The sequence below is a fragment of the Microcebus murinus genome, chromosome 7 (genome assembly GCF_040939455.1).
Source record: "Microcebus murinus isolate Inina chromosome 7, M.murinus_Inina_mat1.0, whole genome shotgun sequence".
NCBI lineage: Eukaryota > Metazoa > Chordata > Mammalia > Primates > Cheirogaleidae > Microcebus > Microcebus murinus.
This window is the reverse complement of record NC_134110.1, coordinates 100,380,869-100,525,047: the sequence shown is the minus strand read 5'-3', so window position 1 is coordinate 100,525,047 and position 144,179 is coordinate 100,380,869. Positions and strand designations below refer to the sequence as shown.

The 144,179-nt window shown below is 40.6% G+C and overlaps 3 protein-coding genes across 10 annotated transcripts in view; 2 read left to right on the top strand and 1 right to left on the bottom strand.

The window, feature by feature from the left end:
• The window catches only part of SDR16C5 (short chain dehydrogenase/reductase family 16C member 5), a 14,441-nt gene extending 9,679 nt beyond the window's left edge, over positions 1 to 4,762 (top strand). The window contains exons 5-7 of the mRNA XM_012774094.2: positions 892 to 1,036; positions 1,964 to 2,089; positions 4,496 to 4,762. Of these exons, the coding sequence (XP_012629548.2) occupies positions 892 to 1,036; positions 1,964 to 2,089; positions 4,496 to 4,589 (365 nt within the window). The 3' untranslated portion in view covers positions 4,590 to 4,762. The remainder of the gene's footprint in view (positions 1 to 891; positions 1,037 to 1,963; positions 2,090 to 4,495) is intronic.
• A 68,431-nt stretch (positions 4,763 to 73,193) lies between these two features.
• Positions 73,194 to 79,532, bottom strand: CHCHD7 (coiled-coil-helix-coiled-coil-helix domain containing 7). Of its 4 annotated transcripts, XM_076005308.1 has the most exons (6): positions 79,375 to 79,530; positions 78,914 to 79,048; positions 76,500 to 76,570; positions 74,573 to 74,614; positions 74,310 to 74,408; positions 73,194 to 73,380 (listed from the first exon to the last, which is right to left on the bottom strand). In XM_076005308.1, exons 3-6 carry the CDS (start codon positions 76,551 to 76,553, stop codon positions 73,276 to 73,278), a joined length of 300 nt encoding a protein of 99 aa, XP_075861423.1. In that variant the 5' UTR covers positions 76,554 to 76,570; positions 78,914 to 79,048; positions 79,375 to 79,530; the 3' UTR covers positions 73,194 to 73,275. The 4 variants fall into 4 exon arrangements, with proteins under 4 accessions (XP_075861423.1, XP_075861424.1, XP_012629543.1 ...); XM_076005309.1 differs by lacking the exon at positions 78,914 to 79,048 and having other exon boundaries at positions 79,375 to 79,532; XM_012774089.3 differs by lacking the exon at positions 74,573 to 74,614 and having other exon boundaries at positions 79,375 to 79,519.
• Positions 79,533 to 79,845: 313 nt separating this feature from the next.
• Positions 79,846 to 129,457, top strand: PLAG1 (PLAG1 zinc finger). 5 transcript variants are annotated; one of them, XM_012774085.2, is made up of 5 exons: positions 79,846 to 80,089; positions 110,345 to 110,449; positions 119,072 to 119,170; positions 121,641 to 121,999; positions 122,523 to 129,455. In XM_012774085.2, exons 4-5 carry the CDS (start codon positions 121,758 to 121,760, stop codon positions 123,778 to 123,780), a joined length of 1,500 nt encoding a protein of 499 aa, XP_012629539.1. In that variant the 5' UTR covers positions 79,846 to 80,089; positions 110,345 to 110,449; positions 119,072 to 119,170; positions 121,641 to 121,757; the 3' UTR covers positions 123,781 to 129,455. The 5 variants fall into 5 exon arrangements, with proteins under 5 accessions (XP_012629539.1, XP_075861422.1, XP_012629540.1 ...); XM_076005307.1 differs by lacking the exon at positions 121,641 to 121,999 and having other exon boundaries at positions 122,523 to 129,457; XM_012774086.2 differs by lacking the exon at positions 110,345 to 110,449.
• Positions 129,458 to 144,179: the final 14,722 nt, after the last annotated feature.

Below are 144,179 nucleotides of genomic sequence, written 5' to 3'. Positions count from 1 at the left end.
TCCACTCTTGGATTGATGGGCAATTGTTTCCACAGCTTTGCAATTATAAATTGTGCTGCTATAAACATTCAAGTGCAGGTGTCTTTTTTGTAGAGTGTCATTGGATCTTTTGGGTAGATGCCCAGTAATGGGATTTCTGGATCAAATGGTAGATCCACTTGTATCGCTTTAAGGTATCTCCATATTGCTTTCCACAGAGGTTGAACTAGTTTGACGCAGCACCAGCAGTGTAGGAGAGTTCCTCTCTCTCCACAACCACGCCAGCATTTATTGTTTGGAGATTTTTTGATAAAGGCCATTCTCACTGAGGTTAAGTTATATCTCATTGTGGTTTTGATTTGCATTTCCCTGATGATTAGAGATGTTGAGCATTTTTTCATATGTTTGTTGGCCATTCTTCTGTCTTCTTTAGAAAAGTTTCTGTTCAAGTCCTTTGCCCACTTTTTGATAGGGTTGTTTGATATTTTTCTTGCTGTTTTTCGTGAGTTCTAAGTATATTCTAGTTATCAGCCCCTTATCAGATGTGTAGGATGCGAAAATTTTCTCCCATTCTGTAGGTTGTCTGTTTACTTTCATGACTCTTTCTTTGGCTGTGCAGAAACTTTTTAGTTTGATCATGTCCCATTTATTTTTGTTGCTGCTGTGATTGTCTTTGGGGTCTTCAGCCCTTCTTATGCTGGGAGCCACCTGGTCCTTACCAGGTGAACTGCAGTTGGCCATATCCTTTCCCACTCACTGCTCACGCCTTCCAGTGGGAGTAGACCAAGATTATAAAAGGGAGAACTCACATGGTTGTCACATTCTGTGTTGCTGTTAGTGTTATGAGTGAACCTTAATGGAATGCCATTTTAAAACTTGAGAATATACATTATCAGTGTTTGTCTTTTTCAGATTATTGTGCAAGTAAATTTGCAGCCTTTGGATTTGCTGAATCTGTATTTATAGAAACATTTGCTCAAAAACAAAAGGGAATCAAAACCACAATTGTGTGCCCATTTTTTATAAAAACTGGAATGTTTGAAGGTTGTACTACTGGGTAAGTAAGTCCTTTGATGGCAAAGCAAATACATTCTGAAAAATGATTGGCTGTCTATTTAACTTTGTTTTACCTGTTTTTTAAAGTTGTCTGAAAGACGGTTTTCTAGGGTCAGCATGATTTATAAATGGTTTCAGAATTCTTTCTTCGTATGTAAGATACTGAGTTGATTGCAAATGATTTATGAGGGTAGTGTCCACCCAGATACCCTGGCTCTGCTCTTCCATCTCTTGAGTCCTCCTGGCCACATCCCCTCCTGGCCACCCAGTCCCTTCTACCTTCTCTGATTGCATGAGGACTGGAAATCATTGAAGGATCACTGTCTTAGTCATATTAAAGGGGCTGCTGTAACAGAATCCCATACGCTCTGTGTCTTCACCAACAGGAACAACTTCTCACAGTTCTGGAGGCTGCAAGCCCAAGATCAAAGCACCCACAGGCTCTTCTCATAAGGGCACTAATCCCATTCGTGAGGGCCCCACCCTCATGATGTGGTTACCTTCCAAAGGCCCATCTCTAAATACCAACATGTTGGAAATTTGGGCTTCAGCATGTGAATTTTGGCAGGGGATGCAAACACTCAGTCCATAGCAGGCACAAATGCCCAATTCTCCATCTCAGGGAGATGGCAGGCAATGTCATCAACAGCTTGCTTTACAAACATTTAGAACATTTGTTTAATATGGTTTCACACGTATATATATTGTAACATCCATGTATTGATTAGAATCATAATTTTCCATTTCAAATTCTAGTTATATTATTACTCTCTGTGTTGATAATAAGGGAGTAAATATAAAAACAGATGAAATCTGGAAGGGAAAGAAATAAGTGATAATGTCTTAACAATGTTTTATCCCAAATTTTAAAAATCATTAATTAATTTTGGGGATTTTTGTGTGTGTGTGTGTGTTTTTAATGCCCTAGCTGTCCTTCTCTGTTGCCGATTCTGGACCCAGAATATGCAGTCAGAAAAATAGTGGATGCTATTCTGCAAGAACAGCTGTACTTGTACTTGCCAAAGTTTTTATACTTCATAGTGTTTTTAAAAAGGTAACAATATCAGCTTCTACTATTTCCCTAATGTGCCAATCAATAGTTTATTCCAAATCCCACCAGGAGGAGCCACTTTAAAAATATCTGTTACATTAACGAATTTTAAAAAGGAAAATCTCCTAAGCCCCACTGCGCCCATTGCTGATGCAATCGCACATGCGTGTCGCTGCTCCCGTGAGTCAAGAAAATAGGGCCGGACCCTTCCTGCCACCTTAGTATTGTATTGTTGTCAAAAAAAGTGGATTTACTGAATGATATGGAAAGATCAAAATGACTCCTTGTGCTCATCAGTCATCATGTTGGGATAGATGCTGCGTCGGTGCTTCCTCAAGTACAGGGCCCCACGGCAAGGCCTGAAATGCTTCGCAAGTGTGCGGTGTGGGCACAAAGGAAAGAGATGATACGTTTGAGCTGTGGGATGGTTAAAGTACATGAGGGGGAAAACTTAAAGGAAAACCAGCTCTTAAAAGCACAGGCAAGTATTGTTGCCCGTCTCCCCTGCCCCTCGATGGGTCTCAGTGCCGAGATGCATCAGCTGCGGGTTCTGACCACGGGCCGAGCTGCTGAAGCAGCTGCTGATGCTCTAGCCTGGGACGCGTAGTCTCACGCTGCTTCCCCCTAGGGCTTTCCGCTCTGCAAGAGGCACCTTCCATATGAACCACTCCTGCTGAGTTGAAATCTGTCTCATGTTAACGTTCTACGTGTATTTCCTTTTCTCTTGACAGTGACAATTACCCAGTTATTTGAACATAGATATTATACCTCATGTCCACCACAGGGCGGGCTAGCAGCCATTGCCCATCCTGCGTACAAAAATTTCTGCTCCTGTTAGCTAATTATATCCACTTTATACAGTGAACCAAAAGTCATGCTTGCACCCTGTCACTTTAACAGGCTTCATCTGGCACAGAAGGGGTCCGTGTGGCTGACGGGGGCTATGTGGGCAGGGCAAAGGGTTTTTGACAAGCAATTTGAAATCTGGGTTTATGATCCCACTACTTACTGAGTCTATAACTCTGAGCATGCCCTTCATTCTTCAGGCCTCAGTTTATTCATTTATGATGTAGAGACAGTGTTTGTTACAGCTTGTGGATTTGTGCAATGCACTGTTTATTGGACAAGGTGTGTATTCACAGCACAGTGAGTACTTCTTGCCTGATAGCAAATTGTAGTAGAGTAATACCAACTTTGAGAACAGGGCACTTAATCTTTCTACTTTGAATAGTTGTGGAGGTTATATTTATTTTATGACATATTAGTTCTGGGCCACATTTTGAGAGGGGGGTAGATAGTTCCTGAGAGGGCTACAGGAAACAGGAAGAGGCTCACTGAAGGAGATCACATCAAACACTCCTTCAAACATTCATTCAACGAACATTAATAGAGTGCTGTGTGTATGTCATGGCATTGCCCACCGTTCTAGGATCTGGGGTTACAGCAAAAAATAAGACAGACAACAGTCCCTACCCTTGTGGAAATTATCTTCTTGGTGGGTAGGTGATAAGAAGGAAATAAAAAAGTAAAGTAAAACATAAGATTGTAAGTGCTGCAAAGAAATATAAAGTGAGAAAAGGGAGTGGTGGGTAGAGGGCTGTAAGCTGAGATTTAATTTTAAGTATGGTGTTTAGGGCAGGGGGCTGTCTCGCCAAGAAGGTAACACCTGACCAGTGCCCTGAAGTTGGGAAGGGCACGAACCACCTGGAAATGCTTGGGTGCCAAACAGGGTCAGTGAGCACAGGGTCCTTTTCCTTACCCCCCCCCCCTCAGAACACGTCCCAGCTTTCCTGTGCCTGCTCACTCCTTGCTCTGGGGTGTTGAATTTCAAGGTCAGTGGGTCAGAGCACCCCGTCAGGATGGTGATCCTGTGTGTATGTGGCTTGCAGAGGAGCACGTCAAGGTGGAGAAGCACAGAATCTTAGTGCAGTCTTGCCAAAGGTGGAAGGAGCTGTTGCATCTCATCCTCACAGTAGTCCCAGAAAGAAAGGTCTACGACTTCATTTTATGCTTGGGGAAACTGAGGCCTGCAAGCTAAGTCAGTTGCCCGAGCTGGCCTTGCAAATGACAGAGCCAGGATTCCAGCAGGTCTGTCTGCTTCCAGAGCCTGCCTCTATTCCACAGGACTTCACTGCCCCTTCTCTGGCATAATACAGTGTAGGGACACTTTGGAAACTTAAATGCAAAGTGAATTGAATAACGCCAGAGCTATCCAGGCCCTGGGCAAGCGTCCGCCCATATCGTGGACAAGGGCCGGATGACCCTGAGTTGGGTAGCACTAAGACAGTATAGCATGTGCGTGAGGGAATGACTTTATCTGCAACAAGAGGTGACACTGGCTTCAGCAGAGCTGGTAAAGATACTCTCACGAATGATTACCAAGAAAGTTTACTCTTGTGTTCTCTTTAGCTTCTTGCCGGTCAAGACAGGACTGCTCATAGCTGACTATCTGGGCATCTTTCATGTAATGGATGGTTTCTCGGGCCAAAAGAAGAAACAATAAAGACCAACTCTAAGGCTGATGTCATCTGATACCTGAAGTTACACAAGCCTGTTTCAATGAAGAAAAGTATTTTTGTCCAACAGTAGAATATATCTAGGGTCCACAAGTACCATTCTTATTGTTATCTGTACTAGAATTTTCAACCAATACTTTTAAAAATAATGTTGCTATCACCTTTTATGTTGATTTTTGATTTTTGGTTTTTTCCCCCCAAAAAAGGAGACCCATTGTTGTCATTTCCATTAGTAACTGATGTGAGAGAGAGAAGCATCTCTCCTGGGCTGCCCTGAGCTTGGTCACTGGGGCTGCGGCAAAGGAGCAGGTGGTGGGAGGTAGCCCGCTCTGGGGAGCGGCTGGTGGGGAGCCCGCTCTGGGGAGCGGCTGGGGAGTGGGGAGAGTCCGCTCTGGGGAGCGGCTGGGGAGTGGGGAGAGCCCGCTCTGGGGAGCGGCTGGGGGGGGGAGCCCGCTCTGGGGAGTGGCTGAGGGGGGAGAGCCCGCTCTGGGGAGTGGCTGAGGGGGGAGAGCCCGCTCTGGGAAGCGGCTGGGGGGGTGAGCCCGCTCTGGGGAGTGGCTGGGGGGGAAGAGCCCACTCTGGGGAGCGGCTGGGGGGGGGAGCCCGCTCTGGGGAGCGGCTGGGGAGTGGGGAGAGCCCGCTCTGGGGAGCGGCTGGGGGGGGAGAGCCCGCTCTGGGGAGCGGCTGGGGAGTGGGGAGAGTCCGCTCTGGGGAGCAGCTGGGGGGGGAGAGCCCACTCTGGGGAGCGGCTGGGCGGGAGCACGCGGGGGGGGGCGCCCGGCTGGGGGTGGGGGGGAGCCCGCTCTGGGGAGCGGCTGGGGGTGAGGAGCACGTGGGGGGCACCCGGCTGGGGGTGGGGGGAGCCCGCTCTGGAGAGCTGCTGGGGGTGAGGAGCACGTGGAGGGGGCGCCCGGCTGAGGGTGGGGGGAGCCCACTCTGGGGAGCTGCTGGGGGTGAGGAGCACGTGGGGGGCGCCCGGCTGGGGGTGGGGGGAGCCCACTCTGGGGAGCGGCTGGGGGTGAGGAGCACGTGGGGGGCGCCCGGCTGAGGGTGGGGGGAGCCCACTCTGGGGAGCGGCTGGGGGTGAGGAGCACGTGGGGGGCGCCCGGCTGGGCTGCCCTCCCTGCCCTGCTCTGAGCACCACCTATAGCACCTAGTGCGGACAGGAGCTGCCTCCTGTGCCCTTTCTCCAAAGCAGCTACACGGAACGTCCTTCCGAGGGCCCGGGGTACTCGGACCAAGTGCCAGTCTGGCTCAAGGCCCGTGGGCGCCTCTCTGGGCATTCCCCGCGTGACCCACGTCAGCGGCGATCCCAGACCAAACCTAAATAGCATCGCTGTTTCTCCCAGACAAGAGCAAAGCACAGTTGTTTCTTACTATGAATATGAAATTCTACCAAGTTAGACTTACTGCTACCTATTAATCCAAAAGCATGATCAAGTGGCTAATTTGAAGTGTTTAACTTGGTATTTCAAGCTGGGATTCAGACTGAGGTATTTTTCCACAGAATGGGCAATTTTATGCATTTGTATTCATCAGTGCTGCCCTCACTTAACATCTATTGTATTCTTACAGCTTAATCAACTGGCAAAGTGCTTTCATGCTTTGGAGATTAACTATAAAAGCAAGATTAAGAAAAATATGTTAATTATCATATCCCTGGAAGTCCTTCCCAGGCTGGTGGGGCACCCGTCTTGCCAGAGAAACGCAGCCTTTGTCCCTTGTCCTCTTGGGGGAGGAGAGGTACCTTGGGAGACCCTGTAAGAGTCAAAGGAATTAAGAGCTTGATTTTTACTTTTATTCCAAAATGTTAAAGGGGTAGAAATTTTTTTGTTACATAGATACCTTGTATAATTTGAAATTTAAAAAAAAGAGAGAGAACAAAAGCCAGACAAATAGAAGATGGATAAAAATGAAAGAACTGGGGAATGGAAAAAATAAAACAAACAAAAAAGATTTGAGAGTTTGACTATCTTGAGGGTAAGATGCCCCGAGAGGGGCAAGAGTCTCGGGTGTGGCATCCAACCGCAGAGAACTGGTCTACCTTGGGCAGCTCGCACCACCTTGAAACCTCTCCTGTATTTCCTTCCCATTCAGAAAGCCTTTTGTAAAAAGTTGTTTTATGATAATAACTAATATTTATTGTGCCTGGCACCACACTGAGCGCTTTACAACATTATTTTATTAAACAAGAATACCACATCATCACTCAGAGAATGACATTACTTGGTGTATGCCAAAGGGTGAAGGCGTTTGTTTCCCAGTGCCGTCTCACTCAACTGTAAATGTGTGCTGACAGAATCAAAAGGCCCTCTCAGGCTAACCCTCTGATGTTCCAAATCCCTGGTTAACAAGGTTAATTAGGAGAGAAGCACAATATTGTTCCTATATTACAATTCCAGGAGCGTATATTCAGGGCCCTGCCTGTTTACTTGAAGAATAAAGAAGAGAGTCTTGGGGGATTCCATGAAACAAAGGTCGGGGCGCAGTGGGCATCCACCACGTCATGATGGCGTCGTGAGCGGCAATTATTGCTAATTGGAGTGCATCCTGGCCAGACTACACCAAAGGCCTCAAATTCAACTGTGGTTTTACACTACCCATAAAATTATCTAAACAAATTCAGATTTACTTGAGGCGCTTCTATGAGAAGAGACCACATATAAATTAGAGGATTCGAGAAGGCAATAAATAACAAGGTGATTTAATATTAGCCCCCGAGGAGCGAGTGTTCTCAGCATGTGTTTTATACCCATTTCCATCTGAAATTTAGTGCTAATGAGGCCCCACACCTAAGCAAGCCTGGGGAAGGAGAGGGGCTGCTGGACCAGGGCTGTGCCCCAGGACAGGGACTCTGCCCTCCAGGACACTCCTGTCCACACCCTGGACTCCCCGTGCTGCTCAGAAACTGAGAAGGAGTTCTGAGCATGTGGTGTGTGAGGGAGACTACATCTTTCCAATAAATGTCTTCTGTAATTTTTATTTATTTTAAAAAAAAGGGGGGGAGTTTGGTAAAAATGCGTGGCCACACAATTTTTTTTTTTGGTATGGTTTTACATTGTGATTCTGTCTCAGTCAGTTCAGGCTGCCATAACAAAATACCACAAACTGGATGGTTTAAACAACGGAATTTATTTATCACAATTCTGGAAGCTGGAAGTCCAAGATCAAGGTGCCAACTGATTCATTTCTGGTGGGGACTCCTCCTGGCTTGTGGATAACCGACTTCTCGCTGTGTCCTTCTGTGGCCTTTCCTCGGGGTGTGTGGAGAGAGAGAAAGGTCCCTCTCCATCTTCTAAGGACACCATCCCATCACGAGGGCCCCACTCTTTTGACCTCATCTAACCCTAATTACCTCCTGAAACCCCCACCTCCTAATACAAGTGAGGTTAGGGCTTCAGCATATAGAGTTGAGGGGGACACGAACATGCAGTCCATAATAGATGCCAAGATAGGAAAGGGCTACCCAGGCCACACGTGACCTGCACACTCAGAGTCCTCATGCCAAGATGATCATAGTCTATCAAACGAAATCATTTAGAATCTCGGATGCAGAGTGAATTGGAGATCCTTGAAAAACCCGAATTCCAACCTCTGAGTGTCAGCACTTGAGAAAATTATGACTGAAAATTTGGACACCAGCTAAAAACTGATATGAGGCAACATATCGAGTGCAGAGCAGCTCTGTGAAGAGAACATGGGGGTGCGGACACCCTCAACATGTGCAGACTAGTGACCTGTTCTGGGTTTATCCCGGTATCCCCAGCCCACAGACCTTCCAGGCTACTGAACGATCTCCCTTCGCTGTCGGTGAGCAAACACGCCGGGCCTTGGAGGAGCCTCTGCTCGGCATCCTTTCTCTTTCCCCCGTAACCTTGCTGCGTAGTGGAAACCAAAGCAACAGCAGGTGCAGCAGCCATGGGAGCTCGCCCCTTGGGGAGGCTGCTTGGGAGGGAGCAAGTGCAGAAGGCTCTGTCACACATGCCGAATGGTCTCTGCACACCTGGGTGCCCTCGGTGACGTCAGCAACACCTGAGCAGCGAGGGGAGCGGGGATTGAGGCAGCTGATCCCGTGCCGTCAGCCAGCGCATCGCTGGCACTGCTCGGATCTGTGCTTGCCGTTGCACTTTACAAAGGCTAGAGGTGAGATGCGCCGGCCCTGCCCACAAAGCCAATGGGCCGTCACCCCCTTCTGTGGGTCTGCTTCCTTCTCCCCTGGCCGTGGTGGCCTTTCAACCGTCCTTGTGAAGCCCACGTAACACCGGCACCTGTCTTTTATTAGTGTCATTCTCTGGAGAATATCGAAGCTGTAAAGTACTAACTCAGCTCCTCAGACTGACACCTTCGAAGGCCTCGATTTCTACCTCCGCCTCCTTGCTCTCCCTCGGCTTGGGGGGAGCAGTGCGGCTGCTCAGGCTGCCCCTGCAGCGGTGTCTCGGGCTTTGCCAGGGGTGCCCTCCCTCCTGTCTCTCCCTCTCCAGCCAGAGCTGCTCCCCTGAACCCCATCAACACACGAGAGACTATGTGAAACTCAAAACTAAATAGACTCTATGGAAACCTCCCTCCCACGTCTCCTCGCCCTCCATGAGTGACACCACTTAAAATGCAGCCTAGGGTCATCTGTCCACCTCCTCGGCTCGCGCTGGAGCCTGAGCCGTCCAGCTTCCATGGCCACCACATTGCAGCGACTTTTGTGAAAAGATCCCCAGGGATTTTATTCCTCACTATATTTTACTTCTCATGACTAACAGTATTCATCTCTCAGCCCTTCGTGCTGGTGACACCTCTGCCTACTGGCCTCTTCTCCTTGAATTGTCCTCGTTCTTCAGGTTCTATCCTTGGATTTCTCTATGAATTCTTCTGGGGGCTCTTGCCCCTGCCCATTGCTCCTCCACACTGTCCAAGCCAGACACCCAGGTGTATGGTTCGAATTTTACTTTTACTTTGTCTCTCACCTCCCTGTCCAGTTAGCATGCAATCCAGTCTGCTCTGCCTCCTGATCTCACCAGCCCGTTTCCCTCACTGCGGTTGCCGTATTCAGGCTTTTGCCATCTGTTCCCGCTGGGGCAGTAGTTTCCCAGCTGGTCTTTCTGCATCAAGGCTGCTCCCTCTGTTAGGATTACACTCATCTGGAGTGACTGAAAACCTCAAGGTGACAAGATCTTGAAGAAAGTAGAAGTATGTTTCTCTCTGATGTTTAACAAGTCTTGGGGTTGCTGTTGAGGGTGGGAGGTGTTCCACAATGTCAGGGACCCAAGCTCCTGTGCATGTGCTCAGCTATGCAAGTTCACAAGCTGAGCATCGTCGATGACCGTGGTCTACAGAGACCACGGCAACCTCAGCCATATGCTCACATTCCAGCCTACAGGAATCCAGAGGGCAGAAAGCGCCCCCACGCCTTTCTATGACAATCCATGGACGTTGCACACCCCACAAATACCACATCCTAGTGTCAGAATTAGCCACTTGACTAAACTAATCTGCAAAGGATGCTGAAAAGTATGGTCTTTATTTGGTACTGCCATGAGCCAGCTAAAGGTCAGGGCTTCTATTACTGTGGGAAAAGGTAAGTACAGATGTTGGGTGTGAACTTGCAGTTTCTGCCACGGTGTTGGCAACCCTTGATGGAAGGTACTGGAAGAAGGCTTAGGAACATAGTCTTACTTGCCCTGAGGCTGCTTGCAAAGGCTTCCATAATGTACAGACGGTGAGGATGTTGGCTGTTTCAACCATCCGAGGCTCCAAATGGCCATGCCCTCAGTCAGCTGAGCATGCAGGTAGAGGGAGCCGGCTTCCCCACTCCTCTGCTCGCACACAGTGTCTCCTGCCTCAGCTCCTCTGTGAGACTCTGCGTAAAGCCACAGAACACCCAAGCCACAGCAAAATTCTTAATTTGTCTTAGCTTTTCCCCTCATGCTACAATTGTATTCAGCAGGTAATACATTTTCTAAGGTCGAGTAGGACCCATTTGAAGCAAATGTTCCCACTGCCAGACGAGTATTACCAGATTTCCACAGAATCTGTAAGATTCTGAACACATACCACCTCCCACCTAAAAACTTGACTTTAGTCATACTACTTATTTCCATTTCTGTTATGTACAGCACTCCATGTAAGATACCGAGTTCTGTATCAGGTGTAACAGTGACCCTAAGTAACAGTGATTTAGGAACTGTAAAAGAGTGCTCTTGTGAGGTGAAAGTCCAGAGTAAGGCACACTATGTCATCGTTCTTGGGTCTGTTCTGTGAAGTCCAAGGGACCCAAGTACTGACAGATCCTTGCTTTGCCAAGAGTATGGCCATCATCACTACAGTCAAGAAAGACAGTAGCAAACCTAGGAAGAGATGAAGTTGAAAGACTCCAAGGCAGAGAACTGGAAGCAGAGACCTCCCGAGTAGCCTGGAGACCAGCGGCACGGGTGGGTGGAGCAGTTAACTTTCCCCTCCCTTGCATCTCAGACTGCCGGTGGGCTCCCCAACGGGTGGAGAGACCTGCAGACACCAGCCCAGAGACAGCCACGGCCAGTGAGCGGTAAGCCTGTAGCGGACGCGGCACCAGGCTCCCAACTCCCGCGGGGCACCTCCCTGTGCACAGACCCGAGCCACGAGGCAGGTGCCATATTATCTCATTCTCCGCTCCCCTGTCCCTATCCGCGGCTGCCGAGAGAGACAATATAGCCACCAGCCAGAGGTGACCTCCAGGGAACCGGACCTTCCCTTTTGGGACCCTACAGATGACTAAGGGGAACTCAGATGGTGAGCTCCCTACCCGCCCGCCCTCCCAGGTGCTGGTGCTGCTGGCCTGGTGATCCCAGGAGAACGGGGCAGACCATGAGGCTGAGAGACATCAACCCAGCTTGGGCCCCCCGTGGGTGAATTGGGACTTGGCACTCCTCTCCCTGGTAGGGTTAGGGATTGAACTCTGGGGCCCAGAGGTCAGGCCTGCAGACCCGATCCAGTGCACCCAGGTCTCGCATTGCCCGGGGCACAAAAGAGACATTCATGAACAGCCTACTGAGGTGTGTGTGCCTTCAGGGGCAGATCAGCATCCTAAAAGGCAATCCTCTTCCCAAAGGGGGGCGGTATGCCCAGCCCAGGTGGCGTTCCTATGCAGGGAACCTCCCAGCCAGCATCATAGCCAGGGAAGCCCCCTTGGCGTGAGGTCTGGCCTGCTGGCAGAGGTGCAGGAGTAGCCTTGGAGTTGGGGAAGATGGAAAGAAGCAAGGCCCACTCCAGACTGCAGGTCTAAGACAGTCCCACACCCACACGTAGACTTTCTGACTGAGCAGGGCCATTACAACCCCTCCCTGACAGCTTTTCCCAGAAGTAGAGAACAGAACATTGACCCCTGCTAACTGCATTGGTGGTGCCTGAGGGCAGGTTACCCAACCCAGCTCTGCCTAGACTCACTCCCAGACCAGCCCTCACTGAGAGGGAGAAAAGGACACACCTGGAAGTCCCAGAGCCCCACCAATCACCAGAAGCACTAGAGTGCCTCTCCAGAGGAACAAGAACTGGATACAAGACCCAAAAGCAACAGTGTACCCCGCTCCTCCAAGCAAGTGCCACCTACTGACAGGGAGGTCATTCTGTACACCCTTTTCACAGCAACTACTGACTCATCATACAGGGTTTGATTGAATCTCACCCACAAACAACACCTACCAACTCAGAGACTTAACAAGGAATGTCGATATCCAAATGAAAACCTAAAGGAAAGAAGCAATGACTGATCCAAATGGGAAGAAATCAGTGAAGGAACTCCGGAAATATGAAGAACCAAACAGAAACCATACCCCCAAAGAGGAGCACCAGCCCCTTAGAAATGGACACCAACCAAAGTCAGGCAACCAAAATGACAGAAGAGGAATTTCCAATGTGGATCCTAAGAAAATTCAGCAATCTGCAAGAACAACTGGATAACCACCACAAAGAAAACACAAAAAGACTCCAAGACCTGGAACAAAAATTCACTAAAGAAACTGATACAATGAAGAAGAGTTTAGCCAAACTCCTGGAAATGAAGAATCAATTAAGGGAACTACAAAACACAGTAGGAAGCCTCAAGAATAGGGTAGATCAAACAGAAGAAAGAATCTCAGAGATTGAAGAAAACACCTTCCAATTAAATAAAGCAGTCACAGAGAGCAGAAAAACAATAGAAAAGAGCAAAGCCTACAAGAGATGTGGGATTATATGAAGAAACCTAATGTGAGGGTCATAGGGTTACCAGAAGAGGAAGAAGAAAACACTCAAGGGTTGGACAAGCCATTAGAAGATATAATAGAGGAAAATTTCCCAGGCCTTGCTAAAAATCTCAATGTACAAGTTAAAGAAGCTCAGAGGACCCCTGGGAGATTCAATGCAAACAGAAAGACATCATGACATACAGTCATCAGACTGACCAAAATATCAACTAAAGAGGCCCTTCTAAGAACTGTAAGACAAAAGCAGCAAGTAACATACAAAGAAAACCCAATCCAAATAACACCAGACTTCTCTACTGAGACTTTACAAGCAAGGAGAGACTGGGGCCTCATTCTCACTCTTCTGAAACAGAACAATGTCCAGCCTAGAATCTTATTTCCTGCAAGAGTAAGTTTTATATATGAAGGAGAAATCAAGACATTCTCAGATAAGCTAAGACTGAGGAAATTCACCAAGAAAAGACCAGACCTTCAAGAAGTACTCAAAACAGTGTTACCCACGGATCAGCACAATAAACACTCATGAATGTAAATCTATTCAAAACTAAAGATCAAAGCCCAGATACCACAATGGCTCAAGAGACAAAACAAAGCAACAAAGTTACCCCAACATAATTAACAGAAATCTGCCCCACCTGCCAGTTATCTCAATAAATGTGAATGGCTTGAACTCCACACTCAAGAGACATAGGCTGGCCAAATGGATAAAAAAACACAAGCCAAGTATATGCTGCCTTCAGGAAACACATCTAACCTGCAAGGATGCAATTAGACTAAAGATAAAGGGGTGGAGAACAATATTTCAAGCAAATGGAAGCCAAAAGAAAGCTAGCATGGCAGTGCTGATTACAGATAACTTAGTTTTTAAATCAACAAATGTAATAAAAGATAAAGAAGGTCACTATATAATGGTGAAGGGTACAGTTCAACAAGGAGATATAACAATTCTAAATATATATGCACCCAACCTTGGTGCACCGAGATTCATAAATCAAACTCTACTTGATCTAAACAAATGGATAAACAACAACACCATAATAGTCAGAGACTTTAACACCCCACTGACAGCACAGGACAGATCCTCCAAACAGAAAATCAACAAAGAAATAATGGACTTACACAGAACTCTAGAACAAATGGGCCTGACTGACGATAACAGGACATTCTACCCCCAAACCACTGAATATATGTTCTTCTCATCAGTTCATGTGCCATTCTCTAAAATTGTGTCCATATCCTAGGACACAAAGCACATCTCAAACAATTTTAATAAAATAGAAATTATACCATGTATCTTTTCAGACCATAATGGAATAAATGTAGAAATCAGTCCTACCAGGAGTTCTCATTTCTACACAAAATCATGGAAACTAAACAATCTTCTGCTGAATGATCACTTCATAAATGAGGAAATCAAGATGGAAATCAAAAGAGTCTTTGAACCACATGACAAAGGTGACAAAAGTTACCAAAACCTGTGGGATACAGCTAAAGCAGTCCTGAGAGAAAAGTTCATTTCCATAAATGCCTATATCTAAAAGTAAAAAAGATCACAAATAGACAACCTAATGAATTGTCTCAAAGAGCTGGAAAAAGAAGAACAGACCGACCCCAAACCCAGCAGTAGTGAAATCATTAAGATCAAATCAGAACTAAACGAAATTGACAACAGGGAAACCATACAGAAGATTAATAAAACAAAAAGTTGGTTCTTTGAAAAAATAAACAAAATTGACACACCATTGGCTAGACTAATGAAAAGCAGAAAAGAAAAATCTCTAATAAGCTCCATCAGGAACAATAAAGGAGAAATTACAACTGATGCCATGGAGATACAAGATATAATTGATGAATACTACAAAAACCTCTATGCACACATACTGGAAAATGTGGAGGAAATGGACAATTTCTTAGAAACACACAGCCTCCCTAGCCTCAACCAGGAAGAAATATAATTTCTGAACAGACCAATATAAAGTACTGAAATTGAAACAGCAATAAAAAACCTTCCTAAAAAGAAAAGTCTTGGACCAGATGGTTTCACACCCAAATTTTACCACACTTACAAAGAAGAACTGGTGCCTATCCTGCAGAAATTATTCCACAACATTGAGAAGGATGGAATCCTCCTCAACACATTTTATGAAGTGAACATAACCCTATTACCAAAACCAGGAAAGGATGCCACAAAAAAGCAAACTACAGACCAATATCCCTTATGAATATAGATGCAAAAATTCTCAACAAAATCCTAGCCAATTGAATCCAGGTGCTTGACAACAAAATAATTCATCACAACCAAGTGGGCTTCATCCCGGGAATGCAGGGATAATTCAACATATGCAAATCTATAAATGTAATTCACCATATAAACAGAAGCAAAAACAAAGACCATATGATCCTCTCAAGAGATGCAGAAAAAGCATTTGACAAAATTCAACACCCTTTTATGATAAGAATGCTCAACAAAATAGGCATAGACGGGGCTTACCTAAAAATGATACAAGCCATATATGACAAACCCACAGCCAAAATCATACTGAATGGGGAAAAATTGAAAGCTTTCCCACTTAGAACTGGAACAAGACAAGGTTGCCAACTATCTCCACTCCTGTTCAACATAGTGCTGGAAGTCCTCGCTACAGCAATCAGACAAGAGAGTGAAATTAAGGGCATCCAAATGGAAGCAGAAGAGATCAAACTCTCACTCTTTGCTGATGACATGATATTATACCTAGAAAACCCCAAGGATTCAAACAAGAGACTCCTTAAATTGATAAATGAATTTGGTAAAGTCTCAGGATACAAAATCAATCCACAGAAATCAGAGGGATTCATATACACCAACAACTGTAAAATTGAGAGCCAAATCAAAGACTCAATTCCCTTCAAAATAGCGACAAAGAAAATAAAGTACCTTGGAATATATTTAACTAAGGAGGTAAAAGACCTCTACGGGGAGAACTATGAAACACTGAAGAAGGAAATAGCAGAGGACGTAAACAGATGGAAGAATATACCATGATCATGGTTGGCAGAATCAACATTGTTAAAATGTCTATACTACCCAAAGTGACCTACAGAGTCAATGCAATCCCTATCAAAATACCGTCATCATTTTTCACAGATATAGAAAAAATAATTTTACGCTTCGTAAGGAACCAGAGAAGACCCCGTATAGCAAAATCAATCCTAGGCAATAAAAACAAAATAGGAGATATCAATGTAACGGAATTCAAACTATACCGCAAGGCTATACTGCAAAACAGCTTGGGACTGGCACAAGAACAGGGACATTGACCAGTGGAACAGAATAGAGAACCCAGATATAAAACTATCCTCATATAGCCAACTAATCTTCGACAAAGCAGACAAAAACATACACTGGGGAAAAGAATCCTTATTCAATAAATGGTGCTGGGAAAACTAGATAGCCACACATAAAAGACTGAAACAAGACCCACACTTTTCACCTCTCACAAAAATCAACTCACGCTGGGTAACAGAGTTGAACCTTAGGTGTGAAACTATTAGAATTCTAGAGGCAAATGTTAGAAATAGTCTCCTAGACATTGGCTTAGGCAAAGAATTTATGAAGAAGATCCCAAAGACAATCACAGCAGCAACAAAAATAAACAAATGGGACCTGATCAAATTAAAAGGCTTCTGCACAGCCAAAGAAACTGTCAAGAAAGCAAATAGACAACCCACAAATGGGAGAAAATTTTCGCAAGCTACACATCTGATAAAGGGCTGATAACTAGAATCTATTTAGAACTCAGGAAAATCAGCAAGAAAAAATCAAACAACCCTATCAAAAAGTGGGCAAGGACATGAACAGAAACCTCTCAAAAGAAGACAGAATAATAGCCAAAAAACATATGAAAAAATGTTGAACATCTCTAATCATCAGGGAAATGCAAATCAAAACCACAATGAGATATCACTTAACTCCAGTGAGAATGGCCTTTATCAAAAAGTCCCCAAACAACAATGCTGGCATGGATGCGGAGACAGAGGAACACTCCTACACTGCTTGCACTGCTCGTGGGACTGCAAACTAGTTCAACCTCTTTGGAAAGCAATATGGAGATACCTCAAAGCGATACAAGTAGATCTACCATTTGATCCAGCAATTCCACTACTGGGAATCTACCCAAAAGATCAAAAGTCACTTTATGAAAAAGACACCTGTACTCAAATGTTTATAGCAACACAATTCACAATTGCAAAGCTATGGAAACAACCCAAGTGCCCATCAATTCATGAGTGGATTAATAAAATGTGGTATACCTATACCATGGAGTACTACTCAGCTTTAAGAAACAATGGTGATATAGAACCTCTTGTATATTCCTGGATAGAGCTGGAACCCATTCTACTAAGTGAACCCATTCTACTAAGTATCTAAAGAATGGAAAAACAAGCACCACATGTACTCACCAGTAAATTGGTATTAACGGATCAACATCTAATTGGACATATAGGAGTAACATTTATTGGGTGTCGGGAGGGTGGGAGGGGGGAGGAGAGGATGGGTGTATACAACCATAATGAGTAAGATGTGCAACATTTGGGGGATGGACACGCTCAAAGTTCTTACTCGAGTGGGGAGAGGGGGCATGGGAAATATATGTAACCTTAACATTTATACCCCCATAATATGCTAAAATAAAAAATAACCATTAAATAAAACTATTGATAAATACTGCAAAGTCACCCTCCTAAAATATTGTACCACATTACACTTACATCAGAATATGGATGTGTCCATTTCCTCCTAAATATGTGATTAACATACAACTCAGCAATTGTATTCTTGAGCATTTATCCCAGAAAAATAAAAACTTATGTTCATACAAAAAAAAAAAAAAGACTCCAAGGCTCCAGTTTGCCTTTTAAGAATATTTGTAGAAGCTGCCATGCAACACTCACCTCAAATACTATTATTAGTCAGATGCAAGTGACACTGGAGCTTGTAGTTTTCATTATAGCTGCCATGACTCCGTCTAATGCCTATGAAGATTTCTAGGAGTGGGAAAGTGGGCATTAGTAATCTTGGCCACAGGCTCTCTCACGTCACAGATGTGGATTCAAATCGTCTTATCTATGCAACTTAGGGCAAGTGATTTGAGCTCTCTTGAGCCCCTTTCCCAGGCTGCAATTCCTCATACTGCTGTTGTAATAATTAAATGAGTTGACAGTTATGAAAGGCCTAACGCAGGGTTTGATAACATGCTAACACCCAGTAGACATCAATCATCAGTCTCTACTGTGTCCCTTCTCTAAACTCAGACCTTGAACCTCTGGTTTGTGGCCATGTGTCTGGTGTCATTTTGATGCAGGAGGTGCCCCAGTGAAGGGAGGAAAGCCCCCTGAAGTCACCAAGTGGGTTCTTGGCTTCACACTGGAAAGAATTCAAGAGTGAGCCAACTAGCCGCAAAGTTCATTAAGAGAGAGACAACAGAGCCTACTCCACAGACAGAGTAGGAGTCCTTTCTGAGCAGGAAAGGGACCCCTTATGGGGCAATGGTAACATTTTTATATGTTCAGAAACCTTGTTAGGAAACAGCAGTCCACGAACAGCATTGTCTTGTGGGCAAACCACAAAGCTTAATCATAAACAGTTGTCACAGAAAGGTAAGTGCCACCGTTTGTAAGGCATTCGGCTTAGTAATTCTTCCATCCTCCATTGTACCTGGGCAGTGACTTCCCTGCAACTCCCTTGTTCAGAGAGGTTAGCTAGCGTCTAGTGTCGCGACAATGGCTGCACACAGGCTCTCTTGGCCTGCCTTTTCTGCCTTCTCCCTACATTAATTTGAAATCTCTTTTATTCACTTTTTCTCCTTCTTTTTTTGTTTTTCCCCTTATATGTTAAGGATATTTTTGATACTTCACTATGGGAAGTGAATTGCTTTTAAAGCCATGGATTTTTATAAAATATTCTTTTAATTCTTTGTAATTTCAAAGTGTTTGCCTAACTCCTTTTTTAGTATACGTTTTTAAAAAGAGAAAAATATAATGCCCTGCCTTGAATTTCAGCCTACGTTACGACTCAGTGCTCTGTGTAGGCCATTTATATTGACAAAATTTTTTATAATTTTTGAATCTTGGCTCTCTGTCCCCTTATGCTTCCTATTTTTCTCACTTTTTTCCTCCTTTGTTCCTCACTTTTTTCCCTCTCACTTCCCTATCTCTCTTACTCTTTTCCTTTCAAAATCACATACTGCGTGCCTATTATATTTCAGTTACTTTGCCAAGTGCTATGTATGATATATATAAATATATGTTACAGGATGTCAAATGGAACCTTTTTTGATGTCTTGAAATTTTGGCTGAAGCCACAAATCTGAGAGAGAATGTAAGTACTTTATGTTCTAAATAAAGGTGCTAGGCATTGCCATGTAGGACTTATTAAAAGGTAACAAAACCAAGACTTCAGGTATTCATCTCCTACAGGTAAAGAGCCTAAAGTCATCACTTTTGTCCTTACAATAACAAAAACCTGGGCTAATGGAAAATAAATCACTTCCTTGGACCCATCAGAAAACTGAGGATATAGGGAAGACACCCTCTCAAAAATCTGGGGAACCAGGCTCATTCAGAGAGACACAGCCAAGATCAGCTTACCCAGAGCCGAAGCTGCCTGGGAGCAATAGTGAAAAGGTGATTTCAACAACTTGCTAGAGGCAAGTGTGAATTAGCCTGAGAGTGAGAAATTCTCAAGGGTCAAAGTCTTAGGAGCCCCCCACACACTTATGTGGGCTTCACCTGCAGGAATCCCAGCAGGATCTCACAGTGAAGATCTGAGAAGATCCCCTCCTGGCTCTGGGACACAGTAATTATTGAGAAATAAGCCCAGAGCTTTCCCCATGCAAAGACCTGTGGTCCAGGTGAAAGGACTTTGCAGAGCCTTTCCCAGCTGGGGGAAGGGCATTCCTCACCCCAGGCCCCTCCAGCCTCCATCTCACCTAAGGGGAAGAAGGGTCCAGTGGGCCAGGGCTTTATGTGAGGAAAGGGAGGGGGGCAAGCCATACGTGGACAGACACTTGTGGACATGACAGCTCTGCAAAGCAGGTCCACTAGAGGGCTGAAGTTGAAAAGAAGATAAGGGAATGCTATCCCCCCCTTACCTTACCCCCACACCAACAGAGCCCCAGTATAACAACAGTGGATCACAGCCGACAAAGGTGCAAGACACGGGCTCTCTCAGAAACCCAAAGACAACAGAGGAGACAAAAACAAGCATATTAGAGGAATCTGAAGCCTCTGGTACTTACAGCTACAGCAAACATAAAATACAGCCCAAGCCCTAGCCAGAATAGCATAAATCTTCACACTGAAGGCCCATTTACTCCAGTTCCTAGAACCCCATAAAAACATGGTCAGCTTTCAACAAAAAATTACAAGGCATACAAAAAGCAAGAAAAGGTAAAGTTTGAAGAGATAGAGTAATTGTCAGAACCAAACTCAGATATGACACTGATGTCTGAATTATCAGACAGGAAAGCTAAAATAACTATGATCAGTATGTTAAGGAACCTAATGGAAAAAGTGGATAATATGCACAGATGGGCAGTGAAAACAGAGAGCTGGAAACTATCAAAAGAATCAAAAGAATATGCCAGAGGCTGGGCATGGTGGCTCACACCTGTGATCCTAGCACTCTGGGAGGCCAAGGCGGGTGGATTGCTCAAGGTAAGAAGTTCAAAACCACCCTGAGCAAGAGCAAGGCCCCGTTTCTACTATAAATAGAAAGAAATTAATTGGCCAACTAACACATATATAGAAAAAATTAGCCGAGCATGGTGGCGCATGCCTGTAGTCCCAGCTACTCGGGAGGCTGAGGCAGGAGGATTGCTTGAGCCCAGGAGTTTGAGGTTGCTGTGAGCTAGGCTGACGCCACGGAACTCACTCTAGCCTGGGCAACAAAACGAGACTCTGTCTCAAAAAAAAAAAAAAAAAAAAAAAGAATATGCCAGAAATCAAAAACACCATAACAAAAATGAAGAATACCTTTGATGGTATTCTTTTTTTTTTTTTTTGAGACAGAGTCTCACTTTGTTGCCCAGGCTAGAGTGAGTGCCATGGCGTCAGCCTAGCTCACAGCAACCTCAAACTCCTGGCTCAAGCAATCCTCCTGCCTCAGCCTCCCAAGTAGCTGGGACTACAGGCATGCGCCACCATGCCCGGCTAATTTTTTGTATATATATTAGTTGGCCAATTAATTTCTTTCTATTTATAGTAGAGACGGGGTCTCGCTCTTGCTCAGGCTGGTTTCGAACTCCTGACCTCGAGCAATCCACCCGCCTCGGCCACCCAGAGAGCTAGGATTACAGGCATGAGCCACCGCGCCTGGCCCTTTGATGGTATTCTTATCAGTAGATTAAACACAGCTGAGGAAAAAAAGTTAAAAATCAGTGAGATTGAAGATAGGTCAATGGAAACTTAGAATTAAATGCAAAGAGGAAAAAATTATAAAAACAAAAAATAAAACAGAATCCAAGAACTGTATTTCAAAATATATATCATCATGCATAAACAGGATATCAGAAGATAAGTAAGAGAGAAGGAAGAAGAAATATTTGAAGTAATTTTAGCTGAGAACTTTCCAAAATTAATGGCAGACACCAAACCCCACAGATAGAGGAAGCTTAGAGAAGAACAAGCAAGATAAATACCAAACACTCTCTCTCTCTCACACACACACACACACACACACACACTGAGACAGCATGTTCAAACAGCAAAACATCAAAGACAAGAAGAAAAACCATTAAAGAAGCCAGAGAACAAAAATACTCTATCTCCAGAGAAACAAGGATAAGAATTTCAGGGGGCTTCTCATCAGAAACTATGCAAGAAAGAAGAGAGTGGAATGAAACATCTAGTATTGAAAGAAAAAAACTTACCACTCTAGAATTCTACATCCCCCAAAATTACCCCTCTAAAATAAAGGAGAAATAAAGACTTTCTCAGAACAGAAAAAAAACACTAAAGGAATTCATTGCAAGTAGACTTTGCCCTGCAAGAAACATTAAAAGAAGTTTTTCAGAGAGAAGGAAAATTACTTGGGTCTGAAATTTGGATCTAGATAAAGAAAGCAAATATAAGAAAAGAAAAGAAATTCCTTCTCTAAATTCCTTAGAGAAGGAATAAATTAAGGTAAAATAAAATCTTTTATTTTCACAATTCTTAATTAATCTAAAAGATTAATTCTTAATTAGTCTAAAAGATAACTGTGTCTAAAGGACTATTAACAACAATTTATTGGATGGTTATAAGATAGTATAGGAGGTGGACCTTGGCTACCTGCCTAACCCTTGAGCCAAAGCTTAAGTCTGCTTACAATACTGAACAAAAGCTTTGGAAATGATTAATGACCAGCTTCCATAGAAGGTAGTTCTGCTTTCTTTAACAGGTCAGGGCAACCACTGGGGCCAGGTGGCCCCAAAGTCAACAAAAACTCGTTACTCCAAGATAAAGCCCAACGTTGACCACTCATAGACCTTTCGCCTCATTTTAATGCTAAAATTCCTGCCCCAAAGTGGATATTTAACATGTTAATGACACATGTAATGTATGAAGAAGCATGATCACTGGATGGGCAACTGTTGACAAAACTCTGCCTGTGATTTCAATGCTAGCATCAAACTTTCTCTGCCCTACATGCTGTGATTTCAATGCTAGCATCAAACTTTCTCTGCCCTTAAAAAGTTTCCCAGCCCATTGTTTGGAGAGCCAGTCTGTTCCTTAACCAGCACTGTCTCCCTTTTGTTCAACCAAATGCCCCACCCCTATAAAGCCTTGCCTGTATAAATTCCTTTTTCAGTCTTGTGCCAATTTCTGTTGACTCAGGTACCAAGAACTGTAAGGTTGATAACAATTATAGCATATAAATAAGTAAAATGAGTGAGAATAATGTAACAAGGAATGGGAGAAAGGAACTGGGAATAAGCTGTTATAAAGAAAGCATTATTTAAGGGTAGACTCATTAGTTAAAAATGTATATTGTAACATTTAATGCAACCATTAAAAAATGTTTAAGAAGTATAATTGATATACTAAGGGAGGAGATAAAATGAAGTTATAAAATGCTCAATTAAAACCAAAGAAGGCAGAAAAGGGGGACGGGAAGAAACAAAGAACAAATGCAAGAAGTAGAAAGTGGATATTCAACTATATAAATAATGACTTTAAATGTGAATAGTCAAATATAACAATTAAAAGACAGAAATTGTCCAAGTGGACAAAAAAATTAAAGTATATGTTACAAGAAACAGACATTAAATATAAAGACTTGGGATAAAAGCCAAAAGATGGAGAAAGATATAATAACACTAATCAAAAGAAAGCTGAAGTAACTATTTAATTTCAAAAAAAGCAGACATCAGAACAAGGTTTATCAGGGACAAAGAGGAGCATTACATAATGTTAGAGTGACCATTATCTTTGAAAACATACAATGTTAGACATGTATGCATCTGTGAACTAAAAGAAAATCTTAAGGTCCCCTGCCACTGGCTGACTGAATGGACTTCCTCTTGGTCAAGGGGAAATCCTAAAACTAAATTACCTGCCAGGAAGTCAGACATGCCTCATCATGCCCCCTCCCTTCTTTTGTAACCCATTAACAGGCCTAAGGGTATGCAATACAAACCTGCAGGTCCTCAATTTCCACAAGGAATATATGTAGGTGACTTGTCTCTGATTAAAAGACATTACCTTAAAACATTCCAAGCCTTTAGACAAAGCTTCATGTCTTTAACCAATTACAAGTCAAAGAATCTTTAAACCCACTTATACCCTGTAAGCCCCACCCCCACGAGATGGTCCACCTTTTCAGGCCAAACCAATGTGTACCTTCCACATATTGATTTATGACTTTACCTGTAATCCCCGTCTCCCTGAAATGTATAAAACCAAACTAACCCAACCAGAGCAAGTTCATTTGCTCAAGGCTTCTTGGGAATGGCTCTCAGTCATGATCCTCAAAGTTGGCTCAGAATAAATCTCTTTCAAATTATTTTACAGAGTTTGGCTTCTTTTTCATTGCTACATCTAACAACATCAAAATATGTAAGGCGAAAACTGATAAAACTGAAAGGAAAAATAGACAAATCCACCACCATATTCAGAGGCTTCAATATCCCCTGTCAGTAATGCATAGATAAAACAGAAAATGAATAAGGATACAGATCATCTGGACAGCACTATCAATTGAGCTAATTAACATCTATGAAATACACTATCCAAAAGAGTATGCATTCTTCCCAAGCTCATCTGGAATAGTCACCAATATAGGCCATATTCTGGGCTATATAACATACCATAACAGATTTAAAAGAATGGAAATGATACAAAGTAGGTATTATGACTACAATAGAATTGAACTAGAAATAAATAACAGAAAAATAGCCATACAGACCCTAAACATTTTTAAATTAAACAACACATTTCTAAATAACCCATTGATCAAAGAAGTTTCAAAAGAAACATAAAAATATTTTAAACTAAATGAAAATGAATACACAACTTACCAAAATGTATGGAAAGCAGCAAAAGCCTTGCTTAGAGGAAAATTTACATCATTAAAGGTGTTGATTAGAAAGGAAGAACACTTGCAAGCCAATAACCTCATCTTCCATCTTAGGAAACCAGAAAAAGAAGAGCAATTTAAGCCTAAAGCAAGCAGAAGAAACATAATAAAAATTAGAACAGAAATCAATAAAATTGAAAACAAGAAAATGTAAGGCTGGTGGCAGGCCCCTCTCCCCTCCCTAGATCAAAAAGAAAAGGCTCACGAGACCAGACCCGCCAACAACAACTGCCAGGCCCCACTGAAAACAAACAACACCTGATGTCCACCCAGATAAGAAAGTTTTTGGTTCCTGGATTCTGAAAATACCAACAGCCCCTCCTATTTCTCAAGGACCACCAAAGATCACCCCAGCTCTTCCTGCCAAAAGTCCTCAGCCCACTTAAAACAGTATAAATGCCTTCCCCCCTCTCAAATGGACATGACTTCTTGCCCCCACCTCTTGGGACCCTCGAACTTTGTCCAGGAGCGCTCAATAAAGCCACGTTGTTTGGCCCCACTCTCTCTCTCTCTCTCTCTCTTTCTCTCTCTCTCTCTCTCTGCTTCTTTCACCACCGGAAAACTTTACATTTGGTGCTGAAACCTGGGAGGGGAGCCTTGGCCGTGCGGGCCTGCCTCAGGACCGTGGTCACACCATCCACTCTTATGACCTGGTCCTGACCTCGGACCAGGACCTCCACCAGACGCCAGTTGGCTAATTGGCCTGGGTAAGTCCCTCGGCCTTGTGGTCCTAGACCAATGTGTCCATTCCAGGGTCTCTGTCCATAAAACCTTGGGCCCAAGTCAGACATCCTCCATCCAAGAGGACCTGAGTGTCTCAGGGATGCCTGAGCCCCTCAGTCAGTCCTTCCATCCATAAGGATTCAGAAGGCCCTGAGTGTCTCAGGGACACCTGATCCACTCAGTCTGTCTTTCCCAAGGCTCACAGCCTTCTCTCCAAGACCTGATCGATGACCTGGGACACTGGCTCCCTGATCTCATCCTTCCCTCATTGGACTAGGACACCACGGGCAGTCAACCCTCCAAAATGAAATCCAGTATGCCTCTGAGCTGTCTCTTAGCCAATCTCACAGCCTGGGCCTCAAGCATGATATTCGGCCCAAGTGACTCATTTTCTATTGTAACACCGCCTGGCCAATGTACAAATTAGACAATGGCCTAAAAATGGGACTTTCAATTTGAACATCTTACAAGATCTCGATAACGTTTGTAACTGAAATGGCAAATGGGGGGGAGATCCCTTATGTCCAGGCTTTCCTGGACTCCCGTCCTGCACTCCCGTCCTTCCCTCTGTCAGACCTGTGACCTGTCACAGATCCTCCTTGCACGGAGTCCTCTGCGGGCTTGGCCTCTTCCACCTCTCAGCCAAAAAAACCGTTAGAAACCTCTTCCGCCTTCTCTGACCCGCCTGACTCCCTTACCTGTCCCCCTGCTCAGCCTCCACCATATCTGGGTCTTCCTCCTCCTCCTCCTCCTCCTCCTAGTGCCCCGCCGTCCTCCACTACTGCTTGCGCTGGCTCTCTGCCAACGTCCCCTGTCAGTCACCACACTCGATCCCACTCGGAACCCTCAGACCAAACCCTCCTCTGTCCCCTGAGAGAGGTAGCCAGTGCCGAAGGGGTCGTACACATCCATGTGCCCTTCTCCCTTTCTGATCTCTCTCAGATTGAAAAATGCTTAGGGTCCTTTTCTAACGATCCTACAGCCTACACCAAAGCGTTCCACTATCTTACACAAGAATACAATTCGACCTGGCATGGCATTTTTGTTATTCTGGCTTCTACTCTTACTACTGATGCAAAGAAACATGTCTAGCCGGCGGCTCAGGGACATGCCGACCAAGTCCATCTAACAGACCGCACCATGCCGGCCGGGGCCGAGGCTGTCCCACACAATGAGCCAGAGTGGGAACACCAGCCAGACACCCCCGCCAGCCAAGATGGTAGAACCCGCCGAGATCGCGTGCTACAATGCGTTGTTGCTGGCCTCCAGGCCGCTGCCCACCGGGCAGTTAATTATGATAAGCTTAGAGAAACCTCTCAGAAGCCAGATGAAAACCCTGCGGCCTTCCTCAGCCGCCTTACGGATGCTCTTATCCAGTATACCCGCCTAGACCCCACTTCCCCAGCAGGGGCCACCGTCCTTGCAACTCACTTTATCACCCAGTCCCCCTCTGACATTAGACGCAAACTTAAAAAGGCAGAAGGAGGCCCTCAGACCCCTATCCCAAACCTGGTGAACATGGCATTTCAAATCTTTAACTCTCGAGATGAACAGGCAGAGGCCCAAAGGGAGGCCCGTGTCCGCCAAAAGGCACACCTGCAAGCCCAAGCCTTGGTTGCAGCCCTGCAGCCGGTGGGGCCCGAAAAGCCATCGACCTCATCTAAAGCAACCAGCTGTGCTCCGCCGGGCACCTGCTTCAAGTGTGGTAAGGAAGGCCACTGGGCCAACCGGTGCCCGCAGCCACGTCAGCCCAATAAGCCTTGTCCGGCCTGTGATCAAGAAGGACACTGGAAGAGTGATTGCCCCTTGGGGCAAACATCCAGAGGATCAGTCCTTCCACCCCCAGACCTGCCATTGATGGTTTTGGGCTTGGCTCCAGAAGATGGATGAAGCCCCGGTTTTGCCACCCGGATCACCCTCCCTGAGCCCAGGGTAACAATCAAGGTAGCAGGTAAGACAGTGTCCTTTCTGGTTGACACGGGGGCTACCTACTCTGTCCTACCTTCTTTTTCAGGCCCTACTTATCCTTTCCAGGTGTCGGTTATGGGTATTGACGGCAATCCTTCATGGCCCCTACTACTGGTCCTCTGACATGTCTTATAGATGACTGTCCTATCACCCCCTCCTTCCTTATCATGCCCTCCTGTCCTGTCCCACTTTTAGGAAGAGACTTATTAGCCAAATTAGGCACCACACTCTTTTCCTCAGGGATATCCACCCTTCTCCTTCTATCCCCCTCTTCAGATTCCTCACCCCCACCCTCTGCCTCTCCCAAGACGTGCCCTCTCCCGCCTGAACTTGTAGACCCTGGGTTTAGGGCACCTCCACCCCAGTAGTGGCCACACACCACACCCCATCCTCATTTGACTCAAAGGCCCTTCATCCTTCCCTTCCCTTCCCACCCCCAGTTCCCTATTTCACTGACTCACAGCAGAGGTCTAAGACCCATTATAGAACATCTTCTGCACGAAAAGCTTTTAATCCCAACTAATTCTCCCTATAGCACACCCATCCTCCCGGTAAAGAAGCCGAACAGGTCCCACCGGCTGGTCCAGGACCTGAGGCTCATTACCGAGGCTGTTATCCCCATGCACCCTGTGGTGCCTAATCCCTACACTTTACTTTCTCATATTCCACCCTCCACTACCCACTTTTCTGTTCTGGACCTCAAAGATGCCTTCTTTACTATCCCCTTAGACCCAGCCAGTTACAATCTCTCTGTCTTTAAGTGGGGAGATCCTGACACTTTCTATTTCAATAAAAGTAAACTTCAGTTAGATATCCTCGACCCTTGGGACCAGCACTGGAAAATTGGGGTCACAGGCAAGTTATACTGGAGAAAGATAGACTATTACCCTTCAGGGACTATTCATATTAGCCATAAATATGTCCTGACCCACCAGACACAAATTCAAATATCTACCAAGTTTCTTCAGGCAGACCAAACTTTAGCCAGACAGCTTCCTCCCCGCCCTCAACACTCTCTTCTCTCCTCCTGGCTAGATATCATTCAACATACCCTCACCTTCCTAAATTCCTCTAAAATAATCCCTAATATTTCCCACTGTTTCCTCTGTGCCTCCCTTCAGCGACCTCTGCTGGCTGCTGTCCCTCTAAACTATTCTAACACTCAAATGACGACTCCCTCATGGTTTCCCTCATGCTCCACTCCGCGTTCCCCTTTGGGAATCTGAGCCTACAGGCCAACCCTGTGCAGATCGCATGTGCTTTCTCACCTCCCACACTGACCCCTACCTACAACTTCATGGACACTGCCTTACCAACCATACTGTGACCACAACCACCTCCTCTGCTCTGAGACAGTTCTAGTCCAACAGGACACTCACCCACTGGGTCAATACATCCACCCCAGGTCCCTGTTTCCCTGTCACAGTGGTCCCTCAATTAACTCTATATGGTGAGTCTGAATTCGGGTGGCTTCTCCCAAGACCCCAGCCAAGACGAGCCAACTTTCTACCTGTCATGGTGGATCTCAGCTTGGCTCTTCCATTGTGGTTTCAGGGCTTGTGGGAGGTACCCTGGGCCACAGTGTCATTTCTGCCCAAGATTTTGCAGATCACCTACGAATTGCCCTAGAAACCACTTCTGCCTCGCTGGTCTCACTACAAAGACAACTAACATCGCTGGCTCAGGTCACTCTCCAAAATTGAAGAGCATTAGATCTGCTGATGGCCGAAAAAGGAGGAACCTGCCTTTTCCTTCATGAAGATACTATGTTAATGAATCGGACCTTGTAGAACAGGAGATAGACAATCTCACCAACCTGAGTGAAGACCTACACAAACACTGCCAGGATATACCCCCTTCAGCTGGATACAATCCCCTTTGGCTACCTGGCTATTGCCACTAATAGGACCCGTTGTCACCATCTGCCTAATCTTTCTCTTTGATCCCTGTCTTTCACAGTTCCTCCAGTGCCGCCTACAAGGGCTGTCACAAGTGTCAGTAAACCAACTACTCCTTCACCCCTACTCCCCACTACCAGTTACCCCTCCACCAGCCGACCCTGGCCTATATCCCCTTACTACGCCCCTTCCTAGCAGGAAGTAGTCAGAAAGAGCGGCGCCCATCATAACCAAAAGGCCAGAATGTAAGGCTGGTGGCGGGCCCCTCTCCCCTCCCTTGGTCAAAAAGAAAAGGCTCACAAGACCAGACCCACCAACAACAACTGCCAGGCCCTGCTGAAAACAAACAACACCTGGATGTCCAACCAGATAAGAAAGTTTTTGGTTCCTGGATTCTGCAAATACCAACAGCCCCTCCTATGTCTCAAGGACCACCAAAGACACCAGCTCTTCCCACCAAAAGTCCTCACCTCGCTTAAAACAGTATAAAAGCCTTCAAACGGAGGTGACTTCTTGGGCCCCCATCTCTTGGGACCCAAGAACTTTGTCCAGGAGCACTCAGTAAAGCCACGTTGTTTGGCCTCTCTCTCTCTCTCTCTCTCTCTCTGCTTCTTTCACTGCTGGAAAATTTTACAGAAAACAATAGAGAAATCAACAAAATGCTAAAAGAGAAGGTAATGTGGTATCATATCAAATGCTCAATTAAAATTAGAGAAGCCAGAAGAAAAATCAACAAAGTTGATACACCTCTAACTAGACTAACCAAGAAAAAAAGAGGAAGACACAGATTACCAATGTTAGAAATAAAAAAGGAACTATCACTACTGCTCCTATGAAAATTAAAAGGATAGTATAAGATTGGTGGGGTGAAGGGAAATGTCCCCATCACTCCAGAAGGTTTGCTGAAAGAACAACTCACAATAAAGTAGAGTAATAAGAGAAAGAGGTCTGTTTGCCATGAGCACGGGGAGAATTGCAGAGTGATTCACGGAGTGATTCCCCAATATCCCAGTGGGATCTAGAACTTTATACACCCTCCTTTTAGAGGGGAAGGGGAGATGAGGAATGCAGGTAATTCTGTTTAGGGGCAATAAACGGTTACAAGGGAGGATGAATAGATATTTAGGAGAATGAATGGATGAAGGAAACAGATTGACTTGTAAATTAACCTGAGAGACGGGCATTCTATTTAAAGTGATTTGGGCCAGGTCTGGTTGCATTCTTGATCTTCTTTCCTGCAATGTATTTAGATAACAGGGAGGGGAAGGGAAGTCAATTGTTCTTTTTGATGGGTCCATCTGGTTTATGCAGATACAGGGAAAGCACCCTCCAATGTCTTTTGATCTCTAAGAGTCTTTAATTAAAAATACTCTTCACATTAAGGAGTCATATTATGGGGTGAAATTTCCTGAGCTCCTTCAATAGCAAAGCCAGTTCAGCAATTACTATTTTCAACAGACCCTAAGAGAGCACTGGAGTTTTGAGAGCAGCTTGAATGAAGAGGTGCTTTGAAGAGAGGCCACAGGATCGGAGAGCATTTTACATTCCTCCTGTCTACCACTCCCTGTGTTGTCCTTCCCACCATGTCTGATGGCATATTCTCCAAACAGGTCACTGGTGGCAAACCAGGAGATGGCTAAGAAGATGGGGGATCTGGAATTTCATGGTCTAGCTGGAGGCTGGCTGAGCTGCCCCACCAATGAGGTGCAGTCATAGTGGTAGAAATACTATCGGGAGGACTTCCCATCTGTCCACAGGGGCTTGGGGCATACGTGAAACCAGGGCTTGCCTCTTGCTTAAAAAATTCTGACTCCAGGAAAATAACTACAATTGCTCCATATACAGAATCCCAGGAAAAGATTCCTCAATTGGTCAAGTGGAAATGTTATTTGGTGAGTCAAGAAGTGCAAATGGATGTTTAAGACTCCTTGAAGGAAAGAGAGTTGTCTGCCAGGGAAAGGGGCCCCTGCAGGAAGAGTTTGTAGACTATGCTACTGGTGCACAGGAGCTGGGATGTGTGTGAAGCTCAGTGAGAAATCTGCTACCTCCTTAGAGAATGGTGACAAGTTTCATATCTGAGAAACGTGCCACTTCTCATTGGTTCTGATAGTTTGTTGAATATATTGTTTTTTCTAGATAGATGATCATATCTGCATCACTTCAAATCTTTACATCTATTATTTCTCTTTCCTTTTGCTATTGGTTAGGATGTCCAGTTGTGGTAATAGTTGCCATCCCTACCATGTCCCTATCATGCTTTAATCACATACATTAAAAGAAATGTACATAAAGCTTCTTCAAGTTTAAAGTTTACTCCAGGTCTTTTGCCATATAAACTTTATTAAATGAAGAAAATTTCCTCCTATTCTTAATTTTCCAAGAGTCTCTAAGATCATAAGTATGATTTTTCCATTTTTGGATATAATTTATATAAAACTAGAATTAGTTATTCCTTAAAAATTGGGTAAATTATACATAAAATTTGGTAAAATGTACTGCATGGGATTGCAGGCTTTTGATGGGGATCTTCAATCATTATTTTCATTTATATATTGATAGATCTTATTGGTTGATTCAAATTCCCTATTTCCTCTTACAACAATTTTAAAATTGTATATATTTCTAGAAAGGTAGTCATTTCTTTCAAGTTTTTAGTTATCAAGTAGCTGTTTATAATACTCTTTTATTAATTATAAATCTTTTTTCTAATTATGTCTCCACCTATATTGTAGCTGATGCCAAATCCAGCCTTTTTTCTATACCATATTACCTTTATTAGAAGCTGAGGCTTTTGTATTGAATAGTTATTTTAACATGTACATAATTTTTTTCTAGAGAAAACTAAATAAAGCTTTGGATTGTTAAAGAAGATTCTTTTTTAATAGGGACGTTCACTGTGGATCCCCCAGGGCAGTGGCATGGCCAGGCCTGAGACTGATTTGAAGCGGAGATGAAGGCCAATGCTGGAGCAAGAAGGGTTTGAAAGAGCCCAAACTCAGAAAGGAAGGGTGAGATTAGGAGGTCAGGGAGCGAGAGGCTGTTATTGTGTAACTGTATTGCTCAATCTGTCGACTGCAGCGGATGCGGCCTCTGAGCCTGAGGACGGCATTCGGAGAGTGCTCCCAGGCAGCACAAAGTTCGCTGCAAACGTCCAAACTGCAGCCACTGCTCACTGCTGAATGTGACCCAAACCCTGTCTGGAGAAAATGCACCAGTCTCCAAAACTCAGATTTCACACACACAATTCTGGACTCTAGCTTATGTCAAGGCATCCGAAGGTGTTGCGTGGTAATACTTGCTTCAGCAAATTTCTCCTAGGGTATGTGCCCTTTCTCTTGGTGCAACATCTTACCCATCTGTGTCACCTGCCTTCTTCCCATGCTGACATTCACATTTTGGATCCCAGGGCAGTATCGTCCCTTCGCAGTCCTCACGGATCCCCACTCCTCTGGTTTACAGGCTGACCCACCCCGCTGTGCTGTCTGCTCACAGCTGGCCAGCATCAACCCACTGTACCCAGACAAGCTCCAGCCAGACGCTTAGCTTTGAAAATACCATCTGAAACCAGGGGTTGCTTCTCGCTCTTAAACTTTTCATTGTGATGAGAAGCGTTTAAATGTTTGTATTGCATTAAAAATTATGTTTCTAAAAATCTTATGATGAATGGAAAGTGTTTGTGACCATTGATATGAGACTTTGAAAAATAGGTTAACAAATCGTGTACAACTATATAAAATAAAGTCGAAAAGAAATTAAAATCATTTGGGGAAAATCTTATGGAAAATGTACCAAAAATGCCTTAGGTGTTGCCTCAAGGGGCAATATGACTACAAGTGATTTTTTTAATTTTTTCTCCTTCCTGTGTCTTTGATTTGTAATGAGAATGTCACAGATGCTGTTGGTGCCCGAGCAGATTTCCTTTACCTACTGATGCCCCAGCCCGGCCACTGCAAGTGATTGCTAACAGTTTGCACCTGTGCTCCTCTCCCAGGACCACTCCTCACCTTATGAGAGCCACCACAGCCACCCTGGTGGTCAGTGTCTGTTTGAATCAGGACACAAAGGAGACAACTCTGTGATGCAGTTTAAGCTCCACCTCCATCAGGTCAAAGCAAGACTTTATTTACCCAAACCCTTGTTCAGCTCTTTCCCCTTCCCTATCAAGCTGCCTCAATGCCTTCTAGGTGCTTAGCAACCAACCGATTTATGGGGTGAGGTCCACATACTGCCAGTGTTGAGGCTACTAGTTTTAAGTGGCCTGGAATAAGAAAGGGCTCTGGTGCAGAGCCCAGCTGTGGTATAAGCAGCCCTACCAGTTGGGCCATATGACCCCAAAGATCCCACCATACTAGAAGTCTGATAGGAGAGATGCAGACATACTTGTAGATTTCTGGAGCAAAATCCACAGTAGAAAATCAGCTCCTGACACCTGAATGAGCCCTGGTGGAGACGGAGCATCTGACTGTGGGACAGCAAGTAACCATGTGGCCAGAACTTCCCATGTGAAGTGAGGACTCTCACATTCGCCAAGTCATAAGATCAGGCAAATCCAGCCAACACTTCATCACGAGATGGAAGTGGCACATCCAGGATGGAGTTTGGGCAGGCCCAGAAAACACAGTAAGGTGCACAAGCAGGTGCCTCGGGCTCCCATGTCACCTCCCGCTGTGGCACCAGTGTCAGTCCTTCAGCTCATACCTGTGGGGAGTTCCTATGACCGAGTGGTAGAGGAAAACCCTGATCTTTGTTCAAAGAAGGAAGGCTGGGTATGTTGGTACAAGTCAAAAAGGATCACCGCTGCACCACAACCCCACTGCGCTGAGGGGTGGGCAGAGAGCCAGGCAGTATACCCAGTCATCTTTCCTTGAGAGCATAAAGGTTCCAGGCCAGGGCATACATGGAAAAGTGCAGTGGAAAATGGCTTAGTGGCTTCAGGGCCTTGAAGGGGCAGATTTGACATAGCGGAGATAAGGAGGTCTGGGGAAAGGGAGTGTACATGGACATATGGAAGTGGCCGCAGAGTGTCAAGAGTTAATGTCCACTAGAGAACATCCCTGTAGAAGAGACATTAAACAAACAAGAAGACAGGATGGCTTTGCTGGTGGATGTCAGACAGCTTCTGTCCTCAACCACCCAGTCTTTGCACGATGGCCCATAAAGAGAATAGCAGTGGTGGGGGAAAAGGAAGCCATGCCTGGGCCCAGCCTGGTTCCCTTACATCATAGACTCCCTCTCACCAGGACTGATCTAGCTGCCACTGTTGCTGAATGTCCAACCCGTCAGCTAAAGAAACTGATGCTTAGCCCTCCAATCTGGCATTATCCTTCAAGGAGACCAACCAGGCCCTTCGTGGCAAATTGATTAAAATGGATCTATTCCACCAGGGCAGGAGCAGTGATATATCCTGATGGCCTAGCTGGTTGGAAGGTAATACCATAGAAGCGTAACAAAATATGTGAATTCAAAAAAGGATTTCATTGTATTGTTACAGATATCATTAGTAACATTACAATACCCCTGTTACTGTAAATTTGTGTGTAAGTAGAATATTGATGAATTAGATTACGTTTATAGTTATTTGGGGTTTTTTTTCAGCAATTTACTCATTTTATTAAGAATATATTAAATAGGAGGATCAAGATGGTGGACGAGAAGCACCGCCAGAAAGAGTGTCTCTGCAGAAAAGACAGATTCTAGCAGAAATTAGAAAAAAGAAGCAAGAAGGCGAGCATACAGCAGACGAGGGCCAGAAGGAGGGGTACCTGAGACCCTGGGAGACTCCACGGGAGGAGGCTGCAGAGGAAAACTGGAAGCTGAGACCGCCGGAGCAGCCCGGAGACCAGCGGGAAGGGTAGGTGGATAAATCACCTTTCCCCTCCCCTGCAATTGGGACTGCTGGTGGGCTCCCCAGCGGGTGGAGAGACCTGCGGACACCAGCCCAGAGACGGCCGCCGCCAGCTAGCGGTGAGCCTGTAGCGGACGCAGCACCAGACTCCCAAATCCCTCGGGGCACCTCCATTTGCACAGACCCGAGCCGCGCGGCAGGCGCCATATTGCCTCCTCCTACCCTCTGCCGACCCTACCCACGGCTGCCCAGAGAGACAATACAGCCACCAGCCAGAGGCACCTCCAGGGAACAGGACCTTCCCTTTTGGGACCCTACAGCTGACTAAGGGGAACTCAGACTGTGAGCTCCCTACGAGCCAGCCCTCCCAGGTGCTGGTGGCACGGTGTTCCCAGGAGAACGGTGCCGACTCAGAGGCTGAGAGACACAGACACAGCTTGGGCTCCCTGTGGATGAATTGGGACGGGAACTCCTCTCCCTGGTGGGGATACAGTTTGAACTCTGGGACCCAGAGGTCGGACCTGCAGACCAGATCCCGTGCACCAAGGTCTAGCATTGCCCAGGGCACAGAAGGGATATTTGTGAACAGCCTGCTGAGGTGTGTGTGCCTCCAGGGGCAGATCAGCGTCCTAGAGGGCAACCCTCCCCCCAAAGGGAGGCTGTGCACCCAGCCCAGGTGGCGATCCTGCGCAGGGAACCTCCCCGCTGGCATCACAACCTGGGGAGGCCTGGTGGCGTGTGGTCTGGCCTGCTGGCAGAGGCCCAGGAGTAGCTGCGGAATTGGGGAGGGTGGAAAGAAGTGAGGCCCGCTCCAGACTGCGGGTTTCAGCCCCACCTCCACACGCAGACTTTCTGGCTGAGCGGGACCATTCCAGCCCCGCCCTGACAGCTTTCCCTGGAAGCAGAGAACAGAACTTTGACCCCTGCTAACGGCCTGGGGGCAGGCTTACCCAACCCAGCTCTGCCCAGAACAAGAGCTGATAACAGGACACAAAAACAACAGCATAGCCTGTTCCTCAAAGCAAGCGCCACCTACTGACAGGGAGGGCATCCTGCACAGCCTTTTCATGGCACCCACTGACTCATTATACAGGGAGTGGTCGAATCTCACCCACAGACACCACCTAACGGCTCAGAAACTAAACAAGGTGTGTGAATACCCAAACAGAAACCTAAAGGAAAGAAACAAAAACTGATCGACATGGGAAGAAATCAGCAAAAGAACTCAGGAAATACGAAGAACCAAATGGAAAACACACCCCCAAAGAGGAGCACCAGCCCCCTAGAAACGGACACCAACCAAAATCAGGCAACCAAAATGACAGAAGAGGAATTTCGTATGTGGATCATAAGAACACTCACCGAACTGCAACAACAACTCAATAACCAACACAAAGAAACCACCAAAAGCCTCCAGGACCTAGAACAAAAGTTCACTAAAGAAATAGACACAATGAAGAAAACTTTAATTGAACTCCTGGAAATGAAGAATCAATTCAGGGAACTACAAAATACAGTGGAAAGTCTCAAGAACAGGGTAGATCAAACAGAAGAAAGAATCTCAGAGATTGAAGATAACACCCTCCAACGAAATAAAACCATCACAGAGATAGAGCAGAGAAACAAGAGAAAAGAGCAAAGCCTACAAGAGATGTGGGATTATGTGAAGAAACCTAATGTGAGGGTCATAGGGTTACCAGAAGGGGAAGAGGACAACACCCAAGGGTTGGACAAGCTATTTGAAGATATAATAGAGGAAAATTTCCCAGGCCTTGCTCAAAATCTCGATATACAAGTTCAAGAAACTCAGAGGACCCCTGGGAGATTCAATGCAAACAGGAAGACGTCACGACATGCAGTCATCAGACTGACCAAAATATCAACTAAAGAGGCCATTCTAAGAGCTGTAAGACGAAAGAAGCAAGTGACATACAAGGGAAAGCCAATTCGAATAACACCAGACCTCTCTAATGAGACTTTACAAGCAAGGAGAGAGTGGGGCCCCATTCTCACTCTTCTGAAACAAAACAATGCCCACCCTAGAATCTTATTCCCTGCAAAACTAAGCTTCATATATGAAGGAAAAATAAAGACATTATCGGACAAGCAAAGGCTCAGAGAATTCACCAAGACAGGACCAGCCCTACAAGAAGTACTCAAAACAGTGTTACGCACAGAACACCATAATAAAAACTCACGGATATAAAAACAACCAAAACCAAAAGATTAAAGGCCAGATAATACAATGGCTCAAGAGAGAAATCAAAGCAACAACATCCAGCCCAACAGAATGAAGAATAATCTACCTTACCTATCAGTTCTCTCAATAAATGTGAATGGCTTAAACTCTCCACTCAAGAGACATAGGCTGACTGAATGGATAAGAAAATATAGGCCAAGTATATGCTGTCTTCAGGAAACACATCTAACCTGCAAGGATGCATATAGACTAAAAGTAAAAGGGTGGATATCAGTATTCCAGGCAAGTGGAAGCCAAAAGAAGGCTGGCGTGGCAGTTCTAATTTCAGACAATTTAGTTTTTAAACCAACAAAAGTAGTGAAAGACAAAGAGGGTCATTATATAATGGTGAAGGGCACACTTCAACAAGAAGAGATAACAATTTTAAATATATATGCACCCAACTTAGGTGCACCCAGTTTCATAAAGCAAACCTTACTGGATCTAAGCAAATGGATTAATAGCAACTCCATAATCACCAGAGATTTCAACACCCCACTGACGGCACAAGACAGATCCTCCAAACAGAAAATTAATAAAGAAATAATGGACTTAAAACCTTGGAACAACTGGGTCTGACTGACACCTACAGAACATTCTACCCAAAATCCACTGAATATAGGTTCTTCTCATCAGCTCACGGGACATTCTCTAAGATTGACCATATCCTAGGACACAAAGTAAATCTCAAGAAATTTAAAAAAATAGAAATCATACCATGTACCTTCTCAGATCACAGTGGAATAAAAGTAGAAATCAACCCTAACAGAAACTCACATTTCTACACAAAAATGTGGAAATTAAACAACCTCCTACTAAATGATTACTTCATAAATGAAGAAATCAAGATGGAAATAAAAAAATTCTATACTCCTACACTGCTGGTGGGACTGAAAATTAGTTCAACCTCTGCGGAAAGCAATATGGAGATACCTTAAAGCGATACAAGTGAATCTACCATTTGATCCAGCAATCCCATTGGTGGGCATCTACCCAAAAGATCCAAAGACACTCTACAAAAAAGACACCTGCACTCAAATGTTTATAGCAGCACAATTCATAATTGCAAGGCTGTAGAAACAGCCCAAGTGCCCATCAATCCAAGAATGGATTAATAAAATGTGGTATATGTATACCATGGAGTACTATTCAGCTCTAAGAAACAATGGTGATATAGCACACCTTATATTTTCCTGGTTAGAGCTGGAACCCATACTATTAAGTGAAGTTTCCCAAGAATGGAAAAACAAGCACCACATATACTCACCAGCAAATTGATATTAACTGAACAGCACCTAAGTGGTCACATAGGTACTGCAGTAATAGGGTATTGGGCAGGGGGGAGGGGGGCGGGTATATACATATATAATGAGTGAGATGTGCACCATCTGGGGGATGGTCATGCTGGAGACTCAGGCTTGTGGGGGGAGGGGGGCAAATGGGCATTTATTGAAACCTTAAAATCTGTACCCCCACAATATGCTGACAAAAAAAAATAAAAAAGAATATATTAAATATGAGCCAGGTATGGTAGCTCACACCTTATAGTCCCAGCTATTCAGGAGACTGAAGGGGGAGAATGGCTTGAGCCCAGGAGTTCAAGTCCAACCTGGACAACATAGTGAGAACCCCCTCTCCAAAAAAAAAAAAAAAAGAACCTGTTAAATGTGAAAAGCAATGAATACTGTATTTGCTCTTTTAAAGATAATGATTTGGGATTTCTCAGGGGTCTTCATTATAGTTAGAACAATGTTTTTGGTTAAAAGACAGCTCTTCTGAATTGCACTGTTAAAAATGTTCCCCAATCTGAGCATCATCATTGTGAAGGAATAAATTGCTATTTAGTAAATATTTATTCTCCTCTTCCCCCTTAGAGCAGAGTATATTTCCATGCTCCACTGACCTTGGACTTGGTCATGTGTGGTGTCTTACTTTGCATAGAGGAGTTGCAGTGAAAGCGATCTAAGCAGACGCTTTAAGAAGCATGACATTGAGCTGACTCCCAGCCTAAAGCAAAGCCTCCTAAGCTGACCTATGGAACTGTCAGCAAAATAATAATACCAATAAATAAATGCTTATCTTTGTAAGCCCCTGAGCTTTTGAATGGTTTGTTGTATAACAATATTGGGCAACAGCTGACAATTACAAAACATCCACAGCCACAAACATTGTCTGATCGTGATTACAGGCAAAGAGCATTCACTTGAGAGTATCTGGGTTGTCAAACTGGAAGGTGTGAAATTCCACTTTGAAGGGACTTGGACAAGAGTACTCACCTAGACACTGACCTACTTTGGAAGCCCAGAATTTTATAGGTTACATTGAATCTTCTGAAACTGGAAGCTCTCAAGATTACCATTTGTTTAGCCTGGTTTTTTCCATGTACCATGTGCATCATACCTGGGAGCCCTAAAGAATGCCTCAGCACTTGCTCTGTGCCTTATAGGGAACCTACAGCCACTTCCGAGCCTAACACCACACAAATCCTGTCTTCAAGAGTTCCACAGCCATATTCTGCCCCTGACAAAATCCAAATAATGTACAGTGTTGACCAGCATATGACACTAGTTGCAAAAGAATTAGGAAAAGAAGTTTTGGCCCAAAGAAGACAGATTCAAAATAACTAAAATTGGCCACAGGCAGATGCAGGGAGTTTCCAATCAATTATTTCCCAAAGGAGAATGGTGACCTTCAGCAAAGATTGCTGCTGCAAGGGTATGACTCTTCAGAGAAGAGAAAGCTGAGGTAAATTGGGCAATATTCTGTATATACCTCAATGCCTAGAATCAACTTGGCAATAACAATTGTTATAATAATTTGTGATAGTCATTTGACCTAGAAATTTCCTTAGAGGAAAAATTTAGCCTGCAGACACATATACATGTTTAAGCAATTACTGTAGAAAATAATTTATTGGAGGATTATTATAGAAGTAACAGCAAGAAGTAGATAAGTAACCTTTAATAAGAGACAAAGGAAATAAATTGCAGTGCATCCATACAATAAAATAATATACACTTGTTAAAAATAATGACTTATATCTGTATACATTGATATGGGCAATTTTCCAGATGTATTCTAAATGAAAAACTGGGGCGCACACAGTATGCTACCACTTCTCCTTAAAAAGGATGCATGTGAGAGCAGATGAGTATGGGTAGGTATGCTCTTACATACAAACAATATCTCCGGAAATTTTCACACACACCAAAAAAACTAGTAACAGAGAGATTTAGAGGACTGGAGAAAAAAAGGTAGGTTTTTTTTGTTGTTGTTATTTTTTTTATTTGTACTGTTGAATATTTTTAATATGAGCAAATTTTTAAAGAATGAGAGACTTTGTTTTTTTCTTGGCAGACTGGTTTCCCTGCTTGACCCAAAAAAAAAGAAAAAAATCACTAGAAGTACTCAAAACTTTTTCCAAAATATTTTTTAAATGTATAGTTAAGCTGACAAGAAGGGGGATCCTAATAGGCCAAAAACTAAGTAAAAATAGGAATCCAAACAGATAAGCTAGCATTTTCCCAGACAGCATTTGCTGAGTCCTTGAGTTTGGGTTTTCAAGTGTAAAGTCCTCAGGGTCTTCCCAAGGGAGGGGACTCACATAAAAAACACTCTTCTCAGAGATGTCCTCTCCGGTGAAAGGTGACCTTCAAATTACTCTTGCTCCTTCTCCCCACCCTTGGCCTCCACTAGGGGCTAGGAAGGATATTTTCCTATTACAAAGTGTAGTTTCTAAAGAAGAAGGAAAAATTACCCCTGAGAACTCGTAACTACAAACTAATCCTCACATACTTTTGTTGTCCAAATGCATCCAAAATGAGAGAGTTTAAAAAATATTAAGCCAAGAATTTAGCTGAAAATATTCCAATTTTTAAATGCTCCCAGGGCAAATGCAAAAACTTTTTGGAGAAGTCTACCTTTGAACCAAGACTTATATTAGTCCCACAGATAAACTTCCAAGGAACTAGACTTCACAGGTACAAATGATAAACACACAAGGCAACAAAGCACTAGGAATGAGAGATAAATAGGAGAACTATACCCACAAATATATGAAATTTTTAGAATTAACATATTCAAAATATAAAATAAGAATGGGCTGAAAAATACTCTTGCAAGAATAAGAGACAATAAATAATACTTTTTAAAAAACTTTGAGAAATAGAACATCTATAATAGAATTTTAAAAATGAGTATTAAAATATCAATGAATCTGGCCAGGTGCGGTGGCTCTTGCCTGTAATCCTAGCACTCTGGGAGGCTGAGGCAGTTGGATCGTTTGAGTTCAGGAGTTCGAGACCAGCCTGAGCAAGAGCAAGACCCCGTCTCTACCAAAAATAGAAAGAAGTTAATTGGACAGCTAAAAATATATAGAAAAAATTAGCCAGGCGTGGTGGTGCATGCCTGTAGTCCCAGCTACTCAGGAGGCTGAGACAGGAGGATCACTTGAGCCCAGGAGTTTGAGGTTGCTGTGAGCTAGGCTGACGCCATGGCACTCTAACCCAGGCAACAGAGACTATCTCAAAAATAAAATAAAATATCAATGAATGGGTTTAACTGAATAAATATTTAATGAATTAGAGAACAGAATTGAAGAAATTTTTCAGAATTGAAGAAAAGCAAAATAGAAATGAGAGGAATGGAGTTCAGAATACCAAGTTCTAATATCATTTTTTTTTTTTTTTTTTTTTTTGAGACAGAGTCTCACTTTGTTGTCCAGGCTAGAGTGAGTGCCATGGCGTCAGCCTCGCTCACAGCAACCTCAATCTCCTGGGCTCAAGCGATCCTCCTGCCTCAGCCTCCCTAGTAGCTGGGACTACAGGCATGAGCCACCATGCCTGGCTAATTTTTTGTATATATATTTTTAGTTGGTCAATTAATTTCTTTCTATTTTTGGTAGAGATGAGGTCTCGCTCAGGCTGGTTTCGAACTCCTGACCTTGAGCAATCCGCCCGCCTCAGCCTCCCAAAGTGCTAGGATTACAGGCGTGAGCCACCGCGCCCAGCCTAATATCAATTTTGAAAGAAGAGAGAAAAAATAAAAGGAAATGTAACATTTGAACAGATAATGACTGAGAGTGTTCTAGAATTGATGAACTGGAAAAAGAAAACCAATTCTCAGATTCAGGATATTTGAATAACTTCAAGCACAATAAATGAATCCACACCTAAATATGTCATGATAAATATTCAGAAAACTAATGACAAAAATAACATGAAGAGTAACATGACAGAAAACACCTAAACAGAAATGGCAGTTCTACTTACTGTTAAGCTCTCGAAAACAATAATTGAACTCAGAGAGAGTGAAATAGCACCTTCAACATGAAAAAAATTAACTGTCCATGTTAGAGTAGGAGACTAGGAGAGGAGGCTGAGACCAGGTCAAGGGCTAGAAGATTGGGTGCAGGTGTTAAAGCAAGCAACCTTAAACAAAAGAGGCTGATAACCTCAGGCAAGAACAGGCTTCAACTGGCTTGTACCATCTTACATTACCACCAACAATGTATTGGTGTTCTAATTTCTTTACAACCTAATAAACACTTCTTATCTGATTTTTTTTATCATAGCTATGCTAGTGGGTGTAGTGGTAGCTCATTGTGATTTTTATTTGCATTTTCATAATGACTAATGATGTGGAGCATTTTTTAATGTGCTATTGGCCATTTGTGTATTCTTCTTTTGGAGAAATGTTTATTCAGATCTTTTGCCATGTTTTAATTGGATTATTGGTTTTCTTCTTATCATTGAATTGTAAAAGTTCTTTACATATTCTAGATAAAAATCCCTTATTAGATATATGATTTGCAAATATTTTCTCCCAGTCTGTGAGTTTCTTTTTTATTTTATTGATAACGTCCCTTGAAGCATAAAAGTTTCTAATTTTGAGGAAGTTTAATTAATTTATTTTTTCTTTTGTTTTTTGTGCTTTTGGTGTTATATCTAATAATCTTTTACCTAATACAAGGTCACAAAGACTTACTTCTAGGCTTTCTTTTAAGAGTTTTGGATGGGCACAGTGGCTCACACCTGTAATCCTAGCACTTTGGAAGGCCAAGGAGGGAGGATTGCTTGAGGTCAGGAGATCTCAAGATCGAGACCCCATCTCTACAAAAAATAGAAATAAAGTTAGAGGAGTGTGGTTGCATGCACCAGTAGTCCCAGCTACTAGGGAGACAAAGGCAGGAGGATTGCTTGAGCTCAGGAGTTTGAGGTTACTGTGAGCTCTACTGCACTCTAGCCTGAGCGACAGAGCGAGCCCCTGTCTCAAAAGAAAAAGAGAGAGAGAGAGAGAGCACACAAGAGTTTTGTTGTTTTAGCTATTGCATTTAGGTCTTTGATATATTGTGTATACAGCATGAGATAAGGGTCCAAGTTCATTCTTTTTCATTTATATATCCAGTGGTCACACTTGTCGAAATGACTATTCATTCCCCCATTGAATGGTCTTACTGCCCTTGTCCAAAACCAATTGACCATAAATACATGGATTTATTTCTGGACTGTCAATTCTATTGCAGTGATCAATATGTCTATTCTTATACCATTACCATATTCTCTTGATTAGTGTAGTTTTTGAGTAAGTTTTCAAGTCGGAAAATATGAGTCCTCCAACTTTGTTCTACATTTTAGGATTGTTTTGCGATTCTGGGTCCCTTGAGTTTCTATACTGACCTTCTCTACTACAAACTTGTTGAACTCATATATTAGTTCTGATAGTTTTTTAGTGGATTCCTTAGGATTTTCTATATGACATAAAGTTATGTCATCTGAGAATAGAGATGAGTTTACTTTTCCCTTTCCCAAATTGGTGCCTCTTATTCCATTTTCTTGCCTCATTGTCCTAGCTTGAACTTCCAGTACGTTAGAAGTGTTAAGAATAGGCATCCTTGTCTTGTTCCTAATCTTAGAGGAAACCATCTAGTCCTTCACCATTAAGTATAATATTAGCAGTGAGATTTTTGTACATGCCCTTTATCAGATTAATAAAATCCCCTTATAGTCCTAGTTTGTTGAGTGTTTTTATCATAAAAAATTGTTAGATATTAAAAAATGCTTTGCAGAATTCTATTGAGATATTCATTTGGTTTTGTTTTGTTTGTTTTTTATCCTATTGATAGGGGATATTATATTTACTAAGTTTCATGTATTTAGCCAACCTTACATTTCTGGGATAAATCCTACTTGGTCATGGTACATAATTCTTTTTATATGCTTCTATTTTTAATTTGATAACATTTTATTATTTTTGCATTTATATTCATAAGTAATATTGGTTTATAGTTTTCTTGTGATATCTTTGTCTGGATTTGGTATCAAATAATACTGGTCTCATAAGAATAAGTTGGGAAGTATTCCTTCCTCTTCTATGTTTTGGAAAGAATATGAAAAATTGATATTAATTTTTCTTTAAATATTTGTTAGAATCTACCAGTAAAGCCATCTGGGCCTGGGCTTTTCTTCATGGGATTGGTTTTTTTTGTTGTTGTTGTTTTTTTGATACAGAGTCTCACTCTGTTGCCTGGGCTGGAGAGCCTAGCTCACAGCAACCTCAAACTCCTGGGCTCAAGCAATCCTCCTGCCTCAGCCTCCCGAGTAGCAGGGACTATAGGCATCCACCACCATCTTTCTTTTTTTTTAGTAGAGACAGGGTCTCGCTCTTGCTCAGGCTGTTTCGAACTCCTGAACTCAAAGGATCCACCCACCTCAGCCTCCCAGAGTGCTAGGATTACAGGCGTGAGCCACCACGCCCAGCCAGGAGTTCTTGATTACTGATTTAAGTTCACTTGTTATAAGTCTATTCAGATTTTCTCTTTCTTCTTTCTTCAGTTTCAGTAGTTTGTGTCTTTCTAGGAACATGTCCATTTCAACTAAGCTATCTAATTTATTGGCATGTCATTATCGCATTCTTTTATAAATCTTTCTATTTCTGTAAGTTTGGTAATAACATCCCCCTTTTCCATTTCTGATTTTATTAATTCAATTCTTCTCTCTTTTCTTACCGGTTAATCTAGCCAGAAGTTTGTGAATTTTGTTGATACTTTCAAAGGACCAACTTTTGGTTTTACTGATTTTTCTCTATTTTCTATTCTCTATTTTTTTTATCTCCTCTATAGTTTGAAGAGAGATATGGTGAGCCGGGGAGGGGGAAAGGAAGTCATGCTTCAAATCATACAGACTCTCAATGTTCTTACCAAGTTTTAGTAGATTTTACTGTATAAATGTTTTCCCTTGCTATATGCCCTTAGGATTATTTCCAGAAACTTTAAATAGTTGAAGATTTTATTGTAATTTTCATTAGTTTCACTGGGAAGTTGGTTTGTGGAGCTCCTCATGCTGTCATGCCAGAAGTCGAAGTCCCTTTGTCTTTTTATAACCTAATACTGAAGTGAAATGCTATCTGTTTTACCATATTCTGTTCATTAGAAGTGAGTCAGTGGGTCCAGCTCACACTTAAGGGGAAAAGATTCCACAAATTATGAATACAGGAGATGGCAATTATTGGGGGTCATCTCAAAGACTGGAGAACACACAATCAAGCAACATGAAATATCTGTGAAAATTTGCATAAATTTAAGCCCCAACAGCTTTCAAAAGATAGGTCTTACACAGATCATGTTCTCTAACTCTGAGGTAATTAAGTTAGAAATAATAATAATAAAAAGATTACAAGGAAAAAATGTGTTTGAAAATTACACAACACACATAAATAACACGTGGGTGAAAGACAATTTATAATAGGAATGGAAAGCTATTTATAAGTGAATATTAATAAAAGTATTACAGATTGCCACCTATATAATACAGCCAAAGCAATTCTTGGATGGGAATAGATAGACATGTGTCATTACAAAAGAGAAGATAATAAAAGTTAATAAAGTAATTATCTAACTTAACAAATTAAAAATAATTTATGAAATAAATCTAAAACAGTAAAAGGAAGAAAATGATAATGATAAGAGTAGAAATTGAAGAAATAGGAACAAAACAGAATTGAGAGGATAAAAAGTATCAAGAGTTGACTATTTGAAACATCTAATGAAAAGTGGGATGTAACTACAGATTCTGCACAGATTTAAAAATTACTCAGAGAATATTTTGAACAACCTTATTATGTCAATAAACGTGAAAATTTAGATCAGGTATACAAATTCTTAGAAAAATATAATCTACCTCACTGAATATACCCATTAAGGAAAGTAAACAGTAGCAAAAAATCTTCCCCAAAAAGCGAACATTAGGCATTCACGGTTTTACACGTGAGCTTTATTAATTATTCATGGAATATATAGGGAAAAAAATCCCACAACTGATTTCTTGAGGGTAACATAACTTTGATACCCAAACTGACAAGGACAGTTGTAGAAAATAAAATTACAAGCCACTATCACTGATTAGCATAGATGCAAAAATCCTAAATAAAATGATGACAAATTGCATTCAACAATGTATTTTTAAAAAAGAATCAATCAAAACCAACTTTGATTTTCCAGGAAAGCAGATATAAGGAAAAATATGGCTGTTTCAATATATGCAGAAAAAGCATTTAATAAAAATAAAATACAAAAGAAACTCAGCAAATTAAGAACAGAATGGTACTTTCTTAACCAAATACTAATTATGTTTCTCTCTGTCTCCTCCAAATAAGTTTTGAGCTCTTTAAAAGCAAAGACCATAACTCATGCATCCTTGCGTCCTTTGAACTTAGCAGAGCCTGACATATAGTAAGTACTGATTGAATTGATTGAATAAATGAATGAAAAAACGAATGGTTCAATCTTCTTGATAAAATAGTGGATGGGTCACCTGCCTAAAGTAAGATGTCTATGGTGAAGTTAGCATGTTCCCCAAAGAGAATATTGGGGAATGTGGTTGCAAGTCACCAAGAGATGAATGAAAAAATTAATGAATAAATTACAAAGTTCAATTTGCAAATATATTAAAGTAAAATACAGGAATAAATTTCTATACTATAGTTGAAATATTGACTTCACCATGCAATCTGTTCTATATACAAGATACTGTAGGTGCTGTAGGGCTGTAAGTAATTAGCAAAGACCCAAAGAGGATTTAGTAACTGTTGTAATGGATTATCAGCCCTTTACACCTTAGTGTAAATAAAAACTTTGAAGGCAGGAGAAGGGTGCCATCTACTGAGAAAATGGAGCATAACAGAGTATTGAAAGGTTCCAGGATTTCTCACTTTAAAATTGTTCTTAGGAGTTGTTCTACTTAATTTATTACTCTGTCCACCGTGTACTTTTTTTTAGAAAAATATTTTTTCTAGATTATTTTTAAAGCACTAATATTTTTTAAAAACTTTACATCTGCTCGATAAATATTTCATGCTGTTCGTAAATACATCACACTTTGTTCATATTTTTCTTAAAATTTGTAAGGTGTTCTGTCTAAATGTCTTTAATTAAAAATGTTTAAATAAAAATGAGTGAATAACACAGCTCCAAGTCTAAACTGTTATTTATTAACAAACAAAACTACCACTTGTTTTGTTAATAAATTCAGGGGGAAAAAATAATTTTTCAAACAAGGTGAGGACCAGATATGTTCACATTATTTAATGCAAAATGCAAACGATGTGCAATTAAAGGCAGAGTTGGAGCCCTTGGCAGAAAAGGTACCACCAGCACCGTGCTGGATGCAGGAAAGCAGGTAAAGTCACCAGATCAGACGAATGGGTTGTCAGTCTGGACAAAGAATGACACCTAAATCCCACTCTTACTTTCCTATGAGCACAGCGTGGACAATACTCTGTAAGTCGCATGAGATATTTTCTCAAGATCCTTCCTTGTACACAGAGACTGAGTTGTTATTCCGCTAGGGGCTGAACCAAACACACAAGGTTGGTTCTGTGGCATTCTTGATGAGCTCCCCTGAAAGCCCAAACAATATGCAGAAATTAGCATTTATTGAACACTCTCTACAAGCCAGTCACTGAGCTTTTTACCTTATATATGATATATCATTTAATCACACAATCATATGAAGGTTTTATATTGAATTTAATGATAAAGAAAAAGAGACTCAAAGAAACTGAAAAAACTTACCCAACCTCATACCTGTAGTACATCGTTGAAATTCCAAAGCCGATCTCCTTGACTCTAAAACTCTAATATTTTTCCCACTTTCCCAGGCTGCTTCATAAGGGAAACATAGACAATCTAGCCAGGAAAAATACAGTGGGCAATATCAAAAGAGAAGCTCTAAATCTTAGATTGGGGATATAGAGTTGAGTGGATCCCCATCAATTGGAACTCTTTGCAATATCTATAAGGTAGTGTTTTTCAAAGTGTTTGCATTGAAATGCTAACCCTCCACAGAGCCCCATAAAAAAGGGATGCTGTTTGTCTTCAGTTGGGCTTGGGAAATGCCACATCCATATCTCCTTTTATAGAGTCAAAAGGTGTATTCATATGTCAAGAGGTCCAAAAGGTAAAGAACCCTGTTTAAATGGGTTTATCTACAGTTTCATGTAGAATTTCCCTGTGGCACAGCTAACATCCCAGTGAACACTAGTTAGGAGATGCTACCCTGGCCAGTAAGGAGCCAGGATGGGTCTTAAGCAGCACAGCGACATGGTTAATTTGCACCTTGACACAGGATTTTGGCAGCTGGGTTGGGGGAGTGGTAGAAGTTGAATTTAAAGGGAAGCCAGGACCTGAAGTGGGGATATTTGGGGGAATAGAGATGAAAAGAGAGGGACAAAATGGAGAAATATTTAATAAGTAGAATCAACAGAACTTGGAGATGGATCAGATGTAGGAGAGAAATAAATAATAAATAACCCACAAAGTTCTCGATTGGGTGACAGGGTAGATATTGTACCATATGAGATAGAGAAATTGGTTTACCTTTTCCAATCCTTTGCTTTCCAAATGTATGTATCTGTAACCCCTTTTATTTCTGAGATATCCCCTGGAACTGGTGTTCCGTGGAACACACTTTCAGAAACACTGTGCGGGAGTATCAGAAAGGCACTGGCCAGAGAATCTGCACAGCATCATCCAACTTCTATGGGGAAAATCCTAAGAAAATGTTATGGAGACAGATGAAATTTGTTTTGCAAATGAACAGTGTAAACACAATTTAAAGAGGCATATACAGTCATCCCTTGGTATCCAAAGGAGATTGGATCCCTGGATTGGCAAGGGGTACAAAAATCCATACATACTCAAATCCAGGGGGTTGGCCCTGTCTAATCGTGGATATGAAAAGTCAGCCCCTCCTATACACAATTTCACATCCCGCAAATACTGTTTTACATTTACATCTGGTTGCAAATGTGGAACTTGCCATAAAGAAGTGCAGACTTTATTTAGTGAAAAAAATATAAGTGGTCCCTCACAGCTCAAACCTGTGTTGTTCAAGGGTCAACTGTATATCTAATGTAAGAGAAAACCTAACTTATTTTTTTGTGCCACTATAAGATCTAGAGCAAAAGGTTGGGAAACTATAGCTCTCAGGCCAAATACAGCCTACCACCTGCTTTTTAAATAAAGTTTTATTGAAATATAGCCATGCTCCTTTATTTACATATTGTCTGTGGCTGCAACAATGGGCATCCTTGAGTTGTTCAGACAGAGCCTGAATGGCCAGTGGAGTCTAAAGTATTTACTATCTAGCCTTTTACAGAAAACGCTTGCTGAATCCTGGTCTAGTGAACTGTTAAGCACATAATAGACACTTGTAAAAGGAAAAAAATGATACATTGAAATCCATGACTATGAATACCAATAAACTTACAACACAAGTTCCCTTGGGCTACACCAGCTGATGAGTACAAAGGAATTCCAACAAAGAAACTCAAAGCATAAGTCTCTGGTTCAGTCTCCCACTGAAATTTAGGAACTCCCTTCCTACTAAACCTACTAATGTTTCTGATCTTGGCCCTCCTGCGGGCAACCACATGGCACTCCTCAGTTCTCCCCCCACCACTCCCACATCCCTGGCTCCCACTCTCCAAAGAATCAGCTACCCACTACCCTGGTGCTCATCAGCTAACACATTTCAGGAGCCTTTAAGAGTCAGAAATGCATTAACTAGCAAATAGCAGTAGCTCCTACTGTGGAGGTTTAAACAAGATAGGTGTTTGTTTATACGTTCAAAATGAAATCTAGTAGTAGGTATCCAGGGCTAGTTCCAAGAAGGAAGGATAAAGAAGGAGGAGGGGCAAAGGGTTAAAGGAAGCCAAAATTCCAGCCAAAATTGTTTTTTTTTTTTCAAAAAGTTTACTGGTAGTTCAAACTGATGGCTTCTACTTCCATCTCATCTTCCAGAACTAGCACACGTGGCACTTCCTCTGCAAGGGGAACTGGAAAAGTGAGTGTGTGAGCTTTCTGGTCCCTCTGGGAGAGTATGGAAAAGGACCATTGGAAATGGCTTTTGGAACAGCCAAACTGCAGTGTCTGCCTCAGGGTCTTTGCTTTGTTCCATTCTCCAACATGCTCTGGCCATTGCTGGGCCAAATGAAGACAATGCCCCCAACTCTCGCTGGTGCCCCACTTGGATGTGGACCCCACACAATCCTGTTGGCTGTGTGCTCATCAGCTCACAGAGACTTGAAGCTGTGGCCTTGCATGTGTGTCACAGCCTCCACTGAGTGCAGGCTGGGCACGGAGGACAGCACACTATGGCAATGCCACCTTACCGTGCTCACCCTGCCACGATCTCCCTCCAGTCTTATTCTAAAGCTTGTCATTGAAATACAGTTTGCAAGTGCACCAAACCTCTTAAAGAAAATTCTTTCCCATGCCTTCCCTAGTATTTCATGTCAGTTAATCTCCAGGAGTCTTCCATACATCTCCAGACATGGCTGAATCTGTGGATTATAGAAAGCGTGGGATCCCACTCTGGAATCTTCACAATTCAAAAAGGTGGCATGAAAGAAAGTGGATGGAAATAGGGTTTCAAGAATACCAGGGCTCCGGGCTTCCATGGGGCCACAGAAGGGAGTATTTATGAAATACCTACCACTTGCTTAAAGTCTACATTTTAATTATGAATATTTTGTCTATTTATAAAACAAATCAGAAAGAAATTCTTGTTAATGTAGTGACTAATACAGCATCATGTTCATAAGTTTCATAAGAATCAACACTTGGATAGTTGGATATTGATTGGTTGGTTAACTATTATTTTTGGCTAAAGTATATGCTAAGAAATAATAGAAAATATGTAGTGTTTACTGAGTATTCTAAAAAATAACCTAGCTTTAAAATCAATCATAGAGTTCTAAATTCTCCAAATTAGAGAAAGTGCACTCAAAAGCAGCATGAAAGGAACATTTACCCCTTTACTGAATACATTAAGTTGGTCATGTGTGAACATTAACTAGGAAGCTATTCAACATTATAACGTAACAATTTTGGTGTATAATATCCAAATCCAATTCATGTACATTGTCTCATTTGACTTTCACAATCACTAAGTCACCCCATTTTCTCTAAATTTGTCAGCTACCTCATAAATGTGGCTGCCTTAATTATAGACAGGTTTTAAGGGAGGCTGATTAAGGGCCCCCTTTAACCCCAAAATATTTTCGCAACCGGCTCACCAACGCTTGACATCTTTTTATAAGAGATAAATCTTTCATTCCACAATTAGAAATAAGACCCAACAAAATCTCCATGGGATAGGTAGTATGTTATTCTGCGTCACACAGAGGCGTGGAGGCGCTGTGGTGAAGCAGAGTTTAGGCTCCAGACACTTGGGCCAGTGATCCAGCACGGGCTGAGCCATGAATAACCGTTTTCTCATCTGTAAAATGGAGTAAGAATTATCTATTCCCCGTGTGATTCTTTCCAGGATTAAGTATAACAATGTTCACAAAGCACTTGGTGAGCATGGCAGCTAGGAAGGACTCAATAAGTATTAGCTCTTGTTCTTGTTTTTACTTTTATTGTTGTTGTTGGATTAATGGGAAAAGGGAAGGCAGTACAAAAGGGCACCAAGTTGTGCCCTGAACGGAAGGGGAGACATATTCCAGAGAGAAGAAAAGAAAAGAACACCAAAAGAAGAGAGAAGTTCGTGTGGCACATATTGAGCAAATAGCCCAAACTTCCAATTTTTCACTTTGGCCGGTTGGGCCAGCCAAGGGCCCCTGGGCAGGAGAGCGGGACTCACTGGGGTAGGCAATGCAGCAGTACACCACCAGATGGCAGCATAGAGCCACTGCCATTTTCACCCTTGGGCAGCACAGCCGCTTCATCCTGCTGAACTCCACAGGGTTCTGAAAAATTGGTTTACAGCAATGGAAATAGGAATCGCCCCACCCAGACTCCGTTCTCTGCAGGATCTAAGCCCTGAGCGCTGATGTTTCTGAAACCTTATTCTCATCCACTTCCCCTCACTCCACCTTGCTGTTCTTGGAATTGGAAAATGACTGGTAAACCTGATTTACTACAGATTCTCTAAAAAGAGAATCATTTCACATCCAAGGAAAAGAATCACAGGGCCCACTCTGCAGCAAGCGTTTTGTCTGCTCTTTCTAAACCCATAGCAGCTCATCCATGGCTAAAAGTGTTATTAAAATAAAAGACCGTTTGCCATACTTATAGGCAAATCACCTTATGACAAGATTAGTTCAAAAGAAAAAATGCCACCGAAATCCAATGGGTTTTTTTTTGCAGAAAAGCCAAGCAGTAGTTCATTAACATCTAAGACCAATTTTCAAATACTGAGTAGTTTATAAATGGATTCATACAAATAAAGTATATTTCCTCCAACAGTCCAAAGTCTTTATGAAATTTCATCGTTGATGTAAAGAAACAGATCATTTTTCCTTTATGGCTATGAATAACATGGAAGTGATCATCACAGATTAAAATAGCATAAGATCATTCTGAATCCATTCATTTTTAATTTGGAGCTAAGAAAGGTATTCAAGAAGTAGGTCAAAAGTATACATAATGTCCCCTAATGCTGTAATTTACATTTGGCTTATAGATTTTTGTCACCAGATAAGAGTATGTATCCAAATAGCTCCCTAGAATACACGCATATGCAGAAGCTGAAAATGACAAGTTATCCCTGCTTATGTCAGCATTGGCTTATCCTTGAATCTCCCCGATCTGCTTTTTTACTGTAATGTAACCCGTCCTGGTGTTGCAGAGGTGTGCACACCCCTTACCTCTGGAGGCACGCCTAACTGTAATGCAGAGTAGATGTGAGTCCATGTTAATTTAAATAAATATTTTTAAAACATTGTTTAATAGTGATACTACTTTGAGCTGAAGAAAACAAAAATATCTACCATTTAAAATATGTAGTCTTACCTTAAAATTAGTACCAGCAAAAATTAACTTTATCAGTGATATTGGCAGCCCGTATCATGTGCCTCCAGACACAGTGCACTGAGAAGGGCACGACAGCTTAGCCAGCACTCCTGCCAAAAAGCACAACCTAGACCCAATGATGAAGAAATCATAGATAAACCCAAATGGAGGAAATTTGACAAATAAATGCCCTGTACTCTGTAAAAATGCTGGTCAGGAAAGGGAAAAAAAAGTGAGAGACTGATCCAGATTAAAGGAAACTAAAGAGATGTGAAAAGTATTATAAATGCAACCCATGAAGGATCATGGCTGGGCTTTTTGACCAGACTCCCCACCCCCAAAAGGAATGCTATACAGGACACTACTGACACAATTGGCAAACTTCAGATAAAGACTGTATGTTAGGCAAGAGTAATATGGTGATATAAAACATCTTGATTTTAGGGCCTGGCGTTGTGGTTCACACCTGTAATCCTAGCATTCTGGGAGGCCGAGGTGGGTGGATCCAGCTCAGGAGATTGAGACCAGCCTGAGCAAGAGCCCCAAGACCCCATCTCTACTAAAATAGAAAGAAATTAGCTGAACAACTAAAAATACACATAGAAAAAATTAGCTGGGCCTGGTGGTACATGCCTGTAGTCCCAGCTACTCGGGAGGCTGAGGCAGGAGGATTGCTTGAGCCCAGGAGTTTGAGGTTGCTGTGAGCTAGGCTGACGCCAAGGCACTCTAGCCCAGGCAACAGACCCAAAAAACTTGATTTTGATAATTTTACATAGTTATATAAGTGAATGTCCCTATTCTTCGGAAATATACAATTAAAGTATCTGGTAGTTAAAGGGCAATGTACTCTTGAATGGGTCCAGAAAAATATATAATTATATATGTAGGGGAGAGTAAAAGAGACAGGGAAGGAATGTGCAAACATAGCAAAATGTTAACTGATGGATCAGAGTGAAGAGTATATCCAAGTCCTTTGCACTATTCTTGCAACTTTTCTGTAAATTTAAAATTATTTCAAAACAAAAAGTAATTCATTAAAAAAATGCTAACAACACATTCATTCCAGGCTAAGAACCGGTAAAGAATTTTTACCTTTTTATTTTATTAATAACACAACATTGTGCCAAAAAAAGGAGGCAATTTTTAAAAGAAAATGAAATCACCCACAATCCGTCTCCCTATTCTCCAGGTGCCACATGTCTACAGTTTTCCTTCACTGTCTCTGTGTCATGCGTCTTTTGCACCACCCTTTCCAAGCCTCCATCATCTCATGACTGGAGACTGGGCTCCTGGCTTCCACCTGTCCCCTCCGCACCTGGCCTGGCCAGAGCAGCTCACCTGCACCTTTTGTGCATGGCACTGAATGACGGCTCAACTAACATTTGCTGAATGAGTAAGTGAGTAAACGAATGAATCATAGTAAAAATACCATTCTGTCGTCTGCTCTTTCGGTAAAGCAAATTTTAACGATGCCCTACACACTCACCTCTTAAAGCAGAGATTTTGGCAAAATACATTATGAAGTGTCCAGCTGAAACATTTAGCATTTGAAAACATCCAAATGTTATCTAATCCCAGTTAAATTCTTCCTACTCTAGTTCATCCCTGAAGAAGACAGAGTTCACCTTCTGTCAAACTGAAAAGGAGACCGAGTGCTCCTATCTCCACCTTGATTCTCCCCTTTCCAGCCCTGTCTTAAGCTGGCTGCCCAAATCCTATCTTGCCCTGTAGTTCCCTACCTGGGCATTTCTGAGTCCAAGTGGCTATATCCAGATCTCTCAAATCAGATCAGAGTGGGCCCTGCCTTCTGGTTGAGGCAGCTCATCCTGGGCTTCAGTGAGATAGCCGGGGTATGGAAATCTACGGGTCGAGGGTCGTGTGCCTGAAGGCAGGCAGGACCCCACCCCTAACCAGCTGCAGGCTTCTCTCAGATGGTAAATCTTTCCTGTTCTCGATGTTCAATGGAGTCAGACAGAGGCGGCATTAAATACTTTCTAAAATCACCTTTAGTTCTGAAAGGCTATGATTCTGTAGCCAGGAAAAGTAGAAATAATCATATAACAAAAAATCAAGAGTTGGGGAATTTTTTAACTCAACAGAACGTAAGTACTATGATCATGAATATCATAGGTTATTTTAGGGTTTAGATGCAGAGGACAGAAGAATAAGACTCCACTCATACCAACTGGTGGAATAGAATTAGATAATTATAGACTGGTAGTTGTGGAAGACGATAAATGACTTAATAAAACAGTTGCCTGTGACCAGCTCTGGTTGAATGACACATCTCCAAATGCTATAATTAAATACCTCTGAAATTAAATTCTAGCAGTGAGTAAGCTTTTCTTCCTTTATACTTTCAATAGCTTGGGAAGTTGAGTACAGTAGTTTTTTAGGTTACTAGATCAATGGTTCCCAAAACATGGTCTACAAGTCTAGACCAGAGATCAGAGCATTTCGGAGTGAGAAGGGAAGCGTTGATGAACAAGTCCAACTTGAGGAAAGTAAGGGTCAGGCTGGTTGAGTGGCTTGTCAAAGGTCACACGGAATGGCACAATGGGCTCACTCCCAGGACATCTGGCTGAGGATCTCATCACCAGGCAGCTCATCCATGAAACCCTTCTGACCAGTCCCCAGTGAGGTGGTCTCTGGTGCTCTTATCGAAGCCAGGGCCGTATTTTACTCCTAGCATTGCTTCCCACACTTCATCCCTGTTCCTGCCTCTGGGGCTGCCCGTCAGCTCAGGTGGATCACGCACAATGAGAGCTTTTGCAGTACTGAAGTCGTTTCACACCCTGGGATGGGGGCCAAGATGGAACGCCCCTTCTTCCCTGGTATGTGTCCCTCTCTAAGGGGCCCAGTGAATGCAATCACAGGCAACTCATCAGACAACCATTCCATGCAAGTGTTCTCTGTTTTCTGCAATGGTAGTAGGAGAACAGGGCTACATATTCCTTCTGGGGCTTACATCTCCATCAAAGTGTTCTCTGGAAATTTAGAAAATTAAAAACCATTGCATTACAGCACCTTGGACATGTTCTGAATTCAAACTAATATGCTAAAGAAAAAGGCCGATTCTATAATACGGACACTCAACATGTCTCTTCTCTGGACTTGTCCAGATAGAGCAGATGAAGTTAAGGGTACTCCCGTGATGGAAGATAATTCCCTTCGTTATAGCTATTGGCAATAAGAAAGACAGGATTCGCTACCTGGCTGGTGTGGCGGTGGCGGTTCTGTTTACTGCGAGGCGCAGCAGAGCGAGCGCATCACGCCTGCGCGGGCCTGTGGCTTTTTTTTTTTTTTTTTTAGACAGAGTCTCGCTTTGTTGCCCAGGCTAGAGTGAGTGCCGTGGTGTCAGCCTAGCTCACAGCAACCTCAAACTCCTGGGCTCAAGCGATCCTCCTGCCTCAGCCTCCCAAGTAGCTGGGACTACAGGCATGCGCCACCATGCCCAGCTGAATTTTTTCTCTATATATTAATTGGCCAATTAATTTCTTTCTATTTATAGTAGAGACGGGGTCTCGCCCTTGCTCAGGCTGGTTTCGAACTCCTGACCTCGAGCAATCCGCCCGCCTCGGCCTGCCAGAGTGCTAGGATTACAGGAGCAAACCATTGCGCCCAGCTGAGAGCTAAGCTTTTGCCCTTCTCCCCTCCTCAGCGTAAAGACCATTCTCTCTGAAGCCTTGGCATCGGGAGAGACAGCAACAGCACTGTGGTCACAGATCTCCCGCGATACTTCTTCGTGAAAACAATACAAGGATTTTTATCCAGTATGAAGTGTCTTCAGTACCAACAAGCATGTGATCCCCTAAATCACAAGGTGGGCAAGTCCTCCCTGATCGCCGGGGAGTTTCTTCAAAAGTGACTCCAGGCTTTGCCCTGTCTCTCAGCACTTTTATCATCTTTAATAGTCCCGTGAAATGAAAGTGATTCCTCATCAATTCAAAAGTTTGAAAATTCCTGACCTGGAAATTTGGGTTTAGAAGGATGTAACATCTTAGTCCTTTTTTCTAGAGACTCAAGACCTGTAATTTAATTTGTGAAATCATTTGTAGGAAGGGGAGATGGCAGAGTCGTGGGATTCTGTTTTCCTTTTCTGGGAAATCAGACTGTCTGGATCTGGACCCTGTTCTTCGACCAGCTGGCTGTGTGAACTTGGGCAAGTTACTTCACCTCTTGAAATCTCCTTTAGTTTGTTTGTGAAAACAAGTTTGATAGCCAGGACAATAAATAATCAATATATTTCAGCTGTTATCATAAGTTCTGCTGGGAAGGTAATATCACATAACATTTAGGCTTGTGGGTTCTGAAATTATATTGCTTGAGTTAAAATCCTGGTTTCATCCCATACTAATTATGTGATTATGGGCAAATTATTTAACAGTCACAGGTTTTTCTTCTACAATATGAGGATGAAGATTGTCCTGAGGAATAAATGAGAAGGAAAAGCAAGGTATCCATAGAAAATAAGTGGCACAGTGCTTGGGGCATACTAAGCATTTTAAAAGTATTCGTTATTGTTAATATTAATGTAGTAGTAACAGCAGCAGTGGTGGTGGCAATATTGCTCTATTTGGGAGACAACTCATAATTATTGACTGTGGAATATCTCTGAAAAATGTTCTTGGCAGGATTAATGTTCCCATTCCTGACTGGAGCTCATTATGAATACCCATCTTCTCTGAGCAGAGCAAAGACCTTTGAAAACATGTTCTGGGTGAACAGAAAGTGCACAGCATTCATATCCTACATGGGGAAACATTCGCCCCCCTGCGCTGTTCCGTTTAATTTATTAAAAATCTTCCTTGTGCTATTTTAACAGTCGGTATAATTAAAAACAACAACAAAAATTCCTGCCAATATTTCTAATTTACAAATTTTCACTGGCCTAATATTATGAACTTTAAAGTAGTTACCTGAAGTCAACTTATTCTCAAGAGGCCCTATTCTGTAATAGATGTGCACTGGATTTGAAGTTAAAACAAAACCAAGCAAAATCTATGTTAAAATCTCTTCTATCGGCCGGGCGAGGTGGCTCACGCCTGTAATCCTAGCTCTTGGGAGGCCGAGGCGGGCGGATTGCTCAAGGTCAGGAGTTCAAAACCAGCCTGAGCAAGAGCGAGACCCCGTCTCTACTATAAATAGAAAGAAATTAATTGGCCAACTGATATATATATATAAATTAGCCGGGCATGGTGGCTCATGCCTGTAGTCGCAGCTACTCGGGAGGCTGAGGCAGAAGGATCGCTCGAGCCCAGGAGTTTGAGGTTGCTGTGAGCGAGGCTGACGCCAGGGCACTCACTCTAGCCTGGGCAACAAAGCGAGACTCTGTCTCAAAAAAAAAAAAAAAAAAATCTCTTCTATCATCTGCTGCCTTGGCAAGGTAGGATATTGTGGCCCTGGGCCATTGCTGAATAATTTTTTAATGTCAAATTTCCTCATCTGTGAAAATAGGGACCTTAGTATCTGCCCCGTCTGTCTTCCAAAGTTGTTATTGGAGATCAGACGAGAACAACTGAGATTGAATTGTAATTCGAGTTGTGCAAATTTAAGTTATTCTTATTTCAAAATGTGAGCTCACTCACCCACACACACGCTAGTGCTCGGATTTTGTTTGTACAAATGAACCGATAAACAGCTTATTTGGTTGGTTGGTACATTTACCTTCATTGGAGCCTGCGTTTGGCTCCCTTTCAGGAGGGTCAGTTTCTGACGAAGCCCTAAGGTACTGGGGAGACGAGCCATCGTCTCTGGAAGGGAGGGGGGGGACAGTGCTTCCGCAGTGGGACCTTTCACAGACTCCCTTAAGGAATTTTAACAGGCTTCCTCAGAGCTGTGCACTCGCCAAAACATATATTGACATGATAAACCACAATGGATTTAAGTGTTTAAAGTCAAAAATACACTTTTAAAAATAAGTACTTAAGTTGGCCGATTCAGTAATAATACCTGAATGCTGAACTGAATTTGTTTAGAATAAATCACAGAGTAAACTTTTTCATTTTAACATTTTGCACTGAAGCAGGGAAAACCAATGGGGAAAAATGCAATTCCGTGAAACATTTCCTCATTTCTACATTATGGAACAATTGCGACTCCTAGCAGAGTTATGCAGCCAAGCCAACAAACCCTGAAGTCTCCGTAAAAATGTTTAGATTCAAATTAAAATTAAATATGCTTTCTATGCCCCTGGCTCTGTCTGCTTCTTTCTGTCTTATGCTTACTCCTTACGTCTCCTATAATCCCCTTTCTGTGCCTAGAAAATCTTCTGCAGAAGAATCCTCCAAACTTGAAAAAAAATCGCAAAAAACATTAGGTGCCTATTTTTCGCTTTTTTATTCTGTATCTGCTTGTCAGTGTTGAGCACAGACTCTCTCTTCCTTTGATTGTGTACAGTTCCTCTTATACTATCCAGTTGTCTCCACTGTTTTAATTTGGGTAGAATATTGTGAAATATTTTGATTTAAGCAATTTCTTGTGTGGGTGGGCTATCTACAGTGAACTCCAGTGTTCTGAATGGTGGAGGTGATTTTGTCTCATTCATTCCATTTATTTAGATTTCACTTCCTCCAGCATATCCTGAGAAGTGATATACTGTTTAGTTATTTGGGAAGCTTGCAAGCACCAACTTGGAGCATCAGAGGGGAAAAACCCTGTTTAACCAGATAGGCGGTTCAGAGAAATCTTGCCCCATCTTCTGTCTTCCCATGTGCACAATGTTCGGATGAAAGGCTGAGGTCACCCTGGGGGTAGCCAAGGGTCCTCGCTCCTCCTAAACTGGTTATTTAGTCCAGGGGTAGGAACTGGAAACAGTACCCCACTAAGGCATCAATTTATAGTAGTAGATCAGAGGGTGACAAGTTCTCCCAATGGCTCAGAGCCCCCCCACTCCCCCCCACACACACACACTTTGAAACATGGGCTCATTTATCGAGTTTGCCTCCGCAGAGATGATGGTCCACTAAACAATGTGGTTAGCACAGCATGGCCTCAGGCAGCTGGAACAATAAATAGTATGTTTCCTAAAAGAGGGGAAAGAGTTTCTTCCTTCTACCTGAAACTGTATTACTCCAATCTCACGCTAGCATCTTGATTATTTCACACCAGCCCTCTGCAATCACACGTCCAGGCTTGATCCTGAGTACGCAGGAGAAAAGTGAGAAACAGAGGCAGTCGTCTAGGAACCTGGCATCATAACAGCAGAGAACTAACCAAATTTCTCACTTAGGATCTCAGAATCCCCTGTGGGAACAGATTTTTCTTCAAAGATGTTTAGTGTTCTATAGATTCAAAATTGAAAGTGTTTTTGAACTTCACCCATGGTGTTTATTTATTTTGTGTATGACAATACACCTGCTCACTCCCTGCTGTCTGCGGAGCTAACGTTCATTGCACTTTCTTTGCCCTGGCATCCCTCATGTCCATGGACCAGGCACTACCATTCACTGGTGCATTTTCATTACTTCAATAAATATGATTTCCAAATTTTTGTTTGTTTGTTTAAAAGACTAGATCTCACTCTGACCCTCCAGCTGGAGTGAAATGGTGCGATCATAGCTCATTGTAACCTTGAACTCCTGGGCTCAAGCGAACCTCCCACCTCAGCCTCCTAAGGAGCTGGAACACAGGTGTGTGCTAACACACTTAGCTAATTTTATTATTGTTATTGTTGTTTTGCAGAGAAGGGGTCTTGCTATATTGCCCAGGCTGGTCTTGAACTCCTGGCCTCAAGCAATCCTCCCTGCTCTCACAGAGATATTCATATGACCTCTTTTATTTCCACATTATAAAATACAGGACACATTCATTAGAAAAGCAAAGTCAGAAGAGCAAGAAGCAAAATCACCGATTTGGGTGGTGGCCCCAACTGCTACTGCCAGAGAGGAATGATCTTTGCTGCTGCCCCTTGCCGTGTTCAATACAACCACACCCCATCACCCCAACGTCCCCTCACTCCCCACCCACAATCCTCTAGGCACCCACCCCAGCCCCTTTTATCTTGCCTTGCAGGTCCTTTTGTTCACAGTGCTTATAACTTTCTAATATGTTATCTAGTTCATCTATTGTGTTTATTATAAATTATCTGTCTCTCTCCAATATCATGAAGTTCCATGAGGGCAGGGATCTTTGCCTATTTTGTTCAGTAATGAATCTCAAGTTCCAAGGACAGCGAAACACATAGCAAGTACTCAATAAATATTTGTGTACCAATGAATGAATGCTGAAAGGCAGGTACTCCTCTTATGCTCAGATTGCAATGCATACCCTACTGACTGCTAAATCTTTTGTCCTTGCATGCTATTTTCCTCATCTCTAAGTGCAAAGCCTTGGCAAAACTTTAAGTTAAACTCTGCCCATGTCATTCTTCTCTCTTTCTTTACCTTCTTCCCACATTCCCCATTGCCCAGAACTTTCATTTAATCTGAGCACACCCATTTCCTTGGCCCACCCTAACCCATATTCTTCAAGGTGCCCACCACTTCAATATATAATGCATTCCCTCTCTTGGTTACTCACCCCTTCGAAGTAAATACATCCCATCATTTATTTTATTGTTTGGAGAAGTATTAAGAACCTCACTTTAGGAGGAAGGTCTCTATTCAAATTAATTTCCATAATACTTTATCTTTGGAAATACGCTTCTATCTTCCTGGAAATTAATGAGTTGCCAAACCATACAATCATACCCAGCTAGCCATCTCCCTTAGAGATACCCAGATACTAAAATAACTATAATTATTAGTTTTGCACTCACTCAGCACTAAAGAATCCTGACTCAAGACTAGGATGCAGTTTTGAGGACAGGAGGAATTCAACAACACAGAGCTAGGTAGTATTGATCTGCTGTTCCAGCAGGTAAAAGACAAAATATAAGATCCCTGACCTTCCAAATTCAAACACTTTTACTCGAACAGAGATTTCATGAGCATCTTTTTACTCTTCCTTCTCAAAAGGAAAGAATAGAGACTATCACTAACCACTATTTTCCATGGTACGGTCGCTGTGCTAAGCTTTCTACAGACCTTGTCTTGCTCAGTGTCTACAATCCCTCTCTGAAGTTGGCATTTTACAGTTGCAGAACTTGAGACTTTTCAATCTAAGAAATTTATTCAAAGCCCATAGTTAGAAAGAAGTAAAGTGGAATTATGAATCTAGCCAGTGAAACAGCAGAGACCTTGCCTCTCATCCCCATGATGCACCTCCCACCCTATACCTTCTGTCCTCTGCTTGTCATATCTCCTCTGCCATCCCCCATGTCAAAGTTAAATATAAATAAGTAATGGGATTAAAAAATGAAATATAGGTAACCAACCCAAGCACTAGTCTAAACACTCTTGTACCAGGTATAAGGCACCATAAGGACTGTGCAGGGCTGTAGAAGTGCAGCCCAAGGACAGCAGGACTTCAGACTTCACCAGTCTGGGGTTTTCGTTGTGGTGGTGGTTGTTTGGTTTTGTTTTCCCGAGAGGTAGAAAACTGTATCTATTAGTGTTGTGAAAGACATTCTTCAAAACTGGGAATTGTATACAGAGGCTGTCAGGGGTTTGGAATGCTGTTCTACAAGATAACATATACATTTGCAGTGAGAGAAACGGAATGAGGTGACACTCTGGTTGCCCTGTGTATGTACTATGAACCCGAGCACCCCCACACACGTCCACGATTCCCCAAGTCTTTAAGGAGCTCGTGTATGTGCCAGGACACTCTTTAATACAAGAAAATGACAAAAACCAACCTAGTTATTGAGGGGAAAAAAAGATCCACTTTGCAGATGATCCAGGCAGTTTGCTTTATTTTTTCTTGTTATTCCATGGCAGAGCATTTTGTCATCTCTCACGAATGTCACTTCTCCCTATTATTTCACTAGCAGAGGATAGGGATGAAGTTGACAGGGCTCACAGAATCAAACATTTTGTAAGACTTTCTTAGAGTCGGTGGAAAGGTTTGGTACAGAATCAGTTGTCCAATCAATGGTATTGGTTAATTTGTAACTTCCTCCAAGAGTATAAACACTCTCACTCACTTTTATTAACACAGCTCCTAGGGAAGCCTTTTATTTGTGTACAAAGTGAGTAAGTACTAAATAGTGCAATGAATAGTAATTTGAATAATAGCCACAGTCAGGAACTGCAAAGGAAATGAAAACCGGGAGGGGGCACAGCCCACCCCAGGAGAAGCGGGGAGGCAGCCTCGCAACAGCGGGGTCCAATAGGCAGGTCGTCTACCCTCTGGGAGTCTCAGTCTTGCACCTGCAAAGCAGGAAGAATACTGACTTCACTGGGTTGCAGTGACTTTTAAATAGGATCATGCTCCTGACAATATCTTATAAACTGCCAAGTGCTGTGCAAATACGAAGTACCCTAATGGTCTCTGCTTGCACAATTTAGCACAGGACATGACAGGTAGAACCTGTAGACGATGTGGGACAAAATGACAGGCACCAACATTTAATCATGTGCAGAGTCCCTGAGAGCTGTACTCAGTGCTAAGGCTCAGGGAAGCGGGAAAGAGGGAAAGATGTGGGTGAGGTGAAGAGCTACCTCAGGAACCGGGCCAGGACAGGCAGAGTTAGCACACAGAGATGTCAGTGGAAGTGAGAGGGACTGGAGGTGGTTTCTGAAGGGACCCAAGCACGGCTGTTGAAGCGAAGACAGAGGAGAGGGCTCCTGCTCGTGGGTGACAGGACGATCTAGCCAAGAGTCTTGCTTGCTTGTGCATGGCGTGCCCTGAACATTGATGGGTACTACTGAGTTTCTTCTCAGTGACTTGGTAAATAGGTCCAGTTGCTTTTATAATCTCCCCACCTCCCCCCAGTGAAATTTCTTGTACTTGTCCTTCCTTATTGGAGACTTTAGGTATATATGAAGGAACTAGGATAGTGATGGGGTGTGAATGAGGAGAAAATTATAAGGGGAGAACAGTCTGGGCCAAATTATATAATAAAACTGTAAAAGTAAAGGACTGAAGTAAAAGAACAATCAATTTGACTTTTTGTAACCTTTCCTAGCAGAGGTGGATAGAGTTTTTTGTTTTGTTTTGTTTTTTTGTGGTTTTTTTTGTTTTTTTTGAGACAGAGTCTCGCTTTGTTGTCCAGGCTAGAGTGAGTGCCATCGCGTCAGCCTAGCTCACAGCAACCTCCAAACTCCTGGGCTTGAGCGATCCTTCTGCCTCAGCCTCCCGAGTAGCTGGGACTACAGGCATGCGCCACCATGCCCGGCTAATTTTTTTTTTTTAATATATATATCAGTTGGCCAATTAATTTCTTTCTATTTATAGTAGAGACGGGGTCTCGCTCTTGCTCAGGCTGGTTTTGAACTCCTGACCTTGAGCAATCCGCCCGCCTCGGCCTCCCAGAGAGCTAGGATTACAGGCGTGAGCACCGCGCCCGGCCCGATAGAGTTTTTTTTAATTGACTTTTTGGGGATTGAGTAAGAAGTTTGTAGTAGGTGATATAATAGCTTTACCAGAGTTGACCAAGAATTAGCTGAGACTTTCACTTATTACGAATAAATCCAGTATCCATATGGACATTTCAAAGATTAACACTATCTACTTGCACAACACATAGGAAGTCTTTGGCTTTCACAACAACCTACAGGTTGTTGTTTTTTAAACACGTATTTTACAGAAGGAAATGTGCTAAATGATGAAGCAGCTTACTCAAGACCAGGTAATAACAGGCAGGACCAGAACCCACACCCAGATATTTGGACTCCAAGTGCAACGTTCTTCCCACACCCTGCTGTGTTTTACTTCTGTGTCTTCAGGGGGACTTTTGGTTTAGATTCTGGCATCAGTACTTTCATGTTCTTTGAGAATGATTTCCATCCTTTGAGACTCACTGCCGTTCACAGCCACTCCCTCCACTCACTGAACCACTCCTTTTCTCTCAGCGTCTCATGAGTCTCTGTCATCTCCTCTCCTCTTGCTTAAACTTCCTTGTAACTTGCCCCCTTTTCCTCAATCACCAATACCAGAGTACAAGGCTTTGAAAAGACCTGACTTTGTTTGGGTTCCTTTAGGAGTACTACCAGGGCTGGTGGGAGGAATCCGAGTTGATCCCAAGCCTATTTATGTGTGGTCACTAAACATAGTGATAACAGAAGCAGAAATATTGAGTGCGTAGCCTTAGGTGACTTTTGTAGGCTGGTGAAAGTTTTTGTAAGTGAGCAGATTTTTACATGTAATTTAAGAGTTTTCATAGAAAAAAAAGCACATGTTCCAAAACAGACTTTGCATTTCCTTGTGCAATAGCACCATCCAGTTGTCAGAGGAAAAGCCCAGCAGCTCTGAGGCTCCCAGGTCTGAACCGGGGAGGCGGGCTGGCTTCAGACCTCACGGACAACACTGTCCACAGTTGCCAGGCTGTCACAAGCTGACGGACATGAGTAACAACGACAGAAACCACTCATAATATGGACACTTACCAATGAAGAGTGCTCGTGTTTATAACTGAAAAGCAAACAAAGTCTGTCTCTTTTAGTCTCTGTTTTGGAATAAAGCAATCGACACAAACTACATTTTATTCTCTTATTCTTCCTCTGCAAAATAAGAACTGAAGGTGAAAAATTAAAGAGTACATTTAAGTCACTTGATTTGTCTAATTTTATCACATCCAGTTATGTACCCAGCTACCCAGGCTATACAAAGTGAATGCCACAGCAGAGAGGGGAGGGAAATTAATTCTGACCTGAGATTTTAGGAAGGCTTCAGAGAGATTACACAAGGGCTAAGCCTGAACAGACAGGAGAGATTTTAACTGGAGCATTCAAGTAAATGGGGATAGACATTCAGGTTCAGAAAATAGGACACATCGGGAATGGCAAGCATGCGTGCAAGGGATATTCAGGTTGAACATCCCAAATCTGAATATCCGAAATCCAAAATGCTCCAAATCTGAAACTTTCTGATGCCGACACAATGCTCAAAGAAAATGTTCATTGGAGCTTTTTGGATTTCAGATTTTCATATTTGGGATGCTCAACTGTTAAGTATAATGCAAATATTCCCAAATCCAAAGAAATTCAAAATAATCACTTCTGTTCCCAACCATTTCAGATAAGGGATATTCAATCTATAGTTAGATATTTTCATGTCTGTCTCCCTCACTGCAGTGATCTAAGGTCTCAGGACAGGGGCTGAGTCTAGTGCGTCCAAAATCAAATCCCTTCCAAACTTCCTCAAACCTGCTCCCTTCGTAAATGTGCCAGATCTCCGGGAATCTTGCAAAACCAAAGGAAAGAATTTGGGTGCTAGCCTGAGGCGACAAGCAGGTCTTGGGAACTTTTAAGCAGGGGAATTATTTCATTTGCATTTTCTAAAGATTTGCCTGGCTGTAGTATAGAGAAGGAACTGGCATAGCACAGGAATTGATGAAGGGAAGCAGAGAAAACAGTTGCATAACCTGTCTGCTTCGATGCCTCCGGAATAATTTTTTATTTTGAAATATTGAGGGGAAGAATTATTTTTCTAAACACATAAGAGATTGATCCTTTCCATCTCAAAACCCTTCATAGCTTTCTCTCACATACAGAATAAAGTCTAAAGTACCAAGCACAGCATTCAAAGTTCTTCATAATGCAAACCCATTCTACCTTTCCAGGTTTCTCTTGTTACCTCCCTTCACACACTCTGGCTTCAGTCAGCAAGGACATCTTCTCCATTATGACGTGTGTGTGTGCCCCTTTGTGTGTATGAAGGCCACTCACCCTCTTGGAAGTTTGCTCTTCTTCCTGCTGTGGTCCTCGCCTCATACTCCATTGGAGCATAGTGGAGTCCTTTGAGGGCCAGAATGGTGACATGTTCACTGACGCTCCTCCTCAATGCTAGCCCAGCACTTTGCACAATATAGACACTTGGCGAGTATTTGTTAAGCAGAATGGAACTGTAACAACAGTACATTAAATATGTTTGGATTCACTTAATATTTATTGAGCTCCATAAACCATAAACAAAAAGATTCATTTAATTCCATTGAAATGTAAAATGCCACACAGGAATTTGCAAAAAAACCCAAAACAAGTTAAAAGAGAAACTAGGAAAAATATACAGAATATGTATGACAAAGAGGTAATATCCTAGGCTGGCGTGGTGGCTCACGCCTGTAATCCTAGCACTTTGGAAGGCCAATGTGGGAGGATCGCTTGAGCTCAGGAGTTTGAGACCAGCCTGAGCAAGAGTGAGACCCCGTCTCTACTATAAATAGAAAAAGAAATTAGCCAAACAACTAAAAATAGAAAAAATTAGCCGGGAGTGGTGGCACATGCCTGTAGTCCCAGCTATTTGGGAGGCTGAGTCAGGAGGATCGCTTGAGCCCAGGAGTTTGAGGTTTCTGTGAACTAGGCTGACCCATGGCACTCTGGCCCAGGCAACAGAGTGAGACTCTGTCAAAAAAGAAGAAGTAATATCTTAATATGTGAGAATTCCCCAAACCATTCACATCAACAATCTAAAAAATATGGGCAAAGGAAGGGAATACAACCACTCCTTTTCTCACTCATCAGATTAGTAAGGATGAAAGAGTTTTAAGGTACCCGGTGGGACTGAGAGTGCCAAAAAAGAAATACACACAGGATTGTTTATGGGAGGATAAATGGATGTGCTTCTTCAGAAGGTGATTTATCTACAAATTTTTAAATACAGAAACCTTTAACTTACTAATTCCACTCTGAGAAATTTATCCTATAGATAAAACATGCACAGGCAAAGACCCAGGTACAAAAATGATTGTTGCCACCTTGTTTATAATAGTGTACTCATTAACAGGAGATTACCTCAATAATGGTCTACTATCCAATAGAAACTGCAGCCACTGAGAGAAATGGAGTCAGTCCACAATCACGGACAGAAAATTATTCCAAACTGTATCATTAAATAAAAGAAGCAATGTACCCTATGGCTCATCTACTATGATGTTCATTTTTTATAAAACAAGTGTAAACAGATATGCCTGCATACACATGGAAAATCTTGAAAACTCTTGACATTGGCTGTGTCTGGGGCAGATTTATTGTACATTGTATATCCTTTTGCATTGTTTGAACCTACATGTTTTTCAATGTGTTCAATGTTAAAAAGCGGCCACCTCCTCAAACATACACATTTGTTGATCTTTAATTACACAATAGAAGCAAACCAGGCATTATGTATGTAACCATAATGATATTGCTTATGTCCTACACGAGTTACAAATACTGTACTAGACATGGCAATTCTCAGAAGGGTTGCTTTTACATGCAGACACAGTGCACCACCCTTCCCCATCCCACTGAGAATCAGTAACGAGATGCTTTCTACAAGAGAGAGATGCCCCTGAACACAGTAAAACGCCTTCTACGTATTTTGTTAGTTGATAGTGGAAATCAAAGGCTCGTCTGACACCAAATTTCTCAAGGCATTCACTAACATCTTAACACAATTAATTCATCAAGTCAATCAGCTTCACCTCTCCCAAAGTAGAATCTTGGAAAGAGAAATATCATAGTGGCAAATTTAACAGTGGTGACAAGAAAAACTCCAGAGAGTCTGCTCCACAAAGTAGTGTAATAAGATCTTGAACAATCAGGTTATAAGAAGAGTATACTCAAATTATCAGGGTAGGTATAAAGAAGCAAACTAGGAATTAGGAATTACTGAAGACAAATTCAAAATTGAACAGTTTTGCCTGGGTGGAGCCATTACATATACGTCAAGGATTTGCTGATAAAAATCTCCAATTAATCAGTTTGTCATGAAAAGCACTACATAGAAATCAATCATCAAAGAACTATGCCATCACTACAAAGCTACAGTGATCAAGACAGTGTAGTGTTGACATAAGGATAGACACATACAGATCAATGGAATAGAGTTGAAAGTCCAGAAATAAACTCTCACATATACAATCAGTTGATTTGCAACAAGGGTGCCAAGATAATTCAGTTGGAGAAAAGAAGTATTTTTCAATAAGTGGTGTTGAGACAAATGGGTAGCCATATTGAAAAGAAAGAAGCTGGACTCTGACCTCATACAACTCCATAGGTTGAAGACATAAAGGTAAAAGCTAAACTCTTAGCAGAAAACAAGTGTAAATCTTTGTGACCTTGGACCAGGCAATGCTTTCTTAGGTATGATACCAAAAGCAACGAAAGAAAAAATAAATTGGAAACAAAAGTTTCACAAAATTTTTGTGCTTCGAAGTACATCAAGTGAAAATACAACCCACAGAATGAGAGAAAATATTTGCAAACCTCATATATGATAGACTTGTATCTAGTGCACATCTTACAATTTAATAATTAAGACAATCCAATCAGAAGCATGCAAAAGATTCTGAATAACCATTTCTCCAAAGATCATATACAAATGGCCAACATGCTTATTAAGATGTTCAACATCCTTAGTTCTCAGAGAAATGAAAAATCAAAACCAAAAGCAGATACCAGCCACACTCACTAGGATGGCTCTAATCAAAGGCAGTAAGTTAATGAGGATGCAGAATTGGAATTCTCATGCAGTTAGTGGGATTGAAAAACAGTGAAGCCACTTTGGAAAACTGTTTATTTCTCAAAAAGTTAAACATAGTTACCATATGACCCAGCAATTCAACTCCTGGGTATATATCCAAAGAGAAAGGAATGTTTACATAAAGACTTAGACAAAATGACAAAATGTTCAAGAAACAGCATGACTCTTAACAGTTGAAAAGTTGAAACAACCCAAATGCCCATCAACTGATTAATGGATAAATAAAATGTGGTATATCCATATAATGGAATGCTATTCTGCAAAAAGGAATAAAGAATACATGCAACGACATAAATGAACCTTGAAAACATTAGGCTAAGTGAAAGAAGCCAGTCACAAAAGACCATGTTGTGATTCCATTTACATAAATGTCCAGAATAGGTAATAATATAAACAGAAAGTAGATTAGTGGTTACCTAAGCATTGGGAGACTGGTATTAGCAGAAAATGGGGAGTGCTAATGGGTACAGGGTTTCGGTTTGGGGTAATGACTATGTTCTAAAATCAATTATGGTGATGGCTGCACAGCTTTGTGAATACACAGAAGACCACTGAATTGCACACTTTAAATCGATGATATATATGGCATATGAATTATATCTCCATAAAGCTGTTATTTTAAAAAAGGTATTTTAGGGTCAAGTAAGAGGCCAGTCTCTTTGTGTGGACTCTGTGTGCCAGTCCTAGGAATTTGGCTTTGGTGGTAGCTCAAACCATGCAGGCCAACCTAGCACCCAGGTCCAGTCTTGGCCTAAGCTCCACCTTAGTTTTGAGCATTTAAATGTTTCTTTCAGAAGCTCCAGATCTACAGCTTCCTACAGAGCCACCAGTCAGTCAGCTGCAGTCTTTGAACCTAAATCAACCTCAATTCAGACGCCCAGTGGGCAGGAGTGTCTGGTGCTAAGGCAGGAGTCCATGTCTACAATAAAGCCGAGGTGGTTAAAATAAATAAATAAAACATTTAAAAAGCTGGGCGTGGTGGCATGTGCCTGTGCCTAGAGTGCCAGCTACTCAGAAGGCTGAGGCAGGAGGGAGTATCCCTTGAGCCCAGGAGTTGGAGGCTGCAGTGAACTATGATCCTGCCACTGCACTCCAGCCTGGGCAACATAGTGAGACTCCATTTCTATTTAAAAAAAAAATGTTTTTTAAAGAGCTATGTCTGGACAATTAGCCACAGAATAAATGTTGATACTGGTATGTATATTCAAAGACATGGCATTAAAATTCCAAACCCTTTAAAACAAGCACACTTAAAGGTACTAAGATGTTTCTCACATACATAGTATGTATTAATTCTTTTCAAGTCTTATTTTAATCCACCATTTTTATAGCAATCCATACAAAAGAATGTTTGAAATAATCCATTTCTTATTCAAATAGAACCAATTTAACAATCAAAGTCATATAGCTTAAAAACTTCTTCCTCACTTGTTTTTTTTTTTTTTTTTTTTTTGACACAGAGTCTCACTTTGTTGCCTGGGTTAGAGTGCCGTGGCATCAGCCTAGCTCACAGGAACCTCCAACTCCTGGGCTCAGGCGATCCTCCTGCCTCAGCCTCCCAAGTAGCTGGGACTACAGGCATGGGCCACCATGCCTGGCTAATTTTTTTTTTTCTAATTTTTAGTAGAGATGGGGGTCTCGCTCTTCCTCAGGCTGGTCTCGAACTCCTGAGCTCAAATGACCTGCCCACCTTGGACTCCCAGAGTGTTAGGATTACAGGCGTGAGCCACCGCGCCCCGCCTAGCTTAAAAACTTCTGAACTTGGTTTTGGATTCAGATGGGTAGTTTACTGTCAGCAGCCACTAAAATAATACTCTTAGCTAGGAGCGGTGGCTCATACCAGTAATTCCAGCACTTTGGGAAGCCAAGGTAGGAGGATCACTTGAGGCCAGAAGCTCAAGCCCACCCTGGGCAACCTAGCAAGACATTCCATATCTACAAAAACATAAAATAATAAAATCATATTCTGGATCTAGGACCAGATGAAAAAGAAGGACGGGCAATTTGTTTTTAAGTACACATTAAATTTTGTTAAATAACATGTCTGTATAAAACTATTCTGTGTATGAAACAAACTGGATTTTATTTTATTTTATTTTATTTTTTTTTTTGAGACAGAGTCTCGCTTTGTTGTCCAGGCTAGAGTGAGTGCCGTGGCGTCAGCCTAGCTCACAGCAACCTCAAACTCCTGGGCTCCAGCGATCCTCCTGCCTCAGCCTCCCGAGTAGCTGGGACTACAGGCATGCGCAACCATGCCCGGCTAATTTTTTATATATATCAGTTGGCCAATTAATTTCTTTCTATTTATAGTAGAGACAGGGTCTCGCTCTTGCTCAGGCTGGTTTCGAACTCCTGACCTCGAGCAATCCGCCCGCCTCGGCCTCCCAGAGAGCTAGGATTACAGGCATGAGCCACCGCGCCCGGCCACAAACTGGATTTTAAAAGGCAGTGGGCACAAGGAGAGCTGTTACACAATCTATCCCAGTTATATACTGTATATTCTCATTGTTTTTATATCATAAAGTGAAGTGAAGCTCTACTCTCATGCCAGTGTTGAGTTCACTTGATGAACCCCCACCCTTCCTTGTCCATCTCATCCTGCAAATAGAAATCCTACTTCTAAGGGAATCAATTTCTCTTTTTCCCATTACTATGGCTAAAGAACTGATACTACAGCTCCGAAGCCTAACCAGTATTTATGGATGTTAGTCACAGAATCCTGTAACTAAGCCCTTAAAGAAAAGAAAGAAAACCAGTTCTGTTTCATGCCATTTATTTTTGGACAAAACGTTCTCCCCCTCCACGTTAGTGAATGTACTAACCTTACTTAAACACAGATAAGTGAGAGAAGTAAGGATGGATTTGAGGAAGAAGCTTGGGATTTGAGGCCCACCACACATCCCTTGCCTTCAACTTACCTTTTCAATCTTGCCCCTTCACTCCTCCCTCTTCCCTAAAACTTTAGGTCAAACCATCTACAGGGTGCTCCCAAACACGATTCGAGCTTTCCTTCCAGCACACTGTTGCTCACATCATTTCCTTTCTTGGAAATACTGCCTTCCTCTCAGCCTCATTAGGTCTCTATTTGTTCACATCTTACTCTTCTTTTGAGACCAAGTAGAAAAGCTCAGCTTTGCGGGCAGCCTCCCCTAACACTCCCTTACTTCTAGGAGTCGTGTCAGCTCAGTGCCACAGCACAGCCAGCAGCGGCGACTGTGGGCCTGGCACTGAGAGCAAGCACACGGGACTCTGGGCTGACTTAACTCCATCCCCCCTTGTACAACATAAGGTCCGTCTGGGTGAGGCCTGTAAGGTCTTAAACGATTACCGCAATAATTTATTAAAAATATTCATCTGCTTCTAAGTTATATAAACAATTTTAATGCAACATTCAATAGGGCATCTTTCCCATTGCTCCCAAGATTTCATCTCTTTCTGCTGCTGTAGGCATAGGTGGCTTCACTCCATTCTGTCTTCTCTGGATCATGATAGAATTCTGCGTATAGGTATAAAAAAAAGAAACTAAAATCAGTCATGTATTAAATGCTAATCAGTTGCCAGTGATTTGCTATTGCTTCCTCAAAATGGAAATTCCAAAAACAAAGTTAAAAAAAAAAACTAATTATAGATTCCACATAAATGTTTTCAAACTAGTGACAATTAAATAGAAGTGGCTGGGGGGAGGCAATTATTCAGTAGCACTTATTAGTGGACTAGATAAATTTTTTGTGCTTAGTACATGCACAGTATATCCCCATCCCAATTGCAATATATGTAACCTTAACACTTGTACCCCCATAATATGCTAAAATAAAAAAAAATAGTAAATAGTGGTTATTCCCATAGGAATACATTAACAGCAATTGGGATGGGGATATACTGTGCATGTACTAAGCACAAAAAATTTATCTAGTCCACTAATAAGTGCTACTGAATAATTGCTAAATGAAACCAACAGTGCATTTAGCAAAGGGAAAGGAAATAGCCGGGCCTGGTGCTCAGGGAAACAGAAATTATATACCAATGTCTTAAGAAAAATGGGCACATTTTAACCACCATGTATGGAAGTGGGAAAGGAGGAGGCAGAAATAGAAGCCTAACATGATGTGTTACAGCAGGGCTGTTCGTCTCTAGGAAAACTAAATTTATAACAAGGCTATTGTTCTAGGACTATAGATACTTATATACCTAGAAAGACCCACCTATATTAAAACTGCATTCTTATAGCTTAGAGTAGGATGAGGCAGCTAACAAGAGCTCTTGAGGATCCATTGGGGCTAAAAGAGCACACAGAGGATAAAGTTGAAAGGTTAAGTTTCCCTACAGCCATCACTGGGAAAGGATTGTGGGTATTGACTTCATTTCAGGCCTCAGTTTCAGCCTAACAGATGGGTTTTAACATAAAGCTAATCAAGCAAGGCTTACCCAGAATTTCCGACAGTTTTTGTACTTCAAGAAGTAAGTGGAACACCTTTCCCCGTCATAGTTATTTTCATCCATACATCTGGCAGAAGCATCAGATTCCTTGAATACACAAGAACCATCATTTGAGGGGTGGAATGGGATCTACAGACAAACTAAAGTTGCTTCCCCCAAAGCAAATAATGGGAAATAGTTCATGTTTGTTCATTTTAATGGGTAGACACTAACAAAAACTGAACAATCTTGCCAACTATACCAGTACTCACTCTGCTCAGGCAGCCATCTTCATTTTCATCTGGGCCAGTTTTCTGAATCATAGGAATTTGAGCCAAAGCTTTGACTGTAATCAATTAGTCCAGTAACCATTTGACAAGAAACTGAGACAAGGTGAAATATGTTCAAAATCACTGCTGCACACCTAGAACCCCCAGTCTCCTGACTCACAATATAGCTCTCCTGCTTTTCCAAATTGTCACTCTGACTTGAATGTTTGATTGTAATGCTGGTTTCAAGGTCTCAAGTAAATTGCTAATAACTGGTATATCTAAGGGTAACCTACATTAACACCATTTATCTCAACAAAATTTTGGCTATCCTTTACTTCATTCCACAAGTAAATACACTATTACATATGCAAATTTTAATAGATATCATTAATATCACTTAAAACCAAAGTGGCAACATAGGGCTATGCGTTGAAAGGAAAACAGGTACCACCTGGAGATTAAACTTAAGCTGTCTGAACTGAAAGTAGATTGGATAACTAACATCAAAGTGAAAGGTGTAACTCTGAGGAGTCATCTAAAGGAAAGCTCTAACTAAACGGGTAGGCATTGCTTCACAGATCTAAGAAACATCTTCTACCCAAACAAATTTACTTAATAAAACTGTTGAAAACTGACCTAATATAAAGAACAAAGCTAAGTTTCTATGCCAAATATTTAATGAATCTATTTGGAAAATGCACATGGGATCAGGAAGCATAACTTTCATAGCACCAGTATGATGACATTATTTAAAGGTAGCAAAGCCACAAGTTAAGTATTGCAAGTCATACCAAATAAATGCCAATACAAGCTTATCATTAAAACAAAACAATTGGCCACCCATGGTGGCTCACACCTATAATCCTAGCACTCTGGGAGGCCTAGGCAGGACTGCTTGAGCTCAGGAGTTCAAGACCAGCCTGTGCAAGAGTGAGGCCCCAGCTCTACTAAAAATAGAAAGAATCATTGGGACATGGTAGCATGTGCCTGTACTCCCAGCTACTTGGGAGGCTGAGGCAGGAGGATCACTTGAGCCCAGGAGTTTGAGGTTTCTGTGAGCTAGGCTGACTGCATGGCACTCTAGTCTGGGCAAACGAGTGAGACTCTATCTCAAAAACAAAACAAAACAATTGTGTAGGCCGGGCACGGTGGCTCACGCCTGTAATCCTAGCTCTCTGGGAGGCCGAGGCGGGCGGATTGCTCGAGGTCAGGAGTTCGAAACCAGCCTGAGCAAGAGCGAGACCCCGTCTCTACTATAAATAGAAAGAAATTAATTGGCCAACTAACATATATAGAAAAAATTAGCCGGGCATGGTGGCGTATGCCTGTAGTCCCAGCTACTTGGGAGGCTGAGGCAGAAGGATTGCTTGAGCCAGGAGTTTGAGGTTGCTGTGAGCTAGGCTGACGCCATGGCACTCACTCTAGCCTAGGCAACAAAGTGAGACTCTGTCTCAAAAAAAAAAAAAAAAAAAAAAAACAATTGTGTTAAGACACCTTTGTGAAAACCTTCAGGTTTTGAATAGGCTAATTCTATTATCAGCCCATTACTCTCAGCCAGGTTGTCTCAAGAACATAATGAAATTATTCCTATTTAAACAGTAAATTTCAGTGATGGTGCAAAAATGTCATACCTTCCAATTTTCCATGTTTGAAGTAAAGATTTTCCTCAGTATTACATACGCCTGTCCAGCTTTACAGTGACAACTAAATGCTTGAGTATACAAATATGGGAAACTAAAGATGAATCTTTGTTAGCAAAATTATTAATATATAAAAATGCTCTAGTGAAATAATAATGCACTAACCAGCAATTTTTTATATAGAAATAACTTTATTCAACAACTGCAGAAAACAGATGCCCACAAAACTAGAAGAAGCTTGTTTTTCCAACTTAGCACTCATGAAAATTAAAAGCAAATTAGCCTACCAACAAACAAGGGTTTATGTCAGGGTCTCTAAGCCTCCGCGTTACCAAGGGCATCCTAACAGTCTTCTTTACTGAAGGGAGACAGAGAAAAAACAGTTATACAATGAATGACAAGAAATCAATAGCTCTCAAAAGCCCCACTTGAAAATTTAATTTTGGCATAATAATCATCTAGTGAGGAACATGTACCCGTGTATTTTGAGAATAAAAACTTGCTTGTGTTTTTCCTTTGTTTGCCATGGTGCCTCAACACAAAGGCCATACACTGAAATTCATCTACTAAAATTTGATTATAATATCCAGTAAAAAGGACAGTTCAACCATAATTCAGTTGTAGTTTACTCTTAAGTTTAAGAAATTAAATGTATTAACAAAATCTAAGAATATAGTATGTATTCTAACGATTACTTCCTTACTATACATTTATCAGCATAAATGCAAACAAAATAAGAATGGAATAATTTAGTACAACCTAACTTTAGAAAAATCATTCATCAACTAAAGTACAGAGTGCCTACTGTGTGGCTAATACCAGGGTAGCCAATATATCAAAAAGCCAACTTATTGCTTAGTTGACATTTCAAAAAGCCAGTTAAAAAAAAAAAAGTTGAAATTTTACTTCCAATGGCATCTCCTATTTAATTGATATTTCCCTGACTTGAAGGAAGTCAGAGAATGCTATTGTGGTTAAGTAATCTTCCAATTCAAGTCTTAGAGATACAGTTTTGCAAAAGTATAAATTAAAGATGATCATAGTTCCCAAAGAGCCAATTAATTATTCCAAGTCAAGTCATATACTTGGGTAACAGGTATGCCAACTATATCCCAGAATATAGTTGCTCTCAATAATGGAATCAACTGAAATTGGTATGCCTATTATCTTCAAAGAAATGTCACAGAAAATAAAAGAGAAAATTCAAAAATCAATACCAAAATGATTATTTCAAAGTGACTTCTGTTTCAATATATTGGTATACTATTGATGAACCACCCCAAAATATTTTTAAATGCTCTGAAGTAAGCCTAAGGAACTGATCTAACTTGTACTCCTGAATCCTGTTCTAGCTTAATCATCCTTCTACCTAAATATCAATGGAGAAGCCAGCAAAAATAATCCAGTGTGACTTACAAAATCCCACTGAATTAAACTGGTTAGTATAACCAGACAGAGGTCAGAATTATTGAATGAAATGGTTTCTGCTTTCCTTACCCTAGGTAGGACCATCGAAAAATATCAGTCATGTTAAAAGACACGAAGTGTATTCAGGAAAAACAAACAAATCCCATAAACTCATGGTAAGTGGAGGTATTCTCAATCAAGAGTCACCCTGTCCAATTTTTTCTATTATAGGAAAGATCAAGATGTCTAGGCTAAAATAGATCAACCTTTGCTAAGGAGGATGGAAAAGAATTTGGTTATTTGGGGTCCGTTAACTTTTAATAGACACTAAATAATCATTTTATGATTTTCATCAAACAATACATGAAAATATCCAGCCCCCTCTCCCCCCAAAAAAATCTTGGGCAAAAGAAAATTCAAGCAGCCATCCAATTATATCTAGAAGCTTTTTCCTCTCCTGAACACAATTTTTTTTGTGTGTGTCCAGTTTGACTTCTTCCTAAGAGAGATGATGGTACTAAGTAAATTCACAGCTTCCTTTTTTATATCTATCCTATGATATGTGAACACAGAACAAGGACCAGCGGCAGACAAACTTGTATGAAATTCAAGTTGTGTGCCTTAAAGTATTCTAGTCTGTATTTTATATTCATCAGTTAGAAATTCTTTAAAAACAATACCTAGGTTACATCACATACACTCAGATCAGGTTTGCTGCATGAATTTATTCACATTTCATTTCCTTTTCCTTCTGGATTCTAAATACAAGTCACCCTAAGTTTGGATTTCCGAAATTCCTCTCCTTTGCATGAATTCCTTATGTGTTAACTAGAAATGAAGAGGAAATGTCAATATACAGTGAGGAGCCAGGCTGAAGAGCAAGATCGAATGCTCCGCCAAAGAGGCCTTATCTATTATACTTATTAATACTTCCTCAATGTACTGTTACAGGTTCTACCACTCGCAGAGCATAACCAGAAAGAAAACCAAAGATTTGAGGGAGGGGCTGCAAAACCACAGCACATTTGAGGAATAACTCTAAAACTGACTCCAAAGGGCAAACTGCTTGGTAAAGCAGTTCTTGATTTCCCACCCAGTGGTTCACGTCCCCACTCTTCCAGTAGATTAGAAAAGGAAGGGGGAAGGGAACGTTACTCAACATGTCCATGCCTACATGCCGGTTGGAGCCCCGGCAGGGTCCATGGCTCTGCTAAATCGGGAAGCTGACACACACCACGCCGTTAACCCCTGCTGCGTGCAGAGGCGCAGGGGCAAGAAGTCAAGGGTGGCATACCGGAGGGGGGCGGGGAGATCGAAGGAGAGCCTGGTCAGAGGCGAATCCGAGGCCTCGCAGCCTCCGCGGTGCTGCCCGTCAGCGTCTAATCCTGGACGGCAGGCACAGGTGAGCACACCATGCTTTGCCCTGCGACTGAGCCCAGAGGGGCAGGGGGAGAAGAAAATGCAAGGAGGTGGGGGTGGGGACAGGTGACTGCGCTTCAAAGGCTGGAGAAAAGGAGGATGAAGGACGAGCTGGTGGTGTCCGGACGAGGCAGAGGTCACCTTCCGCGCCCCCGGCCCGAACGGACCCGGGTGGCCGTTGGAGGAGCGACAGGAAGGGGCCCGTGCTGCGGCAAAGTCTGGCGGGAGCGGCTCGGCGCAGCAGAAACGGATCCGGACGCCGCGGCGGCCCAGGTGCGCCCGTCTTGTCCCTCTCGCCTTCAGCCGCCGCGGAGGGAGGGGCGGGGGACCACTCACCTCGGGGCGCCGCTCCGCCAGCGCCCAGGCAGTCTCCAGCTCCAAACACGTCAATGGCTCACGAAGCAGGACCTTAAGTAGCGCGCATCCCAACTTGCTGCCCCCGCTCCCCGGCGGCCGCTCGTCCAATCGGCGTGCGCCTCTGACAGACTGACAGCCGCGTGGGGCTCTGCGAGGCGGGGGCGGGCGGGTCTCGCCCCGCCCTCGGCTGGCGAGAGGAGGGCCGAGACGGGAGGAGTGGGCGGGGCGGCGCGCACGGCCCCGCCCATGCCCCCGCCCCGCCGCGCCCCCCGCGCCGCGGCCCGCCTCTTAACACTTCGGCTTGATGGGCGGCGCCACAGACCAATCGGCGGGTCGGCTCCTGGCCGCGACGGCGCCGAGTGGCCGTCCCCGGGGCGGAGCGCTCTTGGGGGGCGGGCTCAACGGCGGGCGGGGGTCGGGGGCGGGCCGACGGGAGGCGGGGGCGGTGGCAGAGTAGGCCGGGGGAGGCGGCGGTGGGCGCGACGTCGGCGGCGGCGGCGGCGGCGGCGGCGGCAGCTGCAAGTTGGGCTGCAGGGGCAGCGCATACACTACAATGGCTGCTGGAAAGAGGCGTAAGGAAACAATTTCCAGGCCCGCCGCGTCCAGCCCGAAATATGAGAAAAAAATTATTAGAAATTCCGCGGGCGGTGTAAAGGCGGCGGACGGGCCGGAGGGAGGATGTTAAAGCCCCGCGGTGAGTTCTCCCGGGGTCCGGGGCGGCGGAGAGGCGTTTAGCGGGAGAAATATCAGGGTTATTTAAATTATGGGACTAGCTGAGGGGGCAGAGGAGCAGCGGCGGCGGCAGGAGGAGGAAAAGTTTGTGCTACTCTCAGCCCCTGCTCAGGACCCCAGAGAGAAAAATAATAATAAAAAATAAAATAAAATAATTAAGCGGGGCTGCGAGGACTCCCGAAGTCGCTTCTGACAGGGCAGGGGGCGATGCGGCTGGGGACCCGAAGGTGAGGTCGGTGGGAAAAAAAAAACACCCTTTATTCAGGGTCTGGAAAGTTTGAAAAGTTTTCCTCCTCCTCCTCCTCCTCCTCCTCCTCTCTGGTGCTGTGAATATTGTGACAGCGGCAGCGGCAGCAGCGAGAGCGGAAGACATTAGAGACCCGAAAAATAAGGGAAAAATTAATATAAATTCAGTTTTGAGAGTAAACTCTCCGCATTTTCCACCAAAACATCCCGGGGGAAGGTCGCTTCCCAAAGGGCCTGGCGGAAACCCGCAGTCGGCAATATTTGGGGGGCACTTTGAGTGACTTGGGGTAACTTTGCCCCTTTTTCAAAAGAGGTTTTTCTTTTCTGGAGAAATGAATTTGTTTTTGCCCTTTCCTCAGGTGGGCGAGTCGGGGTCGGGGTGCGGGGTCTGCGGGGAGGTGTGAGCCCGGGGTGTGTGGCTGCGAGGGGGGGTAGGGGGAGGGGGTGCTAAATGAAAGCAGGAGATCGGCACAGAGCAGGGACAGCTTGTTGTCAGTATCATAAACAACCAAAATGGAGGGAGAACTCAGGCATATAACCAAATAAAAATTTTTTAAAAATCGCAAAAAATCCCTAAAAATCCGGGATGCTCCCCCTTTTCTCGCTAAAGGTAAAAGTATGTACCGCCTTTCCCCTGAAGTCCATTTTGACTTTGCAGGGACCAAGGAGTTAATATTTATTTATTTTTTAAAACTTTCGAAGGGCAAAAGCCTTTTATAACTCAACCGACAATGAGAAAACGTGAAAATCCGATGCAAGAGAAGCAGGGGGAGGGAGGGGGGAGGTGGAAGTGCAGAAACTACTAAACTTATGGGTAATGTGGACTGATCTGAGATAAGATAAACACTATATTTGCTATTTTATAACTCTCTTTTAATGATCTTTGCGGGGTTTTTTTTGGTGGAAAAAAAGTGATGCCATTTTCTTAATAGAGTTAATATGTGTGATTGGAAGAATAAACCTTTCCGGCTTTAGATTGCATTTTCGTCGCATTTATGCTTCAGGTTTTGTTAGTGGCTCCCTCCTTTCTTTAAACTGGGCTCTACAGAGGAGGGGTAGAGAGGTGATGTTGCACAGAGAGACTTGAGTGCAAGACTGGAGTACCTTTTGGGGAGGGGTGGGGAGTTGCTTGGTTTCGCCCTTCCTGACACGTTTGCTTCACCTGTTCATCCTTACTAAAGAATGTTAAGCTGAAGTTTTCTGGTTTTATGTATATAAAAGGATGGTGCCTCTTGCATCACATTGATGGTAATGGGAAAGTGCTGCTGATGTTGGTTCCACGTGGGATATGGGACAGAGCAGGGCATTTTAAAGCGACAGCTTCTCTTTTCTTATGGTTTTCATCACCTACACAGAATCACTGTCTGAGGACCAATGGTGGAGGTGCTGGGAGGGTGTGGTGATGAAAGAGCCTTCTCTTTCCATTACTCCAGTGCACCCACCTTTAGGAGTGATGGAGGGAGATGAGGGATAAACAGGCTCAACAGAAGATGGATATGTGTGTAGATTAGTTTGTATCCAAGCTGTTCTTTTTTGTAACAAGCCTTCTCAGGAACTTTTGATGTTACATTGCTTTGCTTTGGAAGCTGATTTTGGAAGGAATTTAGGAAAAATGGAAATAGTTGAAGGTGTGTGGTGTAATGGTATAGCATTATTGAACAGTTATGAATTTTGTGCAATGAGATCAAAGAGATGTGTATGCCCATAATGTGATTTCACAGCCATTTTGCAAAAGCTATAAAATGCCTAATATTCAGTTTTATTTAAGGCACATTGAGGACTTCTGGTTGAAAATTATAGACAGAGTGGTGAAGATTCTTTAACATTGTAAGCCGTAGGCATTTCTTTGGAGTAGGGGAAAGCACACAATCCAACACCATGGAAAAGTTACATATATCTCCATTTTTAAAGCCCATCCTATACATGTGCTGTAACTTTGTACCTTTGAAATGAAAAGATTTTAAAACCCTGAGACTTACCAGTTTGCATTTTTTAAGTTGAATTTATTTGTGTTATTTAACAGAAAGTGTTTCTAGACCATCAATTACTATCAGCTCTTATGTTTTAGATTTTCACAATATTTTCAAAATGTAAAATACATAAATAGTTAGCCATACTCTATTTGAGATTAAGGTTAATCTTGAAAAGAAATTCTTGTGTTCCATTTTCCACAGGTATATGCAGTTTCTGAAATAAATCTCTATTTCCCTTTGTTTTTATGATTTATAGAAATGGATTAAAACTAGAACTGAATTTTTAGACTTCTTGTACAGAATGTTTTTTCTTGTCTTACTGTATAAACAAATTATTAATTTGTGGTCCATTGTATGTTAACTTGTGTTCACAGCTGAGCTCTTTTCTCCACCTTTCTGTAACTATCTCCATAACAACATTACGTTGAGGTAGTGTTTTGAGTATATCATCTTGTGGTTTCTGATTTTGGAAGCAATTACAACTTTCTAAGAACTTATTAAAAAATGAGTTTATCCCATGATCCATAGTTAAATCAGAATTGATTGGAAAAGGATTAAGCTATCAATGGAGAAGAGAAACTCCTCCCCCCTAAATAATCTTCCATCCAGAGGTTTCAGAATGCCATTAATACTTACAAAATCTTTGAAGTTTATCTTTTTTAGCTCAAAACAGTTACATTGACTGTAAGTAGTCAGAATTATTCTATGCATTTAAAATAAATGAGTTTTAGATCTTAATAGTTGCCACTTTGACAAACCAGATACTAATATCAATAAATTCAGTCTCTATAAAAATGAAGGAAAAGTATTTCTTCCATTTATATTTAGGTCATTGTGTTATTCAGGTTGTTCGAACGTGATTGATTTATTGTCAACCTAAATAGAAGTGTTGGTATTGTCATTTTTTTCTCTCTCTCATATAGGATGGTATAAAACTTTGTTCATGCTTGGGTGTTACACAACTGGCTACTCATCTGAATTAGAAAATGTACTCAGAGTGCATAAATACAGAGTCTGTAATTCCTTAGAGAGTCTTATTTAAATAGGGCACAACACAATATCAAATTTGAATTGATTATATTGAGCTTTTTTGATGCCTTAGAAATACTACCTGTTTAACATCCTTTGTCTGAAGCTACTATTAAATTATAACAATTTACAGAAATAATGTAATGTTGTATACTCAAAATCTTTATTTCAGAAACAGAGAAACCTCATAAAGATTCTTATTTGAAATTTATATGCCTAATTTTGCTATTTGAAATTCTATAGAGAATTTAGAGGCTGTGGAAGATGATTTATAATTGTGGGCTAATACTGATAAAAATTTTTATCTGTATTTTTATTATACCCAAAATATTTTAATAAATAGACATTTTACAACTAAATAAATTAGTGAATTTGCTTTTTATCAGTATAGCTTAAAATGTTAAGAATACTCTTTGTGTTTTAATATTATACAAAGCTGGGGGGGGTTTCTTCATTTTTAACATAATCCTTATATACATTTTGGTTTGGTATTCTGCAAATTTTCCTTTCTAAGGATTAAATTGTTGTTTCCTAAATTAAATGTAATGCTCCTGTCTTAACTGAAATTTGAAAAGCCAGATACTGAAACATATCTATAGCTATCTTTCATGATTTGTGTTAGTAATCATTTTCCTTCTGAGCTGTGTAATCTAAATGATCATTTCACCTAGGAATGTTTTAGTATATTTTATTTAGAATCCTATTCTTTGTAAATTAAGATATGTGAAAAATTACCTATTACACACACACACCCCCAAGAAAAAAAGTTTTACTGAATAATTTTACCTACACTGCCTGGAATACATATTCTTTTTGATGTGTTTGCAAATGTGTAAGAAATAAATATAAATTTTTTCTCTTTATATTGATAACATCTCAGATTCTTTAGTTATTTGAGTAAGGGAAGAATTTCAAAAGGAGAGAACTGAATCGGTTCAACAAAATCCAAAATAGTGAATATGTTCAAGGTAAAAAGGCTGTAAATCATCCCTTAAGCCATTTTTAAATGTTTTAAGAACCTGATGAACACCTTTTTTGAAACATCGAATATTTTCAAAGTATATCAGTCACTTCTAAAAAACAAAGGTAGACCTTTAATTTCTTTAATTTTAACAAGAATTAATGTAGGCAGCATATTTAACCAATTGGTACTTACATGGTAGCCATGGAAAAGTATTTACAAATAAGTTAAATGTGAGAGCAGGATATATCAGATTGATGAATTGTGATTTTAGAATTCATGCATGGGAATTCATTTCTTTTTTTAACATAAGAATACATTATAAGTAACTAATTTTTACTTTTTGTATTTAATTCATTGCCTAAATTTTTTGAAATGCCCAAACCTAAAATCGACTATTACTACTGTTCATTTTATATCAGGGCAACTTTTATATCTCATTTGGAAATTTCATTTTAAAATTTAATTTGAGAAATTAAATGAAAATTTTTAGATTATTTTACAAAACTATTGATGTATAGTTATTAATGTTTGAAGTTATGAGACATATATGTGTGTGAAAGCCTAGTAGAAATTATTACAGAAGCGTAATTTGATTTTTACTTTTAAATCAGTTAGCCTGCTGCCAGTGGTTGCATTCTATTCAATGTATACAGCTGACCCTGCCTCTTCTTTACAGGGTGGTACTGACAAGGATTTGGTGGTATGGAACTACCAAGGGCAGTTGGGTATTTTTCTTTTCTGATTATGTGGATGTATTGGTGTTTGTTGTTGTTAAGGATTTTGCTCTTATTTAAAAAATACTTACCAGTATATAAAAAAAATTATAAAACAAATAATATCTCATTTTTAAAAAGTGAGGTGGCGTGATACTGCATTAAAATTGTTAGTATTTAAAAGTCCCTAGATATCTTGTAAACAGAGTTACTGCAGGATCATGGTATTAAAACTAACCACAGTGTGTTTTGGGAATTTGAGATGACTACCTAAGAAATGTGTGTGCACATGTAGAATGAATGAACTTATGCTATTATTTATGTCCTAGGTTAAGAGGACAATTTGCTTAAAATATTTTCTTGCATTTAAAAAAAGTGGAATATTTTCCTAATCTGAAAACATAGAAAACCTGGAAATGTGAAGGTGTTAGAAAGCAAAAAATGTTTCTTTGGTGCCTTTTAAAAATGAGAGTTTTAAAGAATGAAAATATATAACAACAACATAATTGTGAACTAAAATGTCCAAAATTGATAGTAAACAACTAGGTAGATAAGAATTTCAGAATAAAATAACAATTATGGTAAATTTAAAATTCAATTTATATGAATTAAGAATAACCAACGAGAAAGTAAAAATTATACATTTACTTTTAAAAAATGAGAGTGATAATTGGGGGAACCTATCAGAGAATATTTTTAATACAAATTGGTGGTTTATAATGACTTTTTAAAAATAAATTCCCAAAGCCTTTCCTCCTTATCTTCCTAGATTTAGATTAAATTAATTGAAATTCTAAGAATTATTTGTAGTGGTTTTTTTGGAGTTCTTTTTTAAAAAATAAGAAAAATCATTTTCTGCTATTTTTAAAAAAGATTTTAAAGATTGTTTTAAATGTGTACCTGCATGAAGTGTTCTGAGAACTTTAGAAACTATTGAAAATTGCTTTCATCATTATTCATCAGAAAGCTTAAAAATTCCCTTTAAGTTAATGAAATAACTTTTAAAACCAATTCTAAGAATAGTTTGCTTCATGGAGTTTTTTAAAGCAATTTAAATAATTTCTTACAGACTCGATAACATTTAAAAAGCTTTTCATGAGATAAAGATAACATTTTACCAGCAAAGTCCTTAATTTCTGGAATGTTTTTAGGTATATGCTGCCGATGAAAGGAAGTTTTTCTTTCTCATTTATTAATCAGTAATTGATTTTCTAAAGGAGAATCTAAGCCTGTGAGTGTTATGTTGGGGAATAGAAGTTACCTTTAGTATTGGAAAATATTTTGAGAGTGGAGGAGGCATCTTAAAGGGCAATAGAGAGTTCTCTACCATGCCATTGCAGTCTTCAGTTCTGCCTTTTTTGATAGTAAGAGCCTCATTTTAGAGTTTTAGTCATTAAATATTTGAATTATTGTCTCAAACCAATATTGGAATTGTACACATAAAAAATGATTATGAGTTTCTATCTTTTAATTTCTGAATATGAGAATATTCTCAGAATAAATGCTATAAAGGGCTGCTATATGACTTTAAATATATAGTATATAACTATTTAATCAATAGTTAGACATTAAACTCTTTAACCTAAATGTACATTTTTGGAGACTATTAAACTAGAAATCGGTTAGAGAATGAAGAATTTAGCCCCTTTGGCTAAAAGACAAAATTAGAAAGTGTTATCAGTTTTATTCCCTTGAAGCTACATTAATAAACATTTATTCAATTGTTCTTGATCAGGAGAATTTTAAGAAATTGAACCTGGAAGCTTAAGATAGTTCAAGTGTACAGGTTCAAAATAGCACCAATTAAATTTTAGTCTGCCGGATTTTCTCAGTAACTTGATGTTATTTTCTTGTATTATCTTAATATTGGTATTACATGGAACCCACATCACTTTTCATCCTACTCTAAAAGAGTTATAATAAGTAAGTTTTATTTTTATAAACTTTAGGCAATGAAGTGGAAATATTGTTTTGTATGAGAGTGCATTTCCTTTCTCAAGCCACTTTTTGCATTTCCTAATGTCATTTCTTTAGGTATTACATTCCAATGAAGAGAAATTAGCTACATTACTTTAAAACTAAATCTGTTATTTGCAGTTTATGGAAGAGTTGTCACTTTATATATTTGGATAAGACCTATTATAACCTTAAAAATAAATATTAATATGACCAGGATATCTGGTTATAACCTGTACCTCAAACATGAATCTACTTTCCTTGTACCTTTAAAATTGTTTTCTAAATAAATCCGAGAAAATGTTTTTCATGTGTTTTGCTAATTTGTTATTCTCTGAGGTAATTTAATTGAGTAAAATTTCAGTCTAGATTGTTTCTTTTCTAATCATAGAAGTAATTTCTCTGAAAATCACTTTTCAAATTCATAAGATTTTAGCATTAAAATATAATTAGACATATAATAAAATTGGTTAATTAGTACCAAGAGTGGTGGTGGAAGCAGCCCTATTAGTTCTTATTTGGAAGAGTTTAAAATATTTCAAAGAAGAAAAGCACCTGTGAGAATAGGGCACACTCAACAGGAGTTAGTGGCATTTTATGCTTTTCTTCTTGCTGCTTCATAAAACTTGAGCTTCCTCAGAGCCCATATCATACGAACAAGTAACTGACTTAACTGTGCTCTGTGTAAAGTACCTATAATCAGGTCTAGCTTTTAATGTAATTTACTTCAGTGTACTCTTAAGAAAAAGGTATAAGAAAAATATTTTTCAGCAATAATTTGAACTATATCACATTTTAAAAGATACAATATGTAAAATGCATTGTCATAATTGTTTACCCAAATCAAAACGAAAACAAACTATCAAGTAATATATTTAATTAGACTTAGAATAAAGGCTTTAAATATTTAACTGAATAACTTGATTTACTGTTGAAATATATGGAATTTTAATTGAAGTAGTTGTTTTTTTATGTGAATCTGTTTTTTTATGCCCTGAAGTTTGTAAACAAAGTTAATGCAGTCTATAGAAATTCCTAAGCATGTATCCTTTGACAGTTAATACAATATTTTTTAAAATACATGGCCAAAGTTAAAGATCATAGTATATTCAGTTATTTTTTTCAAGGAAAAGTGGTGACAAATGTGTTAGTATTCAATTGACTGTTCATTGTATTTGAATTTTTAATTAAGCAATTAATACTTTTAGTGATATTTTAGTTTTTTTAAGTACTGTTACAGATGTTTTCCTTAAAAAGCCTTTCTTTTGGACATTATAACCTAATACCTGCACTGCCTATCCCATCATTGCTTTTGTAAGATTGCTATTAATCAGACAGTTATTTTAGAACTCTTAATTCTGTAAACTGCTTTTCTTTAATAGGAGTACTCCTGTTCCCAAGATCATGTTATTCTTGAAAGAAATTCCTATCTTGGAGCACTTTCAATCATAGCTTGGGTTATCTTTTTAAATATATACTAGAGATACAGTTGCTCTACTTAAATATTGGATCTGATATGATGCCTGAATTGGATCATACTCAGTTCACCTTTTATTGGTCAGCGCGGAAAAAGGAAGAGAAAGCAGTTTGTTATGAAAGAAGTGCAATTGATCACATTCCGAGGCTGACTCATAATAGCTTTTCTACAATGCATGTACCCCTTCCAGAATTCAAAGGAATTTCCTAATTAAAACCAAAATACCCGTGTGTCTAAGAAGTTTTTTCCTAATCAGGTTTCAGGCACACTTGTTTGCCTCCACTGGCCCTTACTGGTGTCCTTGCTGTCTGCATCTGTTTGGTTCTCAGTGCTGCCACCCTGTGTATGGCAGTGCCTCTACTACATTTGCACTAATTTTGTGTGCTTTTTTTTATCAAGCTGTAACATCCAAAACCACTTCTGGAAAATGAGCAAACATGTTAAAACTAATATAAAAGGTACTTTGGTATGCTCTGCTTCTGTGCTTAATGCTGTACTGAATCTAGATTTTTTAAAGTTGCACAGTTCAGAAATGGTATTCAACTGCCAAAGATAAAATTTGGAAAATTTTAAAGTAAATACCTTTATCTGTTTCATCCATCATTTCACTGAAATAAAGTAGAATTGGACTAGTATTCTAAATCTAGCTTGAAACTGATCAAAAGAAACAGAAGTTCTGATCCTTTAAAGATGAGAGACATTACAAGATTTTAATTTTAGTCAAGTTTTAGTTAAACGTTTTTCCTAGTAAAAACAAAACCAAAAATGAGCACAAAAAAGAAACTGTTTCTGTTTAAAAGAAAAGGAAACTTGATTGGTTGAATTTTTCAGTGAATCATTAGCCAACATGACTTTTAAATTATATCACCCAAAATACTTTGAGTATTAATACTATGCTTCAGTCATGAAATACTTTGGCTGGATAGCAGTCTTTGCTTTTACCTAGTATATTATCTCATTTAATTTTCATGGCAATCTTGTGAGACAGGAAGTGCAGAGATAACATGTATGCAAGAAGCAGTAATGATTTTAGAAGTGAGAATTCTGTTACTTTTTAGAATGGACGGACCATAGAAGTTAATTATTATAAATTAATTTGCTAGCATAAAGCTAAATTATGTCCATATTGAAGTTAATACATTAGAAAGCAATAAATTTGTTGCAAAAATAAAAAATTTAGGCATAAAGTTGACAGTAACTCAAATTAGAAAGTGCTATATGTCTACTTATTTTTAAGCTGTAGATAAGGAATTAGGGGAAAATTTACAAATTTACTAAGTTAAAGGAGATTTTTAAAGATATAAACCTATACTTTGTTTTACAGTAAGAATCTTAAATAGGCACAGTTTTATTAATTTTTGCTTTAAACAAACTTATAGCAAAGCCATCTGATTTCATAACAAAGAATACACTTCTTTTCCTAATTTTTTAATGGTCTTGGTTCAATAAATGATGTACTTTTATATCATGATAATTAAAAATATTGCTTAGTTTGGTTAATTTTAGATGTTAGGCAGAAATATCACTTGTGAACTTCCCACCCAGGAGAGTTAAAATAATTTAATGCAGTATATTGACCTGATTACTATAAAATTCCAAGTTCAAGATCTCTATTTTGTTATTCATGTAATTATCTTCATAGGTTTGAGCGATTTAGGGATTTCTCTCTCTCTTACTTTATGTCTCCCCCATAACACATACATAAATACTACTTTAAAATTTTTTTTAAAAAACTTGATTGACATGGGAAATGTGATTAAATATTGAATCAAGAGAGAAAATTTTTTTTAATCCTCTGCTTTATCTCATTCTTTAAGGTTGGACCTGCTAAACTTATTTTGATAAATAGAACAATATGAAAATTGTAAGAACTTATCTAAAATCACAAGATTTCAGACTGAGTGAGTTAAAATACAATTACAGCCTCCAAGTTTCTTGCCCGTACCCAACTCTAGAGAACTACGCTGCCACTTAGAATGATGAGTAATATTTTATCAAGCAGTGATATCTTCTGCATGAGACAGAATGTGGTTTGTTTTTGCTCTGTGTCCTGTTTATTAAAACTTTATTCTTGCTCTATGGGAGAGCCAGAAATGGGGAAGAGTCCTTCATGCTATTCTAAGGATACTTATACTTTTTCCTTGCCTTCTTTTATGCTTTTTCAATGATGGGTTAATGTACAAAAGAGATCACAAAGCAGTATATTTTAAAATGCCAAATGAATGGCACAGACAGTAAAAACTATAGGTATTTAAGGAAGAAGGAGGAGGAACTTGAGATGGGCTTTGGAAAAGATGTGAGTTAGGAATAGGCAGAAAGAAAGGGGGTGTTCAGGAGAGGTGAGAAGAATGGTTTCAGCAGAATTTAGGAGGCAGAAATGTGCTGCTTGTCCACAGCCACCAAGAAGACCAGTTTGACTGGAGAGGATGGTTCATAAGGGAATAGTGCAATGCTAGCTAGAAAAGTATGCTAAAGCCTGATTGTGAAAAAACCTTGATGGCCAGCCTGAGGAATTTGCATTGTGTGCTGTAGAGGACATCTTAGCTTTTTGAGCAAACGAGGATGAATTAGGAAAATTGAGTTGATTCAGAATCCAAAATAAATTAAGCCCATGATTGTGAGACTAGAATTACAGAAGTATGAACATATTCCACATTTGAAGTGATGGTCCTCTACCATGCAGAGGACTCAGGTCTTTGTCACAGGGTCCATTCTCACTAGCACTTCTAGACTTGATTTTCGAGCACCTCTTTTCCAGAGCCTCCTGGATGGACAATTGGCATCTCTAACTCTCAGCATCCCTACAGCTAGCAATTCAGACTTTGGTAATTTTATGAATGGCCCTTCCATTCTTTTAGGTCCCCGGTCATGAAACCACCTTTTCTATATTCAGTTGGAACTTTGATTGTAGGTTTAATACTTCTGCTATAGAGACATTAACAAAGTGGACACGAAGAAGAAGAAATTAATACTGACTGGGTGAATTTGCCTCACAGAGGAAGTGACCATAGAGCGGGGAATAGGAAAGGAAGGATGCATGGGCCTAGCAGGTGCAGCGCACGCTGTGTTCTCTCCTCTAGCTGAGTATGAGGGTGTCCAGGGTGACAAATGATGGCAGAGAAGACTAGAAAAGAGACTGGGACCTAAGGTATCGGGTCTTGGATGCCATTTTGAAGGGGTTTTATTCTGTTGAGGGGGTTTTATTCTGAGATTCATAGCTTGGCCTTTAAGGATATAAGGCCACTGTTTTACCTGTGTCTCCATTCTTAGTCCCTCTTATTCCTCTCACCACCAATGCTCAGCACTGACGTTCTCCTGAAACCCTCTGTCCCCCCACCCCTGTCTCATCAGATTGTTGTGCCTAGTTCCCAGAGAAGATGGGCTGTCAGTGCCCGCCTTACCTCTGGGTTCCTCTGCAGTAGTGCCTAGCCCTCCTGTGGGGAAGCATGGCAGGTTGGACCACTTGGGAGCCAGCCAGTTACTCCAGCCTCTCTTGGGTCCCTGTATTGTCATTTACCCTCCGCCCCTAGTTCTTGCAATTTCCCATCTCTTCCTCTCCACTTGGAAAGTACACTCACATCTTTTTCTATCATCAAAAATAAAATAAAATAAACCTTTGCCTTGATCCTACCCTCTACCTAAGTATCTTTCTCCCCATCTAGCTCCCCTTGGTGCTAGACTTCCTGGAAGAGCAGTCTGTGTGCAGTCTCTGTTTCCTTCATCTCCCCTTACTCTTTAACCAACCTGCCCCCTTATTTTGAGTCTGCATTTGAAGAGAACATCCATCAACAGCCCCCCAGGTACCAAATTTACTGGCATTGTTTCTATCTTATTCCCACCCGGCCTTTCCCGCAGGCAGTAGTCCATGTATTCTGCAGACTCTTGCCTCTCTGGCTCTGCTGTTCCTTCTCTGGTACTTCTTTGGCACTTTCCTTGATGGCACCCTTTCTGCCATTTGTCCCCGATCACCAGCAATTTGGCATTTCCCAGGGTTCCCAGGTCCACTTCTCTCAGCATACACCTTTCCTGAACACTGGTTCCCACTCCTACAGTGCCTATAGCTTGTAGCTTTGTGCTGATAAAGCCTCAGTCTCTACCTCTCTCTTATGCCTCCATTCTTCTTTTTCTGTTTACACTAACTTCTCCTGGTTTACAGGACACCTTTTGTTCCATCTCCTGTTCATTCAGCAGACTTTACAAAGTGCCTGCCACAGGTCAGTTACCATGCTGGTACTAAGGAGACAGTGGTAAGCAGATGTCCCCCAGACTGTGGCAGGATGTATGAAGGAAGTTAGAAGGAATACAAATATGAAGAGTTCTGGGGGGCCTATGAAAAAGGGACCCTAACAGACAGTAATCAGGGAAAACCTCTTGATAAAGGAACCTTTGTGTAGAGACCTGAATGTTAAGGAGCTAGCTAGGAAAGATCTGGAGGGAGGCTTCCAGAAAGAGGCCTTGACCTAGTGTAGGCCTTGACCTAGCTCAGCACACTGGAGGCAGGGGGAGCAAGACGAGACTTGGCCAGAGAGCCACCCTGCTGGACCAGCTTGTTCCCTTTTGGGGGCCCCCAGCCCAGAGTGCAGTTGAACTGCTGAGCACAGCCTGGGTCATCCTTTGCAGTCTGGCTTCACCTCTAGCCTCATCCTCCTCTGTGCTATCCTCTGCATGTGGCCATAGAGGCTGGGGTGGCCCCCTCACTTTCCTCCTTCCCTGCCTCTTTGGGAGCCCTGTCACTGGGTTGTTCCCAGCCTGCCTACCTGCCTCAGCTGTGGTGACACCTTGGTGCCTACACAGCCATGCCCTTCTCACCTGTCCTGGAGCACTGTTCCATCCTGTGCGGATCCAGCTTACTGGGCTGAGCTCTGGAGGGCGAGGGCCACGCGCTGTCCTCCCTGCTTTCTCTCTGAGAACGGGGCATACTCTGAGTCTGTCTTTCTCTGCCTGAGGGAGAGCCAAGAGGGGGGTAGGACACTGACATGCTCACCAGGATGGGCTAGGAAGAGACACTGACCCCGGGACAAGGGTGAGAGAGTGACACCCATCTAGAAGGTGGAAGGTGGGAGAGACACACAGGCAGATTCCAGGATGGGCAGGAGAAAGAGGTACACTCACACCAAGATGTGAGGGGAGGCACTGTCACTCCCACTGGGGGGAGACACTCACTCACACCTGTCCCACAAAGTCACACATCTCCAGACAGAAGGTCACAGCACATTCCTTGTGCCCTAACTGAAATGCTGAAAGTATGTGGTATAGGTGTCATACATTAAAATAGAAGGGTTTTTTCAGTATAAAGTACGCATGAATCCATTTTTTTTTTTTTTTGAGACAGAGTTTCCCTCTGTTGCCCAGGCTAGAGTGAGTGCCGTGGCATCAGCCTAGCTCACAGCAACCTCACACTCCTGGGCTCAAGCAATCCTACTGCCTCAGCCTCCCTACTAGCTGGGACTACAGGCATGCACCACCATGCCCAGCTAATTTTTTCTATATATTTTTAGTTGGCCAATTAATTTCTTTCTATTTATAGTAGAGACAGGGTCCCACTCTTGCTCAGGCTGGTGTCAAACTCCTAGCCTCGAGCAATCCACCCACCTCGGCCTCCTAGAGTGCTAGGATTACACATGAATCCATTTTGAGAGTAATGAGAGTAGATGTAAGAATTCTTTGTTTCAACCAGCACAATAGGTTATTACCAGGAACACCAATACTAATATACCACTAGTTGAAATAGTTGTCACCTCAGTGGCCAGTCTTGTTTTATCTGCCCCCTTCCCATGCCTGTCCCCTCTCCTAGGGACTATTTAGATGCAAAGCTATTTCATATTGTGTGTGTGTTTTTGATCATGTGCCTTTGGCTCCCCAGCTTCTTTCTACTTGGGATTCTCTTTTCTCCCTACACAGCATCCTTTCAGGCCAGCTTAGTGATACTCTGTTCCCAAAGTCCTCAGTGGTACCTGTGTCATTGCACTGAGCACATCTTTCTCCTGCATCCGCAGAACTAGATCTTAATAGCTTCGTATCACCCCTCACCTACTTAGAGCAGGTACTCCGAAGGTGTTGTGAGACTTAAGTGGCCTGAGCTGTAACAGCTCAGAGGAGAGACTCATGTTGCCTGTCCTGGGTCCTGTCTCCTCACCAGCCTAGGACTCCTTGGGGGCTTGTTGCCTCCCGGCATGCACTGTCTTCTGTTCCTCACAGAAGCCAGGCCCTCTGAACTTCTAGACTGCCTGCTTCCTTGGAGTTGGGCTGAAATGGCTTCAGACAAGGGAGTCTACTCAGTGCTTTCTCTGGCCACTGGGTATGGACCAGGGGCCTCCTCGTGTCTGTGTGTCTCACACGTGCAAGCTTCACCAGCATCCAACCTGGCTCCCCAGGTTGTAGCTCTACTACTCTACCCCAGCCTCTCTGGCCACCTGTCCCTCCTGCATGTTCCCCCCACACCAGCCCAAGGAGGCTGGTCAGCATCTGTGAGGAGTACAGGTGGTGGGCCAGCTGGCTCTGTGACTGAGCCAGTGAGCAGGGAGGGTACCTCCCTTCCCTGGAACAGCGGTGCTAGCTGACAGTATGACATGCTACCCTGTGCTCGCTGTCCAGGGCACTTACACAGAGTGATGCCTTTACTCCTTGTAATGGCTCCCTAAAATGAGTACTGTAATTTTTTTTCTGGTTCACAGGGGAAGAAAATGAGGCATAAATCATTTAAGTCAGTAAATATTAAATGGGATAATGCCTGGAAAAATTCTCAGTGTAGCTCCTAGTTCATTTAAGTGCTCAACTAGGGTTTTGTTGTCTGTTCTAAACACCCCTGTTCAGTCTATTTTATAAAATTCTAGATAACAATGAAAATGATGATAATAGTTCTCTAATGGACTAGGATCTCTGATATTAGGTAACTTTACCCCAAGTTTGCTGAGAAAATGGAATCTGTCAGCTGTGCACTGTCAGCAGTCTGTTCTCCAACCACCCACCCTGTTGGCACTCTCACCCCTACTTTTTTGGCTGCTGAGAAGCTCTGCCCTCCTGCCCAAGGATCATCCTCCCTCCCTGTCCCATAAAATTGTGTTCAGCTCCACTGACTTTTTCCCTTAATCCAGCAGAGATGTTCAAGACTCTCCAGACCAAAACAGTTCAAAGCCTTCACTTGACTCTGCCTCCGCCGTCTCCATCCGGCCATCCTCTTTCTCCCACAGGCCTTCTGGTCTTCACCTCCTTTTCCCTGACCACAGCGAGTCAGGCTCTCCCTCACCACTCCACGAAGCGACTTTGGCAAAGGTCTCCTTGACAGTCCCCTGCCCCACTTGTGCTCGTGTGTACACTGACACGCACACACACATGTGCGATTGCCAAGTACAGCAGATGCTTTCCTTGCTGCCCAGTCTGCCTGCTCCGTGCCCCAGGAATCACCCACTGCCCCGCAAGCCACCACGTTCTGGCCCTCACAGCCTGGCACAGCTCCTTGATCTTGCCACACTCATTTATTCTCCACCCTTATGTCAGTCAAAAAATTACCCAGTCACTGTAATGCTAAATAATTGCTTGATAGCCTAAAAGTTAAAAGCGCCTCCTCCAAGAATATTTTATTTCTAAAAAAATAATTTGCATACTGAAACGCATGACTACTAAAGTATTTGTTACTGTGTTACTTGCACATCAGTCTTGAACTCTAAGAAATAACTAGCTTCAGTAGAGTAGACTGTCAGTTGATTGGCCTGTGGCATTTGTGGCATAGTTAAGGGTTCAAAAGTTCCCAGAAGTTGAAAGCATCATAAATTGTATGTAAATCATTTCTGACTTTGTCAACCAGTTTTTATTAAGTACCTTCAGGGTTTGTAGTTCATCTACGTATGAAGACATACAAAAGTAGAGGAAACAGTAGAATGAATCCTCACGCCCCCCACCAGTTTCAATAGTTGTCACTGAGCAGCCAGTCTTGTTCTGTCCATCCCTGACTTGTGCCCATCCCCTCTCCTGTAGAATATTTTGGTATGAAGTTATTTCATATCATTTGTATATTTTTTAGTATTTCCATAAAGTAGACTGTGTTTAAAGATATAATGTTGTACAATACATTTATCATATCCCAAAAGAATAATTCCTCAACATAATCAAATATCTAGTTAGTGTTCAAATCTCCACAGTTGTCTCTTATTTTTTTAAGAATTTGCATGATCCAAATCCAGTAAATCCCATATCTATAGTCAGATTATACGTCTCTTAAATCTTTTTTGACCCACAGTGTACCTCAATTTATTTGTTGAAGAAATGAGGTGTTTTGGTTTCTTTGTTTTAGTTTCAGTCCTATAGCATTTCCCACAAGTCTGGGTTTTTCTAATTGCATCCCTGTAGGTGGGAGGATCGCTCAAGGAGAGGAGCTCAAGACCAACCTGAGCAAGAGTGAAACCCCGTCTCTGCTAAAAAATAGAAAGAAATTAGCTGAACAACTAAAAATATATAGAAAAATATTATCCGGGCATAGTGGTGTGTGCCTATAGTCCCAGCTACTCAGGAGGCTGAGGCAAAAGGCTTGGTCGAGCCCAGGAGTTTGAGATTGCTGTGAGCTAGGCTGACACCATGGCACTCTAGCCCGAGCAACAGAGCAAGACTCTGTCTCAAAAAATAAAAAATAAAAAAAAACCTAGCAGCGTGTAAAGGCTATTCCCCATGTACTTAAATGTCACTTCTGTGTGTTCCTTACAAGCTAGACTACCTGTGCATGAACACTGAAGTTATTTAGGCGTCCCGCAGTTGTTGGCTGTGTAGGTTGTTTCTAGTCCAGTCTTTTAATAATGCAGTGATGAATGGCCTTGTGCATAATTCTTTGTATCTCAGGTGGTTTTCTTCACTTAAATTCTTAGGTGTAAAATAAATGCCCTTTTTTACCCCCTTTGGCTTAGCAATTACATGGCCAGATTGATCTCCAGGGAAGACTTTCAGTTGCCAGTAGTACCTGGGAATGCCCATTTCCTTAACCTTCCCAACATGGGCCATGATCACTAAAAGCAACTTTGCCTGTTTCTATGCTTTTTTATTTCTCTTGTGTGTATTTATCTTTCATATGTTTTTCCTTCTTAGCAGTCACCTCTTTCTGGCATCATTACATTTGCCTTTGACACCTGAGGCTGCTAATCTTTCCTGCACCAAAAATCCCAACAATCCAGCTTGTTATAGTTTTGCCTGAAAGATTGGTACTGAATGAGGGGGCATAGTTCGCACCTTGATATAAAGTATGTGGTGTGTGTGGATTTGCAACATCTCCTTTGGCTATTCAGAACCTGTGTTCCTCCTTTCTGTTTTAACCCTTGTGTTGTAGATCATCGATGTTGCCAGATAAGTAAAAGATTGCTGTATGTTAATACTACAAGCTCCTGTTAAGGTACATGGGGTGGGAGGACTCATCTGCCAAACTCTGAATTAATTGGAATTTGAAAAGCAGATAAATTACGAGGGTAATTATTCACATTACCCAACAATTTGCCTTTTTTAAAAATTAAGGATTCAAACTGGTACCTCTTTTTGTACTTTTAAGTATTAACTATCTGTGGGATGTCAGTTGAGAAATCTGAAGTATTAGGACTGACTATTCAAAAGTCATAATCAAGATGCTCTGAAATTACAGTACATACTAAAAATACCTCACATTTGCATAATGCTTTGCAAAGTGCCATTGTCACTGTCACTCAGCCACCCCACCCTGTGAATTTGAGCCCTAAAATGGTCCTTGCTGGCTATAGCCTCTATCCTCATCTCTCCTCACTCCCATGCTCCTGATGACCTCCTCTTCCCTCCTGCCATGACTGATGCCTTCTTTACCTTCCTTTCCCATGCTCTGTCGTCCCTCTCTGGTCTTACTTGCACCCTGCTGGCTCCTGCTAATGCTCTAGGGTGCTCCATCGATCACCTTTTATACCCTCCTTACAACTCCCAATCCTGGAAGAATTCTCTTTCCTTGCCTTTCTTTGCTTGGGCCTCCAGATGACTGGGCACAATGACAGTACCGGGTGATCTAGAAGTAGTGAGTGTAAAGTACACCTGAAATGACAATGTGAGTCCAGGGCCTTTCAGTTGGCCCTTGGTTACTCTTCAGCTCCGTCTTGGGAACATTCCCTCCACTCCCCTTCATGCCCCATAGCATCAAACTCCTAAGATTCCCAAGCACTGGGGTCGGCATTTCCCATGCCTGCCCTTGCTCATTGCTGTTTCCTCTGCTAGAATGTTCTTACCTCTCTTGTTCTCTGGGCCAATGCCTATTCATTCTTGAAAACCGTGCTCAGGTGTCACCTACTCTTTGAAGCAAAATTAATCACTGTCTGTGTCCTCCTCCTTGGATGATCTTTGGTTCAGCATCTGCACACACCCTGTCCTCCATATCTCTTCTTGTGCCCTGGTCCCCTCTAACTCATTATCATTTCTCTCTCAGCTTTTCTGTTTCCTCCTGATCCTTCCTGTAAGCATTTCAACATGACAAACCTTGGGGAAAAATAAACAAGAACAAAGAACAGTGACAGAACACTTTCTGCTTTCTATACTTTCCCCTTCAGCTGATACCATTCCTCCAAAGAAGGAAGTGCACTTTCTCACATGGCACACCTTCTTCAACCTTAGGCTTCCATTCTGGTTCCCCTGAAATAGTTCTTTTCGAGATTACTAAAAACCTACATATCACTAAATCGAAAGGGACAAGGCATTAGTCCTTACCTTGCCGATGCCTCCTTAAAAAGTTCTCTTCCTTTGACTTCTGCGACCATAGCATGTCCTGGCTTTTCCTCCTACTCAGGAGCATTCCTTCCTCCTTTCTACTGGCCTCCCTCTTCTGTCCATCCTCCAGATAGTCGAGTTCCTCCTTGCTCCTCTCCATGCACCTTCCTCGCACCGTGGTGCCATGGTTTGTGCCACAGGCTATCTTCCCATAGTCCTCACCCTGCTCCTCAGAACTGTAGTTGGTTCCCCATTGACCTGAAGAAGCTGCCATCCAAGATCTTCACAGTAGTGGCTGTTGCTTGACATTCATGCAGTTCTTACTGAGCGCTGCTCAGTGTGGTATGTGCTTTATACACAGTATCATTTATTCCTCACAACAGCCCTTTAGGGCTTAATTATCTCACTTTACAGCTGAGGAAGCTGAAGCTTTATAAAGATAAGTTTTTTACCCAAGGACACAGAGCTAATCCATTTGACCTGTGGTCACCAGGAGAGATTGATTCCACACACTCAGCTGAGTCTTACTGACCTCTCCACAGCTTTTCCTTCTCCTTTTACACATGCTAGAGCCACAGCTCTCTCTCAGCCTCCAGCCTGCTCCAGTCACAGGGAGAGTAACCATGCCCACCCTAGCCTGTGCTGTTCCTGCTACCTCTCCCATCTGGGGCTCATGCCCTGCCACCTCAGCTGTGCCTGCATAGGCCCGCATCTTACCTCCTTCCACTCTCAGTTCAGTGGGCTCTTCTTTCCCCAGTTCTCATCTCCAGAGCTTGCAAGAATCTTTTCTTTCTGTGAATTCCCAGTTGTACCTAATGTATACTTATTTTGTGGCATTTTCTACCTTCTATTTTATAGTACCAATAATTATAAATTATGAGTATCCTTTTGCGATATTTCCCATACTAGACTACAGCTTCTTGATAGTAGAACTGGTGACTAATGTTTGTGTTCACCATCATGCCTGGATAGTTGTTAAATGAAATGATAGTGATTTATTTATCTCACGTTTGTTCATATAGCCCATTCCCAAGCCTCTGCAGGTAGGAGGTGCCTATACTGGTCTTTGGAGGAAGACGAACTTTCTAGACATGACCACAAGATGGCAACAGTGACTGCAGTGTCCTGGTATCTGTTGAGGGTAGGCCAAGTCAAGAAAGAAAACATTGTCCTGATTACTGGTTCCTCAAGGGAAATCCAAGAGAATTTTCAAATTTAAAGCATTCTGTCAATTCCCAGTCATCCACAGAGGTAATCAAATAGTTTGGAGAACTCTTTTCTTCCATGGATCCATTTGGCCAACGGGATGGAAAGCTCCCCTCCTTCCTTTCTTCTCTTCCTCCTTCTCTTCATTCAACAGATTCTTGAGTGCCTCCTGTGTGCATCCACTTTTCTAGGTCTTGGGCATATAGAAATGGGCAATAAAAGACAAAAATCCCTTTTCTGATGGAATTTATATTCTGTGGCCTTCATTAGAACCCAGTGGAAGATATTGGAGACAGAACCAAGAATTTCTTTGCTGGTTTTTGTTTTTGTTTTTGTGTTCTTGATACTTTTGAAGTCATTTTTTCCCATTTCACCCAGCGTGGATCATAGTTTTATATTATCCAAATAGGTTTCATTTCAGTAAGCAAAAGGACTGTTGGTGAGCATATTACAATGACTAATTTTGTTTAAGCCATGATTAAACATGCAGCCCTTCTCCCTGGCTTGCCCAGTTAATCAAGAATTGACTGTGTGTTCTCTTTAAACTTAAAGATATTGAGGTTCTGAAAGGTCAAAAATTATGTCTAATATTGCACACGTATACGTGAGAAAGTACATACTCAGGTCTATGTCTCATTCATTCCTTTACGATCAATGCCAGTAAAAAGTTTTAAAGCAAAAGAAAAAAATTCCAACACTGTGTCAGGTACCTATAGTTAAATTTTTTTTTTTTTTTTTTTTTGAGACAGAGTCTCGCTTTGTTGCCTAGGCTAGAATGAGTGCCATGGCGTCAGCCTAGCTCACAGCAACCTCAGACTCCTGGGCTCAAGCGATCCTTCTGCCTCAGCCTCCCAAGTGGCTGGGACTACAGGCATGTGCCACCATGCCCGGCTAATTTTTTCTATATATATTATTTGGCCAATTAATTTCTTTCTATTTATAGTAGAGACGGGGTCTCGCTCTTGCTCAGGTTGGTTTCGAACTCCTGACCTCGAGCAATCCGCCCGCCTCGGCCTCCCAGAGAGCTAGGATTACAGGCGTGAGCCACCACGCCCGGCCTCTATAGTTAAATTTGACATACACTGTGTTGGTGCTAAAGGTGATTGTTTGACAGGGTGCATCTAATGTCAACTTACTTAGTTAAAATTATATCTAGTATTTAAAAACATTTCTTCTGTAAGGGATAAGCAAGAATATAAAAATACTACACATATAACAATTTAGAAACATCAAATATCATTCATTGCTTGTTCTTAAACTATGAGAAGTTACTATCTGTTAGAGCTACCCCTTTGTGGTGTGAGTCTTAGTTGAGTACTAATTTTTTTCCTGTATTGGATCCCTGTCTCTGCCGTTTGCCTTCCCTCCATACTGAATCCCTCTTCCAACCTGGCTCTGCAAAATGGGATTCAGTTCTACACAGCCTCTTGCCAAATCAAATCTTGCTTCAGTTTCAGGAGGATGAGGGTAGGGGATTAATTTGAAAGGCTATATGAAAGACATCCCATGTTGCAAAACTCACAGTATAGAATTTTGGATACCATGTACTTCAATAGAGTAGATTTTTTTCTAATATGTAACTGTTTTCTCTGACTTTCAGTGATCATAGTATTTTCACAGGTGTATTACAGTCTTATGTCTACCACAGTAAAGCCACAAACAGGGGTCACTCCATCCCTGGATAGTCAATAATCACATATTACCCAAATTATGATTCTGTTTAACATATAGAATGATTACTGGCTCCACATGGATAAGTTTTATCTTAGCTATGATTTGGGTTTATCTATGACCATGGCCACCATAAAATTAAAGATAAACCCTGCCTCTACCACAAGACAAAAATATCAAAAGTATGCTACTTCACCAAATATCACTTTGAATATAAATCTCACATTTATATCAATATATGAGTACATAATCTTCTTCACAGGAAGTATTCCCATTGTTAGTTCTTCAGAAATTCTGTTGACTGATTCTGTCTAAGAGCCTGTGCTGGGGGAGGGGGGAGTAGGAGGGAGGGAACAACTTTCTTTTGTTAAGTCCACATCAGACCATTTCTGGATAGCACGTGTTTTTTAGTAACAATCTGACTACAATAGCTTCTCATTTTGAGCTCTCAGAACCATGCTAGAGACTTTATAGATACATCACTTTGTTTAATTCTCACAGTACTGCAGAGGAAATTGCTGAAGAGAGATTGAATTGTCCGGTGTTACACTGATAGGGTCAGATAGGATTCAAACCCAGTTCTGGTGATTAAAAAGCAAGTCCTTTGCCTCTGCTACTGTTCCCTGGCACTAGTTTAGGCTCTGAATCAGGGTAAGGATTTATGTTTTGAGGCCCTCTCCAAGTTGGAGTTTTAAAGGAACAGTGCAGAAGCAATTTCCAGAACTATACAGCCTGAGATTATGGAAAGACCCCTCTGTAACACATCTCTGTATCACAGTAAGAAATTGGGACCAAGCCTGTAATCCTAGCTCTTGGAAGGCCGAGGCAGGCGGATTGCTCAGGTCAGGAGTTCAAAACCAGCCTGAGCAAGAGCGAGACCCCGTCTCTACTATAAATAGAAAGAAATTAATTGGCCAACTGATACATATATAAAAAAATTAGCCGGGCATGGTGGCGCATGCCTGTAGTCCCAGCTACTCGGGAGGCTGAGGCAGAAGGATCGCTAGAGCCCAGGAGTTTGAGGTTGCTGTGAGCTAGGCTGATGCCACGGCACTCACTCTAGCCTGGACAACAAAGCGAGACTCTGTCTCAAAAAAAAAAAAAAAGAAAGAAAGAAATTGGGACCAAGATTTGGGGGCAAACCAAGGATGCAATGGAGAAGGGGCTGTCCCAGATCCTGGCACTGAAGCTTCCAGAAGGAGGGTCCTGGGGCTTCCTATTGATGGGTTTTATCCCCATTTTGTTAATTACCTGTCAGCACACATTGCAAAGGCTTAAGTGAGTTTAAAATTTAGGAAGGTCAAGTTTTGTTTTAAAAATGCTAACCTAGGCCAGTTGCAGTGGCTCATGCCTGTAATTCTAGTACTTTGGGAGATTGAGGCAAAGGATTCCTTGAGGCCAGAATTTCAAGACCAGCCCTGGCAACATAGTGAGATCCTGTCTCTATGAAAATAAAAATAAAGAAATTGGCCAGGTTTGGTGGTGTGTGCCCGTAGTGGCAGCTGCTTGGGAGGCTCACTTGAGCCCAGGAGTTGGAGGCTGCAGACCTGTGTACTCCAGCCTGGGCAACAAAGTGAGACCCTGTCTCTAAAAAAAAAAAAAAAAAAAAATTTTTTTTTACATAAAAAATTGTTTAAATGCTAACCTAAATAGAAATTGAAAGGAGAATCACCACTTAGTTCTGTTTTAGAAAGCAACAAAGGTTTTCTGAATGATCTAAAAATGGAGTCATATATGGAGTGAAGGGGAGCAAGTTGACAGTCACCTGCTTTTAGGATAATTTGTACATTATCAGAATATTGTAAAAGTTTCAGCCTCTGGTGGAATGACTAAGACAAGACTCCTATACCCATCTCTGATCTCATAGTTCCAGTCAGCTTCTCTCTGTCTATCTCCAAAAATAGCAAATCTCCTGAAGTTACGTAGACCCACCAAACAGTCTCTGATTCCTTCTACCTAGAATACGTGCCCATGCTTGGCTAAATAGTTTACTGAATTAATCAAAGGCAGGCCTACCAGTTAGAATAGGACTTCTTTCTTTTTAAGGTGGCTGCTAATGAATATATTTAAAAGGGCTGTGCAGAGGCTGAATTGAAACACTGCAGTAGGTACTCCCTTTGGTATTTGATAAATGGGACTTATCCCAGAACTATTTATTATCTCTAGGCCTCAGTTCCAGTTAGAGTGTATTCCTGGAACCTTTAAGTCATATAGTATGATATGCCAGTCCATAAAGTAACAGGTGAGCTGCCTAGCTTATTCCAAGTCCGACAGCTGAGAATGTGGCTCTAAAAGCTGCCTAGATATTTATCCTTCCTAGTAAGGATTGAATACAACTCACATTTAAGCCTATATTTCTCTCATCTTTTTTCCCCCCTTTTCGAATGGGAAGGAACAATTTTAGTCATTTTGAGTCATTGTCCTTATGATTTTGGCTTATCAGTTCCTAGAAAGTTTATATACTTCAGTACATTTGTATGAAGTTTGTTTCTCATCCTCATTGATTTTTTTTTTCAATATGAAAACTCTGCCATTTTTGTGGGGTGTTTTTGTTTTTTTTTTACAGTTTTTTTGAGTTATAATTGATATTTTATAAACTGCACATATGTAAAGCATACAGTTTACACAATGACAACATATATATACTTTCTTGAAACTGTCATCACAATCAACACAGTGAGCATTTCCATCATTCCCAGAAGTTTGCTCATGTCCTTTTATGATTGATCCCTCCTTGTCCTACCTCTTATCCCCAGATAACCACTGGTCTGCTTTCTGTCACTATAGAGTAGTTTGCCTTTCCTAGACATTTATGTAACTGGAAGTATGCAATATATACTTTTTGCCCGACTTCTTTCATTCAGCATATTTTTAGGTTCATCCATGTCACTGTGTGTATCCATAGTTTATTCTTTTTCATTGCTGATTAGTATCCTGTTATATGAATCTGCTGCAGCTTGTTTTATCCATTTACACATTGATGGACATTTTGTTATATCTAGTTTTGACTATTACAAAGCTGCTGTGAATATTCGTGAGCAAGTCTTTGTGAAGGCATATGTTTTTAGATCTATTGAGTAAAAAATACCTGGATGTGAAATGGGTGTGTCATATGGTGGGCACATATTCAGCTTTTTAATAAATTGCCTGTTTTCCAAAGTAATTGTACCATTTTTACCTTTCTGTCCATGGTGGATAGGAATTTCATTAGCTTCACATCCTCACTGGCACTTAATACAGTCAGATGTTCAGTCTTTTTAATTTTGATCATTCTAATAGATGGAGAATATTATCTTATTGTAGTATTAATTTGCATTTCCCTAATGACTAAAGATGTGGAGCATTTTTTCATGTGCTTTTTTGCCATCTATATATTTTCATTGGTGAAATATCTACTCAGATCTTATATTAAATTTTTAATTGGATATTTTGTTTTCTTGTTGAGTTTTCAGAGTTCTTTATATATTCTGGATACAAGTTCTTTATCAGATATATGCTGTTTTAGTCTTCTAGTGACTTATCTTTTCATAATATTGTGGTTTTGAAGAGCAGTTTTAAGTTTTGATGAAATCCAATTTATCAACGTATTTATTTTATGGGTTGTGCTTTTGATGTTGCGACCAAGAAATCTTTGACTAATTGCATGTCACAGAGATTTTTCCTGTTTTCTTCTAGAAATTTTAGTTTTAGGTTTTACATTTAGGTCTGTGATCCATTTAGAGTTAAGTTTTGGAAATGATGTGAGATATGGTTCCAAGTTCATTTTCTTGGTATATGGATATCAAACTTTTGCAACAGCATTTGATATAAAAGCATTTTTTAATTTTTTATATTTTATTATTATCATTTTTTCTCACTCTGTTGCCCACACTAGAGTGCAGTGGTGTCGTCATAGCTCACCGCAACATCAAACTTCTGGGCTCAAGTGATCGATCCTCTTGCCTCAGTCTCATGAGTGGCTGGGGCTGTAGGCCCATGTCACTACCCTTTTGCAGATAGGGATCTCACTGTGCTGCCCAGGCTGGTCTTGAACTCCTGGCCTCAAGCGATCCTCCCACCTCAGCCTACCAAAGTGCTAGTATTATAGGCATGAGTCACCTTGCCCAGCCTACAAAAGCATTCTTTTAGGTAAAATATTTTTTTCTAATTATAAAAGAAGACATTTGTATAATACAGAAAAGTATAAAGCCTATATCTTGCTAATCTTTTGTTTATAACTTACCTAGGTGCAATTTAGGGTATTGGGGGGAGGGCTAGTTTTAAGTGCATACTTTACAAATTTGGAATCATATTATATACACTTATTCTGTGTCCTGCTTTTTAAAAATTTAATAACATTATATCTGTTTTCCTGAGGTTTTTAATGGATGCATAATTATTCTATCATATAGACATATACTTCACTCCTTTTATTAGACATTATCAATTTTTATTCTTAAAATATACTTTGAACATCTTTATACTTAAGTATTTTTTCTCATTTTTGCTTAAATTTTTAGAAATGAATCATCGGGTCAACATACATGAACTTTTAAAAGGCTTTGATTACATATTTCCACAATATATTTCAGAAAAGTTTCAACAATTTACTCTTCTACCAGCAGTAACTAAAAGATTTAATCTTTAATCTATTTGTACGGCAAATTTTGTTTGTTTTCATAATACTCTGGAGGATGCCTCTGGCAACCTCTCTTCTGAGTGGCTACTGTTTTTGTCACCTGGCCAGGTGCCTTGCTGCTTTCTCCTGCTTTCCAAACATAGTTCCCTTGTACTCAGCACAGGCCAAGGTGAGCAAACTCCTTGCATTTGTTGCCTCTGCTACCAAAAAACTTTCCCAGATGGATATACATCTCTCCTAAGTCTGAGTGGGTAAAGAAGGCCCTTTTCTTATTTATGGTGAAAACCGCTCTTCGCTGGATCTCATTCTGCCTTGATGAATGCTCCACTTTCTTCCTCACCTTTTTATGCTCAGGATGGAAACATTCTTTTATCCCTTCCTCTCCTTTAGCTATCTTTTTTCTTCTTCTCCTTCTTCTCTTCCTCCTCCTTCTCCTTCCCCTTCTCCTTCTTCTCCTTCTCATCCTCCTACTTCCCTTCTCCCTTCCCTTCCTCTTCTTTTTCCTTTCTCCTCTTCTTCTTCTTCTCTTTAGGTACAAAGCTTTTTGAAAGAAAGCATCCTCTTGCTGGAAGTGATTTCCTTATCACCCAGCTGGCTGTCTTCATTTACTTTTGTCTCTCTTCCTCCCACCCCTCCCCACCCCATACTCTTTCTTGCTGAAGTTTAGTGTCTTCACGCCTTAATGGTGAACCTGTGTAAGAAGTGTGGGATAGTTCTGTGGCTCTTAGCAGCTTTATCTTTTTGTTTTTGCCACCTTTTTCTTCCTTCTTGAAGTTCTATCTCGGCCCTTTCTCCCCTTCAAATTACCTAGTTTTTTCTCCAGCATGAGTTAACCAATAATTTGGTTTGAATCTGTCTCTATGAGGGTAAGCTGTATACTTTGTCTTCCTTCCTTGTACCTCTTTTTGTTAACATTGTCAGGCACATAAGTGGCTTTCTTCTAGGAAATCTTATTAGGTCATTAAATATGAAATGTCTGATTTCAAATCAAAAGTTTAGTTGATTATATCTCAAACAAGAAGCAGTACGATTAATCAAAGTATGTGCCTAAACTATTGACACAGTTTTGCTATCTTAACAGTAGCTTGTTTATGCCAGCAGCAAAGAAGCCTAGAGAGCAAGTGGCAATGAAATTGTGAAAGACGTTTTCCATAGCTTGTTGACAGTTGAATATTTTTCCTTGCAAGAAGTGATCCAAAGCCTGGAAGAAGTAGTAGCCAGCTGGTGCAAGGTCTGGTGAATATGGTAGATGACAGTTTCTAAGTCCAGCTTCTGTTGTTTGAGCAGCATTGTTTTTTGCGACATGAGGCCACAAAAGGATTGGCCTTTCTCCACTAACCAATCTTGGCTCCTTAATAGCAAGCATCCTCATCATTTCATCCAATTGGTTGCAGTAGACATCGGCTGTAATCAATTGACAAGATTTCATGAAGCTGTAGTGGATAATACCAGCATGGGACCACCAAGCAGACACCATTAGCTTTTTTTGATGAATATGCAGTTTTGGACTGTGTTTTGGCACTTCATCTTTATCCGACCATTGTGCCAAATGCTTCCAATAGTAAAAAAAAAAAACATTTTTCATAACACATAACAATACAGTATAGAAATGGTTTATGTCATGACAGCAGAGAAAGGCAAACTTCAAGGCAATTTCTCTTCTAATGCTCATTTAATTTATGCAGTACTCATCTATCCAGTTTCTTTACCTTGCTGATTTATTTCAAATGATCCAGTATTGTTGGAATAGTGACATCAAACCTTGCTGCTAATTCACAGGTAGGTTGAGATAGATTTGCTTCCACTACAGTTTTATCATTTTCCACCTTGATCTCAGGCTGCCCACATGGCTCATTTTCAAGATTAAAATCACCAGAATGGAACTTCTCCAACCATGATGTACTTTGTGTTCATTAGCCACGTCCTTCCCAGACACTTCCTTGATATTTCGGGCTGTCTGCGCTGCATTGGTTCCATCACGGAACTCATATTCAGAAATAACATGAATTTTTAATTTATCCATGGTTTCACAAAAATTGCTCTTAAAATTTTTTGAAAGATAATCACAAGCCAAACCATGCATTTGAAAGAATGAGGCTGTACCTTCACAATAACAAACAAAAAATCCCAAGAAGTATCTAAGTGAAATGTCAGAGGTATCAACTGTCAAACTTAGGACTTAAGGAAATCGGACATTCCATACTTGATAACCTAATATTTTTGCTAGTTTTCAGCTCTGCTTTGCCTCATTCAGACAAGCACTCCCTCTCCCCTTCCATCTCCTAAGTATTTGTTGTTCTCTGTGCTTTTGATCCTTTCAGTGTTTACAGTTGCCCCACTTACAGTGAGCACGTGAGTGTGAGATGTCCAGACCATTTGGCTTCAGTGTACTTGTCTCACCTGAATTCACAACGTCTGTAACCTACAGCCAGCGGGCTATCTTAGAATCTTTAATAATCTGCAGTTCTAACCTCTGAGCTCTTCTGGCTGTTATACCTAGCCACCCCCAACCACACACACTGGGTTTTTGTTTGTTTGTTTGGGGGGGTTTTGGCCTTTCTTAATTGTTCATTCTTCCAGGCAGGAATAACCAAAAACCCTCAGTTCTTTTTTTCTTTTTCTGAACTTCTTTTTTAGTTGTTTATACCCTATAATATTATTTTTACACTTTGTATTTCTTAATGTGTCAAAAGGTATATATTCTGCAGCCACAACTAGCTTTTATGCTACTGGACAACAGGTATGGTATTTGTCTGCACCCATAGTAATTCAGATCCATACCATGTGTAATAAGTGTTGGTAATTAATATTTATTCCATCCATGTCATATATTTATCTTATTAGAGTGGTAACCATGTATAACTGAGCATTGACTCTCTGGTTTAGGGAAATTAAGCAGGTGATTTTCTGCACAGAACTTCTGGCATCCCTTTTCTCTCTTGGTTTATGTCCCTAGAGATCGGTCTTTCTAATTTGCACCAACAGAAGGATGCTGAGGATAACGTAAAACATTTAATACTTCAGAATACGTTTTGTTTTTTCTTTGTGTGTTGCTGAAGATGGACTTGTCCTTGGGAATTCAACTGAAAACAAATAATATTCACAGCATAAAGAATAACTCACGAGCTCAGAAATTGTCCTCAGCTTCTTATTCTGCTTCTTCTTTAGGGCACTCAGTGGTTTGCACTATTCTCTGTGGACAGATGGCTTGGTCTGTGACCAAGCAAGGTATTCATGGGGCAGGATTTCTCTCTCAGCTACTGTGTGGAATAAGATAGACACCAAAAAGGTTTTTCTGAAAACTGTGTTACTGAGAAAGTAGTGCATGTGTTTAGAATATAAGAAAATAAGCAGTATATTTGAGTAATTGCAGTAAAGTTGAAATAACATTTTGCCAAATAAAAATATGGATAGTCTAGATAACTGTGATTCCAGGAATAAATATATAAATATAGGGGCTAATGATTTGTTTACTTTTCATTTTTGATGTACTATAAATATTTTGTTTCACATTTGTTTCTAACAGGATTTAAGATAGATTTTTCAATAAAGATAAAGTACAAAGACTATAAATAAGTTATTATGAATAAAAAACAGTTTGGTTCATATGCCATTAACCAGATTGGCCTGACTTTTGAAATTTCAAACTAACTCTTCTTTTCTTTTTAGGTTGCCTCTTGGTGCTGCCTTGGCTGTATTTGGCACCCAGAATGCTTCATTCTTTGACGGTCTATTAATAAGGTTGCCTTGCTAGAGTTTGGAGCAGGGCCTCAGGTAGGTGGCTTTTAGCATTATATGGCATGACTTTCAAAGTGATCAATTATTCCAGTTTCTAAGTTAATGAAAGATACAATATTAAAAGCTTTGAAAAGCATGCCACATAATAAGCATGCCACTTACGATTTTAGGGTTTATCAATATGTATTGTGATCAGCAGCACTGCATTAATAGTTATAGTCTAATGGGAGCCTTGGAACACTGACAAGGAGCAGTCTTCCTCACTCTTTGCACAAAATGCATAGCTGCTATAAAAGCTTATTTGCTCCTGTTTCCCAGATAGCCCACAGATAAACCCTTAAGCTCTTCCTTCTATGAATCTTGCTCAGTAATAGACTATCCCCTGTTGCCACTATATCTTTTTCTGTCTGCTGGAAAGGATCTGATTACCTATGGGCAGGTGGAGAGTGGGGCTAGATTTGCTTGCAGGCATGGAGCAGATACTAGAATAAGGAATCCAGTTCAACAAGAGCAATTTGCTCATGTTGTCGGGAAGAGGACACACACAAGCATCTAGATTTCCCAACCCATAGATGCAGCTCAGTGGCACAGAATCGAGGTGTAGGAATACTTGGAAATCCAGGCACACACGGATTTGGCACCAGGTAAGTCTGTCAGCAGGACCTTGAACACAGGGTAAAGGTTTAGAGGCCAGGACCCCCAGCTCTAGGATGGGGAGACTGGAAAAAACTAAAATGGCTATACCAGGTCATGAGGGATGGGCTCAAGCTTCTAAACTCTCCACTGATTGCAGACTGGGAGTCTCACCCTGGGGAAAGGAAGACTTGGGCAGGGCCTCACAGTATACATGGACAGAGCTTTACAGTCAAAGTAAGGTACACAACTTAATCTGGCTAAAATTTTCCAATAAGCATAACATTCTGTTAAGCATTAGCATTAATTTAGCATAAATTTTTAGTCATTTGTATATTATAAATATTGTTTTTAAATAAATAAAAAGATATTAATGCCTTTTTATGGATTATGGATCTTTTTCTACTTCACTGTAGTTTTTAAACTTATCTTTAATGAGGCCATTTTTTAGAAGCTAGAAAAAGGAAAAAGAATTAGACAAACTACATTTATGCAGGTTTTCTCCTTTTTAATTCTCCTGTATCAATCAAAAATTTTCTCTGATATTTTCAACATCATCCTCACATTTTAATTTCACATAAAGAACATCCTCTTTAAAGATTTTGAATTTTACTTTGTTCCTTTTTCCTTCCCATAGAACTTCATTCGCTATATCTAAGTGATAAATCCTGATCAATACAGGTTCTATGTGCTTAAGGAGCTATGGAACAGTACATTTAAAAGCAGAAGTATTCTGAAAATCCAGGCTGGCTAAGTGCCACCCAGGTTTGTCTCCGAGCTCACCAGGCCTCTGGATAGCATGTGCCCAATGCTCCCCAGCTTTCAAGGCCCAAGGAAGCAGGTGCTGCTTCTCCTGGGGACACAGAAGCAGTATGGACTCCCAGGTGGTTGTGTTGCTTCCCTAAGTCCCTACCCTTCCGCCAAAACAAACTAACCATTTAATTCTGTGGGGCTTGTCTTCTGAGCTTGCTTTATAACCCATTTGAGAGTTCAGGAACCCTGCAACATTTTGCCTGCTAGCTTTGATTCCTGAAATTCCCTTAAAGGGCCTATAGTTCTGTTTAGGAAATACTTATCAAATGTGCATTACATACCAGGGCACTAACCAGGTGCTGGGGATACAAGAATCTATAATAGTCTCACTATAGATGAATTTACGGCCACCAGAGGAGAGACAGGTCAGACAGGTCCTTTCAAGAAGAGTTTATAGTCCATATTAAGAGTAAAAGGTTCAGAGGGATAAGGTTTTCAAGTTCATTTTTGCTCAAGTAGAATTGGTCAAGGAATATAAGTATCAAATGTCTTCTAATTGTGCCAGCTGGGAGAGTGCATGGAGTTCTCTTGAGGAAGGGAGGGAGTGGCCACCCCTGACTTGACAGTTTTGCCTAGAACTGATCCTATTTACCTTCACCTAGGTGGGAATAATGTAATGGTTGCTTCTAGAAGTGATGGTATCCTTGACAGCCACATGGGCACAAGTTAGGAGGACAGATTAATGACATGTGCAGACTGGGACCTGGTTGTGAATTCTGTTTTCATTATATTTCTTAGTGCTACTTAAGCATCAGCACATCCATTTAGCAACATTTATACCACAGCACAAGCCCAAATTTAAAGTGCACTTTCCTTTGAGATTGCTTAAAACTAATTCTCTGCTTTAGCTTCTTTAGCTAATTAAAACTTTCCTTACCACTTTTCTTATAATGTGTCTGATTGCTACATTTTTGTTTGAATTTATAGACAGATTTAGTTATGGATGCTTGAGAGTTCAAACATGAAATCTGGATTGTTCTGTATTTGCGATTTTAATAGCATTAGGCAGTTAATCATACATGAATGGAGGTATGTTCTCCAGACATTAAAGGTCCTTCAGCATGAACATGTTTATAGTTGGTGTCAAACATTTTTATTGTACCCCCAGAAACTTAAGGGGTTAATGGTAATAAGGTAAAGAATTCATCATAATTTGGGATTAGGATATGTTTTCAGATTAAGCTGACCTATGGGCTACCTAACTTTATAATATTAATAGCCAGATCACTAATATTTTGGAAATGCTTTATGCAAAAAAAAAAAAAAAAAAAAGCCCAGGAAATCTTTTAAAATAGTCAAAGTATTGATTAAACACTTTCTTTATATTCAGATACAATTGCTGTTCTTTGCTCTCTCTCAGGCATCATTGCTTCCCTTTTGCACAATTCCTCATTTCCTGTTTGCAAATACTGACTAATTGCCCTATGTGAAGAATATGAAAATATGCCAGTGTTGTACAATTCATCTGTATTTTTTAGTTTTTTTAGTTTGATAAGAATATACAATCATAGGGACGCCCTCCCCCCCCACACACATAGCAATTAAAATGAAGTACTAACTTCTACGTTATAGATCATTAAAACAAAGAGAAGAAAAAATATTTAACTTAACATCATTTTGCTCCATAAGATAAATAACCAAGGAAAATATTTCTGAATTGGAAGATAAAATTTATTTGATATTCCATCTTCATTGAGTTATCTATTCATTCTGTGTGGGTACTCTAGAAAATGAGTGGCCTAAAAAAGAATATCCTAATTGTATGGTAGGAGAACTGATGCTAGGATTTCCTGGTTCCACTTTGGAACTTGTTGACTTTTTCCTGTTGGTTCTTAAAAACAAATAGGTCTGCTATTTTCTTCACCTCTCTATTAGTTTTTATTATTTGCATATTAAATATAACATATTTCTAAACATCAGTAGAGCTAATTTTTATGGTAAATTTCAAAAAGATTATCCTAGAACTACATTTTAATGAATTGCTCAAAATACGTTAAAAATATTAAAGACAGTAATTTCGAAAGGGCATCGTTTTTGGATTAATTTTAGTAAACTATAACATCTAATACATGAAAATAATACTGTAGTTTTCCATATTCCTGTTATAAAATGAGTTCTTTGGGGACCTACCATAACTCAGGCAAATCAGGTGCAAATCTTGGCTGTGTCTCCTGCTTCTCAGTGGGCGCTCCTGCTCCTTTCTGCTCCCTTCTGTGGGGATCAGCCCCATCTAAGGGGCTCACCATCCTTCCTGCTCTGTGCCGGGCACTCATATAGGCACCAGGCATGTTTTCACCTTGGAAATTTTTATTAGGAATTGGGTCTGAATTGATGATTCCTTAGTAATAAGGACTTGACTTATTGATTCATTAGTAATAAGATCAATCAGAGGATGCTTGTTCTCTGCAGCAAAATAAGTGTTTTAGACAACTTTCTATTTTAATTGCTATTTTTTTAATCTAAAACTTTTCAAATAGCTGCATAGTTTCAAAAAATAACATTTCTATTAGCCTATTCAATTTGTTGTACCAAAATGTGTCCATACTACATATTATGTTTGACTTGAATATTTATATGTATAGTCATTCCTCAGTATCTGTAGATTGGCTCCAGGACCTCTCTAGGTTACCAAAGTCCAAAGATTCTCAAGACCCTGCTGTAAAATGGTGTAGTATTTGCATATAACATATGCACATCCTTCCCATCTCTAGATTACTTATGATACCTAATACAATGTAAATAGTTGTTATACTGTATTGTTTGGGGGAATACTGACATCCCCCCTCCAAAAAAAATCTGTACATGTTCAGTACAGATGCAATTATTTTTTTTTAATATTTTCAATTTGTGGTTGGCTGAGTCCACAGATGAGGAACCTATGGATATGGAAGGTCATCTTAAGTTCTGTCCCATGTCTACTTAGGTAATTGAGCAAAACTCTAGGTCATTGTATTGATGGTAAGCACTTGCCCTAATTTTTTTTTTTATTCATTCAAGTTATTTTATTGCCTTTTATGAGAAACAGCACTGAATAAAACTGACACAGCCACTGCTCCTGTGCTGTATACAGTTGATTTTTCATTCTCTCTTAGGCTTTTATAATTGCAAGATAGTTTTTTTTCCTTTTACTAATAATAATATTTTAGTGACTAATAAGTGATTTTATAGACCTATAGAAATTGAATACTATAAAAACTTCCAAATTATTGTACAGGACCTTTGAAGTTGTTTTAAAAAAAAATGTTCTAAGTATGCTGTTGCCCTTACTTCAAAATTGACTATCTTCAATTATGTTATTATTCGTTTCTTTCACATTATTCAGAACTCTTATTGTGTTTCATATACATAAATTAAAATATTAAGAACTGGTAAGTTTCCTTTTGCAACCTACCTAATTTACTTTATATGAAAAACATGTTTTCAGGAAATTTTGACATTTTCTGAATTATTTACTAAGGGTGTTTTATGATTAGCATAAAGGAGAATAAAGCTTTGATAACTGATGGCATTTGCCCTTAATTAGCAAAATCTATGTTTGACTTTTAAATATGAAAGCATTATTAATGGAGGTAAGTACAAAACTTCGCAGCTGTTAGCCAAATGACTATCATAACTATGGAATTTTAAAGTATAGAAACAGTTTTCAATATATAGGCCTGTTCTTTTGTTGGTATCTCATAGGAATTGATTTTAGAGGACCCTCCGATGTATGATTCATTCTTTTTTTTTTTTTATGATTCATTCTTGATTATTTTCTGTGGGAGTCACTATTTTAGAATAATGTAAAATGTGTAAAGATAAGCTTGTGTATATATGCACACAGACACTTGATATTCCCTCTAACTATTGTTTCTATGTATGCAAAGTCAAAGTCATTCTGGAAAAAAATGCCTCTTCTGATAACAACAAAAACTTAAAGGATATTCTAAAATGCTTTTTTGCCTTAGAGAAATTTGAGATGGCTATATGTATTAATATATTTTATGGTTCACAATTCTTGAGACAAGTCAAAAAAGAATTTTTATCACTTGAAAAGTATACTAACCAATCTTTGATTTTTTTTTTTTTTTTTTTTTTTAAGACAGAGTCTCACTCTGTTGCCCAGGCTAGACTGCTGTGGCATTAGCCTAGCTCACAACAACCTCAAATTCCTGGGCTCAGACGATCCTCCTCAGCCTCCTGAGTAGCTGGGACTACAGGCATGTGCCACCATGCCTGGCTAATTTTTTCTATATATTTTTATTTGGCCAATTAATTTGTTTCTATTTTTAGTAGAGATTGGGTCTCACTCTTGCTCAGGCTGGTCTTAAACTCCTGACCTTGAGTGATCTGCCCGCCTTGGCCTCCCAAAGTGCTAGGATTACAGGCGTGAGCCACCACGCCCAGCCAATCTTTGATATTTTTAAGTAGAAAAGAAAAACATGGGTACAGTTTTGTTGCAGACTTTTCAGAATAGTGAATAGTGTCAAGATAGTTTCAGTTCTTTCTTTAAGTTTTTCTTAATCTCATAAAAGGGAATACACAGACAATTTTAGTTAACATTTCAGTTAGGATTACATAAATATAAACTGTGTGTTTATTTTTATTATGTCAATCCAAATAATTATTTATTCTCACCAGCTCCTAATTTCCTTTGTTTGGGGAAAATTTAGCAGTCCTTTGAAATTATTTGGCAACTCATAAGAAACTCAAAATAGGTTGAATCTAGGGAAATTAACCCCAACTCTTATGTTTTGTGATAAACTAAGTTAAAATGATTCCTTTAGCTGGGCGCGGTGGCTCACGCCTGTAATCCTAGCTCTCTGGGAGGCCGAGGCGGGTGGATTGCTCAAGGTCAGGAGTTCGAAACCAGCCTGAGCAAAAGCGAGACCCCGTCTCTACTATAAACAGAAAGAAATTAATTGGCCAACTAATATATATAGAAAAAATTAGCCGGGCATGGTGGCGCATGCCTGTAGTCCCAGCTACTCGGGAGGCTGAGGCAGCAGAATCGCTTGAGCCCAGGAGTTTGAGGTTGCTGTGAGCTAGGCTGACGCCACGGCACTCACTCTAGCCTGGTAACAAAGTGAGACTGTCTCAAAAAAAAAAAAAAAAAAAAAAAGATTCCTTTATTATTTTACTTCAGACTATAAAATACATAGCAGGGGTAATTTGAAGACTATTGGAGTATCTCAAAACAAGAAACATAACTTTATATTGAAATACTTAGATGCTAAAGTATTTTTATTATAAAATGCCATTGAACAGTAAACATAAAGATTTTATGAATGTATTTAAATATAATAAAATTTATGTTGATTAGGGAAAAAAGGAAACAATATATAAATTTATTGTTTGCTAGTCAACTTTTGTTTTAGATATCTTTCTACCAAAATAGTTACATACTCAGACAGATATAGTAGTTATTATTTGAATAGTTATTTAAATTATTTAAAACTTCTTTATAAACTATCTTTAAATTTTTTGAGTCTTAAATTTATTTCCTTTTGGGGATCATATGTGGCAGCTCTAAAAGAGAAAATAGGCACTCTTTCCTCTTCTGATCTTTTAAGTATAGTGACAGGATTTGTTCACTTAGAAATTGGTTTGCTAAACCTGCCTTGTCATAGAATACAGTCAAACAAAAGTGAACTAGAGGTTTTAGGGCATACGTCCTTCTTAACCATACCTATGCTGTCAAGTTGTTCAACTTCTATGGGCCTTTTACCTTAAAATGGCAGTGATGAAAAATGCATCCACCTCTCAGAGGCATTGAATTCCAGGGAGATAATAGAGATGAAAACACTCTACACTCATAAGGTATTTATATTACTAAAATAACAATACACAAAACGGTCTTTTATATTCTTAATTATACTACCAAAATCTCAGTATGTGCCCTGGGCAAGTAAGTATTTATGAAGTTAATTTTATTATTGTATAGTCTTGATGTACAAAATTCAGTTCTTCTATTTATGCATGTCCTGGGCTTTACAAAAGAATAGAGCTTTTGCTTTAACCTTTAAAATATCTTTTATAGGTCTGAATTTTTATTTGTATTGTCTTTTAAACTATGAGAATAATGCTGCTTTCAAATATACCCTTAGTATTTTCATAATGATGCTTGAATGCCTTCTATTAAATATCTTATTTAGATACCATAAAATTCTTAAAGTATGTGAAAATTTTATTTCAGGAGAATTTATTAGATTTGTGTTTAGAACTTTAAAGTTATTTTATGTGACCTGTCTTTGATGAATCCTTTTGTTTTGTATTTTAACTGTTTGATTTATATTATTCTTCTCAAGTTCTTACAATCATGGTTTCTAAATGTAAATCTTTAAAATACTTAAGAGTTTACTAATCTCTCTATGCCTTGTACTCTTTATAATAATAGATAATTCTAGATTTTTCTGTCTTTTTACCATTATTATTTTCACATTTACTTGTATGATCAAGAATTATTAACATTTTTTTCCATGCATGTTCTCAGTCTACTGATAACGGTGCTACTAGTAGTCATTTTGAAGCTATTTTAAGATTTTTTTAACAGTGATCTCTTAAACCAAAAGATGCTTCTTCTTAACACCCCCTTCTCATGTAGCAAACCTATATTTAACTTCTCTTGCATGCTTTTGAAATCTAAAAAGCGCATAGTTGCTACATTTCAGCAATCCTTGCAGCATTCTGAAAAATGAGTTGGCAGGTATTGCAGGTAACAAAGTGTAGCTCTGAGAAACCCCAGTTGCACAAGTGTGCTCAACGTGGGTGTGAGTGCTTTCATCAGGAGCCTGTTGTTCTTTGGTGAGGTTCCAGATATGCTCCCCTAGAGGGGATTAAGTTTCTTTGTTGCTTCCATAATACTGTTAAGCATAATGAAATTTTGATCAGTTTGGTTTATAAAAAGTGACTCTAACATCCATTCCTCTGAGTAGGTATGTTAGACTTTTTTAAATTAATTTTTAATTTGGGAAAGAAGTAGGGAGTCATTCTGCATCACAAATTGCCATTTATCTAGGTAATACTATCTTACTTATTTGTTGTGCATTTGGTCATGTAAATATGCTTAAAATTAATAAAAATGTGCAATTGGTGAAAATTAATGCATGACTTGTCAGCAGAGTATGAAATGTAAGCATGTGCCATGAAATTGCAATTCTTTCATCCTATATTTCTGTCATTTGTACACTGGTTCCATTTAGAGGATAGTCCATTCTTACTTTTTCTCCATAGATTGGCCAAAATGGGAAGGATTGGATTTCGTTCTCTTCCACGAAGAGTCAATGGGACTGGCTAAGATCAAAGTCTGAGGCTTTTTCCATCTGTAATCAGGTATGCATTGAATAAAAATCACTATAATTCTGTGCATGCACATTTAAAGTATTTGATATGCATATTGTGAATGTGGTCTTTTATTAGATGTTGAATGCACAACCTTATCCTATGCACCTCTGATAATTAACTTGAGTTTTGTTATATGTTGAAATAAAAAGGTATTATCAGCCATGAAAAAATTTCAGCTGGTCTTAGAAAAGTGTAATATTTGAAATCAGTGCAATTCTTCATTGCTCAGTATGTACATCCAAAGATAACAGAATTAATTTGTTACTCCATATTGAGTATCACCAATTTTAATGTAATCAAATGTTTATATATTATTTCATGGTGTACTTTTAATACATTTTTTAATAACTTAGAAATTATTTTTCTCAGCTAGAATTGTGTCTGCCCATTAGAGTTGGATCTTGTAATACAATGGCAAATATGACCAGTCTTTGAAATATTTTCAGATATTTGTTATATATAGGGATTTAGACACTTTGCATCCTGTTTTGATTTTGCAATGGGAAAATGATAATGTTTCCCACAATATTCTAAATAGGTGCATAAAAGTATATGTTAGGAAATCAAATAATGAAAATCAAATTTGTTTCCTGCCTTGGTAAAATGCTTTATACCATTTATAGTGTCATTACTGGTTACAGCAGAATAGCTGTTTAGATATTTCTGAGGAAGGCAGACGAGCTGTCTTTTGAATGAGAATATAGCAGGAAAAGAACAAGTCCTTGAGATCTAGAAAATCTAAAACCAGAGGAATATATTATGTTAGTATCGGTAATGTCAGTTGCATTGTGTTAATGTCACTTTTAAACTGCAAGAGAGACTTTTAGACAGTTTGATCACCACAAAGGCCTTGCCTGTATCTACCAAATAAAGATGAAAGGACACTGATTAGCTTACACATATTCTTTACTGCTTTAATTAAATGAGTGGATAATTGCTGTATTTTGTCTGTTCAGGAACAGAATCTACACTAAAATACAGTAAGACCTATTGGAACATGCGCGTAATTTTTTTTTTAAATGTAGGTATTTAGAGCTCCTGCAAAAGTATAACTGGAATCTGTGAAAATCAGTATAATAGACCTAGCTTGTGAAGGCAAGTGTCAGTATCAGTCTAAAGCTAAAACACAAGTGAAATAAGGAAGTTGTTTTTTTAAAATATGTAATAGGATGAAAAATTTAATTGATTAGGTAATAATAGTCATTTAGCCACATTCAAGTTTTCAATTTAAAAATCAGATCTTTTTTAAAAAATGTAGCAAATATTATCATATCTCTTAGTGCTAAGTATCTATAGCTTAACTAGCATTCACAAACCTTGAGGAATCATTTAACTCTTTTGTCAATTGGATCTTTGGGAAGTTGCCTTTCTTACTGTGAGAAATAGAGTTGATATTATTTACTATGTCTTTTCTATAAATTTTCAAAGATTTCAATTCAGTTTTAAATTTTTTGTTTAAAAAGGCATATTTCCTGTACCATATGTACATTTCATTCTTTCTCACAGCACCAATAAATTGAAACTCTGACTTTTTACAAAGCTGAAACACCTCTTTAATGATGTATTCTTGCACAGGTATTGTGTACTAAGTCAGAAGTCCCAACAGGTCTGCTGCACACAGGTTACAGGTATGTCAAAAGGCTGACCCCCTCAGCTCTTGGGGAAGCCTAATGACTCCAGCTTATCTACTAACTTCAGTGTGCCTAAGGAATATAATCCATTTCCTATGATGTGAAAAATGTTGAGGAAAATTACTTTAGGTATATTTTTTCCCCATGCTCTTCACCTACTATAGCATCAAAATATTTCACCATTTCAAGAATGAATATTTGTTAGGAAGATAAATCATTTCTGCTCTTGACTCAGAAAGCCTTCAGAGTATGAGGACCCTGGTATAAAGAGTAAATTTTCACCTTGGGTGGTGCATTCAACTCTTTCAGGCCTCTAGTGTCTGTGCATGAATTGCCTCTTCCATGATTCAGTGGTTCACAAGGTGCCTCAAAGAGTTTTTAGTTGCTTATGTCTGTTTTCCTACAGTAGAGGGTCTGACTAGAGCTGATGTGCACAAATCAAAATGATCTTTAGACGTTGAGGTACTTGCTGAAACATTGTTTTTAGTCAGATTTATGTTCTCTCTAATCGTTTGTAAAAATTGAAGCTTAATAATGCCACTTTTAGAGTTATGTTTTGATGCTTTCTGAGAGTTCCTGAAATCACTACTGCTATGCTTAAGTACAACATTTGTCAGGTGGAATTTCAGGGTATGTATGAACTGTTCATTCTGAGCAATGCATTTATATATATTTTGACAAATATAAAGATACCTACAGATATTACATTAGACCAGCTGAATCCATTTTATTGGTTTCTTTTTTAATTCAAAAGCATCACATAGCAAATAAAATTTTTAAAAATTGAGTTTAGTTACAAACTAGTTGTTTCTTATTTTTTTTTCCAGTCCCTTTTTGCTTTCTTTTACGACCACATGAAACTTGAGAAGCCACCTAAAGCTATATCATTTAGTGGAGTTGGGCAGTTCCCAAGTGTCCAACAAGAAGGCCTGGTTTAGGCTGCGATGGCCACTGTCATTCCTGGTGATTTGTCAGAAGTAAGAGATACCCAGAAAGTCCCTTCAGGGAAACGTAAGCGTGGTGAAACCAAACCAAGAAAAAACTTTACTTGCCAACTGTGTGACAAGGCCTTTAACAGTGTTGAGAAATTAAAGGTTCACTCCTACTCTCACACAGGAGAGAGGCCCTACAAGTGCACACAACAAGACTGCACCAAGGCCTTTGTTTCTAAGTACAAATTACAAAGGTATTAAACTTATTTGTCTTTCAGATTATATTTTCTCTTATGTTGGCTATTTGAAGCCATTGTAAACATATGTATTTGTATACACATTTTTCAGCTGATTTGCAGAGAGGAAATGTTAAGTAGATTAGACATTGGCTAGTTTTTAGTATTCTGAATCACATACTTTTATGTGTTAGTGTCTTTGGATTTTTTAAAATAAAATGCTTAATGAGAGTAGATTTCCATTTGTAGAAAGAAATTTCGACAAGAAAAGGGTATGGACGTTTACGTGAGTATATTCAGTCTTGCTCATTTGCTTGTGTAATGATAGCTAAAAACCAGCAAAAACTAAAGTGGCAACTTAAATGGCTCAAGTTTTGCAGTATTTAGGTGAATTAACTATCCTTGTGGTATATATTAAGTTAAACAGTTTTCATTATTAAGGGAATTCTATGTTAGCATAATAGTTTAGCTTCCATTTGAAAAGTGAATACATGCCATTTTGGTTGTGATAATTACTTACAGAATATATCTGTATTTAAAGGCACATGGCTACTCATTCTCCTGAGAAAACCCACAAGTGTAATTATTGTGAGAAAATGTTTCACCGGAAAGATCATCTGAAGAATCACCTCCATACACACGACCCTAACAAAGAGACGTTTAAGTGCGAAGAATGTGGCAAAAACTATAATACCAAGCTTGGGTTTAAACGTCACTTGGCCTTGCATGCCGCAACAAGCGGCGACCTCACCTGCAAGGTATGTTTGCAGACTTTCGAAAGCACAGGAGTGCTTCTGGAGCACCTTAAATCTCATGCGGGCAAGTCATCCGGTGGAATTAAAGAAAAAAAGCACCAGTGCGAACATTGTGATCGCCGGTTCTACACCCGAAAAGATGTCCGGAGACACATGGTGGTGCACACTGGAAGAAAGGACTTCCTCTGTCAGTATTGTGCACAGAGATTTGGACGGAAGGATCACCTGACTCGACATATGAAGAAGAGTCACAATCAAGAGCTTCTGAAGGTCAAAACAGAACCAGTGGATTTCCTGGATCCATTTACCTGCAATGTGTCTGTGCCTATAAAAGATGAGCTCCTTCCGGTGATGTCCTTACCTTCCAGTGAACTGTTATCAAAGCCATTCACAAACACTTTGCAGTTAAACCTCTATAACACTCCATTTCAGTCCATGCAGAGCTCGGGATCTGCCCACCAAATGATCACAACTTTACCTTTGGGAATGACATGCCCAATAGATATGGATGCTGTTCATCCCTCTCACCACCTTTCTTTCAAATATCCATTCAGTTCTACCTCATATGCAATTTCTATTCCTGAAAAAGAACAGCCATTAAAGGGGGAAATTGAGAGTTACTTGATGGAGTTACAAGGTGGCATGCCCTCTTCATCCCAGGATTCTCAAGCATCGTCATCTAAGCTAGGGTTGGATCCTCAGATTGGGTCCCTAGATGATGGTGCGGGGGAGCTCTCCCTGTCCAAAAGTTCTATCTCTATCAGTGACCCCCTAAACACACCAGCATTGGATTTTTCTCAGTTGTTTAATTTCATACCTTTAAATGGTCCTCCCTATAATCCTATATCAGTGGGGAGCCTTGGAATGAGCTATTCCCAAGAGGAAGCACATTCTTCTGTTTCCCAGCTCCCCCCACAAACACAGGATCTTCAGGATCCTGCAAACACTATAGGGCTTGGGTCTCTGCACTCGCTGTCAGCAGCTTTCACCAGCAGTTTAAGCACAAGCACCACCCTCCCACGTTTCCATCAAGCTTTTCAGTAGGATTCTGGGATGTGGATTTATTACAGAAATGTATGTGTAGCCCTGCCCTAGATGACCATTTTTATTTTAGTGCCTACTTTAAGGCAGTATAAAACTTTCTGCTTTTGTATAATAACAGTTTTCATTAAGCCAGTATGAAATAGAAACTAGCTTTTTTAATGAGCTTTGGAACCATTTGTGTTCAGTTATGTTTACCAGGGTATTTTGTCCTGATTCACTGCCAATTGTCATATTTTAAGAGGTTTTTTCATATAGGAAAGCCATTATTATTAGGAAAGTTTTATAAATCCCATGTTCAAATTACTTTTAGATCTTAAAATTTTCACTTTTGTCCAATAACAATGGCTCTACCTTTTGACACTTGGCTCATTAAAAAATTTTGCAACAGAATGTAAATTTTATAAAATGTATGTGAATAACTCAAGACTTTTAAAATTTTTGCTAGTCTCTAAATGGATTCATAATCAAGTATTTTAATGAATTAAGAATCCAGTTTGAGGAGATAACAGTTAAGTTTCTTAGCTATACCATAACTTCAGATCAGTATATTTTGAAGACTTGCTATTGTCTGGCTGAAATATTTGCTGTCTTTATTATGAGCATATAAGGAAACAAACCCTAAACACAAAGCACCAGTATTTACAGCAAAAAGAATTCCTAGTAAGGTGACATGGCATTTCATGTTACTTAATAGTAGCCCCTAAATTAGTATACAAGATGTTTTGCCACTTTTCAACCTTCTTAACTTGCTGTTTTTCCATTTAATATATTAGTAGCTTATGGCATCGGAGTCTTCAGAGTCTCAATATATAGATAGATCTCTTTAATCTTTCCACCTTTCACAGCCAAAGGGTGGGTTGAGTATAGTCAGCAATTTTATTTTGATTGTTGGTCCATGGTTAGTCCAGAATCTGGAGCCATTGTAGCACTACAAACATCAGGTATGTTTATCCCAGAGTGGACTGTCTCAGCATCTATGGTGTCGTAGACTCCTAAGCAGGAAAGTAGATGTGAAGCACACGGTTATACTTGGGAACTTGGGTAAGGCTCATGTCCCCTATTAGCAGGGTTGAAAACTAGATGCTTTAGGAGTAAAGTAAAAGCATGTTGCTTATATCACTTCTTGCTGAATTTGACACGTTTCTTTAAGAGCCAAAAGCAGAAAACAAAAACAATCCTACCCCCATGCTATCTGTCTTATTCAATGTGAATCCATCTTTTCTCGTGATTTTTGAATGGAGAATTTCAAGTTAAATGCATCAGAAAACTGTTTGAGGAATTACCACAAAGTTTTAAATGACTAAAAATATATACAGTAAAACCCCACTTTTATGCATTTCTGGGGAAGGGGAGGAGTGTTGCAAATAAGTTCAATTTGTAGAGGGGAACAAAGTAAAGCAAAATAAGCACTATCTTGGTTAATGTGAAAATAACAATCGAGAATATTGTATTCACTGAATAAAACAGTTATTATAGGCTTTCCTCACGTTAGACAACCACCATAAGTTTCTTTAAGATCTAATTACTATATTTTTCTAAGCATCAGTTGGAACATCAACCTAAGAAACATATCTATTAAGCACTTGTTAACACCTTATTTTGGGACCCTATCTGTTGGGGCAGGGGTAAGGGTGGGAGGTTTATAAAAGAGTATATATCTCTTTAAAAAAAAATATTCTGAGCACTCATTAGCCCTATATGGAAGCTTCTTTCTCTTTTGTAGGGCCAGTTATCACTGCAGATTGCAATGTTTACCAAGAATTTCTGAAAATGAGTGCAGATGACTGATTATAATGCATTATTTAAAATATTTGGGAGTAGTATAATTTGTGGAGAAATGTAAATTGTAATAATATAAATGGGGGTTTCACTATATATATTATACACACACACGTATATCGCACTTCATAGAATCAAAGTTGCTCTCTGAAGGAGCTTTGGCTCCTAATATTTTATCATGCTCCTATTTTTTTTAATCCTAGGAGCAGTAGTTTTTATACTTATGTATTTAAATTTTATTATGAAAAATTACATTTTATTAAAAAGTGTGTTCCAAAGGCATTAAAATTATATATGTTAATAAGGAAATACATTTTTAAATTTTTCAAACTGCTCCTAAGCTTTTGGTTAGGAGAATATTTGCTCTGAAAGTAGGCTTTCGCTCTGCTTCGTCACTGCTTCCTTTAGTTTCTATGAAACAGATTGCTTACCTAAATCTTTAGTTGAATGATTAGTGTTCAATATTGCTTTAATCACCATATAAAAGGAAAAAGAAATTTGGTGACAGCACAAATAAATAGAAACCTATTTTTAAATAGAAATCACAAATAGCAAGTGTGGAAGCACTACTTTATTCTGTCTAAAATTTGCTTAAGAAGTCATCAACTTAATGAACTAAGACGTTGGCCTTAGTAGGCTGTATTTCACTGCTAATTTAAAAAAAAGGGAGTACCAGGATTTATTAAATAAAGCATTTTGGAAATGGGGAATGGCACCATATATGTATGTGTGTCTGATATGTACATATATACATACAGACACACACACATACACACACCTTTTTTAACCTAATTCTTGCCCTGTGTGGAATTCAGATGCATCTTTCAGGGCACCAGTGTTAAAATTATGGAGTCTTCATTCTCATACGTACACCTCTTTGCCTATTGCTGCCCCCACAGACTTGAAATAACACTTCAAAGTAAGAGGGAATTCAGCTAATTTGTTTTTAAAATTGACTGTAGTGGTCACTAAACTGTTTTTGAGAGAATTTCTATTAAAGATGAGGCAGACTTGTTTTTTTAATTGCACAATGTTCTAACAAGGATTTAACACAGAATTGGCTCTCTTTTTTCCTAGAAAAAATTTGTTTCTATGTCAACTAGATGTGATTAAAAATAATTATTGCCGGCTGTTTTCATTCTCCAGTGGCCAGAATCATCATCCTTGAAATTTCTGGTAGTGCCTTAGCTTGGTTAAAAATAAAAAAGGGATTAACATTAAGTTAAAAAAATAGTTTAGAAATTTGGACCTCAGACAAGATATTGAACCTCATTCAGTTTGACTTCCACATGTGCATACAAATTAAGGCACCGAACACAGAAGTATGCTTGTGGAAGGATCTTGGCACTGTAAGCAATATTATACATTAATATACACAAATATCTTTATAGTTATTGGTCACTGTCAAAACTTGCATTTTAAAATCCTATTACCAAGTGCGGTTTTTTAAAACTTCGATTGTCCTGGCTGATCATGCACCACTCTTTGTGCAACTGTTTAATTTCATTTAGTGTTTCTCTTAAGCTGTGTATTTTTGCCTACTTGTTGCTTGTGCTTTATTTTTCTTAGTCATTTGTGGAATATAGTGATATATTGTGTTAATTTGGACAGTAGCGGTTTTTAAAAACCATATACTGACTGAAACATGAGCCAGAGCTGATTGCTTTATTAAGCTAATAATGAATGTTAAAGAGTACATATTTTCAGGATCATTCATCTAGTGAGCAATACACATATTATAGGCCAATATTTTTTTTAAAAATAGAGCTTGGTCAACCTCTATACTACACATATTACAAGATATAGCACTTTCAAAATGAATCTAAACCTTTACAGAAACTCTTATAGGTTATGCCTTTTATTTTAAGACTTATTATAATTTGTTTTCAAGTGCCATTAGATGATATATATGTAGGCCTTTGATATATAATGCTTTGTGTACAAAAATGGTAGATGGTATTTTAAACAGGTACATTTTTACAGTGTTTTCTTATCAATTTGCTATATTGCACAGAATCAGTGTGTGTCTTTTCATAAGGTTTTACAATGGTTTATTTTTTTACAAAGTTTACGTGTCTCAAAGCACACTGTCTTCCCAGTACGTAAGTTAAAAAATACCAGTTCACCCAGGTTGCTTCTAGCCTACTGAGATCCGTGTAACATTGGAGGAGATCTTTTAAATGTCGTTGAGTATTCGTCATTAGCAATGGCAGACTGTTATCTCTAGCAAACGAGTGCCTACGTTGAATTTGTCTTGTTTTTTTCACACTGTGTCAGCAGCCATGTCTACAACATAGTTTATTGTGATTACATAGATCTACATAAGTTGTATTGTGTAGTTTTGTGCTAAAAACCCATACAGAGCTCTTTTTGGATCACATAAAAGAAGATAATGCTACCAACATTGGTAAAGGCACACTTAAATCACTCGTAGGCCTTTCTGCAATGTTATCAACCCTCTAAGGATGGAAGGCAGTGTCTTTTGATAAGTCATCTAGCTCTAGAAATGACTCAGAACTATTGCTAATGTATAAAACACTTCATTGTATAAGCTTCAGTGGTACAAATGAACCAGAATGAATGTTTATCTTCTCAGAAACACTCCTTCAATATTATGTTGGATCATGCTGCTAATGTAACTTGGGATACAACTCTTCATGGTGCTACAAACTTCTCTGTCTCGTTCAGTTGTGTTTTTTTATCCATAGAAAAAGGACTACATTAGGTGTAAAGGTGTACAATATATTTTTATACTGTGACTTAATTTGTCATTAACAAACTTTTACACCACCACAATGTATTCATGTGCACTTGCAAAAGGAGATCTTGGATGTGCAAATGTTACCAGAACAAACCCAGCTTTTGTCCACAAGGTGACTGTAACTCAGAATGGAAAGTGGGGGCTTTATAACAGGGTGTGGAGTGAAGAACATGCTGTATGTTACTAACAGCCCTTTGAATTTAACAAAAACTGGGAATCCATTAGGAAATGGATTGCATCATGCCTGAACATAAGCTGGACTGCTGAAATTGTATTTTTAGCTAATGAAAAAGTGTTTGGACTAGTACTCTAAAAATGTTCTAATGATAAAGTTTTGAGTCAAAATAGAAAAGAAAAAATCTGCATTCCAGGCTGAATTTTGTATATTTTTATTGCATTTAAAATTGCTATTCTGTGATATTGGGAAATCAAGTGGCTTATCATGTATATCATGTACTTAAAATGTATTCACAAACTACTGTTGTATTTGTATAAAATATAGACAAAGATCATATTTTTTGTGTGTGTATAAGCTCTGTAAAATAGCAATCACATTATGAAGCTGCAGTGATACTACATTTTAAACATTCACATCCAAAGAAGCAGGCTATTTATTGTCCAGATACCCAGATTTAAAATATTAATTTGCTGCTAATTAAACAATAGTACTGCAGCTTCTTGTGGCCTACAGTGTTATGTTTGCTGTAAGAAAAATATATGTGAATTCCACAAAATATATGAATAAAAGTATAGAATTGCTTTAGATAATGAAGATCTTCCTGAAATTTTAATAGAGGATACTTTTCTATTTGGTATAACTTTTTTTCACTTCAAATTATATTTTCTCATTTGATGAATATAAGATTCTAATAGCTGGCTCTAGGACAATACTTGTTGAAATGAAATGTAAAGTGCCAGAGGGGTGTTTTTGTTTGTTTTAAAACTTTTGTACCTTTAGGAGAAGGATAGAATTGTAAATAAAAAATGTTAAATGATGATGCATCAAAACTTTAATCTAGGTGAGTTTAGAATTCAAAAAAAGCTATTCGTTCCTTTTTCCTGTGAGATAAAATTGGCATTTAGCATTTCTTTAACACTTACTGTCAGTACTATAAATTATCCTTACAGAAGTTCCACTTGGGCAGTTTGCCTAAAATTTTGCTGAAGAAAGCTCCCACAATTCATGTGGTCCAAAATGGTGATCGCACATATATCATTTCAGCTGAAACTTGTCAGTTAAACAAGCAGTAATGCTCAGTTGGTCCAAGTGCAGTGATGTTTACAAGTGATTGATCACAACCAGTTATAGGTTCCTTTGTTCCTTCTCCACTCCCACTGCTTCACTTGACCAGCCTTAAAAAAAAATTTTTTTTAATAAAAAATAAAACAGCCAGTAATGCAGCTTCTAAGACCCAGATATTAATTCTAAAAATGCAGTTAATACCTCTCCAGGAATCAACTGTAGAAATAATTTGTTACATATCTCATAGCACCTCTTTGATAGGAACAATTCTTCTTTTGACTTTGGCTCGTTCCTATTTTTCAGAGGATAAAGAAAATGAACAGTGATTCCTCTTTCACTTGTTTAATTCCAGCAAATTAACACAGTATTTTTGTGTTAATTCTTAGAATTAGCACTAAATATGTTTTTATTTAAATTCATTCATATGAAATATTTCAAGAACTTTATAGAAGGAAAATGCTTTTGCTCTTCTTAGTACTCAGGAGTAGAATACTCTGAAAAAGTATGTTTGGGATTAATTCATTTAGGGTAAAATATGGAAAATTAATTAGAAATGCAGTTTATTTATTGCAGCATAGACCTGATGGGGCATAGAGACTTTTTCATTACTATTAAATAAAAAGTTCACACTAATGGTTTATCATTAAGAAGAGGAAAAAGTTCATTCTAGCTATAGACAGCTTGAGTTTTGGTGTCACTTTTTCTCAGTTGAACATTTATTCAACAAAAGTTTCTTGAACAAAAGGGTACCACTTTGTGCTAAGTCCAAGAAAGCTAGCTTTCTTTTCTTTTCTTCCCTTTTTTTTTGAGACACTTTAACTCTCATCCAGGCTGGAGTACAGTGGCACAACCACAGCTCACTGTAATCTCCATCTCCCAGGCTCAAGCAATCTTCCTGCCTCAGCCTCCCAAATAGGTAGGGCTACATGTACATACCACCATGCCTAGCTAATTTTTTGTAGAGATAAGTTCTCACTATGTTGCCCAGGTTGGTCTCTAACGTCTAGCCTCAAGTGATCCTCCTGCCTTGGCCTCCCAAAGTGCTGGGATTATAGGTGTGAGCCACTGTGCCCAGTGTAAGAAGTTAGCTTTATAGAAGGAAGTTTGTTTCCTAATCAGGCATCTCAGTGAAGATAGCAACATCAACTAACCATGGGGTGGAAGCCTAAATATTGGATTGAGCCATACCAAGTTACCCTTTTCCATAGATCAAAAATGGTCAAATATTGGCAATTTCAGCCTAAAACAAAAACAGCAAAACCTAGAATGGCTTGAGTTCAACTGCATTCTATTCTACAAAAAAACAATAGTCAATAATAAATCTTTCTACTCTGAAGATGCTGACTCTTGGCTAGTGTGATGATTAATTTTATCTGTCAACTTGGGTAGGCCATGGTACACAGTTTTTGGTCAAACTCCAGTTTAGATGTCACTATGAAAATATTTTTTAGATGTTATTAACATTTTCTTTTTAATATTTTTTTTATTTCGGCATACTATGGGGGTAGAAATTTTAAGGTTTCAAAAAATGCACTTTCCCCCCTCCCCTCACAAGTCTGAGTTTCCATTCCCTAGATGGTGCACATCTCACCCATTATGTATGTATACACCCACCCGTGATTAACATTTAAATCAGTAAACTGAGTAAAGCAGATTACCCTCCATAATGATTACCCTCATCCAATCAGTTGAAGACCTCAGGAGAAAAGACTGAGATCCCCATGAGAAGAGGGAATTTTGCCTCCAGACAGACTTCAGACTCCAACATCAACTCTTCCCTGGGTCTCCAGCCTGCAGGCCTGCCCAGCACATTCAGACTTCCCAGCCCTCACGATCACATGAGCTAATTCCTTAAAATCAGCCTCTGTACATATTTATATATACATCCTAATTGTTCTGTTTCTCTGGAGAATCCTGACTAATATAGCCAATTTTCACTATCATTCTTTAGTTGGCTTTACCTTAAAGGAGGTAGAAACACTTTTCTCTCTGATAATATCATTAACAGCACATATGAGCACATAAATCCCCAGGTTCTGTGTGCTTTAGAAAAAGAAAGGGACGAGCCCAGTGCTTGGGGGAGACTGTATCTGAGAGGTAGACTCAGAATAGCCTTTTCAGTGCTATTACCTTCAGCTGCCATTATTGCAGACAAAAACTGTTTTCTCCTGATGAGCAAGTCTTTAAAAAAAAAAAATGTCAACAGGCTAACATTGCTTTACTCTATAGTTGCATACTTGAGATGTAAACCAATGTTTATTATAAATGTACAAGTGAAAAATTCTGTAAATTAGGCCGGGCGCGGTGGCTCACGCCTGTAATCCTAGCTCTCTGGGAAGCCGAGGCGGGCGGATTGCTCGAGGTCAGGAGTTCGAAACCAGCCTGAGCAAGAGCGAGACCCCGTCTCTACTATAAAAACAGAAAGAAATTAATTGGCCAACTAATATATATAGAAAAAATTAGCCGGGCATGGTGGTGCATGCCTGTAGTCCCAGCTACTCGGGAGGCTGAGGCAGCAGAATCGCTTGAGCCCAGGAGTTTGAGGTTGCTGTGAGCTAGGCTGACGCCAGGGCACTCACTCTAGCCTGGGTAACAAAGTGAGACTCTGTCTCAAACAAAAAAAAAAATTCTGTAAATTAAATCTTTTTTGAAAACAGATAGTCCACTTATAATAATACCTTGGTCAAGGCCCTGGGGTTTTGAGGGGATCAGAGTGGGAAGTGTAATGGTCCTCACGTGAGGTATGTATGTTTTCTGCTTCTCAGTATTAGAGTTTTTGGAAATGTTTTATTTTTGGCTTATTCCATCTGTCATTAGAGAACTTTCGTCTTTTTCTTGAGGCTCCTTTCAAAGTGTGGTTAGTGCAGTTGGTAGTCTTGTTGGAATGATGTTGGTAAACCACCCTGTTTTTTAAAGTACATAATCGACCTGACCTGTTGTTAGTATTCATACACACACCTGATGACATTTTTTAAGCTGGTTCCTATAACCAGATTTTCATGCCCTAGGAATGTTCATTGCATAAGTAGGTCAATGGCCTTAGCCATGGTGCCCTATTTAAAGATTTTAATTTCTGTCAGCTTTTCCCACCCCAGAACTAATGGTGATCAGTGGCTGCAACAAATATAAACCCTGTAAGTGTCTGGAAGACCATTTAGTCTGAAGACTTCCAGCAGGTGAGTTCAACTCATCTCCAGTGCTCTAAGTTACCTTTTGCTGTAATAAGGTGCTACTTACCTTTGTATTTTCTGTCATAAATTCTTTCATTTATTATGTCCATATTCCCAAGTGCTAGCTTTATTGAAAGAGCTTCAAGGTAGTCAGTGATTTGAAGGACCCTGAAAATTTTCTTCCATTCTGCACCTGCCCATTTCTTCCTCTTCATTCCACCATGTCCATATGGAGTTACTCACTGCTCCTTATACTAGCACCTGTGCCTACCCATCCCTTCGCCTTCAGGTATCCTGTTCTCCACCCCTGGAAAGCTACGTTCTCCTGCCCAGGCATTTCACATGCCAAATTCTTACCCATCCTCAAGCGGTAACTCATTTGCCCTCTGAACATTTATATAACTGCTTACTAGATCATCTCAGGATAATACACATTCTACGCACTTGAGCACAAACTGCTATCCACACAGTTCCAAGCACAGGACAGATAACCAACACGTATTTGTTGGATGAAGAGCAAATACAGCTTTTACCTGAAAGTCTCAGCCATCTTAATGTTTAGGATGCACTTTTAAAAAAGAACTACTCTTTCAAAACTTGACACTAGAAAAGAAGAAATAAAGTAATTTTGACACTGGGGTTATCTCTATTCTATAGAAAAATTTATACACTAAAGATTGTGAAGATACTTAAAATATAATTTTCTGGACTTCCCTATCAAAGTAAGCAAAATAGTGCACTATTTCTTCAGAAGTAAATCACTCTAAATGCTTTCACTCCAATCGACCAAAACTATAGAACCTTTGAGGACCAATTCTTGTAATTTTGTACTTCAAAGGCTCTGACCATGGAGTTTTTAGCACTGAGTTATGAAGAGAGAGGGAAAAAATACCTAAGTCCCAGAGACCTACAATTTGAAAGAAAATGAGAACTGATATCAAACTGACCTAAAACACTGAATGATGGAAGTTAGTGGAGCCATATCAAACCAAGTTGTCATACAGGTGTTCAAGCAAAAGATGAATCCTGACATAGAGGATTTAGAAAGTAAATTACACTCTTTATTTTAAAAAAATTACAAATAACCCAGAGAAGCAAGAGTTGAATCAATATGGACATCTCCTGAAAGAAAATAAACAAGAAAGTGATGCACAGTGATAACTAATAACTCTTGGTTAAATCTAAATTATTGGTAATTTGCTAGTGAATTAAGTATTTTTGAAAGAGACTGATCCTAATGTAGTGCAAATGTTCTCAAATGGGTCAAATGGGTATGTGATAATCTTAAAAGTGGCTAGGGTTTACATATGAAGTTCCAATCTCTCTCTCTCTCAAAAATAAGAGTAAAAGATTTCTGTTAACCCTTTGGAGGCAAACATGAAGCCACATAACAACGTGCTATGGAGTTCAAGTTGGAAAATCCTGTTCAGCAGGGGAGCAATTTAGAGCAAAAATAATATAATATTTTCTAATACTATACAGTCATTTCATGTTGTTTCATTACATTTACTAAGCTCTCCAAGAAAATAATAATGGTGATAGGCATTGGTGTCTCATTCCTGATGTTAACTGAAATGACTTAAGTTTTTTGATAGTTAAGGTATTTGGGCCAGGCGTGGTGGCTCACGCCTGTAATCCTAGCACTCTGGGAGGCCCAGGCAGGCGGATTGCTCGAGGTCAGGAGTTCGAAACCAGCCTGAGCAAGAGTGAGACCCCCATCTCTACTATAAATAGAAAGAAATTAATTGGCCAACTAGTATATATAGAAAAAATTAGCCAGGCATGGTGGCCCATGCCTGTAGTCCCAGCTACTGGGGAGGCTGAGGCAGGAGGATTGCTTGAGCCCAGGAGTTTGAGGTTGCTGTGAGCTAGGCTGACACCACGGCACTCACTCTAGCCTGGGCAACAGAATGAGACTCTGTCTCAAAAAAAAAAAAGGTATTTGCTGATAGTTTTGGGGAAATCCAGGCATTTCCCCCGCAAACTGATCTTTTCCTGATGAACCTTTTATTCTCTAAACGCTGCGCAGGAAAACAGCGGGCCTCGCTGGCGAACAGTGCGGGGACAGGCAGGGGCAGACGCGGGCCGGGCTGCCCTGGGGTGGCGGCGCCTGGACGCTCCTCGTCGTCGCTGGGGGCGCTGGGCCCGAGCGCCCGGACCAGGGACCCGCAGGGCCACCGTGCCGCGGGCGCCAGGAGGCGGCGCAGGGCGGTCCCCCGTCCCCCGCTTCGGCCTGGGGGCGCGCAGCTCCGGCGCGTGGCCGCCAGACACCTGTCCCCGCCAGCTTTCTCCGCCCGCCGCGGCGCCGCCCCTGGCGCGGGCCGCACCTGGCCGCGGGCCGCACCTGGCCGCACCTGGCCGCGGGCCGCACCTGGCCGCGGGCCGCACCTGGCCGCACCTGGCCGCGGGCCGCACCTGGCCGCACCTGGCCGCGGGCCGCACCTGGCCGCGGGCCGCACCTGGCCGCACCTGGCCGCGGGCCGCACCTGGCCGCACCTGGCCGCACCTGGCCGCACCTGGCCGCGGGCCGCACCTGGCCGCACCTGGCCGCGGGCCGCACCTGGCCGCGGGCCGCGCACCGAGGACGCGGACAGGGCGGCGCCTGCGGCTCCGGGACGCGGTGGCCGAGGTCTGCAGGGCGGGGTGAGGGTCCCCGCCGAACCCGGGCAGCGTCGCCCCGGCGGCCACATCACCCTTCCCGGTACAGACCCCCTCCCAGCACTGCAGGTGGTCGCCTTGGTCACATGCAGGAATTAGCAAGTTTGGCTGCGGACTTGCAGCGCCTGTTGCTGCGTCCGCATGGAAGTTTTCTCCTCTACTGTATTCATGTTTTCACCTTATATCGAGGCACCTTTGCATTCCTGGAATAATCCCTGCCTGTCATTGACGCGTTACTGGGTTCTATACGCTAATATTTTGTTTAAACTTTTGACTTCATATTATCATATGAGATTGGTGCATTGTTCCTTTTTACTGAGTTAGTTCTTGCAACCAAGTTATTCCGGCTTCAGAAAGACTACGGGGAGGAGAATGGGGCTCACCTTTTTGCCCATTCTAGACCAACTTAACTGTCAAGGAATTCAGCCTCCTCTCTGAAGAGTGGCTGGTGTTTGAGGCGCCCTTCCCCCCAGCAGTTCCCGCTCACCTTCCTCTTTCCTCAGGCACTTGCTCATTTCACACGCTCCAGTGATCTGGGGTCAATCTGGGGACTTGGAATTGCCAGGAAACCCCCCACTCACTGCAGATCCTCATGTTTGCTGCTGTAGGATTTCCATGTTGTAGTTCTCTTATCTCTGCTGAGGCCCCTTATGTCTGCCACCCTCCTAGTCTGGCCCGGCCAGGTCCCCACCGTCAGCCTTTCTCTGCTTCCTTTAATTTTTTGTGTGATAGCTTACTATTGTTTTTTAATTTTTCACCTAATGTAACCGTCTTTGTCTTTCAATGGGTTAATTCAGTTCATTCATGGACTATTTGATTTTATTCCTCTGTTTTACTCTTGATTACTTTAAGGGTGATTTCTCTTTTTCTTTTGCCTTACTTTTGTGAGCTTCATAGATTGTTAACCATTCCACTTCTTCACCTTGTTAATTTTGATGTTCCTTTGTATGTTTTCATCCCATTAATCACAATGTCCTTTCTCCCTTGCTTTTTTAATCGATCACACATGACCCTTCTTTTATTTGTAGACAAAAATACCAACTTTTGCAAGGAAAAATATCCAATTCTAAACAAACTTTGGAAAACACCTTTCACAATTTCATGGCCACTTGCTTTCCAGGCTTCTTGGCTGCTGACATAAACAAGATACCTTTAAGATGGCAAAACTGTGTCAAGAGTTTAGGTACCGCTCCTTGTTTTATATATAATAAATTATACTTGATTCTAAATCGGACATTTCATATTTAATGACCAAATATATCCTCCCCCCCCCACCCCCCACTGAGACACTCCCTACAACACACTAAGCCTTCCCTACTCACTTCCTCTACCCTATTCTTCACAAAAGGATCCTTTTACCTCCCCACTGGCACCCACCCCCACCACACACCCCAGAGAACTCCAGGACTTTGCAAGCATAGTTCTAGACTCTTCATGTGGTTCTTTATTATAACTTCTTTCTCTACTGGAATTTCTTATCTGTTCATTCAGTGACCCTATTTACTTTTGTTTCTTTCAGCATAGTTTTCAAATCCTTCTCTGCTAATTCTAGACATGTCCCTTCCCAGGGTCAGCCTCTGTGGATCACCTTTTCTCTTGTCTGTGGCTCACACGTTCTTATTTCTTTGTATTTCCAGTAATTTTGTGATTGCGTTATGTTTCTCTAAAGAGTATTGGGTTTTTTTACTTGTTTGTTTTATTCTCATCTCCCCTGTGGTGGGCTGCAATTGATACAGAAGTTCTCTTAGCCTGTTTGTCTGCTTGGAGTCTGCCCAAAACACAGGTATTTCAGAGGTCAGCCAGAAATTTGGGCAAAGTTTGTACACAGAATTTGGCTCCCCTTCTATGGCTGTCTCCTTCCTGGGATTTCCACCCCCACCCCTCCAGCTGCTTTTTTTCCTTCCCAACCCTGCCCTCTGGTTTGTCAAGGCAGTAAGACTGCAGGGTTTTATCTGAGTTTTAGTTGCCCCTAGGAGTGTAATAAATTTGGAAAGTGCATTTTACTTGCCTTGGTTTATAATACCTGCATCTGAAAAAGCTATGTAATCTGTTAATTCTTAGATAAAGTTCCTCAATTTTTATGGGCATGTTTCATTGGTTTACTGTTTATGGCCTTTTCCTACAATATCAATGAAGGATTATTCTTTTTTTCCCATGTGTATCTGCCTAGGAATCTAGCAAAGAATCTGTGTGATGTGTAGGTGATTAACTTTATAACAAACTTTCACACTGTCTTCCAAAATGACCGTATCATTTTTTTATTCCCATGAATAATGGGCAAGAATTTCTATTGCCTCACATCCTCAAGATATGTTGATATTATAGGATTTGGGGGTTTTATCTGATATCTCATTGTTGCTTTAATTTACATTTCCCAATGATGTTGAGCCTTTTCATACATTTATTTGCCAACTCCATCACATTTTTAGTAAAATGTCTATTTAGCTCCTTTATCCATTTTTGTAATTGGATTTTTTTTCTCTTTTTTTTTTTTTTTTTTTTTTGAGACAGAGTCTCGCTTGTTGTCCAGGCTAGAGTGAGTGCCGTGGCGTCAGCCTAGCTCACAGCAACCTCAAACTCCTGGGCTCAAGCAATCCTGCTGCCTCAGCCTCCCGACTAGCTGGGACTACAGGCATGCGCCACCATGCCCGGCTAGTTTTATATATATATATATTAGTTGGCCAATTAATTTCTTTCTATTTATAGTAGAGACGGGGTCTCGCTCTTGCTCAGGCTGGTTTCGAACTCCTGACCTCAAGCAATCCGCCCGCCTCAGCCTCCCAGAGTGCTAGGATTACAGGCGTGAGCCACCGCGCCCCGCTTGTAATTGGATTTTTAATTTTTATTAGATTGATTTTTTTTTTTAATTGGTGAGTTTTAAGGGTGTTACTGAAACAACCTGAGTATGTTCACCTATGGGCAGTGGAAAGCCAAACACTGAGGCACTGGCTGTTTTGAAGAGAGAAAAGTTTATTGCAAGGCCGTCAAACAGGATATAGGAAGGTGTCTGGCTCAACTCTGTCTATCCCTGCTGGGAGCTGGGGTAGCTTTTATAGGCAGACGGTAATGAGCCATGATCTGATTGGATCTTGCAGTGAGGTAATGCCAGGAAGCATGATCTGACTGGATCCTGCCATAAAGCAAAACTGGGGCTCTATCTGATTGGATCATGCCATGTGGTGGTACTGTTCCTTGGTCTGCGCACTTAGTGTTCTGGATATGAATCCTTTATCAGATATATGAATTGCAAATATTTTCCCCAATCTGTAGCTTGTCTTTTAATTGTTTTAACAGTGTAACAAAGAGCAAAAGTTTTTAATTTTTATAAAATCCAATGTATATATTATTTCTTTCATGGATTATGCTTTTGAGATTGCGTCTAAAAATTTATCACCAAATTTAAGGTCATGAAGATTTTCTCCTAAATGTTTTTCTAGAAGTTATGTAGTGTTATATTGTACATGTAAGTGTATGATCCATTTTGATTTAATTTTTCTATCAGATGTGAGGTATGTGTTAGGTTTTGTTTGTTTTGCACATGGATGTCAATTGTTTCGGCACCACTTGTTTATTTCTGGCTTCTCTATTCTGTTCCATCAGTCTATGTATTTATCATTTCACTATATATCATAATTACTATAATAGTCTTGAAATCAGGAAAGTACACTTGTCTCCCAAGTATATTTTTCTTTTTCAGAATCACCTTGGCTATTCCTTTGTTTTTGCATACATTGTATAAAATCTATATATTTTAGAAATTGCTTGTTATTATCTACTCAAAAGTTTGCTTGGGGCCGGGAGTGGTGGCTCACGCCTGTAATTCTAGCACTCTGGGAGGCTGAGGTGGGAGGATGGCTTGAGGTCAGGAGTTAGAGACCAGCGTGTGCAGGAGTGAGACCCCATCTCTACTAAAAATAGAAAAAATTAGCCAGGTCTGGTGGTGTGTGCCTGTGGTGTGTGTATAGGTTTGGGGAGATGTCTACATAGATAATCATATTGTTTATGTAGCAAGACAGTTTTATTTCTTGCTTTCCAGTGTATATACCTTTTATTTCTCTTTCTTGCCTTATTGAAGTAGCTAAAACTTCCAGTATGATGTTAAATAAAGGTGTTTAAAAGCATCCTTGTCTTGTTTTAGATCTTAGGAGGAAAGCATTCAGCCTCTCACCATTAAGTATGATGTCAGTGGGAAGTTTTTCATAAACATCCTTTATTAGATTAAGGAAATTCCCTTTAGTTCTTAGTTTATATGAGTTTTTTTAAAAAAATCATGAGTAGATGTTGAACTTTGTTGATTTTTTTTCTGCATTCAGTGATATGACTGTGTGTTTTTTTCTAGTCTGTTAATATGGTAAGTTGCATTGATTGAATGTTGAACCAGCCCTACACTCCTGGGATGAACCCTACTTAATTGTGCAGGGTTGTTTTTTTTTTTTAATACATACCGCTAATTTGATTTGTAATATTTTGTTAAGGATTTCTGTGTCTGTGTTCATGAGAGATGTTGGTCTGAAGTTTTCTTGTGAATATGTGAGAAAAAGTATGTGTATATATATCTCCATCAGTTCACAGTTATGCATCTAAAGATTTCAATCCAATAACTCAGAGTTTGGTCTAACCTTCCTCATTTTCATATATTAACCTCCTTCTCTAAGAGTGAGAAATCTGGTTCTCATTATCCACAATATATTTACTTACTTACTCAATTATATAATACACACAAAAGTACTTCGTAATTGCTAACCCATGCCTACAGACTAGATCACAATATTTGTTTCCAGTTTTTTTGGTCTTTAGCCTGAGGGCATATGGTGAAAATACTCCGGTCAGAGTTATTCCCCATCCTCTTTCCTTGTGGTCATGTTATCCTTTTAAAATATAGCTAAGTTCATATGTTTTTGTGTTCTTTTTTTTTTTTTTTTTTTTGTATTCCCTGCCCTTGTTGGTGTTTTCTTTAAGTATGTGACACATTCACATGGCTCTAAAATTCAGAATATGTAAAAAAGTAGGCCGGGCGCGGTGGCTCATGCCTGTAATCCTAACACTCTGGGAGGCCGAGACGGGGGGATTGCTCGAAGTCAGGAGTTCGAAACCAGCCTGAGCAAGAGCAAGACCTTGTCTCTACTATAAATAGAAAGAAATTAATTGGCCAACTAATATATATAGAAAAAATCAGCCGGGCATGGTGGCATATGCCTGTAGTCCCAGCTACTTGGGAGATTGAGGCAGGAGGATTGCTTGAGCCCAAGAGTTTGAGGTTGCTGTGAGCGAGGCTGACGCCACGGCACTCACTCTAGGCTGGACATCAAAGCGAGACTCTGTCTCAAAAAAAAAAAAAGAAGTATATCAAAGACATGTCCACTCATCTTCACTTCTATCCTATTCTCGTCCCTCTTGCTTTCCACCTAGTTTTTACCCATTAGCTTTGGTAAGCAGTCTCATTACTTTCTGGTCTGTTCTTCCTAGATTTCTTTTTTTTACAAAAAAGCAAACTCATTTACATTTTCTTATCCCTACCTTTACGCAAAAGGTGTATTAAAGACATATACTGTTCTATGTTTTGCTTTTTCACTTAACAATATATCCTAAATATCACTCTATGTCAGTTCATAGAACTCTTGCTTATTATATATTTTACTAAATTGTATTACTTTCTGTGGGTGTAGAATACCTTATTTAACTACTCTCCTATGTATGGGCACTTAGATTGTTTCCCATGTTTGTCAGTTACAAATAATGTGGCAATTAATAACTTTGTGCAAATGCATTTTCATATTGTTAGAGGTGTATCTTCAGGGTAAATGCTAGAAGCTGGATTTCCGGGTCAAAAGTTAAGTGCGTATATAGTTTTATTGATATTACAAATTTCACTCCAAAATGGTTGTATGAATGTGTATTCTCGTTTATGTTTCTTTTAAGAAGATACTTTTCTTTTTATACTTTCTCCAACATCTGTAGTTGTTTTCATAGAAAGATGGGTCTGAATAAACTATTTTACCACTATAGGGAACAGTCCCTTGTGCGTCACTCTTAAATATGAAGTAACAGACAAAGACCACCAGATTGCAGGCAACCTTCCATGAAGGAGATAGAGACCAAAATGGCAAAAAAGAAAAAAGGAAACTCAGATGAAACAAAGGTAATGAGGAATAGAAAATAAGATTTGAAATCTTCTAATTAATATTCTTGGAGGTATAAGAAAGAGTATTTTATCTACAAAGAAAGAAAAACTTTATTAGAAAACAAGCAATGTATGTGTATATGTGACATAGAGAATATGTAATTTTATACACACACATGCAGGCATGCATGCTTGCATGTATTTTCTAACTCTGCCTTCTGGGCTTAGAAGCTGTGATAACTAGTAGCAGTGAGCACACTACATGCCCACATCTTGGTTTCTACATATCTCTCTCCACTAAAAGGTTCAGGGCTACTTCTGGGGCTGAGGTAAGTAAAGGCTCACTCAAGGTCAAGAGTTGGAAACCAGCCTGAGCAAGAGTGAGACCCCATCTCTACTAAAAATAGAAAGAAATTAATTGGCCAACTAAATATATATAGAAAAAATTAGCTGGGCATGGTGGTGCATGCCTGTAGTCCCAGCTACCCAGGGGGCTAGGGCAGGAGGATCGCCTGAGCCCACGAGTTTGAGGTTGCTGTGAGCTAGGCTGACACCACAGCACTCTAGCCCGGGCAAGAGACTGAGACTCTGTTTCAAAAAAAAAAAAAAAATGAAATGAATAAATAAATGTAAATAAGTGAAGAAGTAGGATTGCAACTAATAACGGTAGAAGGAATAATGAAATTAGAAAACCAGGAGTTGACAACTATCATAGTGATAATTACTTCATGCAAGAATCACATGCTAGGCCGGGCGCTGTGGCTCACGCCTGTAATCCTAGCTCTTGGGAGGCCGAGGCGGGCGGATTGCTCAAGGTCAGGAGTTCAAAACCAGCCTGAGCAAGAGCGAGACCCCGTCTCTACTATAAAATAGAAAGAAATTAATTGGCCAACTGATATATATATATAAAATTAGCCGGGCATGGTGGCGCATGCCTGTAATCCCAGCTACTCGGGAGGCTGAGGCAGAAGGATCACTCAAGCCCAGGAGTTTGAGGTTGCTGTGAGCTAGGCTGATGCCACGGCACTCACTCTAGCCTGGACAACAAAGTGAGACTCTGTCTCAAAAAAAAAAAAAAAAAAAAAAGAATCACATGCTAGTGAGGAAAACTATGATGAGAAGCAGGATATTTATATAAGATTAAAATATCTCCCCGACAAAACCTAGAAGGATAATAGGTAGGAAGCCTACTAAATTCTTACTTGATCTGTATAAGCAGAATAGTTCTAGGTCAAGTCAATAAAAGTCTAAACTGAGTTGTAAAAGCAGAGAGTCATCACCCTACAATCAGTTCCCAGACTGGAGCCAGTTTGCAGATCCAGGAACCCTTCAGTGTAGGCGGGATCTCCTTGCGAGGACCCCAGGACACTACCCAAAATTTATATTAATATTATTAATCTTTCTCACAGCCTTCCCCAAAGGGACCTGGCCTTTTATCGGGGTAATTGTGTGCTGGGGAAAGGAAATAACCAGACCTTTCGGAGACCACTAGACAATATGTCTGAGTTGACACTGATTCCAGGTGACCCTGTGTGTCACTGTGGTCCACCAGGCAGAGCAGGGGCTTATGGAGGTCAGGTGATTGGTGGAGTTTTAGCCCAGGTCCAACTCACAGTAGGCCCGGCATGTCCCTGAACCCATTGGTAGTTATTTTTCTAGTTCTGCAATGCATAATCGGAATAGAAATATTCAGCCGATGGCAGAATCCTCACACTGGTTCCCTCTGGAGTGAGGGCTGTTGTCGTGGGAAAGGCCAAGAGGAAGCCAGTAGAGCTTCCTCTACCTAGGAAAACAGTACATCAAAAGCAGTACCACATCCCTGCAGGGACTGCAGAGATAGTGCCACCATCAAGGTGAGAACTGCAGGGTGAGAGACAGCTGCCCAGCCACTTGGGACCCCCATGCCTCTGAATCAGCAGGCAAAAAGGGAGATACTGTGCTGGCAGGGGTCCTTGATCTCGACTGTCTAGGGGAGATTGGATGGCTACTCCACAATGGAGCTAAGGGAGAGAACATCTGGAATACAGGAGATCTCTTAGGGCTTATCTTAGTGTTACCATGCCCCATGACTAAGATCAATGGAAAACTACAACCACCAACTCAGGCTGGGTTCCTGATGGCCCAGACCCTTCAGGAATGAAGGTTGGGTCACCCCACCAGTTGAAGAACCAAACCAGCTGAGGTGCTTGCTGATGGCAAAAGGAATACCCAATGGGTAGTAGAAGCATGCAGTTATAAATACCAGCTACAACTGTGTGATCAGTTGCAGAAATGAGGATCATAATGATCATGAGTAGTCCTCTTTATCTGTGAATATGTTTATGTATGTGCATTAACATATATATGTAAACACACATGTATATGCAAATACCTTTGCTTTATTCCCTTTTTTATTCCCTTATCATGTAACATAAGATGAATTAACTTTATATCATAGTATTTATAGTATTGTTAAGTATTTCAATCATAGTAGTTAAATTATAGGATATCAGAAGACGAGTGAACATCCCTCTAGGATCTTCCCTCACCTTCTGAGGAAAGGATTAGTGTGTTTCTGGTTGTATGCAAGATAATTGTATCCTGTTAGGCAGAATTATGACCTCATTATTGCCTTTATTTGGAGATTAGGTATGTTTTAAGGAGATGCATCTGGTGCCAGGCTGACAA

What these genes read in the sequence shown, in the direction of transcription:
- CHCHD7 (XM_076005309.1), bottom strand. Translation starts at nt 76,553, where the DNA reads ATGCCCTTGGTAACGCGGAGGCTTAGAGACCCTGACATAAACCCTTGT. An exon ending in ACATAAACCCTTGTTTGTTG is followed by an intron (nt 74,615 to 76,499) that starts GTAGGCTAATTT and finishes CCTATGATTCAG; the next exon opens with AAAACTGGCCCAGATGAAAA. An exon ending in AAGATGGCTGCCTGAGCAGA is followed by an intron (nt 74,409 to 74,572) that starts GTGAGTACTGGT and finishes TGTGTATTCAAG; the next exon opens with GAATCTGATGCTTCTGCCAG.
- PLAG1 (XM_012774086.2), top strand. Translation starts at nt 121,758, where the DNA reads ATGGCCACTGTCATTCCTGGTGATTTGTCAGAAGTAAGAGATACCCAG. An exon ending in TCTAAGTACAAATTACAAAG is followed by an intron (nt 122,000 to 122,522) that starts GTATTAAACTTA and finishes CTGTATTTAAAG; the next exon opens with GCACATGGCTACTCATTCTC.